Genomic DNA, 144,179 nt, shown 5'->3' with positions numbered 1-144,179 from the left:
ATGCAGGTTATTTTACATTTGATCAGGCCTATTATTAAGATTTTTTATCATAGAAAGATGATAAATCTTTCTATACTTTCTACCCATTTGGAGGTTCCCAACCCTTAGTCTTTCTGGAGCTTCGAGGTAGAAAGAATATGACATAGAAATGAAAAAAAAAACATAGGGCATTTGTGCCATGCCATAGGTCTGAAAATTTTCTGGTTGATGTAGGGCTAAGTGTTTTCAGAAAAAAGCATCTTTTCAAGCTTCAATATAATGGGGATCATCCAAAATCTAACCAGCTACATAACGGTCAGGGGAGAGATGATAACTCTCTTCAAGTATTGGAAGGATTGTCATATGAAGGCCTTTATATTATTTTTGGTCACAGAGAACGGAGCCAGAAATGATAGGTAGAATTTGTCATAAAAGGCAAATTTAGGTTTGACACCAAGACAGACTACCTAACAGTTAGAATTATTTAAAAGTGATATATATTGTCTCAAGTGGTAACTCTTGTGAAGAGAATCAAGAATTCAATTCAATTCATTCCAATAAACATTTTAAGCAACTACTGTATACCTGGCAATGCACTAAGCTTTGAGTATATAATTATTAAAAAGAAAAACAGTCCCTCCCCTCAAAGAACTTACAATCTAAAAGGAGAGATGATGCACAAAAAGAAGTAAGAAAGTTGTGGTGGGGACAAGACGCCAGGAGTTATCTTGTTCCATGGAGTTGAAACCAGGAAGGGAAGAAGATGCAGAGTAGAATGAGCTCTTCAAGAAGAGGTCAAGTGTTGGGTATGTTATAGAGCAGAATATTTTTCGGGTAAGCAGGACTAAGTGGTTCCCAAGTGCTTTAAAATCTAAATTTTTTCAATTATGTGAAAAAAAACTCATCATTGCATACTGACAAGAACCCTGGATTTGATGCTAGAGGACCTAGCTAGTACAGCTACATGCTGGATTACTTACTATGCATGTTATATGAATATATCAATTTCTTGGTAAAATGAAGCAAGGAATGAGTGAATAGCACATACATAAGTCATTTATTTAGTGTGTATTATATGCAAAGCAGTGTTCTTAGTGCTAGTGATACAAAGAGAAAAGTTACACAACTCTTGCTCTCAAAGGGTTCACATAATTGAGGAGAAAACACATATGGAATGTATCAGCTGCAAGTCAGTGCTCTGGTGCTTTAAGATCCATAGAAAAAGCAGATGCCATTTCCATTGATAAGATGATATTGTTTAGGGATATTGAATTATTTAACAATGCAATATAAGGGAACAAAATTAGATTAAATTGGCATTTAATATAATTTCATAAAAATCCAAAATGTGTCATTTATGTTAGGTTAAAGTGCTAGCTCTTCCAAAAGAAAATTACTGATGACTGGCTAACTCCTGCCTCCCTGGAAAGGAGCTCAACTATTCATATATTAGAGAATCAAAATTCAATTCAGATACAACTCAATGGAGTATCCATCAACTCTTGCTATTCCTTACCACTTTCATTCTTGGAAAACTAAATTCCTAAAATCATCATGATTCATACCTATAGTGATTTAAGTTTGGAAAAGTATTTTATTCACAATAACCTTTTCAGGTAAATGATCATAGTATGCTTGGCTAGACCTTAGTATATCCCCTTTTTCTCCCCACCAAGTTCTATTATTAAACTAGATCTAGAGTGAAGTTCCCAAACAGTATGGGGACAGAAATAATCTAAGCAGGTTGGACCATAGATATGAAGATAAAGAAGGGAAAAAGTACATTAAAATAAGTTCATAAAATAGAACAAGGAGAGAGCTCAGAGACCTGCAGACCCAAATCATAAGGAATTCTGTTTAACAATTACATGATCATATTTTAACAAATATCTGATGCAAAAATGAGAAGTGATTCTATTATTATCCTCATTACCCTCCAGAGACTGATTTCTAGACTGATTCTTCCTTTGCTTTCTTATACATACACAGAATTTCTCTTACTTCTGGGTTGTCTCTTTGATGGAGAAGGTCCAAACATCCCTGTGATATTCTTACCATTGAGTATGCTGTGGTCTCTATTTTGTGACAGTGCTCAGGTTAGCCAGCCTTCATTCTCTTGGTTCTGTCACTTACTTTTGAACTTCAAAACCAAGCCCTTATCAGTTCTTGCTCTTTGGCTTTATTTTGTGTTTTATCTTCCACTGCTAAGAATGTTTCTTCCTTTAGGGTAAAGACTATCGTTTTTGATTGCATTTGTATTCCCAGGGCTTACCACAGTGCCTGTGCTTATTAGTATATGAAATGCTTCATAAATATGTAACTTAAAGTTTTAGATAATTAATTATCTAATTCATTCAGCTACTAAAGACTTATCTGTGGCCAGATAATGTAACAAAGATGACACTTGAACTCTGGTCTTTCTGATTCTAAATCAAGCCAAGTCAGTATGTGCTTATTTTTTTAAAAAAATATTATTTATATATATTTACCTTCTCTAATTTTTAAATTTTGAGTTTTAAGTTCTTTCCCTCCTTCTGACCCTCTACCCTATCTAGTGAGAAGGTAAGTAATATAATTGCACATGTAAAATCATGTATAATATTTCCATATGAGTCACAGAAAAATAAAGTGAGAAAATTATATTTCAATTTGTACTCAAAGTTGACTACGTCTCTCTTGAGAGGAGAGTAGTATTTTTCATTAGGAGTTCTTTGGCATTGTCTTGGATTATTGCATTGATCAGAAAGCCAACCCTTTAATAGTTGATCATCATTATAACATTAATGTTACTGAAAGCAATGATTTTCTGGGTCTTCCCAATTCCTTTTGCATTAGTTCATATAGGTCTTGCCATGTTTTCTGAAACTACCCACCTTATCATTTCTTAAAGCACAATAGTACTCAGTCACAGTTGTATTCCACTACTGGTTCAGCCATTCCTCAATTAATAAGCATCACCTCAATTTCCAACTCTTTGATACCACAAAAATGCTGCTCTATATATTTGTGTACATATGTGTCCTCTTCCTTTTTCGTTGATATCTTTGGTATACTGAACTAGTAGTGGTATTGTGGTATGTACAGTTTTGTGGCTCTTTGGGCATTGTTTCAAATTATTGGATCAGTTCACAATTCCATGAACAGTTCATTAGTTTTCCTTTATCTCCTCCATTATTTGTTATTTCTGATGGGAAAGTCCTTTATTTTATTTAATGTAAATTTTCTCCTCAAATACTACATCCGGTTGGATAGATTATTATTGGTTGTAATCCTAACTCCTTTGCTTTCCAAAATATTATATTCCAAACCTTCAGCTCTTTTAATATTCAATACACTAAATTTTATGCAATCTTGACTGTCCACAATTTTTTTCCTGACTGCTTTAATATTTTCACTTTGATAGAGGAGTTCTGGAATGTGGCTATTATATTCCTGGGAATTTTCATTTTGGGAACTCTTACAGAAGGTAACTTGCAAATTCTTTCAACTTCTTTTTTACTCTCTGGTTCTAAGATATCAGGATAACTTTCCTTTATGATTTCATGAAACATGATATCTAGTGACAGGAAAAGATAATGACAAATGATGGATGGGGTGGGAAAAACTGGAACACTAACACATTGTTGGTGGAGTTGAGAACTGATTCAACCATTCTGTAAAGCAATTTGGAACTATGCCCAAAGGGCAATCAAACTGTGCCTATCTTTTGATCCAGCAGTATTTCTACTGGGCTTATATCCTAAAGGGATCATAAAGGAGGGAAAGGGTTCACAGTTGCAAAAATGTTTGTGGCAGCCCTTTTTATATTGTCAAGAAAGTGGAAATTGGGTGGATGCTTAGCAATTGGAGAATGGCTGAATAAGTTATGGTATATGAATGTTATTGAATATTATTGTTTTATAAGAAATGATCAGCAGGATGATTTCAGAGAGGCCTGGAGAGACTTACATGAACTTATGCTAAGTGAAATGAGCAGAACAAAGAAAAAAGTATACACAGGATGTGGAGAACATTATATATAGCAACAGCAAGATTATATAATGATGAATTCTGATGGGTAAGGTTCTCATCAACAATGAGATGATCCAGACCAGTTCCAATGGTCTTGTGAGGAAGAAAGCCATCTGCACTCAGAGAGAGGATAGTGGGGGCTGAATGTAGATCGTAACATAGCATTTTCTTTTTGTTGTTGTTTGCTTGCATTTTGTTATCTTTCTCATATTTTTCCTTTCTGATGTGATTTTTCTTGTGCAGCATGGTATTTGTGGAAATATATATAAAAGAATTGTACATATTTAACTTGCCATCTAGGGGAAATGGTAGGGAGAAGGGAGGGAAAAAAAATCAGGGCACAAGGTTTGATAAGGGTGAATGCTGAAAACTATCCATGTATACATTTGGGAAATAAAAAACTTTACTAAAAAAAGAAATATGATATCTAGGTACTTTCTTTGTTCATGATACTCATGTAGTTCAACAATCCCTTATTCATTTTCCATGTCACTTGGTTTTGATGAAAAATTGTCATTTTCTTTTTTTCCTTTTCCATTCTGTTGACTTTGATGCCATTCTTTACGTCTCACAAAGTCACCATTTTCCCAATTTCAATTTTTAATGAATTATTTTCTTCAGTGAGCTTTATTATACCTTTACCTGGAAGATGGTCATCTACCTGAGAGCTAGTTTGGCTTCAAAAAAACCTGGAAATGGCCAATATGGTATAGACTGTGCAACAATCTAGGGGAAACACCAGAAGCAGAACTGAGTATATAATGTTTGTAGATCTTACCAAAGCCTTTGATATTGTCAGTTGTGAGGGATTTGGAAAAATATATCAAACTTTGGTTGCTCAGAAAAATTCATCAGTATTGCAAATCAATTTCCCAAAGGCATGCATGCCTGGGTTCTGAAAAATGGATGAAATTCCAATTGACTGAAACAAGGCTATGTGTTTGCGCCAATGCTTTTTAGCATGATGTTTCAGGCATGTTGTAAAATACAAGTAAGACAACCATGTTATCAAGGTCACCTACTGCGTTGATGATAAATTCTTTAACTTGAAAAGATTTCAATTAAAGACCAAAGTGAAGAGTTGGTGCATGATTTTTTGTTTGCAGATGATTATGCACTCAATACAGCCTCCAAAGTTGAGATGCAAGAAAGTATAGATTGACTCTCTGCTGCTTGTGCTAATTTTGATCCAACAATTAATACCAATAAAACATGGGTGCTTCATCAGCCAGCAGCACACCATCCATACATGGGATCATCAATTACAGTAAATAGACAAGTTTTGTATATTGTAGATAAGTTCACTTATCTTGGCAGCATACTTTCTAGGGTTGTATATACTGATAATGAGATTGACACAAGTATTGTCAGAACTAGGTCAGTGTTTGGGAGACTCTGAAGGAAAATGTTGTGATAGCCTGCTCAGGAGATATGAGGCATATGAAATGGGGGGGGGGGAGAATAAAGTAAAAAAAAAGTGAGCAGAAAAGAACAAAAGAGTGACCTACAAGAATGGAAAGAAAAGATGTACATTTGTGAATATAACTTCTTCTACTATTATATATTCTTTCTTGAACTGGAAATGTATTGGTGTGTAGAAAGGAAGAAAGAGAAAGAAAGAAAGGAAGGAAAAAAAGAAGGAAGGAAGGGAAGGAAGGTAGGAAGGAAGGAAGGAAGGAAGGAAGGAAGGAAGGAAGGAAGGAAGGAAGGAAGGAAGGAAAGTGTTGGAAAGGAGAGGTATTCGACTACCAAGCTCTACAGGAGGTCTACAGACTGTCAGAAGACTGAATTGTTTACATTTGATTGTCCTAGAAAGATTCTAAAGATAACCTGGAAGGATAAGATACTAGATGTTGTGTTCTAGTTGGTTTTCTGGATGTCTCTGGACCAGCCTTTGTTTCTGCTGAGTAATCATTATGAAAATAGTCAGGTGTTAAAGTCCAAATTCTTTATTGTCTCCTTGCCTGAGCTAGCTTGGTCTAAGTGCAGGAAATGCAAGATAGGCCGGCCACCACAGTGGTGTGAGATGGAGTGAATCTTTCTCTTTGACTCCAAAAGCTTGAGCTCCTACCTCCAGTCTTCTGTTTTCTCTGAATCTGACCCTACAGTCCCTGAGTTTGTCCCAGCTTATATCCTATATTATAATTAGATCATTTATAGTATACTGAGTAAAACCAATCATTATATCACTAGGAAACCATTATTTGTTGTAAGATTAAATCAATCATACTGAACTAGAGAACTATTAATCACCATGCTAAACTAGATAACCATTGTCTTATCAATTCCATTGAGTTAGCACCTTGTTAGAATCATTGTTTCAAGTACAGAGTTCTGACCCATAACAACTAGATATAACAACTAGATACTGAAATCCTTTCTTGAACTAAACTACTAAGCTTTCCAATTCTACTGCAGAGAGTGCTCCATTGGACTGGTCACATTGTTTGAATGTCAAATATACATTTGCCAAAAAGACTATTTTATGGAATTCACACAGATCAACAGCTCACATGGTAATCAGAAAAAGTACTATAAGAACATTCTCAAAATATCTCTTAAGAAATTGAGAATTGATTTTATGACATTTTATGATTTTATGCACTGGCACAGAACCGCTTATCATGGCTTACAAAAAGAAACAATCCTTGCTCTATGAGAAAAACAGAATTGAAGTAGCTCAGAAGAAACATGAGATGCGCAGATTTAGAGAATCCACCCCAAATGTTCATATGTATTATTTGTACCTGACCTGTGGTAGAGCATTCTGTGCTTAGTTGGATCAGTCAGTCAGACACACTGTAATTTGACTCTAATGTAGAGTCAAGAGTTGTTTGGCCCTTTTTGAGAATGAAGGACAACAACCAATTCTTGTGCAAAACTTTTCCTAGATTTGCCACAAGTAGGTTCACTCCATGTACTAGGGCCCTTCCTTCATATACCTGAGGAGACAAATGGAACATGAACACTATCCATCTTTCTTACTTCATGATCAACTCATCTTCTTTAAATGTATATTTCTTTTCACAAATGCAAATTCTTTGATGATCAATTTTGTAAAATGTCATTTTATAAAATGGCATGAATAAAGTTTTAGTTTCTATTAGAAAATATAACCTTTCAGTACTGACTAATGGAATTTATATTTGACTGGGAGATAGATGCTTGGATATTCTGCAGAATCCATCTGAGAGACATGATCTCAAAGAAAGCAACATCCATTTAGAGCTCCATATTAACTTGATAAATAACTGGGCCTAATTATTTAATCTTAGAACAATTAGTAAAATAATCCTGGAGCAATTATTCAATTTCCCTGGGATCTTTTTTTAGGATTGTACAATTTGTACAATTTGAGTTCAATTTGAACAAAGCACAAAAAATTTCTTACACTTCAGCTTACTGAAAACCCAGCAATAACTTGCAATCTTAAAATTCTATCCACATCATTGAGGGGTTAAATGATTTATCCAAGTTCTCAAAGCCAATATGTTCCAGAAGTGAGACTTGGAGAGTTCTCTGAATCTTCTACCTACTTTGCAATTTTGCTGCTCTTTCAGGCAGGTAGAACAGTATTCTTCTATTTTACATACAAGGAAGTTGGAGTTCATGGAGGTTAAGTGATCTATTTATTTTTACTTTGTCAAAAGTGGGTTATGCATCCAGTATTCTTAACAAGAAACTTTTCATTCTTGCTGCTACATGACGTTCCTCCACAAAGGCCCTCTCCTTAGCTCATTTATAAAGATGAAAAGCAGTGATGAGGGAAAAAGTAGGAAAAACCCAAAGTAGCTCAATGGGTGAGCAAAATGGAACTAAAATGCAAGATAGATGCCAGTCATTTTCCAAAAGCAGTGTGGATATTGGACCTGATCTCTTTGGCAACTTAACCTGGCCAGGATACTGGTAGAGACAATGCCAAACTTGAAGCTTGTTGCAATTACAGAGACTCAAGGTTCAGCTTTTATGGCATAGTTAGTTTCCAAGAAATAAAGATTTACTTTGCAATCACAAATGAGTCCTTCAATTAGAGGCAGGATGAAAAATATTTGAAGACATCTTGACTGGTTTCTTTAATAATAATTATGATGATAAAAAACTTCAAGTTTCTATAATATTTTAAGTATTTGGAGAAGTGATGGCAATCTGGCTTTAGACTCAGAAGATCTGAATTCAAATCTTGCTTCCAATATGTACCTATTTGCGTAACCATGAACCTTTTTCTTCTCTGTGCCCCAACCAACACTTGATACTACAAATTAAAGAGGATTTATTGATCTCTCTGATGGAGGGAGTTTTAACCTATCATTGATTTAGATTTTATTAAATATCTATTATGTTCCAGGCACTGAGGATACAAATATAAATACTGAAAAATAATCCCTAGCTTCCAGAGCTTCATCAAAGACCTTCCATTTTATATATTAGAAGTGTCTTATATCAAGAAAATCACAGATCTGGATAGGAAAACCAGTAAAAAATAAATACTTCCCTCATAACAATCCTATTAGAGAGGCAGTATATGTCTTATACCCATTTTTCAGATGAGGAAACTGAAACTGGGGCAATTAAGTGACTCGGCTAAGATCACTCAACTTTTAAGTATCAAAAAAGACAAATCTAGATCTTCTGGCTCCTAGACTAATCCTTTCCCCTAAGTTATGAGGTTTCCATATCATCTTAATACAATGATACTCTCTTCTTTTGGCTGATCCCTCTAAAAAAGTGAGCAAAATTATGATCATTCCAACCTCTTTCCCCCGGGGAAAGCCAAGCCTGACAACACATGACTAGTGTATGACTCATTCTTGGCTCTGAGCCTCCTTCTCATCCTTCAAGCTGACTAGACAAAACAGGACCAGGGGAGAACCCTGGATAGTATGCACTGTGTGTTGGTTAAGTGGGTGGGAAGGTGTAGAGTGGGGGAGGGAAGAAGAAGGGGGAAAAGCAAAGGGGCAGGGAGAATTTGTTTTCCTTAAGATTCCTAACCAGTTATAACCTTGAGGGTTTTTTTTTTTACCCCTAAATCAGGCATAACTGCAGAGCAGATGCTGCCCATGAGTTAAGTAAGAGTAGCACAGCGTGTACAGCTTGTTCTCAGAAACAAACAGCTCTTCTCAGAAGGTAAAATCTAATATATGACTGACAGTGATCAAAGGCCAATTCGGGGAAATGGTTTTGGAGCAAGCAGTAATCAAGCCTGATCCCTCACTCTAAATTGAAGGGAAGGAGTATGACTGGGGACTGCATTTCCCCCTGTATCTTAGGACTGCTTGTGCCCACAGGGTATATATGAGGGGGTGGTGGAGGCAGACTAGGGAATAACATAGCTTTTCTCTGATTGACTTTACCTCTCATGAACCCTATCCTGTAGCCCATGGAAGCAAGTTGTACCTCCTCATTCTGGGTTATGTACTTTAAATGGAGCCTTGAGGCATTTCTAAACCCTAGGTTCAAACCCTGGCTGAGCTACTTAAAAGCCATGTAAACTCCAAATGTTTTAGGCTTTTTCAGTCCCAATAGTTATCAAAACTTTATCCTAAAGTTTTTTTCCCAAAAATAAATGTATGAGGGGAAAATCATATATCATTTATGATGAACCAAGCACTGAAATACAAAAGCAAAGATAGTTCTGGTTGTGTTCTAATGAAGGAAGCTATACTGAAGTTTATTGTCTTAGGGGTTTTCAAGCCAAGAAGGGTCCTTATGAATCAGATTTATAAGAGTTTGACAGCAAGCCCTCTAAGGAGTCTTTAACTGAAAGAGTTAAAGGGAAATTGACACTTTACCAATCAGACTGTTTCTAAATCTCTAAATGATTTTCAGTCCACAAATAAAAAATAAAGAAAAGGAAGAAGAATATACTTAAATTTTTCTCTAGGTCTTATTTTTTAAATCACCAAAGTCTGGTAGACTGAAAGGCATTTCTGAATGTTTGACCTTTATTAAAAGGGCTTTCATGATTTAGTTATAGGTGACAAATGCCTTGTGAACAACTCCTCTCTACAGTTAAGATACAAAAGAGACAAATGAAGAAATGAGAACACACTCAGCATCCAAAGCTCTTTTTTGTTAAGAGAAAGAATCACAGTTTAACATTCTTTTCTCAATATATTTTCAGATTTGGTCTTTAATGTAGAAAAACTCTAATTAAGGGTAAAAATGATTTAAGTAATTTTTAATGTCCAGGGTTCTTTCTTATTTTAAAATGTCATCACTGTTCTAATTTTACAGTAGATTTAATATTAACATGAATCCTTAATGCTTTTGTGTGAGGAGTGTAGGGGAAGTACCAGCAATAAAAGGCATTGATGCTGTGTGACAGACTTTCTTGGCAATGTTCAACAGGATGATGTACTATGCCTTCATACTTAACATCTCAATGGCTCTTGTATTAAAGGGGGGAAAACAGTGCGCATGACTAGCAGCTGTTCTTCTAAATAAAACAATGTGGTTGACTCTTCTTTTAACAGGTCAGATTTCCATCCTGCGGAAGGCAATTGGCATTGAATAAAGTATACCCAGTTGACACTGGCACACAGAGCAATGAGCTCACCATAGCCACATTATCCTTAAGGACACAATTTGTCTATCCCTTTCAGTTTTGAAATGACTCAATTTAAGGGGAACTTCAGTATCTCATCACAAAAGAACATGTATGAATCTTACTAGCTATATATAAATATACTTTTTGCTGAGGGGATTGAAAAGATCTGTGGAAGGCTTTTTTTTCCTGGAAAAGGAAAGGCTTGGGATGGACAAGTATTAAATACTCATCAAGTATTTAAAGGGAAGATTTATCAAAGATATATTAAATTTTTTTTTGTTTATTTTAACTTTCTCCTAATAGACAGAATTAGGAACTATGGATGAATGTTTTAGAGAGACAAGGTATATGTATGGATGTAGATACATATGTAAATATTTGTCTCTGCAATAGACTTTTATTGAGTTCATCTGGGTTAGCAAGAAAACACTTTATATTGTTGAGACACAGTGATTAAGTTTAAATACTCTATCCTATACATACCACAAAAATATTTTTATAATACACATTTTCACTAAACATCAGTTTCAAATTTAAAAACAGAAATTTCAAATGGGTAAAAAAAAATTTATATTAACATAACAAATAAATCCCAAGTTTTATTGATGTTAAATGTGTCTCACACATTAAACCCAGAAATGGAAAAAACACACATACACACAAAAACATGATATATATAGTTAATTAAGGGTATTATGTAACCAAATTCAATGATGCTAGACAAGTACTTTTGAAGTTAACAGGGCTAAGAACTTTTCAGGGTTGATTCAATGAAATAACATATATGGAGTGTTGCAATTATAAAATCATTCAAAAATGTAACAAACAGCAGCTCTTTTGTGGTAGCAAAGAACTGGAAAATGAGTATATGCTCATCAATTGGGGAACAGCTGAATAAGTTGTGATATATGAAGATAATGGAATATTACTATTCTATAAAAAATGATGAACAAGCTGATTTTAGAAAGGCATGGAAAGATTTACATGAACTGATGCTGAGTAAAAAAGCAGAACCACAAATACATTATACACAACAACCTCAAGAATATGGGATGATTTATTATGAAAGGCTTGATTCTTCTCAGTGACTCAGTGATCCAAAGTAATCTCAGAAGAATTTGGATAGAAAATGCCATCTGGATCCAGAAAAGAACTAAGGAGACTAAATGTAAACCAACACATGCTATATTCACTTCTTTTGTCTACCTTTTTTATCTCTTTGATAGTTTTTCCCTTTTGCTATGATTTTTCTCTCCCAACATGATTCTTAAAGCAAAGTATATTAATAATAAACTAAGAAAATAAGAAAAAATGTAACAAATGTATAACACACCTGATGTGTTAAGTAAGGTACAAAGATTTAAAAAGATACATCCCCTATACTCCAGGAAAGTATACTTAATCTAAATCTTCCTATATTCAGTGTTCTAAAACTACATTACCTCTCATCTTCTTATCTCATCTCTCATTTTCCGGAAAGTATCCATGTAATAACTCCAACATGAGGAGATTGAACTAGATATAAGTTCAACTCCAGTTATAATAGTCTTCAATTTTATCATTGAAATCATAATATGACATACAAGGGGAGATGATACCCCATAGCATTGTAAAAAATTCAGTGCACAAGAGTTCAGAAAAGAAAGAAATTTCTTTCACCTGGGCTGACCAAAGAAAAATTTGTGAAGAAGACAATACTTTGTGTACAAGTCCTAAAAGATGAACAGAATTTCAACAGGTGGAAATTGAGGGGAAAAGAGGGGGTGAGGATTTTTGAACAAAAAGCACATGGATGATGAAAAGCACAAAGTTCATTTAGGGAACAGTAGGAAATCTGGAAAGTCTGAAATAGAGGGTTGGTACAGAATTATTTTGTGAAGTCAGGTTGAAAAAGTAGATTGAAAGACTATGAATGGGACCCAAATGAGCTCAGATTTTAGGCAGTGAGTAACCCTTTAATCAACTGATACATTTATAAACATTTAGTAAGCACTTACTATGTTCCAAAAACCATGGATGCAAAAGTAAGATAGCCTCTAAACTCAAGGATCTTATATTCTAAAAGGGAAATACAACATATAAAGTAGGACCTCTTAAATATTTCCATTCATGACCTCTTCTTGCCTAAAAATTTTTTATATGACTTCAGGTTTATAGTTTCATAAAATAGGTATACAAACCAAACATTTACTAATAAATCATAATTTCAAAACCCCACATTGGGTTATACAATCCCATATGGTGTTGCAACCTACAGTTTAAGAATCTTTAATAGAAAGGAATTGTTGCCAAGGAAAGAAGTGCTGATCAAGATATACACAGAGACCACATATATAGGGCTATATACTATAGGTGGTATTGATTTGATTATTTTTTCCAAGTTCAAGAACAAAGGTAGCAAAAAGACATATATGCAAATAGCAATAGGGAAGAAGGGAAAACGATTAATCTGATTCTGCTCAAACCACTCTGCATCAATTCATACAAGTCTTCCCAGGTTCCTTTGAAATTATCTCTTTCGTCATTTTTATGGCATAATAATATTCCATTACTTTCATATATTATCATCTGTTCAGCCATCCCCCTACTAATGGGCACTTCACTGGTTTCCAATTTTTTATTACTACACAAAAAGAGCCATTGTACATATTTTGATACATATTGGTCCTTATCTTCTTCAACTGATTCCGTTGAGATATAAGCCTAGTAATTTTGTTGGTGAGAGAAATAAAGAGGTTTACTTTGGATATTCTGGATACAATCTGATATCCTGATGGAATACTGGATGATTTGTGAAATGTAGTATTCAATTGGTTATGTGTAATAGGTTGAGGCAAAAAATGTCTCTTATTTACCCACTAATCAGAAATAGTTTCAGAACCAGTTCAGAGTTCCTAAACCACATGAGGTGGAAGTAGGAGACATGGTCTCTAGAAAGCAAATTTATATCCAAATTGTTGTTTCTTCTAGAAGTAAGAGCTACTGATTTTTTTTAAAGCAGAGGAGTTTTTTTTTTTTTAATCCTTTCCTGCTTTCCTGCCTTCTTGTCTTCTTTCAACATAAACAAACTCTCATTTCTCCAACCTTCTCTGGTTATAAAGGGAAAGTTTTATAATGTAAAAAGTATTGGGTGAGTTAGCAAATTATTTGCATCAAAACACTTTCCATGACTGTAAAATAAGAGTGGATTATTGGATTTAAAATGTATTGAGAAGTCCTAAAGAACTAAAGTGATTTCTCTGTCATTGGAAGAATTAAAGTGGAGGTTGGAAGCTCATATAGGTTCATAGATTTAAACTGAAAGGAACCTGAGAAGTTATTTAGCCTGAAGCTCATATTTTACATATTAGTAAATAAAAGGTCATGGAGGTTGTGAGTTGACTAAAGTGTTCTTGGGGATATTGTGACTAATAACAACAATAATAACTTGCAGGTTAGTGTCTGATGTTGGAGTTGTAGGGAAGGTGAATCTTGGGTAGTTTTAGGTAGAAGGCAAATATTATAACCTTTGAAGTATCTACTAACTCTTAAATTCTATGATACTAGGGAAAGATTGTATTTAAAGTCCTTTCATCTAGAGAATTATAAGATGTATTTGACTAATAGTTCAAGTTCATTTCTACTTCATCTGGAATAATTCCATTCTATAAATGAATATAGTTAAAACTTAAAAAATAATACTTTTTGAAGAAAAACTTTTCCAGACTCCTTAAAATCATGCTACTAAGTAACTGCCTACTATTCTAGCTCTGAAGACCAGCCTTGCTAACAGCTGTAAGCTGTAGTTAAAACGCAAGTTCTCATTCCTCTCCTTTGCTTCAGTTCCAAACACTGAGCCCATATCAAATTTCCTAACTCATCCCCATAAGGACAGAGAAGATTATGCTGGGTGCATTTCTAATGGACCAGAATAAAGCTGGCATTGCCACAAGACCCACCTGCTTTCTAGCTCTTGAGATCTTCCACATGGAACATCAGTTAGAGCCAAATGGAGTCAGCTGGAATCTCAGTGATTTATGGGGCAAGCCTCCATTTTATTAACTTAAAAACCCTAATGTGATTTTTGGAAGGGGAAACACATCAGTTTCAATAAGTACAACTTGCAAGGTAGGGGAAATTCATGGAAACAAAATTCTTGAGTCATCCTCCACTAGGCTGGCACTCACTTTAGAAGTAATTCTAATCTCAGAATTTCATTTGATATAAAAAGAAACTGAGGCTCAGAAAGATGAAATGACTTGCTCATTTGTGACAGATCAAAGACTAGTCTCTAGGTCATTTGATTCTTAATAGAAAAGAACGTTACCGTTCATCATCATCATCAACAACAACAATAACAATATTTATGAATGATTTTAAGATCAGAAACAAGCTTTACAAATTTATTTTTCATTTTATTCTTGCAACAGCCTGGGGGGGGGGTAGGGCTCTCATTATTTCCATTTTTATAGAGAGGGAAACTGAGGCAGATAGAGGTTAAGTAACTTGTTCAAAAATCACACAACTTATACAATTTTAATATCAGATTTATGTCCATGTCATCTTTTTCCTCCTGAGGCAATTGGGGTTAAGTGACTTGCCCAGGGTCGCACAACTAAGAAGTATTAAGTGTCTGAGACCAGATTTGAACTCAGATCCTCCTGACTTCAGGATGGTTTCTTCATTTTTAAAAAGTTCCTAAGATTTGTTTATTAGTACTACAGAATGAAAAGGAAAATTATTGGAGAGAAAAAATATGGACTATGTTTTGATCTTTTCACAGAGAAAGATAGTATAAAGTTAGGGATAAATGTGGATGGGAGGGAGGAATATCAAGAGGACAGGGAAGTATCTGATTATATCAAATATGTAAATATAATTATATATATATATATGCATTCATATTTAAATATGAATGTACCTATATACCTATATGTACATATATACCTATATGGATAGATATATCCATATCCACATATCCACACATACACTTATATTATAAAATGTATAGCTTTGAGAATGAACTAAAATCTCCTTAATTTCAACAATTTGAATAATACCTTGTCAAAGGCCAGCTCAGTCCTTCTTTCTCCATGAAATCTTTCCTGGTTGCTTAGATGAAAAAAAAAAAATTTGCTTTTACTTGAATTTTCCTAACATACTTTGCCTGCATGTTTACCTAAATTATTGTTCCTCCTTATTAATTCTGTTTTAGCTTAGTAGCCCTGCCTTTAGTATAGTGACTGTTTTGCTTTATTTTTATTTTGTATCCTTAATATCTAGCATAGAGCCTTGGCTAATAACTGAATGAATGAAAACAATCAATAAACATTCTTAAGGGCCAGGAACTGTGCTAAGTAATGGTGATTCAAAAAGAGGCAGAAGGCTGTTCCACTCCTCAACAAGCTTATGATCTAATAGTGTAGATAATATGCAAAACAATTTATATGCAAGATAAATAGGAAATAATTTACAAAAAAGAAGGCATTGGAATTAAGAAGAATTGGGGGAGGTTTCTTGTAGAAGGTAGGATTTTACTTGTGACTTAAAGGAATCTAGGGAGGTCAATGGTTGGAGAAAAAGTAGGAAAGTACTTCATGCACAAAGAATAGCTAGAAATAATGTCTAAATAGACAGATGAAATTTCTTGTTTGTGAAATTGCCAGGAGAACAATGTCATGGCACTGTGCTAAGCACTTTATGCTAAGCCATAAATAGAAATAAATAGTACTTGCTCTCAAGGAGCTTATATTCTAATAGGGGAAGACAACGTATGCAGAGATTTTTCATTGTAAATTAGAGGGTACATGGTCTTCAGGCACACTGACAAAAGAAAGAAAGAAAGAAAGAAAGAAAGAAAGAAAGAAAGAAAGAAAGAAAGAAAGAAAGAAAGAAAGAAAGAAAGAAAGAAAGAAAGAAAGAAAGAAAGAAAGTGATGCCAGTGCATCTTCCTTAATCCTGTTTCTACTTATAATATTTTTGTTTCAGTAAAATGGGACCTCCCATGGCTGTTGTGAGGATCAAATGAGATAATATTTGTAAAGTGCTTAGCACAGTGCCTGGCAAAGAATAAGCTCTATATAAATGTTAACTATTGTGTTATTATCATTTTCACTGATAAATTATTTGTTTCTGATCTTGAAAATTTGACTATTCCAAAGATTTTATTGGTGAGAATTTCCTTTTCTAGATTTTCAGTATTTGTTACTATACTTCCCATAGAAGCATTTGCCTTGTCAGTTTTTCATTGGAATTTCTTTCCAGCAAAAGAATTATTAGTTGGCCCAAAAGGATTGCCATTCCTTAGGCCCTGGGACATACTGAACCATTGGGTGGAAGTTGGTTAGTGTCTGATGTTGGGGTTGTAACAAAGGTGAGTCTCTTTTCACATAGATAGCTCCTCTCAACAATGGTTATAGGGTTCAGGCTAAAATATGGCAGATAGTCTGAGAGTTAGTTATTCTCAAGACTTTTGACCTCACAATCCTAAGATAACTTCATTAATTCTGAGATGTGGTGGTCAAAATGTTGGTGGAAATTTCAATTTCTCATCTGTCCTTACTTTTTCAGATAGGCTAGTTTTTCTGCCCTATGGTCAATTGCTGGGGATGACTGAGTCCCTTCTCAGCAACACTTTCTTCCCATAGAAGTAGATAGTAGGAGGTTAATAACAACACATTCATGTAATGGTTTAAGGATTAAAAAAGCAAATGCTGTAAATTAGGTATTAAAAGTTACCAGGTTTCAAAAGACCATCCAAGATCCTCTGGTTATACACATTCTTTTAATTAAGAGATGATTAGAGAAGTTGCATTGTCATTCCCTTTACTTCTGTAACTTAAGGACTATCAATTTTATACATCTGATTTGCAACTGAAATCTTTTCTGTGAATTATCTCTTCCAACTGAATGTGAGTTTCTTGAGAAGAGGAGCTAAGAGGAGCTATCTTATGAGGTACACACACACACACACTCACACACACACACACGTACATTTATAGATAGATTAGATATAGGTGTATCTGTGTGTATATATGTGTTCATATTATAATTATAAAGATCTATGGATATGTATAGATATAGATATATTTCTCTCTAAAGGTATATATATATATATATATATATATATATATATATATATATATCCCTAGAACCTAGTGCACCTTTTTGCATGTAATAAATACTTAATAAATCTATTTTTCATTTATTCATTCAGACTCCATTTGTAACTGGTTTGATGAACAATCGTTTCACTCCCTTACCTCACAAAGACTAAAGGACCACCAAGGACTCTTAGCTTATGCTTCTTGCTTTTTGGCTGTCCCCAGATAGTATATCTAGCCCAGTGGAGTTAAAAGCTCATCTGGCATTCTAAAGCTGCACTGGTATTATAATCAGAAGTTTATGGATAAAGGTATACTTTGGGGAAGACTGTGACTTTCCCGTAATAACCTAGGTAGTGGATGTCAGAGGCAACATTTAAACCCAGTGCTTCTGAACCCAGGAATTATTTCCAATGGCTTACTATCTCTAAATTCTGTACCCCTTGCACAATACTCTGACTTGTGTATTTTTTGGTGAATTTATTTGAAATTATGGAATTAGCTTACTAGGAACATTTAATCAACAACCAAATAGGTTTCAGAAATTTGGAATTATTTGTTAATTATCACATAAGAATAGTCATCTCCATCAAATATGTATGTTTTCTCATCATATGCAAGGAATTTCATTTCAGTAAATCTCCCGTATATAAGAGAATTTAACACAAAATGCTTGGCACAAATAGGTGCTTAATAAATAATATTTGAGTGAAAAACCCCATCTTCTGCAGGAAACACATTCCAAACACATTTAATTCTAAAACCTTCCCTCAGTTGAATATTTCTAATTTATCTGATATATAGTTATACAGAGGTATTGCTTCCCCTATTAGACTGTGAGTTCCTTTAGAGAAGATACTCCATTTTTACTTTTCTTTATATTCCCAATACTTAGGACGATATATGGCACAGAGTAAGCATTTGATATATGCTAATTGACTAAAAGTATCATGGCTTTGCCTCCTCCTTGATATCTTTAATATTTCATGAATATTTGTATAATTCTTTGGCAGCTTATTTGTATTCCATAGACCCATGAAAAAAGTCTATATGTTTATGAAAAGTGAGTAGTTTTCTTCTTTTTAAATGATTCAAGTTTAATTCTGTCCTAAGGTAAAAGAACAGACTAGCTAATAATCAATAAATGGTTATTAAGTGCCTACTATGTGCCATTCACTGGATTAAGCTATGTAGCAAGAACTACATGTCTTAAAATTTCCTTGAGTTTCCTGACTTAGTATTATCTTCATTACTTTATTTAAGTTACTTAACCACTCTGCTTTCCTCCCCCCCCCCCCCCACAATTATAAAATAATGAAAGGAGGCAGAAAGTTATGGAGAAGAGAAAAGATGGTTTGGAATCAGAACAGCTACGAGAATTTGAGCAAGTATTTCTACTACAGTCAAGGCATTTCATCAGCTGTAAAAATGCAAGAATGGTATGAATGGTTTTAGAGTTCATTCCAGTCCTAATATCTCAGTGGTACTCAAAGTCTCTAATAGGCATGATGTCATAAATTGTTGTTTAATTTTTATTCAGTTATGGTTGACTCTTCATTATCCATTTGAAATTTACATGGCAAAAATACTGAATTGATTTGCCATTTCCTTTTCCAGATAATTTTCCAGATGAGGAAACTGAGGTAAATAGGACTGAGGGATTTTCTGAGGGCTAGTAAATATTTGAAACCATATTTAAATTCAGCAAGATGAGTTTTCCTGACTCCAGGTTTGGCAAGCAATCTACTGCATCACCTACTACAGTTAAAAATAGATAATGCCTCACACCCTTTCCTAATCTGGTATTCCATGTTCCTCATATTTCTTAAATATTTGGGCCTCTCTGAAGGGTAGCAAGACCCTCTGAATCTGATTATAATTCAAACAGTTTTCTCACACCATTTCCCTGAATACATCATATGTCATAGATAAAGAAATTTAGAACCATGTCCTCCAACTTCCTTACTTCCAGAAATTAAAAAATAAGATACATATCCCATTGGGTATATGAATAATATATTTTCTCTAATGATATAAAGATATTTTCAAATTATTTTCTTTATTGATATAAAAAAGAGTATTATATAAGCCCCCTTTCTATAACACAAGGCCATCTAAACATGAAATTGACTGTTTAACTATACAGATAACTAGCCCATCATAGTTTCTGGTGTAAACAGAACAAGGATAGTTTTTGGAAACAGAGGGTCTGTGTCAGGAGAGTGCTAGTAAATATTTAACAATTGTTTTCTCTCCCCATAAAAGGACACACGATATACCTTTAAATTAATCTACATTATTGACATTTTATTCATCATTTTTTCAAGACTAGACAATCAACAAAACAATAAAGCAAGTGCTGATTTATAGTATTTTCCAATTTTCAGATGTAAGTACTCACACTGAAAAATTTAACTGACTCACAGCAGCCAGTATGAGCTGACTCTAGCACACGCTTCATCTGGTTCATCTATTTCCTTCTTATACATATAACATTGGAGAAGTTATATAACCTTTCTAATCCTCAGTTACCTTGCATGTAAAATGAGCAGTTGTTAACTATATTGTTTATTAACTTAGCCATTTTATCTCGGCCAACCCTATATAATTTGGCATGATGACTCATTGAGTTGGCTTTATTAATTTTTGACCTGCTATGCCAGATGTTTTATTTAATCAATGAATGGTATATCTTAAGTTGATAAAGTCTAGTGCATACTATGATCTTCTAATTCTTTAGCACATTGCCATTTTATTTTTCTAAGTGATCGAGTTATTAATGAAAATGTTGGTTTCAATCAATGTGGATCAAGAAGATCTACTTAGAAATGATAGTTCATCCAATATTTATTCAATTGATTAGCTACTCAAAGGACACAATTACAGTTTGTCCATTTGGAGCATAGTCTTGTTGTAAACGTATAAGTTTATATTTTCTTATTACCCTCAGGGCCTCCATTTTAATGAAGACTAACCATGTCATCCTTTGCCTTCAGGATACTTTGTTAATTGTCCTCCATGCCATTGAATACTCTTTATCTTGGAAGCTCCCTACATTTCTGGACTTTACACATCAGAAATTGGCTTGTTCTTCATAGAATTTTCAGTTTAAGAAAGATAATCAGGCCATTCACATCTTTGTTAATCTTCAAGTTGTACTCCAGATTGCCCTGATTTTCTTTACTATGTCACCAACAGGTTCCCAATTTTTCTTTCCATCCCCAATACCCTTTTTCAGCTTCCTTTTATGTGTTGTCTTCCCTTAGCAGAATGTAATCTTCTTGAGAGCAGGAATCTCATTTTTCCTGCTTGCATTTGTATTCCCAACACAGAACATTGTTTGCTAAATAGGCAAATTTATGTATGTATAAAATAGCATTTGAAGAATTCATGATGAGGTCAATATGCAGATTTCTTGATGTAAATTCATTCGTTGAGGTAGAACACAACTTCTTTAGGTTTTAGCATAGTGCCAGAGCATTTAGCATAGTTCCTGAAACATAAAAAAAAATTGATTTCACCAGATATATTCTAGGAGATTATCTGAGGCACAAAGGGGTTAACTGATTTGCCCAACTATATAGCTCTTAAGTGTCAGTTGTAGAATTTGAATTGAAATCTTCCACTAAAACTATTTTATAATAGTCATCATCATCCTTATTATTATTATTATTATCTGTGATTAAATTATAGTCCCTCATATACTAGTACTTCATTCATGAAGTCATTATGATGCTATATGTAGGATGATACGTGTATTTTTGTTTCCTTCCCATACTTTACCTCTCATCTTAGGCCCTCCTACATGCCTCCTAAATCTCAGCTTTCTGCTAAAGCTATTGCTTAAGCTTAGAATAGACTCTTATGACATGTTCTATCATATCTATGAAGTTCTTTCCCATTCTTTCCAAAGAGCATCACCTCAGCATAGACTTCCTTGATTTGACTTGTAAACACCCTTTTAGGAATTTTAGGCTTATCAAATCACACTGGCTCAGTCTATTCTGATGCATTTTCTTCTCCTTATTGTTTTAATATCTTTGTCTTGTTTGGGGGAAAGGAGTACCTAAATGTGGATTTAATTTTACATAGTGCCTAGAAGGAAAGTGGTAGAAACAGTTGTCTCTAGATCCGGCAGTGGTTCTCAAAGTGTGGTGCAGTGAATCCTGAAGGGTCTCTGAAATCCTTTCAGAGGGTCTAAAATTCAAAATTAGGTTTTTTTTTTCCTATTTATGATAAATATCTATTATGAAACCCATATAAACAAAAACTCTTTGGACATATTCTCAATAGTTGTTAATACCATAAAGATACTGAGAAAAAGAGTTTGAGAATCACTGCCTTAGTGAAACTCTTTGTGAATTTTAGTTTCCTCCCTGTATAGTGACACCATTAGCTGAGATATCTAAGGGCACTCTGAGCTTTAATTCTTATGATTCGATGAAATTGGATACTTCATTCTACCTAGAATAAAAGTTGTCAAAAAATAGTTCACAAACCTGATTGTCTTTCATGATATGATTATATATGATATATAGGTATATAGTATGTATAGTGCTATATGATTGTCCTTCATGATACTATCATACCACTATAGCTAGCTGATAGACCTGACCCCCATACAGTAATAAGTGTGATAATATCTACATTTCTATGAATTGATATTTTATTTATATCTTCTCTAATTTCTTTCTTTTCAAAAACAATAGCCTTCCTCTCATTAATTTTAATAGAATTCTGTTTCTATGTGTGGGTGTGGGTATATGTATGTGTGTGGATATTGAGTGTGGGGGTGAGTGATAATAATAGATAAATTATGTGGTTCACTACATGTTTTGACTTTCAAATATGCAAGTTAATTCAAAAACCATTGATGAAGTGCTAAGAGCAGTGCTAGGAACAGCTAAAATTCAAGTTTTGGTTCTTAAGAAGCTCACATACTAATAGACATGTTCTGTGAACTCAGAAAGAAATTCACAAGTTGGAACTAAATTCATTTCTTCTTAAAACTTTTTTGTTGCTTTGATTATGTGCAAAATTAACAGATAATAGATAGTAGGGTTTTCCTTAACAAATGCCCTTTCATCATTCTGTGCAATTCCCCTGCCTGGCAACCCCATACAAATGGAAGTAAAAAGAAATTTGGGTACTTATTCTCTGACTTTTATTACAATTTAGTGGTATACATTTAATAAGGCACCTTTTTATATAAGATGTAAACCTCTCATTGAACTACGTCTAGCATCGGATTTAGTTCTTATCCATATCTCATGTACTTCTCCTTGCTCACATGTGGCAATACTTAGAGGCTTCAGGGTCAATGATTTGGTCAGCATTTTGGCGCTCCTTTTCTTGACATAGGTCACATTATGATCTTAATGGCTAGCTGTGGCCAGAAAATTAATCACTCTATTGACAACCTAGTATCTAGATTTTTTTTCAACTTACCTAAACTAATGGACAATAATGAATCAATTGACAAGAATTTACTGACTATATGCTATATACCAGGAAATGTACTAACCACTAGGATATAAAGAAAAACAAAAATAGTCTCTACCTTCAAGAGGTTCACATACTAATGGGGGAAGACACATGTGAATAACTAGGAACACTCTAGGAACAATGGATGGAAACTGTGGAGAGACAGATTCAGGTAATATCATAAGAAAGAGAATATCTATAAGTGAAATGAATGGCCTTAGCAGGTAATAGGTAGGTGGAACAGTAAACAGAGGACTGGATTTGGAATCAGGAGATCTGATTTAAAATCAAGTCTCAGACACTTATTTGCTGACTGAACCTGGGAAAATCACTTAAACCTGTTTTCTTCAGTTTCCTCATCTGTAAAATGAGCAAGAGAAAATGGCCAACTACAATAGTATCTTTGCCCCCAAATGTCACAATGAAGGGCTGGACATGACTTTAAAACAACTCAACAAAAACAATAAATTTCCCCACACTAGAGGTCTCCAAGAAAGAATGTGCTTCTTCTTGACTGATGTACTACAGGAGAAATTCTTGGTTAGGAATGGATTGAACTAAGCAGATACTAGGGTCTTTGATATCTTTGACATTTGGAATTTTTAGATTTTGGTTAGGTGTCCATTATTTTTTTCCTGTACTACTTAATTAGCATTTTTCTCTCTAGTCTCTCTCCTTTTCAGGTTATTTAGAAGGAGGCTATGAAAATCATTTCATAATCCTATTTTGTAAACTTCAACGTTGCTAAATTATATAATCTCTTTGACACAGTAATCTGTACCTCAAGAAGATAGAAAAAAGAGGACATGAAACCGTGTGTACAAAAAAATTATATAGCAGCTCTTTTAAATGAAAAAGAATTAGAAACCTTGGGGGTGTTCAGCCGTTTCCCAATTTATAGTATATTAATATAATATAATATAATACAATTCTGTCACTAGAAATGACAATGCAATACATTGTTGGTAGAATTGTAAACTGATCCAATCATTCTGCAGAACAATTTGGAACTATACTCAAAAGGTTATCAAACTGTGCATAAGCTTTGATCTAGCAGTGTCTCTACAATGTTTATATCCCTAAGAGATCTTAAAGTAGGGAAATATGTGCAAAAATATTTGTGGCAATCTTCTTTGTAGTGGTAAGAAACTGGAAACTGAGTGGATGCCCATCAGTTGGAGAATGGCTAATTAGTTATGGTATATGGATGTTTTGGAATATTATTCTATAAGAAATGATCAGCAAGATGATTTCAGAGAGGTCTGGAGAGACTTACATGAAATGATGCTTAAGTAAAATGAGAAGAACCAGGAGATCATTGTACATGGCAATAGCAAGATTATACGATGATCAATTCTGATGCTCGTGGCTCTTCTTAACAATAAGATGATTCAGGCCAATCCCAACGATTATATGATGATGAGAGCCATCTATACTCAGAGAGAGGTCTGTGGGAATTGTGGATCATAACATAGCATTTTCACTTTTTTTAATTGAATTTTATTTTGTTTCTCATTTTTTCTTTTTAGTTTGATTTTTCTTATGCAGCAAGAAAATTGTATAAATTTGTATGCCTAAAACAAACAAACAGAAAAGGAATGGCTACATAATCTGCCTCTCTACAGGTTTCAAAGAAACCTAAGAAGACTTGTATGAACAAACAAAGAGTGACACAAAAACCAAAAGAGTAATTTGTAAACATTGTAAAATCAAAATCTTTGAGCAATTCAATGATTACCCAGGATCACAAAGCACCAATTAGGAAATATGTGACCCAACTCCTGATATAGATATGATGGACTAAATATGAAAAAGGATACATTGTTTTGGACATGGTCATTGTGGGAATTTATTTGCTTGATTATTTAAATTTAAAAGTATTTTTTGTGTTTGTTTTTTCCTTTTTTTTACAGGGTATGGAGGTAAGGAAAATGAAAGATAGAAAACTGGTTGATAATCTTTTAAAAATAAATTAAAAATTAAAAAAAATTATTTAAAAACTTGATTGTTCCCAATTATCTTGAGTATAAAATACAAACTTCTCTATTTGATATGTTAAGCTCTTTACAATCTGGTTGCAACTATCTTTTATGACAGCCAAAATGGCCGACTTTCTACCCCCAGTATAAGATATTCCATCTCTCCCATAACTTCGTACAAACTATTTCCTATGCCTGGAATTCCTTCTCTCCTTACATTGACTTCTTGGGTTTCCTAGTTCTAGTCAAAATTCAGTCACAATAGTACCTAACACAAGAGGTCTTCCCTTCCCCTAATATTCTTAATTATTGATGACACGTTCCCTCCATTACTTTGTATATTTATTAAATTTATTGATGTTGTTTCACTTATTTGAATGCATATTCCTTAATGACAAGGTTCATTCATTTTTTTTACCTTGTATCACAATGCCTAACATAGTAGCATATAGCAGATCACAAAAAGCTATGAAATAGAGTAATTTGAAACACAGAATTGTGAATGGGAGTACCTTGATTTTACATGTCTAGAAAACTGTTTTTAATTGGGTTATCCTACTAATTGTTTTTTAGAAAATTTAAAATCATAGACTGTCTGAACCAAAAAAAAAAAAAAAATTAGGGATCTTCCATCATAGCCCTCTCATCCCTTCCCCAAAATACAATTTGAGACCAAGAGAAGAGTATTGATTCATACAGTGAGCTAATGGCAGATGTTATGCCTTCCCCTTACATATCATGAACTCTGTGTAAGCAAACAACATTTGGGATAAAGAGAAGGCAAGAATCAGACAAATATGTGTGTAAAAGTTCTTTTGGAAAACATTCTGTGTGTTGCTCCACACTCGGTATTCACATGCTAACAGCAGAAAGATACGTTCAAAAACACATGATGACTCATTCAGCTTGTGGAAATCCAGTAAAAGATGAGGAATAGTAATTCATATTATTCTGGGATCTTAATGTTTACCCTGCCCCGAAGAAACAAATTCACAATAATGCTGTGAGATAGTATGACTTTTGTAACTGCTATTTTACAAATGGGAAAATTGAGGCCCTGAAGCATTAAATACCAGACTAAATGGTTTTCTGTCACATAGCTCATAAGTGAACAAGTATGGGAATTGGAAATGAATGGAAAGCCTATACTTTGCTATTTCTGTTTGTAAACTTAAGAAAGTCTCATTGTTTTTTTTTTCCCCATTTATAAAATGAGAGAATTGTATTAGCTAAACTTTAACTAAAGTTGATCATGTCTCAATTCCACGAATCTGCGAGCATTAGACTTAGGACCCAATTCCCATTCTTCCAGTTTGAAGTCTCCTGGATTTTTCCCCATATTGTGCTGTATCCCTACCCAACTTTGTTTTTTTCCTTTGGCTATTAGGGATTCTGTTCAAGGCCGAGTTCTGACTCTCTCCTTACTCTATCAAAAGAGCTAAGCATCCAGGAAGGCCAAACATTTAAGGAAACACTCAAGCTGGCTACATAGCAACTATAATTAAAGTTTAATTTTAGCCTACAAGTGTTGATGAAAAAGGTCATCCAGCTCTATCTCTTCTCTGGTGGAAATGAACTCCAGAATGGAATTTGGCTGAGAATAAAAAACTTCATAACTTCATGGTGCTAAGGGACCTAAGAGACTAATGTTGCTATATTGGGTGAAGCTTCTGATTCAGTCCATCTAGTATCACATCTTTAATAGAATCTTTATTAGAGGTATGACAAATGGGCAATTTTGATGTAATTTAGTATCAAGTCAATGATTATTAGACTTGGGATCCAGAAGACTATCTGAATCCAATTCTTAGCTATGTAACATAGATTCAATCACTTTACCACTTTAATCTTAATTTAACTCTTTTATAGAATAGGAGTCATAATGAGATTAAAAATAGAAATAAGGTTCTAATACATACCTAAATGTGGCATGTAGGTGGCATAGTAGATAGTATTATAGTGAGCTTGGAGACAGGAAGTGCTGAGTTCAAATCCAATTTTAGATACTTGCTAGTGTGTAACCCTGAACAAGTCACTTAATCCTGTTTGCCCATTTCCTCATCTTAAAATGAGCTGGAAAAGGAAATGGGAAACCATTATAATATCTCTGACAAGAAACCCCCCAAATGGCATCACAAAAAATCAGGCATGACTAAAATGACTGCACCATAAATATACCTAAAAATGAATAATTTACAATAGTATATATGTGTATGTGTTTGTGTGTGAGTGGTGGCAAAAAACTTGCAGCAAAACTGATATCTTTTTATTGACATAAGTTGAACTAGAATAGAAATAATGAAATGACATATAATTGAAAGAAACAGGCACATTAATGTAAGTATACAAAATGGATCTGCTAAAGCATAAAGAAAACAATCAATAAAAGTAAGACTGATTTCATTCTTTTTCTTTTTTTTTTTTTTCCCCAGGCTGCACTCCTGAATTTCTATGTTTTCATCATCCTGCTATAGAAACGTCTTTACCCTGGAAGGTTACTCCATCTTTGGACTACTTTCCTCATTAGACTCTTTATAGCTTCTCCCTCTGATTGCCTGGTTCTTCCCAGAACTTGCAATTTAAGGAATAAGCCTATACCAGCATATTTTGCCCTCCAAGTTGAACTCCCCATTCTCTAGACATTCTCTATCATGGCTTTTACCTTCTGTCAGTCAGTCAGTATTTATTGAACATCTACTATCTATCAGAAAATGTGTTAAGCACTTGAGATAACAAATACACAGAAGACAGCCATTCTTTGTCCTCAAAGAACTTATAGTCTAATGGTGAGGATAAAACAGAACACAAAAGAAAGCTGAAAATATGTGGGAGGAGGATGGTGAAGAAGATGAGGGAAGAGGGGAGAGATGCCTGATTTGAGGTCATGATGGAGATTTTTAAGTAATGTAGTTAGATGAGGAATAAAAAGATAGGTGGCCAAGGAACCCTCTGTAAATGAAGGTTAATCAAGACATAACCAATTAACAAATCAATTTACTCTTTTAGGATATACAATAATCCACTTTCCTAGGTCCCCACCACAAAGAATTGAGAGAAGAGAATACTCCCATATATTATTCGAAGCACAGTTTAATCATTGCAATTTGCTGTGTTTTTTGAATAGCTCATCATGGTTAAAAGTGCATTCTTTTTAGAAGGGAAGCAATAAACTGGGAAAATATTTTTACAGTCAAAGGTTCTGATAAAGGCCTCATTTCCAAAATATATAGAGAATTAACTCTAATTTATAAAAAATCAAGCCATTCTCCAATTGAAAAATGGTCAAAGGATATGAACAGACAATTCTCAGATGAAGAAATTGAAACTATTTCTAGTCATATGAAAAGATGCTCCAAGTCATTATTAATCAGAGAAATGCAAATTAAGACAACTCTAAGATACCACTACACACCTGTCAGATTGGCTAAGATGACAGGAAAAAATAATGATGATTGTTGGAGGGGATGTGGGAAAACTGGGACATTGATGCATTGTTGGTGGAGTTGTGAACGAATCCAACCATTTTGGAGAGTAGTTTGGAACTATGCTCAAAAAGTTATCAAACTGTACATACCCTTTGATCCAGCAGTGTTACTACTGGGATTATATCCCAAAGAGATTATAAAGAAGGGAAAGGGACCTGTATGTGCACGAATGTTTGTGGCAGCCCTTTTTGTAGTGGCTAGAAACTGGAAACTGAATGGATGTCCATCAGTTGGAGAATGGCTGAATAAATTGTGGTATATGAATATTATGGAATATTACTGTTCTGTAAGAAATGACCAACAGGATGATTTCAGAAAGGCCTGGAGAGACTTACACGAACTGATGCTGAGTGAAATGAGCAGGACCAGGAGATCATTATATACTTCAACAACAATACTATATGATGACCAGTTCTGATGGACCAGGCCATCCTCAGCAACAAGATCAACCAAATCATTTCCAATGGAGCAGTAATGAACTGAACCAGCTATGCCCAGAAAAAGAACTCTGGGAGATGACTAAAAACCATTACATTGAATTCCCAATCCCTATATTTATGCCCACCTGCATTTTTGATTTCCTTCACAAGCTAATTGTACAATATTTCAGAGTCTGATTCTTTTTGTACAGCAAAATAACGGTTTGGTCATGTATACTTATTGTGTATCTAATTTATATTTTAATATATTTAACATCTACTGGTCATCCTGCCATCTAGGGGAGGGAGTGGGGGGGTAAGAGGTGAAAAATTGGAACAAGAGGTTTGGCAATTGTTAATGCTGTAAAATTACCCATGCATATATCCTGTAAATAAAAGGCTATTAAAAAAAAAAAGTGCAATCTTTGATAAGACATTTAGCTTATGTAAACTTTATCTTGCTGCTCAAATAGTCATAATTGCAAATTTGGAAGGTCTTAAAGATAATTCTTTAAAAAACCAATCAATATATGAGCCTGAAACCATTGGCAAAAGGTCATCTAGCCTCTATTTTATTATCAAACCTTAAGCCCGGCCAAAACAAACAAACAAACAAACAAACAAACAAAAAAGCTGCTGTTCATTTGCTCCTATGTTTTTGTCACCAGTCAGATGTCTCTCTTTGAAGAAAAAAAAATGTTTAAATTGTTAGTCAACATTTTTTAAACTTCTATGTTCTGGGCACTTTTCATCTCCTAACAGGATCTAGCCCAGTGTTATAAAATTAAGTGGTGAACAAATATTTATCAGAGGAATGACAAAGATTTTTTTTTTTCTTCAATATACTGAACTTTAAAAGTTCTGACAGCCCTTGGAGTCTTTTAGCCTGAGTATAACCACAGCATGGAAAGATGAACAAGGTAAAGCAGCTTAGTATATAGGATACTGGACCTGGAACCATGAAAATCTGATATCAGATCCAGCCTTAGGTACTTATTAGCTGTATTACCCTGATCAAGTCACTTAATCTCTGCTTTCACTCACTAACATGGGGATAATAACATCTACCTCTTAGAGATGTTGTGAGAATAAAATGAGGTAATAATCTCAAAGCAACTTGCAAATCTTAAAGTACTATATATATATATATATATATATATATATATATTGCCATTATCATTATCATAGTGAGCAAAAATGGTTAAAATAACAAAGTACTAGATGTCTGATTGGGGGCAAATTCTTTTCTCAACTCACCCTGCTCTTACTCCTTATTACAAATGAGAGTGTATTACCTTCAGTTCATGCAAATCTTCGATTGCATTGCCTTGTTGTTAAGTTTATTCACAAGATCCCCTTTATAGAAAATTTACCTTTCAAAGCAGGGTATGCGAGGTCATTGATCAGACTAAACTAGCCCTCAGTGTCACTGAAGAAGAAACATGAAGTACTCTAACAGGAAAAAGGAGCTGAGCACACAATTATATGGGACACAAAGACTCTGCCAACCTATGAGAAATCAGAGCCTGGCAGCAAAGGCAGACCTCTCACATAATCAGGGCTAAACACTATCCAGAGATCCCCTTAGGATGGATCTCTGTAATACAATTGCCTAAAATAGCCATTCAATTTTTAATATGCTAGCATTGGATTTCTTTTGTAAACGGCAGCAGAAAAGAGTGAACACTTGGGATGTTACTGACCTGCTGTGTTTATCCCACTTCTGTTCATTAACCACCGATTTTTTCTTCACAACATATGTTTAACTAGCCCATGCTGGCCTTTCTTTATGAAAACCTGGAGATTCACAGACAAAAGTACAAAGTGGAGTTACTCAAAATTCTAATTGTCTTTTTCTATGGGAATAATTGGGATAGTTTTCTGAGGAATTTTGAATGACATCGTCCCTGCTTCTTAATTTCACTATGTAGGCAGGTAATTTTTTTATTTATTTATTTATTTTTTCCACTCAAACTCAGATTAGTCAAGAGAGCATCATTTCATTTATAATTCCTTAAAAGATGACATCACTTTTCATTAATTAAATCATCACAGATTAACAAAACTGGCTATTCCAAAATCTGAAATGCATGGATGGGTAGGTATTTGATCCTCTGTATTTGTTTTTGTTTATGTAAACAAAACTTAAGTAAGCTTAGCTATGAGCAACTGATTCCCTAAGGGTATATCCAAACCACCATGAAATACATGAAATATCTCCCTAGGGTTCCCAACTGAAGACAGAAATCACTCTGAGAAAAAAAATACATTAGTAGAAGCCCACTGTACATAAGGGGAGAACTCATAGTCATATTTTATGACATTCCCTTTTTCAAACTTTTTTTTACATTTGTTTTTAAAATTTTTGTGTTCTAGATTCTCTCCCTTATTGGAATAAGCAGTTGAGAAACCACATCTGAATTTATAAAAAACATTTCCATAAAAGTCATGTTGGATACTTCCTGCTCAAACCACCCATGGTCTAATCTATTCAGTTCTGACTCTTCCTCCCCTTCTTCATTTTAGGTTGGGAACTAATGATAATAAAAAAATGTAATTCTTTAAGGCTTGCAGAACACTTTAGAAACACATCTTATTTTATTCTTACAACACCCCTGGGCAGTGGGTGTTATTATTTTTTTCCATTTTACAGTTGAGGAAACTGAGGCAGATAGCTATTAAATAAATTTCTTAAGTAACTTGCCCAGGGTCACACACTTACTAATCATCTGAGCTTGGATTCCAATTGGGTGTGCAGATACTAAGTCCAATACTCTATCCATTGTTCTGTCCAACTGCCCCATGTCCACAGATAGTTTAAGCACTCTAAACTTCAGTTTTTTAACTGTAGGTTGTGACCCTATATGGCATCACATACTTGAATGTGAGGGTGATGAAATTATGATTTATTAACAGTAAATGTTTGATTTGTATACCTATTTTATATGCTTATAAAGCTGAAATCACACACAAAAAAATTCATAGGTGAAAATGGGTTACAAGTAGAAAAAGTTTAAGAAGCCTTGCTTTAAACTGTAGCATTCCCCCCCCAAAAAAAAAAAAAAAAAAACAATTGAAAGTACTGGGAATGACTGATTTGGAGAAAAGAATATTTCAATGTTAACAAATATTTGTGAAGCACTTACAATATGTAGAGAACTCTTCTAGGTACAGGAAGAGACCAATCATTTCACTTAAGCAGGTATTCTTTCCAGCAAATCTAAGACAAAATATTTCATGATCCTTTGATCTTTTGGAGATCATAATTTACTAGAACAATCAATATGCCATATAGTAAAACAAAGTTAGGTACCATGTCATTACTATCCTCAAATTTGAAGTGTTTTCCTGTAGAAAAGTGATTAGACTGTTTTTTTTTTATTTTGTTTTGTTTTGTTTTTTTTTGCTTAAAAAGGCAAAATGAGCACGAGTAAAAATTAAAGGAAGATAGGCTGAATAAAAGTATAATCTCAAAGATGCTCCCTTCTGATAAGAAGGATCATTGTGTCTCCAACCAGATAAAGGGCACCTAACTTTTTTTTTTTTTTTTAAATTGTTTTGTTTTTTTCTGATAGTACATGTATATTGATTTTTTTTAAATTCACATTCCTTTATGAATCATATTTGGAGAGAAAAATCAGGACAAATTGGAAAAACTATAAGAGGAAAAAAAAAAGAAAAAGAAAAACGTGAACATAGCAGATGTTGATTTACATTCAGTCTCTATAGTTCTCTATCTGGAAACAGATGTCATTTTCTATCCAAAATTTATTGGAATTGCCAGGGATCATTGAACTATTGAGAAGAAGCAAGTCTTTCATAGTTTCCCATAGTTTCACAATCTTGCTGTTACTGTGTACAATATGCTGCTGGTTCTACTTTTGCATAGCATCAGTTTGTATAAATCTTTCCAGATCTAAAATCACTTTATCCATCATTTTTTATAGAACACTAATAGTCCATTACTTTTCTATACTATAACTTATTCAGCTATTCCCCAATTGATGGGCACCTACTCATTTTCCATTTCTTTGCCACCACACAAATAAATGCCACAAACATTTTTGCACATGTGGGTCCTTTTCCCTCCTTTATGATACAAACCTAATAGTAGCACTGCTGGATCAAAGAGTATGAACAGTTTGATAGCCCTTTGGGCAAAGTTCCAAATTGCTCTCCAGAATGGTTGGATTATTTGACAACTATACAAACAATGCATCAGTGTCCCAGTTTTCCCATATCCTCTCCAACATTTACCACTATATTTTCTTGTCATCTTAGCCAATTTAAGCGGTATGAGGTGATAGCTCAGAGTTGTTTTAATTTGCATTTCTCTAATTAACAATTATTTAGAACATTTTTTCATATGATTATAAATGACTTTAATCTCATCCTCTAAAAATAATCTGTTCATATACTTTGACCATTTAGAACTGGGGAATGAATTGTATTCTTATAAATTTGACATAATTCTTTATATATTTTAGAAAGGAGGCCTTTATCAGAAATACTGGCTGCAAAAAAATTTCCCCAGCTTTGTACTTCCTTTTTAATATTGTTTGTATTGGTTTTAGTTGTGTAAAACTTTTTAATTTAATGTAATCAAAGTTGTCTATTTTACATTTTATGATGTTCTCTAGTTATTCTTTAGTCACAAATTCCTACTTCTCCAAAAATCTGACAGGTAACCTATCCCTTGCTCTTTGATTTGCTTATGATATCACCATTCATCACCAAATCATGTAGCTATTTTGACCTTATTTTGGTATGGGTCTATGCCAAGTTTCTAACATATTATTTTCCAGTTTTTCCAATTTTTTTTTGAATAATGAGTTCTTATCCCATTAACTGAGGTCTTTGGGTTTGTCAAACACTAGATTACTATAGTATTCTATATGCATTAATTAAAAGTTAATATGCATTAACTATTGTGTTTTATGAACCTAACCTATTTCACTGATCCATCATTGCATCTAAATTTATATATGTATATATATATATATATATATATGATACTGGCCAGTACTAAATGGTTTTTAATGACTGCTGCTTTATAACATAGTTTTAAGTCTGGTACAGCTAGTCCACCATCTTTTGCATTTTTTCATTAATTCCCTTGATATTCTTGAGCTTTTGTTCTTCCAGATGAATTTTGCTATTATTTTTTCTAGCTCTGCACCTACATTTCTGAGATCACTCAGAGTATTAGTCATTAATTCCTTGTAAAGTCAGACAGGTTCCCAAGACCTGATATATAGATGGCGTTTAAAACAAAAAACACAGCAAATTAAGGTAACAGACAAGACTCATACCATTGTATAAATAGTAGTTCTTATCCCAGAAGCTGGGGTCTTTGGGTTTATCAAATACTAGATTACTATAGTATTCTAATATAGTATAGTATAGTATCAAGTACTAGATTACAATAGTATTAACTATTGTGTCTTATGAACTTAACTTATTTCACTGATCCACCTAAATTTCTGAGATCACTTAGAATATTAATCATCAATTCCTTGTAAAAGACAGATTCCCAAGACCTGATACATATATAACTTAAAAAAACAAACAAACCACAAATAAGGTAACAAAGAAGATTCATATTATTTACAAATAACAGTTGCTCTCACAGAACAAACCTGCTTAGATGCTTGTACCATCTTAATTACTTTAAAGTACAGTTAGAAGTAGGAATCCACTGTAAGTTTGCAATTTAATCTTCTTCATGAGTCATGCCCTCCATGGTGACAGGAATCTTTTATGCAAGGATCCTTTCATTGTGCTTAGTAGCTACTCTATTACTGTTTAGCATCTCTAGCCCATGATTTCTAAAATAAAGTATGTCGATGAATGAATTTTTAAAAATTAAATACTTGCTATGTACAAATCACTGCTTAAGCACTGAAGATACAAATAGAAAAGCAAAGACATCCCCTCCTCTCAAGGAACTCATTTTACAATGGAAGAAACTGTAAAAATAGGAGTTTCAGCTATAAGTTATGTGGACATGTCCCAAGGTCCCAAGATGGAAATGCATCTTTTAAAATGTTATTTCCAGAACCAGGAGAACATTGTACAGAAAAACAGCAATATTATAGAATGGTAAATTCTGATGGAAGTGGCTTTTTTCAGTGATGAGGTGATTCAGGCCAATTCCAAAGGTCTTATGATGAAGAGAGTCATCTGCATCTATAGAGAGATCTGTGGGGATTGAGTGTGAATCACAACATAGTATTTTCATATTTTGTTCTAGTATGCATGCATTTTGTTTTCTTTCTCATTTTTTCCTTTTTGATCTGATTTTTCTTGTGCAACAAGATAATTGTGGAAATACATATAAAATTGCACATATTTAACATATCAAATGACTTTCCATCTAGAGGAGGGAATGGGGGAAAGGGAAGGAGAAAAAAATTTGGAAAACAAGGTTTTACAAGGTTGAATGTTGAAAATTATCTATGCATATGTTTTGAAAGTAAAGAAGTTTTTAAAATGTTAGTTCCATGGAAATAACCATATTCATTTCTCATGTTAAATCTTTAAAAAGGCCATGGACTCAGTGATGAGAACTGAGTTGACTACTTTGTAGGTGACAGTTGATAGGAATGTCTATCTCTTCTCAGTAGAAACCACAACCCTATTTCATGGCTGTGGGAATTTGATTATAAACAAAATAAGTGATGGAGATGGCAGGGTGGGGGAAGTATGCTGTTATTTACCTATCCTTTGGTACAATTGGTCAGAAATTGGAGTCATTGTTGGAAATGAAAATGAGACATTGTATACAAGGTTTGATCCCTTCAGTAGTTGGTATAGAAATGTGTTTGGAAACAGGATTAATGTTCATGGTAACTTGGCAATATACCAAGGGTTCTTGGGCTCAAGATCATAGGTAGCTATCTTCACCAAGATTTTCCATTGTCTTACAAGAATGCTGCAATTATCCTAAACTTCCAGAAGATGGTGGTCATTCCCTTTCCCAGGGGACCAGCAATCTCCTCTCACTTTTTAAACCATAATCACTGTCTCATCTGATTCTTTCTCACTTTATGTTTAAAGACCAAAATATAACTCCAGATATGCCTCTGTTTTACAACAAATTATTGTATATCTCTATTATCTTTCAATTCCTTTCCATTTTTTCCCCCTTCCCTCATCATTATTTTTTTCAAGATATCCAAATTTGCTTCCAGAAAACTACAAAGCAGGGTAGCAGGAAGAGAAAGAAAAAAATTATATTCATCTCTCATGTTACAAAGAAGAAAATTTAAAAACTCTCACCAAATAAATACAAAATTCCAACAATTAGAATTGTCCCAAGACAGAAAGTAGATGTCAGGCTCTTCATCACTGCATTCTTTCAAGCAGTTATGCATGATCCCTTTCCAAAGATCTGTAAGGGACATACATTCATGTCTACAATTAATAAGTTTACTTCCAGTTCTAGGATTTCATGACATTCAGCTATATCTAGGAAGAGGCTAAGGATGGGATCATTTATCTAAATACTACTGTTAATAATTGACATTTATATTGGATTAACATTTACAAAAATTATTTATTATTATGAAGATCAAAAGAGTATGTATGTATATGTATATGTGTGTAAATATATGTGTATATGAGTTTATATCATATTTGAAGACCAAATTATAATAGACCTATGAGTATTGTTATTATTCCCCATTTGAGATAATAAACATGGGACTCAAAGAGATTATATCATCTATTCGAGGTCATATTTCTAGTAAGCACTTCTGAGGGAGTATTTGAACATATCTCTCAATTCGCAAACACTGTTTTTTCTTCTAGAAGCTCTTTCTAATTGCTTTCTACATCCTTAGGTCTAAAAGAAGCAGGTGGATCAAGGACAAGAATTTGGTTCCTCATGAATTTTTGCTATCCACCTAATTTCTAATCATCTTGGAAGTACTTCAAGAATTAGTGAGACCGACCCCTCCAGATTAGGGGAAGGGAAAAAAAGGGAAAAAAAGTTCTTTAAAAGTTTTTGAAATTCAAAGTTGATTAAATCTGAATTTTCAGAATAGAAATCTGGGGACTTGAAACATTAAGGAATGAATATTCAATCCTAACAGGGTATGTTTAGAATTCTAAAAGAAACAGCTGGCTTAACTTTTTATCTGGGAGACTCAAGCTACACTTGGTTTTTGACCTGCTAGAAAGGACTTTCCATTCTTAGGAGTTATTCTTGGCTTTCATGACTTATGCTTCTATTCCCTGTTCATTATTTTGATTTTTCTCCTTGCCCAGAATGCCTTAGATGTAAGATTTCTACTTGCCCCTGACAATTATTTCTTTTTATATAAACATATTAGTGACCTGAAGGAATTCTAAACATTATAGTACCGTAAGATCATAGTTTTAGAAGTAGGAAAGACCTTAGAGATAATATATGTTTACAACTTTCACAGAGGGAAAATTAAGAATCAAAGATACTAATGAATTTATTCATAATTTCAAAAAGTGCTCCAATAGGGCTATTTGCTTTCTCCTTCTAGGCTCCAGACACTAACAAATCTCTGAGGTCCCATCATCCCATTTGTCCTTGAGATTAAACATTAATAATATATATTAATGATGTCATTTAAATGATTATATACATTTTGTTATAGACCTATGATTTCATTGATATAGAACATTTTAGATGTGGAAAATTCCTTTCAACAAATACTGATCATATAAAAAAGGGAATAAGAACCCTATGTACAAATATATGTATAGCAACTCCTTTAATAGGGACAAAGAATTGGAAATTGAGGGATGCCTTCAATTGGGGACTGACGAAAGAAGGGGTGATACATGAATATAATGAAATTCTATTGTTCTATAAGAAATAATGAGCAAGTAGACTTCAGAAAAAAAAAAAAACAATTTAGAAAGATTTACACAAACTGATAAAAAATGAAGTGAACAAAGTCAGGAGAACATTGTACACAGTAACAACAACATGGATTCATATTGGAAAATGCTGATCTCTTCCAGAGGAAAAAGCTATGAAATCCAAATGCAGATTGAAGCATACTATATCCACTTCTCTTTTGTTTTCTGTTGTTTTTTTTCCCCCCATGGTTTTTCTCTTTTGTTCTGAGTCTTCTTTTACAAGATGACTAATAGAGAAATATGCATAACTTAACTGTACTTGTATAACCTATATCAGATTACTTGCTGTCTTGAGTTGGGGGAAGGAAAGGGAAGGAGGGAGAAAAATTTAGAGTTTAAAATCTTACAAAGATGAATATTCAAAACTATCTTTCTTTACACACAATTGGAAAAAATACAATATTAACTAAAAAAGAATCTTGACATGATTTCTGTAAGAAAAAAAAAAGTTGTTTGCACTCAAAAGAAAAACAATAAAATAACAAATACTGATTAAAAACTCATCCGTTATATAACATCACTGAGTGTTGTCAAGGGCAACTGAGAGTTTAAGTGGTTTACCCATTACCTCCATGGTTAGTATATGTCAGAAGCAAGACCTCAACACCAAGTTTTCTGTACTCCATGGCTACTGAATTATATTAACTTTCCACTCCAGGCTATTTAAATTGAAATGCAATGGTAGTGATTTCTTATCTTCTAGAAAGAAAAAAAAATGAATACACACATACAAATCTATATCCACACACTGCCCTTCCACACACACTTATTCCTTAATGAAATTTACCTTCTGCCTTCACTTCTAAATTTTACTCAGACTTAGTAAGTATGATTCTTCTACATGTTGGGATAATTGATAAACATTCTTTTATTGACAACTCTTTTTAAAAATAACCCTCACTTTCCCACACTGAAAGGCTCAATGATCCTCTATCATATTAAATAGATCCAATGTGGACCTTTTTGCAAATTCTTGTATCTTCAAGGTTAGCATTCTGAAAAACAGCTTCTCCCAAGGTGGGCAAAGAGTTCATTTTTAAATGAAACTTAATCCTAACTCAATCCCATTACATCATAAAGAGGACGAAGATGTGTAGTTTTTCTTGATTTCTTCCTCATCACTTTTTCTTGTCCCTTTGATGAGGTTTAGGTTTTGAGGGTCCCTTCTGCCAGGGAACCAAATGATGAGGTCTAGATTTAGGGAACCAAAATGAGATTAGGGTTCCTAGTGGTCAGGGAGTTAAATGATAAGGTCTAGTGGCAGGTTTGGGGTTCAGTGAACCAAATGGAGAGGTTTGACTCCCCTATACCCCCTTGGGATTTAGCACAAGGGGAGGGAGTTTAGGGGAACTCCCTTCTGGTGGCACAGAGATTCTCTGTAAAATAATTTACAAACCCAGAAAGGCTAGACTGATAAAAGAGGTTTAATATTGCATTGGGAAGTCAGCCTTTACTATGCAAGAATAGAAAGGCTGAATTCCTCAGTGGGGGAGTTATGGGAGAGAAATGAAGTTTAGAGAAATCCCAAAAGAGAGGCAAAAAGTCTCCTTAAGGAAATCAGTGAAGATAAAGAGAGGGTAGCACTGAAAGAGAATATTATCCCAGCAGACAGAAGTTTCCTTGGCATAGCATGGCATAGCCTAGCATGGCATAGCATGGTATGGCATGTCAGGTCCTCTGCAAAGAAATGAGTTTTTAATTGCCGTTTTTATTAGGAAGTCTTTGGTTACATTCCAAGCCTGCTCCATGGGGGGCTGGGCTAGTGAATGGAGTTTCAGGTTGTCTCTTTAATCTACAAACTGGATTTCAGCTTGAATTGGAATTTGAATAGAATTGAATGAGAGTCTCTTTAATGCAACAGAGTTGGAATTCTTTAGCTCAGGACTGAACCAACCCCACCTCGATAACAGAATGAAGCTGTTTATCTTGTTTCCCTGGGCAGAGTCTCTCACTGAGTTGAAGGACATTTTAAGATTTTTCTCCTTCAAGGAGTTTTAGAGTTTCGGGGTCCCATCTTCATCTTTTAGAGTTGAAGTACATGGTTTTTCAATATATTGGTGATGACTCACTGTGAAAGGCAATAGATGAGCTAACTAAACTTTCTTCACTTGCTTTTGATCACAAGGACTTTCTCTTTTCCTCCTTTCATCCCATAATGTGAAACTGTCTTTGCAGATCCCCAACTAGTGATTTGCATTGATCCAACTATACTAGCTAACTTGCTGTTCCTCACATATGGCACACGGTATCTTCTCTCCATCCCTTTGCACAAGCTCTTTCTCAGGTCTGGAATACTCTCTTTCCCTCTAAATCTTAGTTCCCATTAACTCCTTCAAGATTCAGCAGAAATCTCACCTTCTGCAAAAAGTCTTTTCCACTATCTTTGGATGTTAATATTTTCCCCTTTGCAATTGCCTTTCTTCCATTTTACACATAGATTATAATTATGTATGTTATTTACTAATCCTCATCAAAATGAGCTCCTCAACAGAAGAGATTACTTCAAGTTCCTCAGAACTTAGCCCTATAAGAACCATTTTTGTGGTTCAGTTATTTTTCAATTGTGTTTGACTCTTTATGATCTTATTTTGGATTTTCTTGGCACAGATACTAGAATGATTTGCTATTTCCTTCTCTAGCTCATTTTATAGTTGAAGAAACTGAGATAGAACAGGGTTAAGTGACTTCCCCAGACTCACACAGCTAGTATCTGAGGCCAGTACCTGACTCTATGCCCAGCACCTCTATACATTATATCACCTAGTTGTCCTGTGTAAATCACAAAGTTTCCAATTAATAAAATCTAATTGAATGACAGAATCAGTCAGTCAATAAGCATTTCTTCAATGTCTAGGCCCTCTACTATTCTCTGGATAATCCAAAACAGAGGTAAAAGACAAGGAGTATACAATCAAATGTGGGAGACAAGTAAACAAACACTATCTAGCAAATTATATAAAGGAAAAGTAGAAAATAACTAACCGAGAAGTCACTAGAAGTGAGATTGTGAGATGTTAAGGACTATGCCTAAGTGTGAAGGGGAAGGTCAGTTCTCCCAAAAGCCCCCACAGCTGTGACTCATAACACAATTGAAGGAATTGCAACTCAGCCTTTATTGTTGCAGATGTTGATTATGAATTGGGTATAAAATAAATTGGAGTCAAGAGAGAAGAGGAGGGAGGTCAGAGAATGCAACAGCCTCTCAGTCTCCTTGTATTATCCTTTCATATGAAGGGATCTATTCTGCTGGTCAGGTGGCTCCTATAACAGGGAGAAGCTTCCTATAAAAAATGTCAATTTAGTTTGGAGTTGAAGAGAAACCAATAGATAGAGAATAGAGAGTAGAGAGAGCATGCCAGAATTAGGAACAGTCAGTGAACATATTCAGATCTGAGAGACTATGTCTTGTTCAAGGAATAGCAAAGAGGTCAGCATCACAGTTTTGAACAATGTGTGATATAAAATAAGATATAAGAAGATTGGAAAGATGGGTAAACCCCATGAGGATGGGGATTTGGGATGTTATGGTTTAGGTTATGAAAAGCTTTGAATAAAAAAAAAAAAATTTTGATGCTGGTGATAGGGAGTTACTAGAGCTTATTGGGTAGGAGAGTAACATACTCATACTTGAGTGTTTTATTCAATTCAATTTAATTTTAACTCAATAAGCACTGATGAAATAATAACTGAAAAGTGAATTCTTTCCTAAGCACAGGAGATACAGAGACAATAGTGTATTTGTTTTTTAATTGTTTTCTGTCCCCAAAAAACTTACTTTCTTTTTTGAAAATTTAATTTTCTTTCATTTTGAACTTAAAAATAAGGGGAGGGGGGGGGGGGAAGATAACAATCCCAAGTACAAAGTACAACATTTAGAAAAAGAGGATTAAGTATAAAACTATGAATTTCCATTTCACACTGTTTACCTTTTTTGAAAAAAAAACTGTATAATAAAATCAACACATCATTTTCAAAGCTATCCTGTTTTTCTATACTTCCTCCTAAATTATCATATGTTCTCTACTGTTCACTTTTTTCTCCCTCCCTCCCCACTCTAAACTACCATAAGACTTCAATGCATATGTTTGTATATACATGCATATGCATTCAAACACATATATGTATACATGTTTATGTAAAACAATAATATACATACTTCGATTTATCAATTCTTTCTCAAGAAGTAGATAGCATGGTCCCTAATAGGTTCTTTGTGATTGATTTAAGTATTTATAATTCTCAAAATGACTTAGTTGTTCTTAGATCAATATTGTCTTTACACATGTATAATATTCTCTTGATTCTAAAGCTTACTTTCTCCTAGGGAAATTAAACAGTTCCTTCCAATTAACTGTTTCCCAATATTGGTGTTATCTTCTAAGCATTGCATGTGTCTTATAAGTCATCAAATCTCATACTTAATATCTTTGCAATGTCTTTTTCAGACATCCCCTTCTTACCAATCACAGTTAATATTCTTTTTCAAGTGCTCAGCACCTTTCAGCTTTCAATGTTCTTAACTGTTCTCTCAAGAGTCTCATCATTCTAATCCATTCATTCTTCCACACAGGTACAAATGGGATTTTTCCAGAGCATATGATCATACCTCTTCCCTAATGAAAAACTTATTGTAGCTTCCGATAATGCTTCAGATCAAATACAAACTCCTCCGTTTGACATTTAAAGACCTTCATTAACTTGGTTGCACCTATTTTTATAACCTTATCACACATTATTCTCCTTCACAAATTCTACATGAAGGGAAGCCAAATTGGCTTTCCCTCTGTTCTCACACATAACAATTCACTCTCATCTTTGGATTTTTATGTGGCTGCTCCATATCTACAATGCATCCCTTTTCATCTCTACTATCTCCCAAATTGATCTATATTAATTTTGAATCTTTTATGTGAATATATGTCTGTATGCATGTATATAATCATATATGTGTATGCATTATGTATTGTGTAGACATATATGTTTGTACCTATGTATATGTGTTTATGTATATGTGTGCTTTATGTATATGTGTGTTGTCTCTGTTTTTTCCAATTGAATATAAATTCCTTAAGGCTAAGGACTACTTCAACTTTATTTTTTGCATTCCTAGGACCTCACATAATAATTGGTACACAATAGGTACTCACTAGAGCAGCTAGGTGGTACAGTGGGTAGGGTGGTGGGTCTGGAGTCACAAAGAGTCATCTCTTTTGAATTCAAATCTGGTTGCAGATAATTATTAACTGTGTAACTTTGGATAAGTCACTTAATCCTGTTTCCCTCAGTTTCTTCATCTGTAAAATGAACTGGAGATGTATGTGGCAAATCACTCAAATATCTTTGGCTAGAAAAGCCCAAAAGGGGTCAAGAAGAGTTGGACACTTCTGAAAACAACTAAGCAGCACAACAGGTACTCATTAAAAGCTTGTTGATTAGTAAAGATTAAATAAATTTAAGAGAGAAAAAATAACACTTGAAAGAGTTAGAAAAAACTTTATGTAGGAGGTGACACTTGAATGATAGTAAATGTTCCAAAGGGAGATAAAAAAGAAGAGCATTTTCAATATGCAGCACAATCTTTGCAAAGGCACAAAGCTAAACAATGGAAAATCATGTATGAAGAAATATATTTAGTCTAACTTGACTTGAATGCAACAGATGTAAAGAGAAGTAATACAAAATGTTTTAAAAAATAGTTGATTACAAATAATTAAACTCTTTAGATGCAAAGGCAATAAAAATCCATCCAGTTTTCTTAGACAAACGTAAGTCATGTATAGAACACTGCTTTGAGGACAACAATTTGGCAGCTGTGTAAACGATGAATTAGAGAGGGGACATTATTTTTAGTCAGAAATGAAAGAGAAAAAAAGGAAAACAATGACATTTATGAAACATTCCTTATATGAAGAACACTGGGTTAGAAAATTAGGGGGACACAGAGTTTAGACTGCATGCATGTATATATGCATATATATGTGTGTGTGTGTATGTGTGTACATATACATGAGGCATAAATATATATACATAAAAAGAACAGTGTAATACAAGATATGATATACATATACATTATCATTGCATATGAATGTGTGTATGTGTATATCATATTAGTATTTTGGAAGATAACACCAAGGCTGGAAACATGGTTAACCAGAAGAAACTGGATAAAATAAGCTCTAGAACCAGAGAATGTTGTACACAGTAACAGCAATATTGATCTAAAAATAACTAAGTCATTTTGAAATGAAATGTGGAATACATTCACAAATGTATATATATGTATATATGATATATATGTATACATAAATACGCATGTGTTTATCATAATTCTCATAACTATTGTTTTTATAGATGCTATTCTTAGGGCAATTATATTGTCTTTATTACAATTATTTATATATCTACTTTATGACACCTCCTTTACCAAATATCAACTCCTTAAGGGCAGAGTTAGATATACATTCATCCTTATTTTTCCAAAAAAGATTGGTATAGACCTTGCTAATAGAGGAGGAGCCTTAATAAATGTTGATTGAATAAATAGTGGATGAAACCCCATTGTCTGCAGCATTTCTAAATGGAATATCATCCATTCTGTCTCCACCATTTGTAAGCTTGGAGTTTTATTTTGCCCTTTTCCTTCACCATTCAAGGAAAATTGAAAAGAGAAAGTGTTTATTAAGTGCCTTCTTTGTGTCAAGCTCTGTACTAAATACTTCACAAATATTATGTCATTTGATCCTCACAATAAACTGGGAGGGAGGTGCTATTATAACCCTCATTTTACAATTGAGGCAATTGAGGGAGAAAGTAGTTAAATGACTTATCCAGGGACATACTGCTAGGTGTTTAAAGATATATACAAACTCTGGTCTTTTTGACTCCAGACTCAATACTCTCTATCCAATGTGCCATCTAGTTGCTTCTAAGCTGTGTCAAAAAAAAAATTGTATCCATTCCATCACCAGCTAGATGATGTAATTCATAGAATATCTCAAGATTAAATGAAATGACAAATACTTTGCAATCTTAAAATGCTAAACAAATGCTAGTTGTTGCTGTTATTATTATTAATTACTAACATTTATCCCTTATTCTTTGTTCCCATTGTCACTGCCACCACACAATCCTTTTTTATCTCACAAAGACATGAATTCAAATCCTCTTGAGATATTTAGTATACTTAGTCCTATGACATGGCAGTGCTAATCTCTTAGTGCCTCAGTTTTCTCACTTGTAAAATGAGCACATTGGACTCAGTCTTTAGGATCCATTGAGATTTTAAATCTATAATTCCATGACTTCTGAAGGTACCTACTCGAAAGTTTGGTCTACATTTTTGATCACTTTCAACCCATTCTTGGGGCTACTACCAAAATAACATTTTTTAAGGCACATATTTGGTCATGTTATTCTTCTGCCCAAGATTTTTTCAATAGCTTTCTGTTATTTACTGAACAAGTTTTATACTAGTACCTTTACCTAATACCCGTCTTTTCTTGCTTTATCTTATATTACATCTGTTTTTATCAATATAGATCCCAATCCAACTTAATTTTACTTTGCTTCTTTGAAGATACCCTTTCAATAATTAACTCTGTGCATTTATATCCATGCTGTTTCTTGTGCCTTTTTTTTCCCTCTCTTGCTTAGAATCAGGATAGCACCTACTTATTCCTTAAAGTTCAACTCAAACATCATTTCCTTTAACAAATCTTTTTCAATTTTCCCTTTCTCTGTTGCAAATGATTATCTTCTGATCAAATATGATAGATTTAGGTCTTCTTAGCAATGGCTCACATCCAGGAGAACTCTCAAGACTGAATAAGGATTGAAATACACTATTCTCACTTTTTTGTTTGTTTGGTTTTTTTCCCTTTCTTTCTCTTTTGTTCTGATTTTTCTTTCACAATATGATAAATATGGAAATATGTTTAAAATGGTTGTACATATATATAATCTATATCAGATTACTTGCTGTCTTGGGAAGGGGAAAGGGAATGGAAGGAGAGAGAAACATTTGAAACTCAAAATTTTATAAAAATGAATGTTGAAAACTAATTTTTATGCAGTTGTAAAAATAAAATACTATTGAAACATTTAACAAATAATATGATCATATTCTTTAAATTATAGAATTTTTGCATGTACATAGCCTTAATTATGGCCATTACAACTGTGTGTCTGCAAGTTGTCTATCTCCCTACTAGAATGTAAATTCCATGCAGGAAAAATGTAACTTAAATTTGGTGTGTCCCCTAGATCCTCCCCCAGTGTTCTATACACAAAACAGGTACTTAATAAATGTTTAGAGAATGTTGAATGAATAAAATAATTCATTTGGAGTCTTTCAATGTGTTTCTCTGGCAAGAGGGATTCAGAACAAATATTTCATGATTTTCTGGTTTCTGTAGCAACCACAGCCTTTTCCCTAAGTGGTTTCAGGCAAGGTACAGGCAAGGTATTTGTTCATTTTATATCAAGGAACTGGGCTATGATGAAATGTAACAATTAAATTACCTGAGGAAATTTGAATTTTTCTTGAAGATTTTTAGGAGAAGAAGGGTTAATAGTGTTTATAGGTACTTATCTTTATCAAGAGACAGTCATCTATGCATAAGAAACTAGTTAAGTTATACTTAAAAAGAGACTTGGACTGGGGGGGCTGAGAGTGGAGTCACAGTATCTTAGTTCAAATCTTGAAATTTACTGTGTTTGTCACCATGAACAAATTAGTTAAATTTCTGGGCCTTTATTTTTTATTTTATCTGCAAAATGGTGGGGTTAGGCTTTTGTTAAGCTCTAATTCTGTGATCCCAGGATCCAAAGTCTTTTACTTGGTTGAATAATGATGTTATTTCTTCCAAATAGATCATCAAATAAGCATGTTGTGAAGAGTATCATTAGCTTCTAAAGTTCCCTCTCCTTTATTTGCTTTTTGCCTCAGAAAAAGATACAAAACTATGCCTTTACTTAATTGGTCAAGGAGGTTAAGGTTCAAGTTATGCTATCTCTCTTAGATCTTAGATTTGATAATATCCCTCCCCAAGGCCATATGAGACACCACACCCTTCCCTCTTATTCCTATCCTTAGCTCAGTATTAGGGATGGGGTAAGGCAGAGATGAAAGAATAAACTAGGTGGTGTACCCTTGCCAAGTGCTATTGTTTCTTAGTGATTATATTTTCTATGATAAGATTAAATAAAACTTCTGTTAAATGTCTTTGATTGTCTCATTTTGCAGCAATACTGAAAACTAAACCTAATTAACAAGGATTCAATCTGGTTTAAACCTTCTCTATTACACACGTGCATTCCCTAAAATGAACATTGCTCAAAATGTCATTGACATGGTGCAGCAAAGTGACACAGAAGATAGAACCCTGGCCATGGAGTCAAGAGGACCCAAGTTCAAATTTAGCATCAGACACTAACTGTGTGACCGGAGGCAACCCACTTAACTCTAACTGCCTTCTAAATGAATAGATAGATAGATAGATGGATGGATGGATAGATGATAGATTGATAACTAAAGGTCAAAGACAGTTTCAGGAATAAGCAGCCTGGAAGAATGAGAGGAATACTTAATTCAAATTAAGAATTCAAATTCTGCGTTGACTTCATATTAGCCACATGATTTTGAGCAACTCAGTTGCCAACTAGAGCCTCCATTTTCTCATCATTTAAATGAAGGGACTAGATTAACAAATGATATTTATAAGTAAAGACTGGGGATGCATAGCTTAAAGAAAATGAAATTGGGTCAGCTAGATGATGCAGTGAATAGAGCACCAACCCTGAAGTCAGGAGGACCTGAATGCAAATCTGGCCTCAAATACTTAACACTTCCTAGCTGTTTAGCCCTGGGCAAGTCACTTAACCCCAATTGCCTCAGGATAAAAAATGGAATTGGGATTTGACTTTAGTCAGACAATATTTCCTGGTTTTTTGGAAGGACTTTGATAAACTGGAGATATCAAGAATAGGTATAAAAAGAACATGGAAGCACCTCATGTTCATGCCATAGAAGGATCATTTGAAATAACTTGGGGGAATGTGAAGAAAAACAGAAATCATAGAATAGTTGTCACAAGAATTATGGGGAACCTGGAGAAGAAAAGACTCAGAAGTCACAGAATAATTGTCTTCAGATATTTTAAGAGTTGCCATGTGAAAAGGTGATGAGATTTTTTTATTTGATCTCAAAAAATAGAACTAGGAAAAATGAGTAGAAGTTGCAAAGAGAAACAAATCAATGAATGCCAAATTCTTAATGCATCCACAGAGAGATTTGTTGAATCTGTTTCTAGACTTATGTAGGGATCTTTGGTGTGTGTATAAAATGTACAAATAGACAAAAAATCTCTCTCACTCTCTTTTCCTCTCTCTCTCCCTTTCCCTCCCTCCCTTTTCCTCCCTCCACTTTGAAAGAACAAGTTATAATGGAAAGAGTACTGGCATGGGATTCTGATTTCCTGACTTTTGTCAAGTCTTTCTCCCTCTTAGGCCTTCAGTTTTCTCATTTGTAAAATGAAAAGATAAGATTACAATTTCTGAGGACCTTCTAGTCCTAACAATCACTTTTCCCCTTTTTTCTTTAAATAAAAATTTCATTGATATCTTTCATTTTTTCATCACCCTCATTTCCAGTACACCCCTCTCCCCTCCCTGAGAATCACTCTCTTACAAAAAAGAATTAATGAAGAAAACACAACAGTTCAGCAAAAATAATAGATTGAGGGAGGGGAAGCACTTCATATCTATGGTCCCTTATGTCTGAGAAATGGAATTAAAGGTGCCTTCGTACATATTTTCTTTGGGGCCATTTGGCAAACCCTCCCCCCCCCCCTTTTTTTTTTGGTAGTTCTTTTCATTTGGTAGTTCATTTGCATTGTCTTCATCACTATGTATATTGTCTTCCTGGTTCTGCTCACTTTATTTGGCATCAGTTCATATCATATGCCTTTCTACACTTTTGTGTGCTCATCACATATATTATTTCTTTTCTTTCTTTCTTTTTTCCTGAGGCAATTGGAGTTAAATGACTTGTTCAGGGTCACACAGCTAGCAAGTGTTAAGTGTCTGAGATCAAATTTGAACTCAGGTCCTCCTGATTTCAGGGCTGGTGCTCTAGGCATTAAAGTTTAAAAGGGTATAGTGTGTGAGGCAACATTTTTGTTTATACTCAAAGGAATATAAAGAAGTCAGGAGGCAGAGGTGAGGAAGGAGAAAGAGAGAGAGAGAAAGAGAGAGAGAGAGAGAGAGAGAGAGAGAGAGAGAGAGAGAGAGAGATTCTCCATCCCTGGAGGACAGACAGCAAAAATGCTCAGACATTAGTGATGATATGTCTTGTTCAGAGCAACAAGGAGTTCAATGTCACTGGATTGCAGGGAATGGAAAAGAAATGGAATGGAAAGACTTAAAATGTAGGGAGTGGGAAAGGCTAAATTGTGAAGTAATTAGAGCAGAGGAGAGCGTTCCAGCCAATAGAAGTTAGGTGCAGTAGCAGAACCCAGTGAAGATTCAGTTCTAAGAATCATCCTATTTGACCCATCCTTGCAGTAATTCAACCAGGCAGCTCAGATACTGGTTCTGAAATTGATTATGCCATACTTAGAAGTATACTTGATCAAGGAAAGGTTTTATAGAAACATTAAGTCTGAGCTCACTCTCCTTTATATAACTTACCTGACTGTGTGTGTATTGACTGTGCCAAAAAATAGGGGAACCCTATGAAATTCTCACACTCTGTAATCCCCACCTCCTCACCATAGTCCTCAAAATGCAGTTACTAAATAGATTAGTTTTGGTAATGAGGGTGGTTGGGCAGGGAGGAGGTGATGCAGATATCTCCAGAAGAAAGTATACTTCCATTTGAACTCTGTGAGTGCCTCATTTTTTTCTCATTACAATCAATCACTATGAATCTATTCCAATCACATACACATATTCACAGCCTCCAGAGTTCTTTGTTTTGTTTTCCCCAAAAAAGCATTCTAAATCAGAGCATCCAAACAGGACTGCATAGGTTTAGCATGTCTCCCTTTCCTCATCTCCCCCCACCCCCCAACCAAGCAATATCAACTCTCAAAGAGAGAGGAATGGGCTTCATTTGGAGAAAATGGGTTTCATTTCACTGATGTCTTCAAGCAAGAGAAAAGTAACCATTTTTTCCTACCACTCATCCTTTTTTTCCTCTTCTTTTTTCAAATCGAGGTTGGATTAGATGGTACTTTCCAACTCTGAGACATCTGATTCTGTCATACTTGAGAAGGAAATAAATGGGATTTGGCTTCATTAAAACAAGGAATAAAAGGAAAACAGGGAAACAGATACTGAGGACCATTGGGGGATTAAGAAAGCATCAATTATGAGACTAGACAACAATGAATCTAACCAAAAAAAGGGAAAAGAGTAGACAAAGTATCACTATATACAAAAAAAATTAGACATTATTTATACAGACCTTTTCATTTTTCAGATGAAGAAACTACATGAAAAATCTGTCAGAATCTAAGAGAGTGGGGAGGAACAACTCCCTTTAATTCTTACACAGGTTTGTGGCTTTGCACTGAGAAAAGAAAAAACCCCAGCCATTAATTTATAAATGGGATTATTTTGCCTTTATCTTATCTCCATAGTTACTTCTTGGTGCCTGGTGGGAGTATACTCCAAATACAACATGATAGCTAGCTAGTTGGGGGTAGAACCGGGGAAAACAGCCAGGTTTTCTATCTACATAGGCTTGTAATAAACACATATAAATACACAAATACTTATATATATATATATAAAGATACACATACATATATGTGTGTGTGTGTGTGTGTGTGTGTGTGTATGTATGTGTGTATAAAACTGACCTGGTTAACCAGGATCATAATTGTTTCAGGAAAACAGCAGACTAATGGGGGAAAAAAGGTCATAAATATCATAAAATACAAGGTCTGACATTTACCAAGGACAATTGTTTCATCATAAAAGTTCCAAGCTTTTTTTGGAGCCCTTCAATTAAGCCTCCACAAGACATCCTGCTTCCTTAACCAAGAAAGAGGGGAAGAACAACAAATAAGGAGGTTGGGATAGGGAGATGGAGAGGGGGTTTGGGGAGTAGGGATGGAGATGACAGAAAGAAGGGGGAGGGTGCTGGTGAAGGACCAAAGGGAAAATTCCTGTGGTTTCAGGAGTAAATTGAGCTACTAATGCCTTTTGACCAGTAGTGGGATTAAGGGTTCAAAAGGGCAGGTCATGTAGGGGCATGGAGGGCAAGCTAGTTCTTGCAGTGACGTGACCCAGGAAATGCTACCAGAACTGGCTCGATACCTTCCCCAGCATGCTACCAATTAGGATTTAATGACCAAATGTGGAATGCATTAGGACTTCTGAGCATAAAGTCTGTTTTCAAAGGAGCCGGATCTTCTTTGCTAAGTAGAAAAACATTCCTCCCGTGGTTAGCTTCCCACATACCCTAGCTAAGTCTGGGGGCTTCATGGGCAGGAGGAATATACAAAGCCCCCAGAGGACAAGTGTTCTGCTTGCCTCTGACCCCCTCCTCCAAAGATGACATAGGGACTAATCCACACAGGGCCCCTGGGTGGGTTTGAGAGCAATGTGGGGGGTAGCGTCCGCATTTCCAATGTCTGACTTCCCTCTGTGTGAACACATATATATATAATCTGGTTGTTACATTTTAAGGTGAATAGCAAGTGTTTATGTGAGTGTGGTTAATATGCATTAGCTTATCACTGTGGAAGTGCACGCCTATGATTGTAGCTGAGTGTTCATATCTTCCCAAAATGCCATATTTGGAATGGAAAACCCTTTTAACTTCAAATCGGAAGTGAATGGGCCCCCTCCTCTCATCCAGCTCTTACTTATAGTTTGTTCGTTCGGGCTGAATTCTTGTTGGTTTAGCTCTGATTCAGAGATTCAAAGATTATCAAAGATTGAAGGAAACTTAAGAAAAAAGAACATTGGAGATAGAAGAGTCTTGGAATATAAAATGTTAGAACTATCAGGGACTTTAGGGATTATTTCCAAAACTCTGATTTCACAGATGTAGAAACTAAAATGAAAAGATTGGAATTTTAATGAATGTTCCTTTTCTTTCTCTTCCTAAAACAAAAAAACAATGCATATGACACATATATATTATATATATGCATGTACATGGATATATGTAGGGGTATAGGTATTTATGTGTATGTGTGTATATATATATATATATATATATATATATATATTTATATAGTTTGCATGACAAATTAATATTAATTTGCTTTTACTATTTATAGTATTTCTTTTTAGTCTGATATTTATTATTTTGTTTTTGTTATTTTAATTATAATAATGAATGCAGAAAAAATTAGAGATAACATAGGCTATGAAACAAAACTTGATGAATCATTGGAGTTTGAAATATAAAAAGAGATTATAGAGATATGAATCTCATACTTTGCTTCTTATGAAAAAGAAAAGAGGAATTCCCTTCATAGTTGTAGATTTCTATCATCAAAGGAAGCTACCTAGCCCCTAATTATCTGGAATAATAACATTCCCTCATATTTAGATAGTACTTTACACATTATAAAGCAATCTAACACATGTTATCTAATTAGATCCTCATAATAGTTCTGTGGGGTCATCAGGGCAGAGATGATTATCCCCATATGACAGATGAAGAAACTGAGACTCCAAGAGGTTAAATGACTTCTTGTACATGAACACATCTGCATGTGATCACAACAGGGAAGCTAGGAAAGGTCAGTTGCTCTTCCTAGTTGCAATAAAGTCCCAGAATAAAGGAATATACTACAAAGATTTCAACAGTATCTCAAGTTGCTGGGTTTTATAAGTGTGAACAGAACTAATCATTCCATAATTGATTCTCTATCAGAGATTCTTAACCTTTCTTGTATCTTGGACCCCTTTGGCTTTCTGGAAAAATCCCTTCTCAGAATCATGTATTTTTTTAAAATTATATAAAATAAAATATTTAGGATTTGAAAGAAATCCAATTATATTGAACTACTGATATCAAAGTAGTGGTAGTAGTAGTAAGAGGAGTAGTAGTAGTAATAGTAGTAGTAGTAGTAGCAATAGTAGTAGTAAGAGTAATAATAAGATAGTAATAGTAGTAGTAGTAGCAGTAGTAGAAGGAGTAGTAGGAGTAGTAGGAGTAGTAGTAGTAGTAAGAGTAGTAGTAGTAGTTGTAGTAGTAATAGTAGTAGTAGTGGTGGTGGTGGTGCTGGTACTGATGCTGGTACTGGTGCTGCTGCTGCTGGTACTGATAAAAGTAGGAATAGTAAGAACAGTAGCAGTAATTGTAGTAGGAGTGAGTCATTGAAATTCTATAATTTCATTGTAGTTGTAGTGATGGTGGTGGTGGTAGTAGCAGTACTAGAGGTGGTGATGATGGAGGTGGTACTGATAGAAGTAGAAGTAGTAGTAATGGTAGTAGGAGTGAGTCATAGTGCAGGGGTGTTAATGGTAACATGATATAAGCTCAGTGAAAAATTATATATTTTGTCTGGGATTACAAGTGTGGGAGTTCCTCCTGATTCCAAGTCCAGCATGGTGTTCATCAAGCACCTCTACCTTCCAAATACTTTATGATCAAAGAATAATTAAAAAATAACCTTAATTGGAAACTTTCAAAGAATATCTACTATATTTTAGCCATTTATGAGGTGTGGGAAGATGCTACATGAGATGGAGAAGAACAAACAAACAAAAAAACAATCTTTCTTTGGGGTGAAAAAATGTAGCCAATATGCATTAGGAGATTTTTTTCAAAGTGTTCTCAGGAATGCAATTAGATGATTAATGGGAATGATGAATCCTCTGACATGGTTGCATGTATGAGATTTTGCACTATTTGAAGTTATAAATATGTAAGCTGTAGTAATTGGTTCCAGACAAAAGGAAATAAACAGTATGAATTTTCACAATGTGACCATTTCAAGGTATTCATTATTTGCATTCATTGGGGCCTAGCTATATAGCTAATGAATCACAAAACAGAAGGGCATTCTGGGAAGATGGCAGAGTAGCTCAGAAATTTTTGACTCACAAGCTGTACAAGGTAATTTCATATGCAATCATATATATTTTTAATTGTACTGTATTATGTAAATATATTCTGTGAATTGAAAATAAAATAAATTTTTAAAAAAGAAAAAGAAAACAGAGAGTATACTAAGAAATTATACATTGTTCCAAGCAGAAGACAATCTAATCCAGAAAAGCGGTAAGACAAAATAGACATTGTTCTGTCCCTTTAGAAGTTGACAACCTGAAGGTTAAAAGGATGAAAAAAGCAGTGAACATTTCACATCCACATAGATATGGAGAAAGAATTCAAAGGACATCTGAACATATAACTGACAATTTCTTTCAGCCAGTCTGTACCCATATAAATACTAACAAATAATTGAAGACCTGTCATGTGGAAGAGGGATTAGATTTACTCTGTTTAGCTCCAGAGAGTAAAACTGGGAACAATGCATGACAGCTAAGGAGAGATAGATTTTTGTTTCCATTTAAGGAAAAACTTCCTCTTAATTAGAGCTACCCAAGAGTAGAAATTGGTTTTGTTTTGTTTTGTTTTTGATAAGTAGTGATTTCCTTATTTCCATGAGTCTTCTAGCACATACTAACTAGATGACCATTTGTCAGGAATGCTGCAGAAAGGATTCCTCCTCATGCATGGTTGGACAGGACATTTTAGAGATTCTATAATTTCATAATTTATGTGAGGAAATTTGATAAAGGTCCAATACCTTTATGGCCATTATTTGATTTGAACTTGAGTGTGAAAGCAAAAGGAAGACATGTTTTTATAAGGCCTTGACAGATATTATTTTTCATTTTTAACTTATAAGAATAAAACAAGCATATTTTCATGTTACAAATGTATCTCTTGATTTTTTCACTTTCCACTATCAATTCAGATATTATTTTTTATTTTTAACTTATAGAATAAAACAAGCATATTTTCATGTTACAAATGTATCTCTTGATTTTTTCACTTTCCACTACCAATTCCTATTAGTAGTAAGAAAAAACAACTAATAGTTTGATTTCAGTAATAAAACAATGCATTATACATTGGTTACATGTGTGATCCTGCATTAACAAATGTGTGAGCAGGAAAATAGCATGTTTCCTAACCAGAATTGTAAATAGTGTTAGGGAAGCAATGTCTTTTACCTAGGGTGCTGACTGCAACTTCAATGCTTCAGCAACATAGAAACAATATTGAATAAGTTATGTAACTTCTCTGAAGCAGTATCCTTATCTGTAAAATGAGTATAATAATAATACTGTTTTTATACTATTTTGATATAACATGAACAAAGCATTTTGGAAAGCACCTAAAATAAGTGTTTTTAGCTTTACACATCTCATGTTACTGTTCTAAGGATTCATTCAAATAGGAAGATAAAGGAGGCACCTTCACTATAATCATACAGATTGATGCTGTAGGGTTATTAAATCAACAAGAGGATTTAGCAGACAGGTAGCTCAGTGGACAGTACACTGGACCTAGAGTCAGAAAGATGAATCTTCCTGAATCAAATTTGATTTCAGATACTTAGCTATGTGACTTTGGACAAGTCACTTATCCCTATTTGCAGCAGTTTACTCATCTATAAAATGATCAGGAGAAGGAAATGGCAAACTGCTCCAGTATATTTGCCAAGAAAAGCCCAGATGGAGGTACTGAGGCATCAGATTGAACATAGAATTCAGATCTAGAAGGAACCTTAGGGATCATTCTGTCCAAACTTCACATTTGCAGAGGAGGAATCTGAGACCCAGAAAAAAGCAATAAGTAGCTAATTGGCACCCAATTCTCTAATTTCTGATTTAACCAATACACCAAATCACATGTATAAAGAGTTTAAACAGTGAAGAGATCAAAAGAGTAGTAATAAATAAGTTTGAAAAGAGAAGGTAGAGCTAGATTGTAGAGAGCCTTGAATGCCAAGGCAAGATTTTGAGCAATCTTATAGAAACAATTGTTGAATAATAAAGTTTTTTTTTAATTTGTTTGTAGAATGAAAAAAAATTAAAAATGGGCATGATTAAATCCATTTTCCAGGAAGATTAAACTATTAATAATAGAAGAAAGAGAGAGAGATTAAAAAGGGGGAAAAGAGGAATTGAAGGCTTGTATAAGAGTAAGAATGCAAAAGAAGAAATGGATATAAAAATATATTGTGCATCTGGGGACAAGTGGGAAAATGTGGAATATTATGAATTAAGTATAAAGCTCTGATAAATTTGTACATAATAAACTTAATTTAGAATTTTTAAAGAACCAATCATAGGCTCATAAAATCAGAATTTGGAGTTTACTGGGGTCTCTGTTATCATCATTTTTTCTCCCTCATTTTGATGATGAGGAAACTGAGATCCAGAAAGTCTATCATGTTTTGCTGAACTTACACAACTAATATGCAGAAGAACTGTGATTTGGAACCCCATTTTCTGTCTCCAAATCCAGTATTCTTGTCAATAGTCCACGACTGTTTTAGGCAACTCTTTAGCTCTGAGTAGGTCAGCCAGGGAAGTCTCACTAACAAGTATAATAAGGGAATCATTTTGGGAAACCAGTGGGTTGGAAATCATTTAAGGATTTTAGTACACTCAATAAAAGTTGAATATGTGAAATTACAGTCCCAAAATACAAAGTTAATCCATTTATGTCTACTGTCAAGAGAAATATACCTTCTAGGAATAAGAAGATCATAGTATTGCATTGTTTCCTAATCAGACTACATCTACAGAACACACTTTGTTCTGGTTTCCAAATTTTAGAAAAAGTTTTGGTAACCTGTAAAATCTCCAAAAGAATACAACCAGAAACTATTAATAGTCTTTTAATTCGGGCCATATTTATATCAGCAGAAGGAATTGATGATATTTAGCCCATAAATATGTGTGTGTGTGTGTGTGTATGTATGTTGTGTGTGTGTGTGCGTGTGTGCGTTTATTTTAGTGGAGAAAGAAAAGGAGTTAGGACAGCATGATAGTGTCTTCAATCACTTAGAAGGCTATAATGTGAAAGAAGTAAATAAAAAAAAAAAAGTGTCTTTTATTTCAGCCCAAAGTATAAGACTAACATTTAAAAGTAGAATTTGCATACAGACAAATTTAGGCTTAACATGTTAAAATGAAAAGTTGTACCAAATTGGAAAAAATTCCATAATGGAATGGATTGCCACTAGAAGTGGTGGATTCCATTTTTTCACACTCAGCTTACCACAGCTACTGATATGTAGTAAAGGTTTAATAAATGTTTATTGTTGACTCACTGGAAGTTTTCAAACAAAGGCTGTCTGACTTGTACATGTTAAACAGCTAAAGGCTGTTTATGAACCCTGTTCAGATTTAAATTGAATTAAGTGATGACCAAGGCCTTTTCCAACTCTATTATTGGGTGATTCAAAGACTACTGTACTACTTTTATAAAGGAGGAACTTGAGACAAAGAAAGGCTACATGTCAGAAAATAAATAATCCCATAGGTCCTGAGACAGGAGATGGAAAGTAACTTATGTGTAGCATTCCCACATTTGAACATTTCTTTCACCCTCAATCAATCATCAAGCACTTATTAAGCACCTACTATGTATACTCTTGGTCCAGGATTATATTTGCAAATTGAACAGAGAATAAGCAATTTATTGGGCTTGGATAAATTACCAGTATCACATTTGCGATAATATACTTAATGTTTCAATGCAGAAAAAAAGGCCTAGACTAAGCATTGACAGCTTACAAAGTTTAAACAGAAAGATAAATTGAGTTTGGCTTTCACACAAGCAAGTTCACATGGAGAAGTATTTCCTGGTTTGCAAAGAGTTTCTACTTCCTGGATGTCATTTTCAGGAGAAAAATCAATCTCAACCATATAGTTTGAAATGCTGGGAAATGAAATGGGGGTGGATGGGTAGATTGTGGCACCATCCTGTTCCTGATTTTGCCAACTAAACTACTCCATGACCTTGGGCAAATTCTTTCCCCATTTGGAAGACTCAGTTTCTTCATTTGTCAAACAGGGGTAATGAACTAGATTTTTTTTAAGCTTGCACTTTTAAGCTCTGACTAACTTGTCAATGTCCATTCAGAATCACTTCCTTCTGTCCTGAACCTATAGCCTAGTGAGTCTCTCTGGACACTATTAAGAGAACTAGGAACAGACTACACAGCCTATAAACTACCCAGGCCAAATTCTCTCCATTTGCAGCTCCTCCTCTTATGTGACCCCAGGTCCTTTCACACATGCTTTATTTTAATTATCATTTCACCAGCCCTCTTCCCCCATTTTTCTTAGGCCATCTAAATGCCTGCTTTCTCTTGTCTCAGTAGCTCATTGTGCAGCAGGGCTCCCATTGAAGTCAGCAAACATATGTCCTTAATTAGCAATAAAGACAAATGGTTGGAGGTGGGGTGGGGGGCAATGGACACATTTCAGAGCCATCAAACATCTTGAGTGCTTTTGAAGGTAGAAAGAATTTGACTAGGCTCCTTTGGACGTTGGCTCCATTAGGAGTTGATGGTAAATGCAGGCTAATCAAAGATAGGAAACAGAGAAATGGGGGCTCCAATCTCACCTTTGCTATGAACTTCTTCCAGACCCAAGGGAACCTACTAGATCTGTAACATCTTTTTTGAGCCCAACATCTTTTTTGCTCTCACAGTAAAGAAAATTCAAAATAAGTTCTGCTTGATATTAAAAAAAACCTATCCCTCAAAAGACTGACTTATAGTCATAAGATTTGATTCCAAAGCTCATATTCACCACTTGTTTCCTGTGTCACCCTGAGAAAGTCACTAATTATAATAATGTTTTCCCTGGACCTTAGTTTGCTCATGTGTAAAATGAAGAGATGGGACCAGATGATCCCTAAGTACCCTTCTAGTTCTAAATTTAATACAATAAAGCATTGCAATAGATATCAAATAGAAATATCCTGGTTGCTGGAATGCAAATTCTCTTCTCCATAAATGAAAGTTCTGGTCCCTCTCAGAACTGGACATCCATGTGAATGTAGAATTCAAGCATTTCTTCAATTAATCATTCAACAATTTATTTATTTATTAATTATCTCTGTATACAAGATAAGAAGCAACATGGCATCATAGATGGAGGATTGACTTAGGAGTCAGGACACTTCAGTTCTAGTTTTTTCTCTAACTCATAGTGGTTTTGTGATTATGTCACATAAGTTTTTAGTGCCCCCTGCCAAGTCTGTAATTCAGAATTTCAATGTGCCACGAATAGATGGATAAATCCAAGAACCTCAGAAAGATAAGTGCTTTCCACACCACTAGCTCTATTTTCTAATCTTTTCCCCACAGCATCATAAATGGAAGCAAACGCTGTGGAGAAAGAGTCCATCATCCTCAACATTACAAATAGTGAATCAGATGCTACCAACAAGGCAGTTATGACAGTCTACTTGCAGCATTAAGATGTCCTGAGAGGGATATGAGACATATGCCTGAAGATTGTTACCACCTGAACTATCATCTACCATTGGATCCTTAATGGAGACAATTCATGAACCAGAACCCAAGAGTCTCAGGCATAGTAGTGTCTTCGAGAACAGGTATCCAGTCTGACCCCTACAATCTTTCTTTTTCTCTTTCTTCCTTTTGTCCCTCCCTCTTTCCGTCCTTTTTCTCTCCCTCCCTACCTCCTTCCTTCCCCCTTCTTTCCCTCCCTCCCTCCTTCCATCCCTTTTCTTTTTTCCTTTTTTCCTTCTTTCCTTTTTTTCTTTCTTTCTTCCTTCCTAGCCAATGTTTTTAACACAACCAATCAATAAGCATAATCTTAAACTCTGATGAGAAGAAATGTTGAAGCCATCATACTATTATTATAGTAAAAGAACAACTGGCAGAGCACCTATCCTCAAATAAAGGATAGCAGGAATAGGGTTACTATTGTTTGGCACAAGGGTGATACATCAGAGTAAACAGGTCTTCTTACTGGAACTTCACATCTCGATAAAATACAGTTCCTTAAAGTCACCTTTTGGAATTCCCAATGAATTGCTGTCTTGGTTTATACATTTGTGGCTTTTTTTTTTTCTTTTTTTTTTTTTTTTTTACTAACATTGAGTGAGCATTTAAAGGGTAAAGAGTCATAAGGGGAAGAAATATTTTGCATATAAGAGCTTTTGCTGATAACAAATTTTCTAATTACCAGACAGAATCAGAAACCTTGAGAAAATTAACCCTAAAAAGCTATTGTCTCTTAGATGAGTAATCATAATTTTGGGGCCACTAAAAGATAATACCTTAGCCTTGGAACTTGGAATGCTTAGCCAAAGAGGTTTCCAAATAATGACCTAAAATATTTGGTGTATTGTGTTTGGAGGAAGAAAATCTGGATCAGAATTATGTTTATTCCACTTACTACTTCTGTATCCTTGGACAAATTAGTTAGGTGGCTCAGTGGATAGAGTACTGGATTTGGGGGTAACAGTTCAAATGCAGATTTACTATATAACCATGGGCAAATCACTTAATTTTCTCATCTTCAAAATTGGAATAATAATACCTTCATAAGACTGCTTTAAGAATCAAATATAATATTTGTAAAATGCTTAGCAAATCTTAAAATGATATAAAAAGGATGAAAGTGAGGAGAAGGAGGATATTGTCACCTCTCTCCAGGACTGATAGCAGATTACTCTATAGTCTACTAAACCTGCTTGCTAGTCAATCCCTGTAGTCAATATCCTGCAGGGACTCCTTTCCTGATTGTTGCAACTATATCTAGTAAAGATCCAGAAAAGAAAGTTCTTACCACGAAAGCCTTTGGTACTATCAAATAATTTAACGGAGAGAAATGATTTTTCCTGTTATATTAATAACCAATTATCAATTGAGACTAAGATTTTTACTTCTTAATTTTTTTATTCTCTACAAGGTCAAATCATCCTCTGAAGGATAGCTAATAATAAGTTTGGATTTTACATTCTTCTCAATCTTGCTCAAGACCCCACTGAACCAGAGAAATCTAGTTATGATGAAAGATAATCTAATCTAGATAAATTCCAGTTCATTGTGTTCTACTAAGACAGACAGGTAGAGTGGTAGATCCCTTTTGTATCTAACATGGCCTGTACTGGCTGTGTTCCATTGTCACCCTAGTGTGATAGACTTTTCCTGCTGAAATTTTTAAGCTGACTTTCAGTGGAAAATTATTTCACCACATCTTTTTATGGATTCTGCTGCTCCAGGAATTATTTTATGAAATTATGTAAAGGTAGGGGATTGGGAGAGAGTTCCCATTTTTTAAGGCATTTTAACGTTATATGAAAAAAAAAGTTATGCCATTGTTTCTAATGCTAGGTTTTAATGTTACTTATGTTAAAGGAGAAATTAGAACCAAATCATTTCTGCCCTGTAGGAAAGATTAGCAATTGTGCTTCTATGAGCTTCTATATACCACAGTCTTTGAACATTCCCTTATTATGGCATATGCAATATGAAATTATTCTAAAATAAATTTCTTCAGACCCTACCTAGGAGAAGATTTTTAAGCATTCATATTTTTTATCCTCAGTTAACTCTATTCAAAAAAGTCCCCCTTTGCACCTACTGTGAGGTCTCTCATTAGCACAGTATCATTCTTACCTCCTAGAGAAGAGCTGATTACAAGTAATTTTTGAGGAGAGTGTCAATTTTAGTTTTGCTTTGTCTTTGGAGCCCAGAAACTAGCACAATGCCTCAGATATAATAGATGTCTAATAATTATTTTTTGGATCAAATTGAATTGAGAATTATGTTGAATGTACAAAAAGTTTGTTGACTTCTTTGGAGGAAATACAAATCTAAAATTCAGGAAAAACCAAGTAGTCTTTTTTAACAAAAAGAAGGTGGTCTCTCATTGCTGCTAAAATGATTAGTGTAAGAGATTTCAGCATGTCATTTCTTACTCAAAGCCTTTAGGAGGACAAAATTCATCCTTTGTAGTCTGTCATTGAAAATGCTTAATATTCATTCTCCAACCAATCTTCCTAAATGTATCTTGTTTCTTTATTTATTTGCTGAGACAATTTGAGGTTAAGTGACTTGCCCAGGGTCACACAGCTAGGAAGTGTTAAGTTACTGAGATCAGATTTGAACTCGGGTCCTCCTGACTTCAGGGCTGGTGCTCTATCCACTGCACTACCAAAATGCCCAATTTATCTTATATTAATCAGCCGTCACACACTATATTTTAATCAAACTCAGTTACTCTCTCTTTGATTTTTTCATTTTGTGTTATCATTTATATATTTGCACAGGTCATTTTCCATCCTGAGAGCTTCCTTGTCTCTTCTATTCCACTTCAAAATCCTTCCTTCAAGCCACCTTGTTTATAAAAACATCCACAATTTCCAATCCCTTCCCAACTGAAATTGATGTACAATTCTCCAACTTTCCTTTGTAAAGAAAACTTTCTTTAAAGCTCCCTTTTGCCCTTTTCACATGTTTTATTCCTTTACATATGTGTGTGTATATCCTATGCCACATATTAGATTGTAAACTCCCCAAGATCAGAGACTAGGTCCTATTTTATCTTGTATTCCACCCCACCCCCCCCAAAAAAAAAAAAACATAAACTTGGACTCTACTTACTATGGCCTTGATCAATATATATGTATACATTTTTTATTTCAGTTGAGTTTGAGGGATATTGTGGAATATTTTATTTCTTGAAAGAGTCTATAGGAATAATGCTAAACAGATCTTTTTGTGATAGCAAAGAAATGGAAAATGAGTAGATGCCCATCAATTGGGGAATGGCTGAACGTTATTGTTCTATAAAAAATAATGAGCAAACTGATTTTAGAAAGAACTGGAAAGATTTACATGAACTGATGCTGAGCAAAACAAGCAGAACCAGAAATACACAATAACAGCAAAAATTTGTAATGACGAACTATGAAAGATTTGGTTCTTCTTAGTGATTCAATAATCCAAGGCTATTCCAATAAGCTTTGTATAGAAAATGCCATCTGCATTCAGAAAAAGAACTATGGAGATTGAGTATAAATCATCACATGGTATGTTCACTTCTTTTTTCTGTTTTTTTTTTTTTTTAACTCTCATGGTTTTCCCTTTTGTTCTGATTTTTCTCTCTCAACATTATTCATAAAGCAATGTGTGTTAAAAATAAATAAATAAAAACAAAAACAAAGAGTGGAGGAAACTGAACAATAAAAATTTAGCTTTTAAAGCTTTAAATAAATAAAATGATATTACCATGATAATATGTTTGCAAGTATTATCACGCATCACTTTCCATTTTTGTAGTTTGCTCCTTATCAATAAAAAGGAAATACATGTGCTTTAATATTAAAGGAGTGGTAATGGCATGTAGTAGATATAACACTACTACACTGATATAGTAGATATAACACTAACACTGAATTTGAAGTTAGAACAATCTGGATATGAATCCCACTTCAGATCATTCCTGCATAAACTTATGTGAGTCAGTTAACTTAATTTACCCTCAACTTCTTTATTCTCAAAAGGAAATACAGAAATCAAAGAACTCTAAGGTCTTTTGTAGTTTTAATCCTAAATCCTTATTTATCTTATTTATATTGTTATATTTTTGTTTATGTTGATTACTAAACTCTAGATAAGATTTTGATTGGTCAATGTAGATGGAATAACATCACAAATAGGGGTAATAATAAAAACAAAAGGACAGAAGCTTAAAAGATTCATATGTTTTGCAGAAAAATGGCAAAAAAAGTTCAGATTGAATGGAGTATAGATTAAATGACCTCCATTGAACCCCTCTGATCATCCATTATGGGTTTTGAAAGAGGATAAAACAAAAGAGTTTTAAGACATCTTTTCAAGCTGGAAAGAGATTGAGTATGAGCAAGGATCTATATCTACTATCCAGCTAAATTAAAGTAATCCTATTAAGTATAAAAGTTTAAATGATCAATTCATGTGCATGAAAGAAGAAGCATAAGGGTGTTCTAGATGATGATCTAGAGTCATGAGATAACGATCTTTTAAGTCATAGAAACTCATGAAGATAATGTCTTATTGGATATAAAGGGCTTTAGTTTGCATTAATTCAAGGAGTACCCACATGAATAGAAATCATAGATCTTCCTTGAGAAAACATACTACCCACTTCCCAACTGAAATGGGATTAACTGAGAAGTGAAGACTTATATAAATATAGACATAGATGATATAGTTATAGATATATAGATGATATTGGGGATATCAATATAGATATAAAGAGATATTTTACTGGCATTGTCAATACCGAAGTTTGTTTCAATTAACTATACAATTTTTTTTTATCAGGGTTTATGTATATATATGTAGTATTCTTTCCCACAAAAAGGGATGGGGAAGTGAAAGGAAGGGAAAATGAATCATTATAAAAGTTATTTTTTGAGAAATTAAAGCTAAAAAAAGGAAAAATACTAAGAAGGAACGACTAAGTTGGGATATAGAACTTACTTATTTTGACAAATAGAAAAGAACAATTTATAATAAATACATTGTGTGTGTGTGTGTGTGTGTGTGTGTGCATGAATAGGTGCATGAAGTTCACTTACTAAACTTTACCTATAACAGAAATAAGTTCATTAAACATGGAGAATGGTGTATAATAGTAGCAAGAAAATTTTTACCTCTAACAAATGACTTGAGGTGGGCTGTTTTCTTCATTCTCTTCATGAAGTAAAATTATTTTTGCTCCTATTGAGGAAATGTGAATGTGATCACAGTTAGAAAGAGGTACACTAGAGCATTTTGGAAAAATAACATAGTTAAGTGACGAGCGTGGACAAATGGCAACACAATGAATCCAATGCTTGTTTTAAAGTGAGGAACACCTAACTTTCAGTCCTGCCTCAAGTATTTACTAGCTGTATTACCTTGGCATTTCCTTAATCTCTCTGTGCCTCCTTTTGCCTGTTTGCTAAGTGAAGGAGATGGGCTTCTAACATTAAAACTATAGAAAGACTAAAAACTTAATCTTAGGGATGATCCTTATTGGACCTATGAATCTTTGAAAAGTTTCTGTTCTAAGGGGTCTGATGAAAATGGAGTTGGGGGATGGGGGTCAGGATAGTAGAGGAGAAAGATTCCAGACACATTTTGGCATATAACTGACAGCATTTCTATTTCCTTGCTCCTCTTTTCTATCCCAAATAAAGGTTTTTTACTATATGTACATAATTCTTCCTGGGTCTGTTAGAATGTTTATCCACTGAATGCCCAGGCCTGAGGCAACTTCAGATGTTCCCAATTTTTGAACTGGATTGAGGCAAGCAAACCAGATACTTAAAATTACCATTTTAAAGGCCTTGTAATTTAAAGCAGAGTCTATCAAGGCCCAGACTGCGTGGGAACTAACAGGTTATATTTTAATTCAAATGTTGCTGGTAAATTTGTCTTAAAAGCAGATTTGGGGATTTTGCTCTGCGATATTTTAAACATTTGTTTGTTGTGGTAAAAAGAATTGTATTTGGAGGACCTGACTAAGTTCTGGATCTTTTACTAACTTCCTGTATGATCTTTGAAAGGTCTATAAAGTAGTACCTGCCTTCATTTTTATTTTATTCTTGGCCCAGATCTTGTATGTACAGAATGGTCTTGTACAAAGAGCCTTAAACTTAGAATACAGAAATCTGCATTTCTATATTTAGAATTTGAAGGGGTCTTAGAAAGAAAAAGGGAAGAGAACAAGTTTTTATTAATCACCAAATATATCCCAACTACTTTATTATTTTAGAAATACTATCTCATTTGATCCTGAATATCATCTAGTACATGATGATGAGGATATTGTGACCCACTGAAGTAAAACAGTTTACCAAGGTCACATGGTAAATCATAGAGGTCTCTTATAGCTTCTTACCACTTAGTGTACCATCGTGACTTAAATTAGTGCTTCCCTTTGTTACCTCAAATTTATCCTGTATAGATTTTGTTTGTATAGTATTGTTTTCCTCATTAAATCATGAGTTCCTGGAGGACAAAGATCATTTTCTTTCCCTTTCTTTATACACTGGGATCATAGCACTGTGACTGATACATTTTGATGTTTATCTACTTAACAATCCCTAACCCATCTCTAATTTAGCCATTAGCCAGCCCTAAACTAGCTAATTAGCTTTTAGCAAGTTATCTTTATTAGCATGAAAAACTGACATTATTTTGTCAGTAAGAATGAAATTTAAAATGTAGCATTAATATCTACTTTGCTTCTTTACCTTTAGGACCAAAGGATTTTTTCATTTGTCTTGCAGATGTCTTCTCCATTGGAATTTGAGTTCCTTGAGAACAGAGGCTATCTTCTTTGGATCCGTAGCATTTAGCAAAGTTCTTATATATATCAAATGCTTAATTTTAAATTTATTCTGTTTTTAATTTTTTTTTTTTTATTTTCTAAACTTCAGTCTAATCATAAGTTTGAAGGGCAGCAGGGTGTAGTAAACAAAGTTGGATTTGAAATCAGGAAGAATTGGGATTAAGATCTGCCTCTGATATTTATTCACTATATGAACATAATGGAGTCAATTAATCCCCTTACATGGCTCAAGTTTCTCATTTATAAAAAGGCAGTGAAAATAACTCAAACAAATATCTCACTGGGTTGGTCTGAGATTTAGATAAGAATATATATAGATATTTAACATCTACTGGACATCCTGCCATCTGGGGGAGGGAGTGGGGGGTAAGAGGTGAAAAATTGGAACAAGAGGTTTGGCAATTGTTAATGCTGTAAAGTTACTCATACATATAACCTGTAAATAAAAGGCTATTAAATAAACAAAAAAAAATCCAAAAAAAAAAAAAAGAATATATATGGAAAGTTATTTGAGTTAAAGATCTATACTATTGCCAAGTAATACTGTTTACTGATCTTTCAAATGAAAATGATAACCAGTCATTTTATGTGGGAAATTTTCTATGGAATTGTCTACCTTATGTCAAAAAAACACTACAGAACACCTTTTTTTTCCTATAAGTTGTTCAATAAAAGACTTATTAGACTGATCTCAAGTTATGCTTAAGAATAAATCATCCTGAAAATAATTGCCTTCTTATGGTTCCCTGTATCTCTACGATTCCATTATACTTTTGAGTAATCAAAGAAGGTGCTGTACTATTTGAGCAAAGCAGAATTGTAGCAGCTCATAAGAAACATGGTATAAGCAAATTTAGAAACATTTTCATTCCAAATATTCAAATGGATTATTTGTGTCCTACCTGTGGTAGATCATTCTGGTCTGATCACCCACAGTTGAACACACTGTACTTGGATCTTACCATCATGATGTTATTTTGGTTCTCTTCAAATAAGAATGACAACATTTTTCAGTCCATTAGACAAGTCCAGGGAAACTTCTACTGTGACTTCTACCAACTTCTGTGTGACTTTTGTTTTATTTGTTCCAAAGATTTTGGCCGCTTTTCTCTACATTTGTCAATTCCACTCATTTAAACTTTTGGTCCAAATGATACATTAAGGAGACAAACAGTGTAAGATAATGGGAGAGTAGATGATTTGAAATCAGGGATTCAAAATCTAATTTTTTTTGCTAATGGGATGACTTGAATAAGTAACTTCATAGTTCTTTTCTTGAGCTTGCTTATCTAAAATGAAAGTGTTTGGTTAAATGATCTTTAAAGTTCTTTCCAGCTTTAAATCTATAATTCTATGGTTCTCTAATTCAATAGCCTCAAGGGTCTTATTTTAAGTCTGAATTAATCTATAATTAGTTGGTATGTTATTTTTTACTGCAGTAAGCTTCTTGGCTCCACATTATGATGTGATGGCACCATCCTGGTGTTGGCTCTAGAATGTGACAGGACTCGTGGTTTGATTAATCTAGTCCGTCCTCTGACATAGCTTATAACTCCTTAATGACTTAGAAAGAAAGGGAGGGGAAGGAAATAAACATGAATATAGTACCTACTATGTGCCAGACACTATGATTAATATATTTCATAATTATTATCTCATTTGATCTTTATAACAACTCTGGGAGCTAGGTGCTATTGTCATTGAGAAATCTAAGGCAGAGATTAAGTGTCTGAGATCATATTTGAACATATTTTCTTACTCTAGACCCAGCACTCTATTAATTTCACCAACACCTGTCTTAGTGGCTCAAAAGTGTGTCAACTTAAAGTCAACATGGTAAAGAGAATTTCTGAATTTATTTAAGTCAGTCTTTAAGTTACAGATAGATGCTACATTATCGGTCCTCCATTTTAGATGTTTTCATATTAACAGGACCTCCCAAAACTTTGACTGGTTTTTGAGAGCCCAAAGTCATCAATCCCCATTCTCTATAAGGCATCAGGAGAGGACTGTAGTGGAAGAATTATCTGATTTTGTTGTTGAGTAATTTTCAGTCCTGTCTGTCTCTTTGTAACCTCATTTGGAGTTTTCTTGGCTATGATACTAGAGTGCTTTGCTATTTCTTTCTCCAGTTCGTTTTGTAGAGGGGGAAACTGGGATAAGTGACTTGCATAGGGTCGCACAGCTAGTAAATGGCTGAGGCTGGATTTGAATTCATGAAGATCAATCCAAATCCAGCAGACTGTTCACTATACCACCTAGCTGCCCCATGGATTAACTGATAGTTCCTGACTTTTTAGGTAGAGTCATGTCCCTAAGTTCAAAACTAGACTCAGACCCTTACCAGTTATGTGATCCCAGGAAAGTCACTTAACCCTGCTTACCTCAGTTTCCTTATCTGTAAAATGAGCTGGAGAATGAAATGGCAAATCACTTTAGTATCTCTGCTAAGAAAATCCCAAAAGGGGTCACAAAGAACTGGATTCAACTGAAAATGACTAAACAATGAAATGTGACTTTTTGTTTATGTATTGATCTGATTATTGAACACAACATTTACCAGTGATTGGAATAACGACAAAATGTTTTCATAGTCCCAAGGAAACCTTCTCTTGCTTGGTCTATGTGATTATTGTGATGGCTCGTCCATGGGCCAATCATCAAGCAGTCACTTGAATCAAAACCAATTGATTCCATTTAGTCATCTTGACAACAGATTGATTCATTCTTCTGTGTTCAATTATAATGAAGAAATTAGAATTGAAAGCAGTCAAATCAGAAACACTAGGGTACCAAGCTCTGGCTCTTTGTTAATTTTTTTTTCCTTGGCAAGTTTTTCTTTGCTAATCCATCCCTTATATGTTCACTTTGAAACATATATAAACATGGACTTACATAAGAACACACACATGTATGTATTTGCATGCATATATTTACAACATACATATAAACACATACATGTGCATATTCATGCCTGCAATTTTATGTATATACTTTTATATGTACATGCATGCATATATACACACACACATACACACACACACACACACACACACATATATATTTCAAGAACAGGGAGAAAAGAATAGAGAAAATTAAAGCTGAGCAAGTCATTTCTCCTTTATGGTCCTCTGTTTTTGTAAGATGAAAGGGTTATAGTACATGAATTTTCTAGTTCCTTCTCCACTAAATCCTATATATAAACTAATAATGATATTTTACTTAAATTGTATCTAAGATTCAATTATTAAGATAATTTCCCTAATAATTAGAATGGCCCCTAAGAGCATTTATTAAGCTCATACTATACATAAAACATAGTGAATAGAAAGATAGGTCTGGACTTATCAAGACCCAAGTTCATGAGGGTTTTGCCACTTTTAAGCTGTGTTTCTGAGCAAGTTATTTATTTTCTGTTTGCCTCAGTTTCTTTATCTGCAAAATAATAGCCCTTACCTTCCTGTGAAGACTTGTAAAAATCAACTGAGATAATAATTGTGAAGCACTTTACACTGTGCCAGACACACAGTAAGCACCATTTAAATATTAACTATTGTCATTATCTTCCCATCATCATCATCAACATCATGCTAAATAAGACCATCCATACTCATATGGAATGAGACTACCAGAGAAGTAGCCTGATGCTTAGCATTAGATATCTTTAAAGCAAGACTGGTCCAACAGTCTGAAATATTTTAGAGGAGATTCTGGATTAGATTTCATTTGTGAAGATGAGCTCTAACATTAGTCCCTTCTCTGAGATTTTGTATATTCTATTCTTTTATATTAACATGAATAGGGCACTTTTCTAAACAGGAATGCAATGATCTTCATGATGAGATGTTGATGTTACTGGCACTGACAAAAAGTATATGACCCGCAAAAGATATGAATTAATTTCTCAAAAGAAAAAATCTATTAACAACAATAGAAACAAGTCCTCTTTATCAAGAATAATAAGAGAGATCAAAACAACCCTGAAGTTTCACCTCACATACAGCACATTGTCAAAGATGACAGAAGATAGTAATAGTTAAAATTGAATGGATTGTAAGAAGATAGACCCACAAGTATATTGCTGATGGAACTATGAATTATAATCATTTTGGAAAGCAACTTGGAATCGTGAAAATAAAGTGACAAAAATACATATATTTTGACTCACTGTTAGGCTTATATTCAAAGCCTATATATTGATATATATATATATTGATAAGAAAGTTTTCTATACACATCTAAACATACACTTTTTGTGAAAGCAAAGAATTGTAAACAGAATTAGATGTCCATTAATTGTTAAACAAATTGTGATATATAAACATAAATGGAATATTACTGTCCTGTAGGAAAGGATGCTTATAATGAATACAGAGAACCTTTATATACTCTGATACAGTATGAATTAGGAACAGTCAAATAAAATATATGCCCAATAGTTACAATATATAATCTGGAAAAATAGTAACAAAACAATAAAAAAAAAATTGCAAAATTACAAAGATGAATCATAGACCCAGAGAAGAGGCAAAAGTCTATGGAAATGCTTTGTATACATTTTCAAATTTATTCAATATATTGATAGATTTTGCTTATGATTTATATTTTTTTCTTTTTAAACATGATTATTATTTGGGATGGTTTCCTGAACATCCCAAGAAAGTGGGATACTGGAAGAACCTTTGGTAGCATAAAAAATCAATAAAAATTTTAAAAATATTTCAAAATAAATTTAACACCCACATCAAGCATCATTATTGACTTCTAAGTAATTCTCTGTAACGGATAAAATCTCAGAGTATGAAACAGGTGAAAAATAGAGACATTGCATTATTACTATGAAATAGACTGGATTTTTTGTCAAGGAAAGCTGGATCTGAATGAGACTTCAAACACTGTCAGTATTAGCTTGTGTAAGCACCTTAGTTTCTTTCAACCTCTGTTTTCTCAGATCTTAAATGAGGTTAAAAAAGTCATTATTAACATTTATCTCACAGAGTTCTTAGATTTAAATGGAGAAGTTACATGGTGGAGGGGATAGAGTGTGAGGCCTGGAATCAAGAAGACCTGAATTCAAAGCTAGACTTATGCATTTCTTAGTTCTGTGATCCTGTATAAGTCATCTAATCTCTTTCTGTCTCAGTTTCAACATCTGGAAAATTATTATTATAATAATAGCACCTCCTAGGCTTATGAAGATAAGATGAAACAAGTGCACAGTGCTTAGCACAATGAGTGGCACATGTATATTAAGTGCTGCGTAAATATTAGTTACTATTAAGTAATAATATTTTAGAAAGAACTTTTAAAAGTTGAATCATCAAGTATTATGTTGATCTTATAATACATGTTAAAAAGACCAATTGGCTGATTGATTTCTATATCAGCATCAGAAGGGAAAAAGAATTATTATTCTATTTATATATCAGTGCTGTAAAGGATGGTGCTAAAAATCATCTTGCTTGAGCATGAAATAAAGTGGTCACATTTTCTCCCAGTAAATACTAGGCCTGATAATGGCACCAGAGAAGAAACAGAATATGTAAGAAATAATATTTGCATTTAAAATAAGAATTGAACTGGCTTATTTTTAATGATCTTCTCAGCTCTCAGTGATGTCCATCTTTTCATCATAGTCATCATCATCATAATTATCTTATTTTTCATCATGATATTCCTTAATAACAGAAAAAAACAAGCATTAATAAAATATGAATAACCCTGTACTAAATTATGTGCTTACAGAAGGGAAGACTGAAACAGAGAGGGTGAATGGCCCATCCAGAACGTAACACTTGTAAGTAGCTGATGTCAGATTTAGACTCAAGATTTTCCAAGTCCAGAACTTTATCAAAAATCAGTTAGTCAATGAACATATATATTAAATTCTACTTATGTTCCAGGCTTTGCTTAGCACTGGGGATCTAATGAAAGACAAAAGATAATCCTTGTTTTCAAGGAGCTCAGAATATAATAGGAAGGTACCACCTTGTAATTTAATGTAGTTTAATATAGTTGGTATAAGCCTTTAAGGTGGGATTGAATTTAGATAAGATAAAGAATATGCTACTTCATAATGTTAATACCATGAGACAAATTATAGAAGTTGGAATGTTTATAGTGCTCCAGGGTCTGAGAATCTCCACAGAACAGGACTAAAAAATTCTCAGGTTACCATGCTGGTTGGTTGCTTTCTGAGGCACCAACTCCTTTGGAAACATGCAAGTTATCCAATAAGCCATTGGGCACCTGTCTTATGTCCTCTCAGCTAATCCATTCCTGAACTTATGTTGAGGACAGCAAACTGCTCATCAAATTAATTGTCTTCTGGTGCTATTTACCACTAAATCTCTGATGCTTCACTCTGAACACCACGGGAGTTATAAATACATTACATCTACATGAACAGAATTACAGATTAGAAACAGTTTAAAGTTTGGATTGAGGAGATGTGGGGTGTTAGTTCAGCTTTGCTACTAATTTGCCATATGGACATTAGACTACAAATTAACTCCTTTGAGCCTCAGTTTCCTCATCCTTAAAACAGAATGGAAATTATTGGTTCCTAGTTTCATAACAACAAAATAGAATCATAAAAATTTGGAAAAGAACAGAACTAGATAAGCACAAATGATTATTTTTACTAGTTCATGACTAGGTTTGGGAGTCCTGCATAATGAATCACATTACTTGGATCCAATAGGATCCAAGTTTTGACTGACTAATCTTTTGGCATATTGGGACTATGCCTGGATATATCTAAGATCTCTTTTCATACTCTTTTCTTCCACCCACCCACTCCCTTCCCCCAACTCCTGCCATTTTGCGAAGATATACAGAGCTCTCATTCATTGCTGGCCATTTGTATGCCTTCAGGAATGTACTGTTGCTTCAGTCCAATGGAACAGGCTGTGGGGTTGGCTCAGCCATCAGGCACCTGTTAGAGCTGAGTCACCACTATTCATGGGGTGTACTTCTTGGCCAGGTTTGGATTCACTGGGCTAAAGATGACAGGCTTAGCCTGCCCAATCTGCTGCAGCTGATGCTTTCATTCAGTGGCAGCTTTTAATGGAAACTATAGAGCCTTGGTTTATTTTCACTTAATTCTCAAATACTCTTGTGATAGACATTCAGAGAAAAGAAGCAAAAATAAGTTGTTGAGAAAAGAAAGGAAGAAGAAAGAAAGAAAGAAAGAAAGAAAGAAAGAAAGAAAGAAAGAAAGAAAGAAAGAAAAAGGAAGGAAGGAAGGAAGAGGAAAAGAGAGAGGGAAGAAGGGAAGGAAGGAAGGAAAGAAGGAAGAAAGGAAGGAAGGAGGTAGAAAGAAAGGAAAGAAGGAAGAAAAGAAGGACAAAGAAAGGAAGGAAGAAAAGAAGGACAAAGAAAGGAAGGAAGGAAATACGGAAGGGAGGGAAGGAAGGAGGATGGGAAATATTATAATGGAGGAAAGGAGGGAATGGGAAGAGAGGGCGGAAGGGAGGAGAAAAAGGAGGGAGAGAAGGAACAAAGAAAGGAAGGAAGGAATGAAGAAAGGAAGGAGGGAGGGAGGAAGGAAGGAAAGAAAGAAGAAAGGAGGGAGGGAGGGAAGGAAAAAAAAAGGAAAAAAGGAAGAAAGTATGGAAGTAAATATGGAAGGCAGGAAGGAAGGAAGGAAGAAAGGAAGAAAGGGAGATAGGGAATGGAGGAAAGGAGTGAAAAAGGAAGAGAGGGAGGAAGGGAGGGGGAAAGGGAGGGAAACAAGGAAGGAAGAAGGGAAGGAAGGAAGGAGGGAGGGAGGGATGAAGGGAGGGAAGAATAAAGGAAGGAAGGAGTGAAGGAAAGAGGGAGGGAAGGAAGAAAGGAGGGAAGGGAGAAAGGAAGGAAGGAGTAAAGGAAGGAAGGTGATAGAAAGGGAAGGAAGGTGGGAGGGAGAAAGATAGGAAGGGAGGGAGGGAAGGAATGAAGGAAGGAGGAAGGAGGAAGGAGGGAAGGAGGGAAGGAAGGAAGGAAAGAAGGAAGGAAGGAAGGAAAGAAGAAGGGAAGGAAGGAAAGAAGAAGGGAAGGAAGGAGGGAAGGAGGGAAGGAAGGAGGGAGGGAAGGAAGGAAGGAGGGAAGGAAGGAGGGAAGGAAGGACGGAAGGAAGGAGGGAAGGAAGGAGGAAAGGAAGGAAGAAAGGAAGGAAAGAAGGAGAGAGGGATGGAAGGTGAGAAGAAAGGAGATAAGGAGGGAGGGAGGCAGAGAAAGAACTCTGGGTGATGACTAAAAACCATTACATTGAACTCCCAATCCCTATATTTATGCCCACCTGCATTTTTGATTTCCTTCACAAGCTAATTGTACAATATTTCAGAGTCTGATTCTTTTTTGTACAGCAAAATAATGGTTTGGTCATGTATACTTATTGTGTATCTAATTTATATTTTAATATATTTAACATCTACTGGTCATCCTGCCATCTGGGGGAGGGGGTTGGGGGGTAAGAGGTGAAAAATTGGAACAAGAGGTTTGGCAACTGTTAATGCTGTAAAGTTACCCATGCATATAACCTGTAAATAAAAGGGTATTAAATAAATAAATAAATAAAAATTTAAAAAAAAAAAAGAACCAATCGTCATATAATCTTGCTGTTGCCATTTGTATAATGATGTCCTGTTTCTGTTCATTATAAGAACAATTTTAAAAAGTGAGTATCTTCTATAACTTTCAAACATCTTCTCCTATATGTAGACATTCCAGAATCTAAATAGAGCAGCATAGTCTGGAGCCATTTCTTCAGTAAGAAAAAAGAAAGAGAAATGAAGCCAAGTAGTAATACTTCTTAAGACAGACATTAAATATTATCATAGCAAAGGCAAAGTGAGAAATATAATTTTATTTATTTTATTGGAGGACTTGTTAACAGTGGATTTAATATGAACTAATCTATATTCTATGAACTATATGAAACACATATAAATATATGCGAATGAATACTATGAAATAGCAACATTAATAAGTATTAATTGGATGCAGAAATAAATTCAAAATGCACCCTTTACCTTTTAAAACAATACAAATGGCTGCATATATGTATTGATACTATATATACACATTTGTATGTATTGTTGCATACAATTATAGCTACATAAAATGAGATAAAAGCCACTGTATTTTTATTTTTTAATTAAAGCTTTTTATTTTCAAAATATATACATGGATAATTTTCAACATTCACTCTTACAAAATCTTGTGTTCTAAAATTTTTCCATGGAAGAAAACTTGAAAAATATATTGTTTAATTAAAGGAACAGGAAAGAAAAAAAAAGGAGGGAGAGAGGGAAGGAAAGAAGCAGGGAAGGGAGAAAGGAAGGAAGGAAGGAAGGGAGGAGAGAGGGAAAGAAGGTAGGAAGGAGGGAGATAATGAGGGAGGGAAGGAAGAAAAGGAAAGAAGAAAGGAGGGAAGGAAAGAAGGAAGGAAGGAGAGAAGGATGGAAGTTGAGAAGAAGGGAGATAAGGAGGGAGGGAAGGAAAGAAGGAGGGAAGGGAGAAAGGAAGGAAGGTAGGAAGGGAGGAGGGAGGGAAAGAAGGAAGGTAGGAAGGGAGGAGGGAGGGAAAGAAGGTAGGAAGGAGGGAGATAATGAGGGAGGGAAGGAAGAAAGGAAAGAAGAAAGGAGGGAAGGAAAGAAGGAAGGAAGGAAGGAGAGAGGGATGGAAGGTGAGTAGGAGGGAGATAGGGAGGGAGGGAAGGAAAGAAGGAGGGAAGGGAGAAAGGAAGGAAGGTAGGAAGGGAGGAGGGAGGGAAAGAAGGTAGGAAGGAGGGAGATAATGAGGGAGGGAAGGAAGAAAGGAAAGAAGAAAGGAGGGAAGGAAAGAAGGAAGGAAGGAAGGAGAGAGGGATGGAAGGTGAGTAGGAGGGAGATAGGGAGGGAGGGAAGGAAAGAAGGAGGGAAGGGAGAAAGGAAAGAAGGAAGGAGGGAAGGAAAGAAGAGAGGGAGGGAGGGAGGGAAGGAGAAAGGGAGGAAGGAAGGGAGGAAAGAAGGGAGGAAGGAAGGAAAGAAGGAAGGAAGGAAGGAAGGGAGGAAGGACGAAAGGAAGGAAGGAAGGACGGAAAGTCCTCTTTTTGAATTCAATTCTACTCTCAAACATTATCTATGTGACTCTGGACAAGTCTTTGCCTCAGTTTACTCACCTATAATGTGACCTAGGGAAGGAAATGGCAAAGCACTCCAGTATCATCTTTGCTAAGAAAACCCTAAATGGGATCATGAAGAGTTGAAAAGAAATAACAGCAGCAGCAGCAACAGCAACAGCATCAACCATTTTTTAAAAATTCATCTTTAGTTACCTACCCATTGCAATTACCTTGGGCTTTGAAGGGAAGAAATAGAGCTTGTGTTCATAGGGAATTATCTTGGTTATGACTATGAATACTAAAATAAACAATAAAGAAAAATATATTACTCTGAGTTATGGTCTTTTCCAATTTGTCTTAATATTGGATAAACCAAAATATAAGTAAATGACAAATGTGTTTTGACAAACTCACTCAGTTTAATAAACTGACCAGCAGTAACTTGTTCCTTGGTCTCTGTTTCTTTTTATTATAAATATCAGTATATTGTATGGGTAAAATCTTTCATATACCAACCAGTCAACCAATCAGTTTTCCTTTAACAAATTTATAGTTTTGTGCATAAAGGAATTCTCACATCTTAGTAAATCACAATGTAAGAGGCAAAGTTAGAGAATCAGGATGTTGGTACTGGAAGTCATTTTGTACAATCTATACATGAGCCCACATTTTTTTTTTTTTTTGTATAATTTACAAGTGGTGATCCAGTGTTTGCTTGAAGATTCTCAATAAAGATAAATTTGCAATAAAGATAAAACTATTGCACTTACAGATAACAAGTATTTTCATTACATCAAATCAAAATCTGACTCTGAAACTTTCATTGCTCTGTTCTCACATGATAGCCCTTCAAATACAGTTGTCATGTTGTTGATCACTGCCCCTTCCCCTACATCTTCTCTTCTCTAACCTAAATACCTTTTATTTCTTCAATAGCTATTATAGGTCATAATCTTCAAAACTTTTACCATTTTTGCCTTCTTCTGGCTATTTTCTAGCTACTCTGGAAATTTTATTGTGGTTTGTCCAGTGCAGTGGAATGTTGACCAATGAATTTGGTAACTGAATGTATATTTCATTTTGCATCTTTCATTTCACCCTAAAAATGGCTGAAGTGCTCCCCTTAATGCATTTTAAGAATGTGTTAGTTTTTCCTCACTTTCATATTACATTAATGACTTATGATGAATTTGAAATCCACTTAAAACCCCCAGAAAGTCATAACTGTTACTGGAGGAGAGAGAAACTGTGATATGATCAGTGAAATTGTGTGCCCCCATTAGATTGCCAACTTCTTGAAACCAGAAACTATTTTTTTTGCCTTTGTGCCCTCAGTGTCCAGTACATAGTAGATATTAAATAGATGCTTATATATTCAACTTTCTTTGATCAAGTCAGGCATTTTCTTTAACTATTTGAAATTTTATTCTGAACATATTAATTTTATTTAGAAATCAGATTTTTAAGAAAAATGAAAGTCACTTTGGATGGTGCTAATTGAGGTCTATTTTTAACACCGAGGTCTATTTCTATAAATAGTGTTGTTATGCAATAGAGGAAAATGTTGGATTGCAAGTCAGAGAACCTTTATTTAAATCTGGGCCTGGCTTGCTTTTTAATCTGCATAACTTTCGATACACAGCTTCATATCTCTGGGACTCAGTTTTCTAGTTTATAAAAGAAAGATTTTTACTAGGTAAAACTCCAAAATCTACTCTAATTTTAAATATAGGATCCTAGGTTTCCTGCAAAAGCTACTTAAATCTTTGTCCACTTAGCTGGTTAGCTCAGGGTAACCATTAATTTATGACCATAGTGCCCATAATGTTCAATTGGCTTTGTATTGACCACATTCTCATCTCAAATTACATTAAATTTATAGAATTTTTCTTCTAGAAAATAGAGTTGTGTTGTACTCAGACTGAACTCACTTGAAAAAACTGATTGTTAAATTTTCAAAGTAAGTATATATGCCTCAGACATTGGTAAATGTTATAAATCAAGGCTTGATTTACTATTATATTGATTACCTGGACTTAAGAAAATGAGGGAAGAATCATTAGTAATGCAGAATAAATTTAAGTGTCTTGCATTCTCCCCTTACCCATGAAAGAGGTGATTATTAAATATTTAATATTCTACCTTTGTTTAAAAGCAAACTCAAATTCTATCTAAAAAATATCACTTATAGGGACAGTTAGTTGGTATAGTGGATAGAGCACCAGCCCTGAAGTCACAGGGTCCTGAGTTCAAATTTGGCCTCAGACACTTAACATTTCTTGGTTGTGTGACCTTGGTAAAGTCACTTAACCCCAATTGCCTCAGCTATATATGTATATATATATATATATGAAATTTATATTTACTCACTTCTCTCCATTATTATTAGTATCTTATATCAAACCTTATATTATAATCCTATGTATTGCTTCTCATTTAAACTCTCTGCTTCCTCTTTCTTCTTCCTACTAATTGACCCTACTCATTGCTGTCAGATCTAGTGCCTTAACGCATTTCCCTATGATCTTGCTGCCCATTACTCTGGATTCCAATGACTCCCCATATGACTGAATAACAAATGTCAAATTCTTTAAAGTGATACTTTAACTTCTTTGTGAGAGCATTCTTCCTCCTTTATATTTCTTATTTATTCGCTCCACATTAAAATCAAATCTTATTACATCCTACTAGTCCCCAAGCATGTCCCATGCTTTCCCACCACTATATCTTTGTTTACTTTGTCCCTTAACCATGACAAGCTTTCTTTTATACAGTATCCAATAGAAATTTTATCTCTTCTACAATGGTTTCAAATGGTGGTTCATAATTGTCACTTTCACCCAATATTGATGATTCAGATCTAACCTTTTTTGTGATGTTTATCATATTTTCTTAATAACTTAAGAGTCCTTGTTATTGTTTTGTAATTAGTTGTGTCTGATTTTTTGTGACCCTGTTTGGAGTTTTATCACAAACATACTGAAGTGGTTTTCCATTTCCTTCTCCAGATCATTTTACAGATGGAGAAACTGAAGGTTAAGTGACTTTCCTGGGGTGAAAAAGCAAGTGTCAGAGGATAAATTTGAAGTCAGGTCCTCCTGACTCCAAGGCTGGCACTCTGTCCACTGTACAACCTAGCTGTTTTTATTTTGGCAATTCTTTATGCCTCTGGTTCATTGGTAAATGTCCTTTATACACTAAGAGGACCAAAATGACATCACTGTTAGGGTTCATTTATAGTGTGTCCAATTATGATTGATCAGACCAATATGAGTTTGAAACACTTTTTTGTGCATCTCACATATCTTTTGAGCTAATTCAATTCTGCTTTGCTCATAGAGCACAATACCTTGTCTGATGAGAGCATTCCATGAGTATTGTTCCAATAGCTCTCATACCATACAGAAGATTTTTAAATTCTTAAGAGAGACCTTTAGAGTGTCCTTGTATCACTTTTTCTGACTACTTTGTGAGAGCTTTCCTGGTATGAGTTATGTATAAATTTTTTTTTGACAAACATGTATTTGACATTCTAATGATGTGGCCAACCCAAAAGAGTTGTGCTCTCTGCACTAGAGTTGGAGCTCTTGACAGCTTAGTTAGAGAAAGGGCCATAGTGTCTGGTATCTTATCTTGCCAGGTGATCTTTGGAATCTTCCTAAGACAATTCAAATGAAAGCAATTTATTTTCCTATCATGGTGCTGCTTTACTGTTCAGGTTTCTCAGGCATTCAACAACGAGGTCAGTACAACAGCTCTGTAGACCTTCAGTTTGGTAGTTAGTCTAATACCTCTCCTCTCCTACACTTTCCTTCAGGGGCTCCCAAACATAACTAGCTCTGGCAATGTGTGTGTCAAACTCATTATAGATGTGGACATCACTGGAAAGTATACTGCCAAGGTAAGAGAACTTATCCACAGCATGCAAAACTTTGCCATTTGCTATAACCAATAGTTCCATGTATGGCTGGTGTGTTGATGGCTGATGAAAGACCTGTGTTTTCTTGATGCTAATTGTTAGGCCAAAATTAGTACAAGCAGCAAAATATTGATCCATACTTTATTGCATCTCAGTTTTCAAGGCTGCAATGAGTACACAATCATATGCAAAAAAAAAAAAAAAATCATGTATCAACATTTCCTCTTCAAAGTTGAAGAATTTACCATTAGTGTGGTAGCTAACTTTGATTCCTTATTTGTACCCATTGAAAGCATTTGGAAACCTGACTGAAAACATCATAGTAAAAAGAATGGAAGCAAGCACATAACCTTGTAATACTACATTGTGACTGGAAAAGCTTGAGAGCATTGTCCATTATCCAGAACCTAAGAAAGCATGCCTTCATTAAATTAGCATACGATATTGATGAACTTCTCTGGGCAACTAATTTTGACATAATTTTCCATAAGCCCTCATGATTGGCAGTATCAAAGGTCTTGGTCAGATCTACAAATGTTTTCTAAAGACTTTCGTTCTGCCCCTGGAATTTCTCCTGGAGTTGTCAGGCAGTAAACACCGTATTGACTCTTCCTTGACCTCTACTGAATCCATACTTGCTTTGAGGTAGATGACATTTTTCTAGGAGCAGGGTCAACCTATTAAGGAATACTTTGAAAAGTATCTTGCCAACAGTGACTAAGAGAGATTCCCTGTGATTGTCACAGGGCAATTTATTCCCTTTATCTTTATAAAGATGGACAATGGAGGCAAGTGTGAGCTCTTGGGGCATAATGTCTTCTTACCATGTAATCTGAAAAATTTCAGTTATTCTTTGTATGAGCAATAGACCCCCCCCCCCACCTTGTAAATCTAATCTGGAATATAATCAGCAGCCAGTGCTTTACCACATAAAAGTAGCTTAATGGCATCCAAAATCTTCAGTTGGAACTTCAGCTAGGTAGTGGTTGATTTCAACTTGAGGTAAATAGTCAATAGTTCCAGCATTGATTGATGATGGTCTGTTGAGAACACTATGGAAGTGTTCATCTCTCTGAGATCATTTTCTTAATGCTAATCAGTATAGCAGCATCAGCACTGATGATGTACCATAGGTCTTTGATCCACAAATAGACTTTAGTGCATATTAAAAACTCTTTGGATTGCTGCTATAAGCATAAAATTGAGTTTCACTTGCCTTTTACTACCAAGAATCCTGCATTTCTTTAGGTTTCAATTGTACTTTACTTTTGATGGAATAGCATACTACCTTCTTAGAGATGAATTGTTTTGCTGGTACAGCCTGTGGAGTTCTCATTTTCATTTAGTAGCTTCTGAATTTCCCCCATTACTTTCAATAAACTAGTCTTGATGTTTGCAAGTATTTTGATCCACGTGAGCAAATGCGGTGCTGTACACCAAATCTCTGAAAGAAAAACCCACTCCTTTTCTGCTCCTTTGTGATCAACTATGTGTTGCTTAACTTACCCTCCAAGTTCTCAACAAACTATTCCTTCTCAGAGAAGTTTTCTAATCTTTGGCATTAATTCTACTAGCAGTCTTTTTGCTTTGGGTTCACCACTTTTGTTGAACATGAATATTCAGATTGGAGAGGATAAGTCTATGATCAATCCAGCAGTCTGTTCCACACATTGCCTTAATCACTCCTACATCCTGTCTGTCTCTTCTTGCAATCGTAGAATCTATTGAATGCCAATGTTTTCTGCAAGCGTGTATTCACAAAGTTTTATGGTGTTTGTGTAAATGGAATGCAATGTTAGTGATGAAAAGTCATGAGATACACAAGTCTTCAATAGTAAATGGCCATTCCTATTGCTGTTTCCAACTCCATTCTTCACAAGGATTCCCTGCCATGTCTGGTTGTCTGGACTTCCTCTAGCATTAAAGTCACCCAAAATTATAAGCTTGTTCTCTTTTGGCACATTGATGATAAGGATCTGCAGGTCTTTATAAATTTTTTCTTTGATATCATCAGGATTTGTCATGGTGGGAGAATAGACACTGATAATGATGGCATGGCATTTTCCCACAATGGGCAATCATTGTCATGAACCTGTCATTTACTCCTTTTGGAAGGCATGTGAGCTTTCTTACTAGATTAATTTTGATTACAAAACCTACAGTAACTTCATATCACTTCCTTTCATTGCAGCCACTCCAGAAAAATGTATGAGGTGGCCTTATTTTCCAGCTTTTTTTTTACTCAGGGCTGCTATTTGGATGCAATAGCTGTTGAGTTCCCTTGCAACAAGAGCTGTTCTTTTTTCAGGTCTACTAGATTTTGTGATCTCTATAAGTATATGCACATTCTATATGCCAGTTGTGAAAGGAATGAGCTTTTCAGAAGTTTTTGTATTTTTTTTGGTATCATGACTGCAGAAGTAATCAGACCAAGGTTGGATAAGCAGTTTTTAGGACACCTTTTCTAGACCCTTTCTCACACATGGAGGTGACCAGTACAATCTTTAAAAGATATCTTAGACACCTGGGGGTTGTTGAATCCCAATGCTACTTCCAGTGAGAAGATATGTTGGAATACCCATGAGCCACCTGACAGTGGCTGCTGGAGATCCAACCCAGACCTGCAGAATGGATCTCCTCGTGTGAGAGGATGATACAAGGAGACTGAGAGGCAGTTGCTGTTCTCTGATCTCCCTGACTGAGAGGCCATTGCATTGTCTGGCATCCCTCCTCTTCCCTCTGCCTCCAATTTATTTCATTCCCCATCTGCAACACCTGTGTCAGCAAAGGATGCCCTGAAACTCATTCAGATACTATGATTCACAGCTGTAGAAGCTCTAGGAGAATTGACCTGACCCTTAACAGATGATCCTATAGTTTGGGTCACCTGTGTTCAGGATTGTGACCAAAGCTCCCAGTGTCTACACCTGCTGCTTTGTCACTTTTCTATCACCACAGGACTTTGAGATAGGTGGAAATGGTAAAATGGTATGGTGATAACTTTTCATTCATGCAAAAGTTGGATTTAAGTAAGGCAAAGTTGTACGAAGTCATCAGCCTCATTCTCTCTTCTAAAGCCAGTATTGTTCAGTAGTAAGACAAAGTCAAGACAAATGGTAATGACTCAAGGTGATCTTCATGTCTTTTATGTATAACCAAGCTCTAAATGTTCCCTAATACTTGCTTCACCTGCCTCCAAGGCCATTGGAACAAATTTTTCTTTTCTACTCATCCCATTAAGGGAAATCTTTACATGAAAACCCCTAATTTACCATAGGGTTTGAGAGATTTTGGTTACCCTCAACCTGGTTTTGTCTTATGCTGAAATGGTTTCCTAGGATGTGGCCATTGTGCATGCTACATATCCTTGGAGCCACAGGTGAGAGTTGGGTAGATTAGGTGGACACCAAAGGTGGAAAGCAATGCTACAAAGGGCCCAGCAGTCTTCACACCAGAGGTACTAGTCTTCCCTGAACATATCCCACACCTTATGTCTCTACATAAATGTGGAAGGTCATCATCAACCACATTCACCAATCAATTGGAACCACACCCCTTAAATTAGTTTTCTCATTTTAGTTGTCTGCTGCCCAGAAATAGAAAATTTCAAGTCCCTGATAAAAACGTTAATCAGCACAAAACGAATCAGATCATCAAGAACCAAACAGTCATTGATGATGCTTTATGATGATCAGTCTTACTATTTTATATTTTAGTACTATTTTAAATGTTCATATCAAGATGAAAGTGTGATCTGGGAGCAAAAGAGAGTAGTTTTAGGCAATATCAAGAAAATCAATACCTAGGAGAAAGAGATGATAATGCAATGGTACTGGTCAGATTGTCTGCAAAGCACTATATTGAGTTATAAAAGTCATCTTGTGAGAAAGGCATTGACAAACTGGAGTACCTTCAAGAATGGGTGATGATAGTTAGAAGATCAGAAAACATTTCCTTTGGACCTTCTTTGAAGACCATGGGAGTATTTAATCTAAAGAAGGAAAGAATTAGGAAAGATGTGTATTAATCTTTGAGGATTTGAATAGTCTCCATGCTAAAGAGAAATCTGCTAGGTACCAGAAACCAGAATTAAGGACAATGGACAGAAGTTAGAAAGATATAAATTTATAATTAGTTTAAGGGAAAACAAAACAAACAAAAAGCTTCTAAATAATGCTAACTAAAAATAAAATGGATAGTGACTGAATTAGTGGAATACCTCTCACTTAAGGTCTTTAAAGATTCTTAATGAAAACTTCTTGAGATTGTCAACTATCTGCTCAGGCACCTATTAGTGCCTAAGACTATTACAATCTTAGAATTTTCTTCTATCATTGAAATCCTATTATCTGATGAGTCTTTTCATGCCCATCTATCACATTTGAACTTTATTTTTCAGTCAGTTGAGAAGGAATAAATATTTTTCACGAGAGTATAGATGCACTCAAACTTTTAAGACCATATGACTGAATTTGACAGCCATTACCCAATTGTTTGAAATCACTAGCCAGTTCATACAAAACTGTGACAGTAGCCCGTGTGTCTAGACATCTCTCAAGTCACTTGTTAGAAGAGATCCTAGGAAGGACCAGTCTGACTAAGAAAATGTTCCCTCTTATTGAATATTGCAAGTTAGTCAGGAAAGAACCAGTGGTTTTTGTTATGATGATAAGCTAGTTCACCTTCGAAAGTGTCATTACAGTGTGGCATGGCAAATGAAGCCTCTGATGTGGGGACTATAGGGTCAAGTTCATTCATCCTGGGCTGCCAGCCAACCACTCTGTTCATGTTAACACTTTTCCACCAGAACTCAAGAAGAGCACACCACAAACATGTAGATTCATATCAGCATATGCTGGGAACTGCTCCAAACCAAGCTTTCAACAGTTTTTCAAGCTGTAAGCAAAGCTCAAATCAGAAGACAGTCATCAAGAAGAAGCACAAACATGCTGTTCTCACCCTATATATTCATTCAATTTCACTTTGGGGTCTTTCTGAGAATAGAAGGGTGAAGGGGACAAGCATTTCAGAAGATGAAAATAGGACTGAGAGATTTGCCACCAAGTTCTAGCTTTCCTTTGGAAAATTTGTGGTATAATAGTAGCAGGAAAGTCAACAAACATTTTATTAAGCCTTTACTCTGTTACAGACACTGTGTTGAATTCTGGGAATACAAATATCAGAAATAAAGAAATGCAATCCTTGTTCCTCTAGAATCTTATCTTCTTTTTGTGGAAGACAACATAAAAAAAAGAATAAAAAAGATGGGGTTAGGGTGTGAAGGAAGGTGCTTCTCTTTGGATGTTGTCTAAGTCCAGAGATTTTGAAGCAGAGATAGAAAGCATAAAAAGGTTGATCAGCCTGTGCTCTTTTCCAGAAGTATAGACTCCAGGAAGAACTTATTAATATGAGAAAGAGGTCATTATGACTCACAGATGCAAGATGAGAAACCAATAGGCCCTGAGAGAAATATATTTTTCAGCTTTTCCAAAAAGAGAAATATGATGATGTTTACTCATACATATATTGATTATGATCTAATCTAATCTAATGGAATGAATTCATTCCAATGAGCATTTGTTAACACTTATAAGGCACAAGAGATAGGGGCTAGACCTGTGATATCATTGACAAATGGAATTACTAGACAGGAGAATTTTTTTTTCCTGCCAATGCTATACATTATAGTTTTAACAGAATTGGCTAGAATCACACAAACATTGCATGTGAAATTGATTGGTTAGTTGGTTGGTTGGTTTTCCTCACATGAAACACAATTATGTCTTCATGTATGTTCTAGTTATTGCCTTCCATTCTGTTTTTTTGGAAAATATTTTAGATTGAGATATGGAGCAGATGCAATCACTTTTCAGACTAAACAGGGAGTCTGAATAGGACTAGGCTTGTCTCTTGGAGTACTTGGGGCACCCCAAAAAATTCTGTTTTTCCACAAAAGATTATCTTGCTAGTGACTTCATTGGTATTTGCCCAGTCCCCAGACACCACTAATTCCTTTAAAATGAAAAGAGGGCCTTGGATGGCATGTCTTAACTGGTAAAAAAGAGGAAGCCACAGAGAGGATCATAGAATTAGGAGATAAAAGTGATCTTAGAGTTCAAGTGCTATTGAATTCCTAACTATTGTTAAGAAAGATAGGAAGTAAATATTTTAATAATTTTTCCCCCGTGACAAAATAAGACTTAACAACTGTCACTGTACATGCATTATGTCTATTCTGACATCTTGTTTCCAACAAATTCATGTGTTGTTATTCTACTGTTTAGTGCCTTAGTTTTAATTTTCCATCCTGACTTGTAAACATTTATAACTTCTCCCCTTTCCTTACATACATATGCACAGTGCAGGTAACAATGTCTGGTCAATAATTCCCTCTTTTCCAGTAGTAATAGGAAGAGGAGGACAGAAAGAAAAAGGAGGACAAAGAGAAGGAGAAAAAGGAGGAAGAAGAAGAGGAGAAAGAGGAAAATGTAGTAATAGTAGTCAGAAAAAGTAGTAGTAATAGTAGTAGTAGTTGTAGTTGTAGTTGTAGTCATAGTAGTAGTAGGAGGTAGTAGCAACAACAGGAGGATGAGAAAGATCTGGCATGTATATGATAATTATTATAATATATAAAGTTTTAACAGTTATTATCACTGGAAATCTATTCCACTCAAGACTTTCAAGTTTCATTCCTCAATAGAAATGGCAACATGGTGTGATAGAAAAAAAAAATCAAGTTTCAACTAAGAAAGATTTATATTCAAATCCATCTTATGATGGATTTATCACCTTTATCACCGTAGGCAAATCATGTCTCTATGCCTTATAGTAGAAAGAAAATAATAATGCTCTAACAAGTAACAATATAATATACCATGAAAATAGTCATCCAGCATTTGCTGGAGAAATTTCCAGTGAGAGGAAATCCTTTATTTCTCAAGGAAGGCCAATCTATTTGTAGGTTTCTCTTCATTCACTACACATTGTTCTTAGGCTCTCATTTTGTCTCTAAACAGAATAGATCAATCTATCAACTACTGTCAAATTTCTCTATCATACTGAGTGTGGAAAAGAGCTACAGATGTCTCAAGAAATAGGGGAGAACAGTGAAAGCATTTCAAATATTTTGCCATAGTAAAGTGGACCTTCAAAAATAATCATTATACAAAAGCATTTATTTCCTAGAAAGATCAAACAAAATATTATGTAATACCTGATTACATTGTAAAATGAAAGTTTATATTGATAAAATCAAAGCAACAAAATAATCAATCCTTTGTGTATTTGTGATCTAACAAAGTTATCCAGCAGAAGAACAGAAATTTTAACTGAGGTTCCTTCCTTATACTCCCTCAGATCACTACTCTGTATTACCTCCTTCATATACATTTAAACCCTAGGACCTGAACCTAGGGCTTCATGCAATAAAAGCATAATTGCTACTACTGAATTCTATCCCCTAATTGCAACCTTTTGTGACTTTATAACAAAAGTTGGCACTGTAAAAATCTGATGATATGTTAAGATATGTTACATCATTAGACATATACCATGCCCTACAATGAAAAGAGGTAGTGGGATTGGAGTCAAACCCTTGGTCAGATACTTATACATAATCTTAAACATATTTACTTACCATTTTGGGCCGCAGAATTAAGGGATTAAACTAGTTGATTTCCAAAATCCCTTGTATGCATCTTTAAATACTCACTAGTAGCAACTATTACTAGATCTTTTGATCTGAAATAAGAATTTCCTCATTGTGTAGGCAGGGAGTTGGATGATATGGCCTTTTGCTGTTTATTTCAATTCTGCGGTTTGAATTAAAAATTAGATATTTAATTTACCGCAGTAGTTACTGCTGTTTGATTACTACTGCTAAATTCCCCTGTAAAATGCAAAAGGGAATGCTAAGATTTCATCTGATGCAACCCAAACCTCACCATTGTCAGCAGATTACTCTGAACAGGCTTATAGAAAGAACAGCTGTATGTCTTCAGTACAACTAATCCTTTTATAAAAGTTACATAACATGAATGCATTGGCTTTTCTTCTTCTTCCCCTAACACACTTTTTAAATTTAAAATATCTCACATATTGCCAAAATTGTATGGGATATAAAGGAAGATGAATGAATGAAAGTCAATAAACAAATATCTCAATGAAAAGCTTGGATGTTTTTAAAGACAATCCCTGGCAAAGGTAATGAGAAGAAGTTTGAACAATGGTCCAAACGTTGTGTTTCAAAAATTCTACTTATTACGCATGTGGCTTTGAGTCTGTTTCTTTATCTGTTAAATGGATTGGTAGTTGAAAGAGACTTAGGTGAAATGAATGCTTTTTAGCTTTCAGTCTCTTAAATTTACAATCCAGCAGTATTGCCTCTTTGTTGCTCAGTCCCAGGGTATTTGGATCTCAAATGTCCTTAGCTTTTTGGGTCTAAGTTAAACACACACACACACACACACACACACACTCACAAACACAAACATTTAAAATATGCATATAGGTAAATCATTCAAAATACTCCATTATCTCAGCAATATAATAATTATATGTTTGTATCAATGCATATATGTGTGCATGTGTTGTACATACACACATGCATATGTGTGTATATGTGTGTGCATGTGCATACAGGGATATTTTAAATATAAATGCACAAATATGTTCACATATATATTGGTATAAGGGTTATAGAGATGATGACTGAATCTGTGATTTAAGTGGCATAGGGAACTCTTATAAGAGGAAATTCACTCTATCAATGCAAATTGGAATCTTATTCACAATTTATGGTCTTAGAGGTTGCCTAGAGCATTGAGATATTATGTGCCTTAATTAGGATCCCATAGCTGATATATATCAGAGACAGAGTTCATATGCAACAGATATATACCAGGGAAGATATAGATTATATGCCTATCCATTTATAGATACAAATAGATATACACAGATGTACTTCAGATTTTGTATATCATGGCACACACTGACACAGAACTGCCTAGCATGGTATAGGGTTATCAGAGAAGGTGTTGTACTCTATGAGCAAGGTAGAATTGAATTAGCTCAAAAGAAAGGTTAGATGCACAAAATTAGAAAAGCTTCCCCAAATGTTCAGAGTGACTGTTTCTATTTTATCTGTGGCAGACCATTCTGAGCTCATATTGTTCTGATCAACCCAAGTCATTGTTAACACTTTTAACATAGTGATCTCATTTTGGTCCTTTATGAGAATAAAGGAAGAAAAATTTCAGATATAGGCATATATACAGATCTTTGTGTGTTTATATGTATGTTCATGTGTGTGAGTGTGTGTGTGTGTGTGTGTGTGTATATATATATATATATATATATATATATACACACACACACACACACACAAAGGTAGGTGTATTTCCATCATCTACCTGTGATAACCTTTGCTACTTCCTTTTACTAACGAACTTATAGAAAGAGTAGTATACTTTCATGTCATGTGTTTCCCCACCATCTTCTTTCCTCTGTAATCTGATTATTGCATTTACTGGTGTGAAGGCCAATGATGACCTTAAAAAAAACAATTTCAGAAGTTTGAAAATGAAAGGACATAGGTGGGGATAGGAGTGCAAAGAGTGGGTTATTAGCTTGTCAAGGTAGCAAGGTCAAAATAATTTTTTTCTCTTTTTCTTTTGTCTCTCTTCTTCCCAATTTCTTTACTTGAGGGGAATGAATCCAACTTCTTATGGGAATTATCACAGGTGTTCACTTAATTCTACTATCAAAGTTGTATGAGCTAAACTTTAAAACATAACTTTAGCTATAGTACAATTGATTCCTCTTTGGTCAAAAACAATGGCTTTAAATTTGAAAGGAACCAATTCCTTGGATTCTCCCTATTCAAACCTCCTAAAAATGATTGAGGAATGAATTCTAGGAATATCCTAAATCTCTTTAAGGGAGGAAGGAGGTTATTGGTATTAAAATGTTACACCCAAAGCTTAGAAAATATATACCATTATACACAACTATAGCTCATATAGCCATAGTCTAAAGATCTAGGTCTAGGATTATTGGAAACAGAAAAGCAAAATGTAAAGAGTAGTTTCAAAACATTTGTGTTGTAGCCACATGCCAAGGGATGCTGTGGTACAATTTAGTCATTTTTATTCCCTTTGAACTCTTCAGTAGTCAAAGACAGGAGGCTAGACAGTGGGATCCCATCACTGCATGTCACAGAAATTACTGGAGCAGCTTCTAACATCAGTCCTGTCCACAACCCACAGGGAGAAAACTCTTGCCAACAGGATCAGTGGAATACAGGAAATGCATATTCCCTAAAATCCACAGGTCGGTTCAGACATAGACACCCTGCCCAATTTGTGTGTGTGTGTGTGTGTGTGTGTGTGTGTGTGTGTGTGTGTGTTGAGGGAAAGAGAGGGAGAAGGAAGAAAGAATCATGCTTTATTCTACTTCCAAATTTGATAGCACTGAGACTTCGGTCCTACTTATTACCTGGTATCACATGAAGCCTTTCTTGACTCTCTCAACTATTAGTGTCCCATGTCCCTAAATTACCTTATGCTAAATTCATTTTATATAAACTTAATTGAATGTGCTTTCTTTGAATATAATGTAAGTCAATCATTTTAAAGCCTAATACATGAGTTACTTGAGATCATGGACTTTTTTTTCAATTTTTGGTTCTGTATACCCAGTACCTTGAACAGTGCCTAACCCACAATAGATTCTTAATGATGTTTGTTAAATATTGATTGATTGTTAATACTAATCCTAAAAACCTTTTAGTTGTTTCTTGTTCCATGAGTTAATAATAAGCTTTCTCATCATACTGTAATATTACTATCTGCTACAGTCCTGGCTCTGGGCTCAGAGGAATTAGACTTGATATGTAGGGAGGTATAGAAAGGAGTTACAAATCTCAAAGAAAAGAGATTTAACTTTTTAAAAATATATACTAGGTAGGTCATTGTGTATCACCTGAAATTAGTCCTTGAAAACTGCTTTCAACAAAGCTTAGGTCTGATTGATTGGTTAATTGACTAATCTGGTTCACGATTAGCCCAAAATGATTAGCTGAGTCTTCACAAAGAAGGTGCTCAGCTTACAAAGTAGAATACATCAGGTATAGGACAATTATTTATTTATTTATTCTACCATAAAAGAAATAATTGAGCTATACACTACTTCATAAGTGTGCATGAAAACTATTCTTAAAACAGGTAACTGGGACTGCAAACCAGGGACAGGCAGTCTGGTTTCTTCACATTGTATCACTCATAATTTATGTAACCTGGTGAAAAATCTCTTAATCACTCTAGATCTCTACTGCTGTTCTTTTATCTGTAAAATGAGAGAGCAATCAGACATTATTGTTATGCTCCCTTTCAGTTTCCAATCCATGATTCTATGATCTTGTGATCTTCTGTAAAGGCATTTCACTTTTACTTTTCACCAAGTCAGGAATGGCTAGATTTGTCCATGAACATGTTCACCTCTAAAAAAGATATAGTTGCTGGAAACACCTCCTGCTATGAACATCCAGGAACTCTCAAACTCCCCAACTCCCAAGACAGCTATGAATGCTTGAAATACTCATCTTTTATCACCATTGGTTAGTGGATTTTGCTCAAAGAAACACAAAGCAAAAGAGGCAGATGAGGATTTGAGGTCCAGTATCAAAGTCACCTAGGCAAGCAAGTGAACTGTACCTCTGAAATATGCATGCAGTTGCTGTAATTGTTACTGAGGAGGCTGGAAAGTGGAAGAAGAGGAGGGAGAGGAGCTAACATCCCCTACCAAAATTTAAAGAATATATTTCTCCCCCTCGATCTAGAGAATGCATAAACCTGGATGGGTGGTGTCCCATTCCAACACATCAAAGAGGCTTTCCTAATTATATCTATTATACTCTTCTCAATAATAAAATCTTCACTTTTCCTAGGATATAATAGGAATGATTCGGGAACAGTTATCCATATCTTCCATTCTGGAAAATTCTCTGAAGAACTGTGTGCTTAAGCATCGCCTTAGCTTTTCTGTTTTTCCCCAAGACCTTATACTAAAGTGTATTCATAACATCTTATATGTCATGTGAAGAGTTCCAAGCAATGAATCCACCATATTGTTTAGACAATTTCCTCTACCTTTACTATAGGGGATCAGAATTGTTTTCTACTCTTGGCTTATTTTGTTGCCATAATATTGATTTCTACAAGAAACAAAATGAAACAAAACAAGGCCTATAGTTTTCTCTAAAAGTAACAAGTTCTCTCATCATAAAGAATGCTTGAAACACAAAAATCCTAAATGGACATTGACAAATATTTAATATGCCTAACAGTCAGCTCCTCATTTCTATACACTCTCTTGATAGGTAAAATCTCTGAGGAACCTTGTGTTGCTTAAAAGGCGTTACATTTTCACTTTTGAGTTGTCTGAGCAATTCATTCAAGGTCCATATCTTCTTTTAAGTCAGAGTATGGCTTAGGTTTTCTTAATCTTTTTCTTAGCTGTATCATCCTGGGAGGGCTCATTTTCTCCTCAGAAATGTTGTTGAAGAGATCACCTTCTAGTGGGCATCAACATACAAATTCAATTGTTTCCTAATTTTCAAAAGCTAGGAATATTCCTCTTAAATTTGGCATTTTATTATGCCTTCAGGTAAAGAAACCCAAAGTAGAAAAATTTCAAGAAGAAGAAAAAGGGTGGTTGAGAGAGAGAAAGACAGAGATAGAGAGGGAGAGGGAGAAGGAGAGGGGAAGCATATAGTAAATGAAGAGGAAGGGGGAAAAAAGAAGAACAACAACAGTAACAACATAGAGTAAGAACAAGAACAAGAGAACAAGAAGAAAGTAGTAAGAAAATCATTTCTCTTTTTAATCCCCCTGAGTTTGAGCCTTTCCTTTAGTCTTTAGTCACAAATGCCTTTTGGCTCAACCTCAAATGATAAACATCTTGAAGACTAAGAAGAGGATGATGCTTTATCCCAAGGACCAAGTCTTTCAGCACTGAGTCAGAGTACATGTCTTTCCCATGGAGGCAGAACACTCAACTCCATGAGATATGTCTCATTTCAATTCTAGAAATTTTGAGGGAGGGAAAGAAATTCTGAGTATTCTCTGACTCCCAGTATATTTTCAATTTTAGCTAAGTTCAGTGTTTGCACCTGTCAATACTGTATATTATGATATATAAAGTCCTCATTCTGAATTTTATTGAACACAAAGTCTTTAAATAAATCTTCCCAATCTTCCCTAAATATATTATATAATCATCTTCACTGGATAGGTCATGAAAAGCAAAAAAAAAAAAAAAAAAAAAAAATGCTCTTACAATTAAACTGTGACTTGATTAGTATAAGGAGCTTCCTAGAAGAAGATTGCTTCTACCTATGAAGAGGGGCAATTGATCCACAATACAGATTTTTAAGAGAGTTTCTTGGAGAAGAGGATGCACTGAGAGATTAGATGACTTCCCTAGGATCACACAGTCAGTGTGTAATGCATAATTCATTTTTCCTCTCTGGGTCTCAGTTTCATAATTAGAAAAATTCTTTCAGTAAGTGCTTGACAATGTGTACTGAAGTGAATTAGGTACTTTATAAATGTGTTATGTGAAGTGGATTAAACTGACATGGATTAAAATTGAAAGTAAAGAACTAGGTAGCACAATGGATAAAGTGCCAGGCCTGGAATCAGACAGACTCATCTTTCTGAGTTCAAATATGGCCTCAGACACTTACTAGCTGTGTGATTCTGGGCAAGTCACCTAGCTGTGACTTTTTTGCTTCAATTTTCTCATCTGTGAAATGAGCTGGAGAAATAAAAGACAAATCACTCCAGTATCTTTGCAAAGAAAACCCAGTGGGATCATGAAAGAACCCAACACAGCCGAACAACAACAAAAAGTTGAAGGTTGTATATTTGAAGGGGGAAGGGGAAAGGAAGCTTTTGCTTGTTTGTCAATTTTTTTTTTAGACTTTTAGTAGCTTCCCAAATTTAAGGTTCTTATTGAAAGCCAGTTTGTAGCTTGCCAGAGAACCTGAAATCCTCAACATTCAGTTAGAGGTTTGGGAAAGTATATATTAAGGTCCCCAGAGAACTACCCCTAAAGCAGGCTGAATTGTCATTTCCTTATTTCATCAGCATCCAAAGCAAGCCCACAACAAGGAAAAATGCAAGACTTCATTTTCATGGCTTGAGTAGGAAGAGATACATGAAACCCTGAGAAGAAACGTGACATGGTTTGAAATGTCGGCCTTTGGCCAAGTCTTCCAAAATAACCTCCCTCAAAGAGCTACTTGTAGATAAAAATGGTTTCCCACTTTAGAAGCTCCTCTTTTGGTCTGGTGGGGGGCAAATGTCCAGAAATTCTAAAAATTTGCTGAGGAAAAGCAAGACTTTCAATTTCTTGCAGCATAACTTTCAGACCTCATTTCTAAAAGTGGCCAAGATGAAAGAACAATTCTAGTTTATTTTTTTAAGATGAGGCTCTCCTAACTTGGTTGTTGACTGGAAAGGGTGAGTTATATGTGAATTTGGGAGAAGACAGATAGTAAGAAGCAGAGGAATAAGCTCTTACCTTTGAAAGTGAGAAGAAGTAAAGTGTCCAGTTTATCTACTTTTTCATAATTCACAATAGAATAGCTTCTTGCCTAATTCTACTGGAGAGAGTATACTCAGTAGAGTCAGAACTAAGGTTTTGTCATGGAAAAACCACCATATTGGAAGACAAGACATAGAAGATGGGAGTCAGAAAAGCAGGACTTTAAGCCTTTTCCTTGCAAGTTGAGAATGTGATAGTTGCTACAATATCTTTTTTGATTATTATGAAGTCAAAGCTTACATACAATTCATGGCCCTTAGGGGCAACTAGCACCAAGTATTCCCTTCAGTAAGTGCTTAACAACATGTGTTGAATTAAGCACTTAATAAATGTGTTTGTAAATGAACAAGTAAATGAACTTGTTTTATTCTGGCAACTAGTGTAGTATCTGGAACAAACATAATAATATCTTAATAGATGCCTGTTAACTAATTAACTGACAGATTGCTCTTGAATAAATCACTTCTTTTCTCTGCTGCTCAGTTTCCTCATCTACAAAATTAAAGTTTTGTATGTGATCTAAACACCCTTCTATACTCAGGGAGTCAAGGAGTCTAGGCTAGTTTTATAAACAGGTTAATAAGCAGTGCACATTTATCTCATATTTGCTATGTCTAGTAGTCAAATACCTCTGGGACAATTCTCTTTTCCCATTTCTGCTTGTTAAAGCCTAGACCTTCAGTCTAGGTATATGTATATACCTAGTATATGATTAGTATAGTGATTAGTATAATGATCACAAGGAGCAGATTTGAGATATATCTTTATGCTTCTCAGTAGCTGTGGGATGCTGCAAATATTGTCAGACTTTTTTCGTGTTTAGCTTTTCTAATGGTTCTGTTTCTTTTTTAAGTATGCTACTCTTTCCAGCAATTCCAATAGACTTGGGATGGAAAATGCCATCCACATCCAGAAAGAAAACATCATAAATTTCTTCCTAGATTAAATGTGGATCAAAGCATAGTGTATTGACCTTTTGCTGTTGCTTCCTTGTTTGTTTGTTTTTTTTTTTCTTTCTGATGATTTTTCCCTTTTGCTCTAATTTTTCTTGCACAATATGGCTAATATGGAAATATGTTTAAAAGAATCACACATATATAACCTGTATCAAATTGCTTGATGTCTTGAGGAAGGAGAAGGTAAGAGAGGGAGAAAGAAAAATTTGGAAAACAAAGTTTTACAAAAATAGACATTGAAAGCTATCTTTACATGTATTTGGAAAAATAAAATACTATTAATAAAAGAAATAGATATCAGTTACTTGGGAAACAGTATTATGAGATATTGATATAAGACAAACAAAAAATATTAATAAGACTTTTTTCTAAAATCAAAATAAATTGCTCACTTTTTCAAGAATAAGAGGAAGTGGTATGCAAACTTCTAAGAACTGACTGGATCTTCAGTCAGAAGAAATTTTTCCTTTTTATTATTATTATTTTTTTAATTCTTGTGCTCTTCTTTCTTTGGGTGTTTCTTCTTATATACTCATCCATCTGCTTTTTCTTTTCACTCTGTTGAGCATGGAATCTTTACATCTGACTTGTAGTTATAGATATAGATTATTTTAAAATATATGTATGTATTACATATATTATATACATATATGTATGCATACACACATATGCTATATTCATCTGTAACTCTGTGTGTGTGTGTGTGTGTGTGTGTGTGTGTATCTTTTCCCCCCATTAGAATGAGAACTCCTAAAGAGCAGAGACTATAATCTTTTTCTTTTTTTAAAATTTCTATCCCTGGAACTAAATGTGATTCTTTGTACAAAGTAATCACTTAATACTTTTTAATTTATTCATTCTATTCTATCATAATCTTACATTTAATTGTGTACATGTATATTTTTATTAAAATTTCTTATTTTCAAAATATATGCATAGATAATTTTGAACATTTACCCTTGCAAAACCTTGTGTTTCAAATTTTTTCCTTCCTTTCCCCCTAACCCCTCTCCTAGACAGCAAGTAATCCAATATGTGTTAAACATGTGCAATTCTTCTATACATATTTCTACAATTATCATGCTGTACAAGAAAAATGAGATCAAAAAGGAAAAATAATAAGAAAGAAAATAAAATGCAAACAATAACTATAGAAAATACCATCTTGTGATCTACCCTCAATCCCTGTCCTTTTTCTGGGTACAGATGGCTTTCTCCATCATAAGACCTTTGGAACTGGTCAGAATCACTGTTAGAGAGCCTCCTCATCCATCAGAATTGATCATTTTATAATCTTGCTAGTTGCTGTGTGCAACATATATATATTTTAATAGAAATAGCAAACTACCTTATGTTTGTGGTACTTCAGTAGAATGAGGCAAAAATACAAGAATTGTTTTTTCTTATGGTCTCTACCTAGTTAGGCCAGTAATAGAGAATTAGAAATATGTATAAGCCCATGGATGGTTCATTTTTCACCAACTGTGGTTAATCAGAACAGCTGTAACTTTTGGTTATTCTGTGACAATTTTACAGACGCAAGTGTTACCACTTTCATTGTATAGATAGGACAATAGAAGATTTTGTGAATCTGGGGAATTCTTGCAACTTGTCTGATTCAATCAATCCATCAAGAAGCATTTGTTAAGGGACTACTATGACTCCTTTTGAAATTAAATTAAGACATGTCTTTGCTAAACCTTGGGACTAACTCTGGCAAAGGGAATCCTTACAAGTCACTGTTCCTATATCTAGCCTTCAAAGCTAAACCAAACCTAGACTCCTTTTAAAATTCAGGAATAAGTGGTAGCCTTGAGAAAAGAGTAATTAAAATTCTCTTTTCCTTGACTGACCCTGAAGTCAGAAAGACATAAATTCAAGTCAAGCTTGAGATACCTACAAGCTATGTGACCCTGATAAAATCATTTAACCTCTATTTGCCTCAGTTTTTGCAAGGGTAAAATGTGTATAAAAATAGCATCTACCTCATGGGTAGATGTCAAGATTAAATGAAATTGTATTTCTAAAAGCACTTGACCCAGAGCTTGGCATGTACTAGCCTTTATATAGATGTTTATTTCCTTCCCTTCTTCTATTCCCACCCCCAACCTTTAATATCTATCTTAGATTATCACAATTTTGTCATCTTTGCAAGGGGAAAAATGATAGTATCGTAAAGTGACTGAAGTGTTGGAATTGGAATCAAATTGTACTTTTGATACTTAGTGGTCTATGACTTTGGATAAGCTAATTAACTTTTCTGAGCCTCAGGCAGCTAAAATTCTCACTTATTGATTGGTTGCTATCTGCTTCAGTGGAAGAAGTTCCCACACAATGGAATCATTGGGTCTTAATGTGTTACAATGGAAAAATCCTACAAAATCTATAAGTCTTATGGGAATAAATCATAGGTACCCATAAGATCATAGAGTTGAACACTACTAAAAAATGACTCAATAATAACTGTCACACACTGTCACACACTAAGTGTGTGCTAAGTGCATACCTTATAATAACAACTATTACTGCTATTTTAGAATTGAGATGACTGTTTTTATTTTGTTTTATTTTTAAACTAGATCTGACACAAAAGTAGCTCTTACTTTAATTTTTCAGGTAACTTTGACTTTTTTTCTTAGGGCAATTTGGTGGTGAAGCTGATAGAATTTTGAATTTAGTGTCAGGAATATCCGAGTACACATCCTATCTCTGATATATACTCTCTGCTTGATCTTGAACAAATCACTCAACCCTCTTAGTTCCCCCTTTGTAAAACAGGGTTGTTGTCAGGATTAAATGAAATATTATTCATAAAGTACTTTGCAAATCACTATGTAAAACTAAACCACTATGTAAAGTCTAGGCATTTTTATATTAATTATGGCTATAATATCTGTGAGAACTTTTTCTGAATTCCTTGATGTACCATTGTTTATGGCAGATGATCTCCCAATGGTCAAATCTGCTTTATCCTTAGATTCATAGGACCAAGACATAAGAAATGAAGTAATTGTCCCAGATGGCACATCTTACTAGCTGTGTGACCCTGGATAAGTCTTAACTTTTTTTTTGCCTCTGGTTTGTTATCTGTAAAATGGGAATAAAAATAAAATCATAATAATAAATAATCAATTAATAATATGAAATAAGCAAATGAGTATAATAATAGTACTTAGCTTCCAGGGTATCAGACTTAAATGAGACAAGACAGGATAAGTAATTCATAAAACAAACATATCTATATATATGTTATTATTATCATTATTATTATTTAAAATAGCATGTTATGATAAATGTGGAAATAAGGATAGAAGAATTGTACATGTTTAACATATATTGGATTACTTGCTATTTAGAGGAGAGGATGAGAAGAAGGGAGGGAGAAAAATTTGAAACACAAGGTTTTACAAGAGTGAATGTTGAAAGCTATTATTAAAAAAAGTAAAATAGCATGTTATTTTAAAGGGTATAGAAAGCGTGCTTGGATGTGATCTTGAATAATGCATTGAATGGTAGTCAGAAGAGATCATTACCTGCCCTTCATAAGTCTTTGCTCAAGGGATTTCCTCTACTTGGAATGTCCACTTTCCACGTCTCTGCCATAGTCATACTTCTGAGTTATATCCAAATATAAGTAAGTGACAGAGTTGGGTTACATGACTTCATCTGACATACTTTCCATTGTACCATGAATAATAATAATAATCCCTTACCCTAGTCTATCCCTTATCCTAGTCTATCACTTTGCATACTACATCCCATCTGACTCTCATAACGTTTCTATAGAATCCTCTCCACTTCCTGGATGAAGAAAATGACGCTTTAAGAGATAGTGACTTGCACAAAAGGTTACACAACTTTGAAGTAATGTAGGAAGGATTAAATCCAAGTCTTGTCATTTCAAGCCCAGTGCTCTTTCTACTGGAACACCAATGAGGTCAAACATTCCTTCAACCTGCAGGATTCTTTAGCCTACAGTATACTGGAAATATCCTTTCTTTATGCTAGTTCTGCCCTGGCTCCTTTGTGTCTTTCTCTATACAGGAGAGAAGGAGAAAGCAGCATCTTTACTCATTCTCATATGACTGGAGAGTCTCCAAGTATAATAACTTTGGGAATCTGCAGCTGCTCCCTTGCTTTTATTTTCACTCTTCTCTACTCTTTCCTTCTTTTAGCAAATGAGAAGTCTGATTAGGTTGTATATTTTTTAACATGTGAAGAACAAAATGTCACTAATGAAGTAATAACAAATGCTGGGCTCAGCTTTTCTTGGCTACAAAAGACAAGTTGCAGAATATAAGTTTGTGAATAATTCCTACACTCTGCCAAGTTATATGGTGTCTAGTCTGGATTCAGCAGACCTTCAAACCCACTTCTCATGCTGACGACTTGTGTGATTGGGGAAGTCAATTAATCTCAGGGCCTCAATTTTCTCATCTATACAATACAAAAATTGTACTAATTTCCCTCTGAGATCTTTTCCGGATTTAGATATGATGCTATAATTTTAGATTATATTCCCAACTCAAAGATCAGTCCAGTTAATATTGCCCCACAGATGAGATAGATGAGGTAGTGATTAGAGCCCTAGACTTGGAGTAAAGAAGGCCTGAATTCAAATGAAGTCTCACATACTTACTGGCAGTATGACCCTGGGTAATTCTTCATTTCTTCTTGCCTCAGTTTCCTTATCTGTAAAAGGGGGATGATAATAAAATAATAATATAAATTAATAAAATAATAAAATGGGTATAATAATAGCACTTACCTCCCAGGGTAGTTGTGAGGATCAAATGTAAAGCATTTTGTAAAATAAGGCAATATATAAATGCTCTATTATTATTATCATTTAAAATAACATGTTATTTTGGAGGGCATAAAAGGCATATTTAGATGTGACTCAAAATAATTCATTGAATGTCAGAGCTACGTTTCTGTCATAACTATACTTCTGGATTATATCTTAATATAATCACACTTCAAGGCCAGCTAAATATCATCTGTCCCTATAAAGTCTTCTCTATTATCCCTAGTTGAAAATCAAATTTCCTTTCTTGGATATTACTTGATGTTCTGTTTATATACAGTTGATCTATTTTGTCTTATAATTATTTGTTCATTAGTCAAAAGAAGTCAGAGAAACACCAAAAATTAGCCTCAGAATAAGAGAGACTCCTTGGCACATCAACCAGAGGGACGTCAGCCTCCCACAGAAGCTGTCAGGCAGACTCTACTTGAAGGACTGCAGTAAGGAGAAATGCCCAGCTTCTTGAGGCAGCTGATCTTTTGGTATTTGGGATAATAAGAATGTTTATTTTCCCCTCCAAATCAAATTTAATTTTGCCTCTTTTCAAAAATCTAGATCCTCTTTCATCTGTTTATCTATCAGTCAAATCTGTAAAATAATTATTGTATTATCATTTTCACCCCCATACCTCTCTGTAGGTGAAATATCCCCAGTTCTTTCATCTGATCAGACAGGTATTATGTTGTACCTCTTCATCTTCCTGCCAATATGCCATTTGAAACTCTCCAATTTACCATTGGGTTCCCCAAAATGGCCATTTAAAAATTTCATATTTATAAGCATGTGTATGTACACACACAAACACATGAATATACATGTGTGCATGGACACAGGTTCATGCATACATATATGTGCACACCATAGGTAGTGTGTACATATATGTATACATGCACCTGTGTCCGTGCACATACACACAACATGCATGTTTGAACTTTTGAGTTTTTCTACATTTGTTTTTCACAAACAAGAGGGAGTCTCTTAGTTTCTTAAACAAAGGAATGATATAGACAAACCTGTACTCTAGACTGATTACTTTGTCAGTTATTTAGAAGCTAGATTGGAAAAAGAAGAGATGGGCAATGATACTAGTATGTATTTACATGCTCATAAGTGCAAGCCTACATTTTCATCCAAGGTTTTTATCGTTTTTGAAAAAAGTTGTGCACTTTACTTGAAATATATTAATATCATTGATGCCTTTTTGAGGTACTAGATTGTAAATACCTTGGGGCAGAATCAATGAATCTTAGATTTGGAAGGAACCTACTTCGACTTTTACACAAATCATGCATTCCCTCTACAACCTCCCTGACAGAGTTCATCTATATTGTTCTGGAGATATCAAGCACCAACAAATTGATCACATTCTGAAATAGCCAATTCCATATTTTGAAGCATATTGTCCTATTTTCTTTCTTTGTATCACCTAGAATAGTGCTGTTGAACTTAAATAGAAATGTATCCCTACAAGTTGCAATTAACTTGGAAAACTACCAATTAATATTATCCACATTTTATTGTATTTTGATTTATTTTGTTTAAATACTTCCCAATTAATTTTCACCTACCTCTAGTGTACTTTAGATGTAGGACAAGTAGACCAAAACTTGACACCTCTGACTTAGAGTACCTCATAAGGATAGCACAAACCCAGAACTCTAAAGCATTTCAGATTTAGTTCAGACTCCTCAATTTATAGATTACAAAATTGAGTTCCAAAAGTGACATGATTTTCCCAATGTTACACAGATAGTAAGCACCACAAACATCATTAGAATCCAAGACTGCTGAGTCTAAATCTACCCCTCTATTTCCATTACTTCATGCTCTCTCCTAGGTATTCCATAAATAGTTACAGGTTAACTGATTGTACTCATTCCTCATCCCTTCCCTAATTATGCTAACCTTGGCTTCTGAAATGCAAGCTATTTGAGGGTAGAAAGCTCATATTCTATTTAAGGATGATTCCCATACCTTTGGCACACCAAGGAAATCAATAAATACTGTTTTGATTTCTGGACACAGTCATTATACCCGACCCAGCTCTTTTCTTGTAATGACTTTCCAGGAATCTACTGAATGCAGCCAAGGAAGGTCTAATGAGGCCAAATGTCTACAGCCAAGTGGCAAGATATAAACTGTGGGCTAGCTCTTGTATGAGCAGCAGCCATGTTGAGTTGGATTATCCCAATGCTAAGTCATTGTCTGGAATAGATGTCCTTGAAAACTGGCTGCCCTATACCAGGCCACTTGGAGATCAGCCAGGAAGTCATTGTTTCCAAGTCATTTGGATCAACCAGTTCATCATTCTGAGAGCAAACGTAATTGTTCAAGCCAGTAGAATGCATAGTTTAGAGAGCAATTTAAGCATCAGAAGAACCTGAAATAATGAATTCCAGAAAGAAATATTTCTTTTTTCCAGTAAAGGTGGAATTTTTGTTTGTTTTTACCTAGTTTGAATCTTGCCTTTGTCACTTTCTTATGTGACCCTCAGTAATTAATTTCCATTCCCTCTCAGGACTACTGTAATTTGAATGTTCTTTTCAGTACTAAATCTGTGGTCCTATTATCAACAAGGCAGTCTTTTTAAGGCTTAGAGGCCCAAAGTTCAAGAAGTTTCAGACTTTGAAGTAGAGTGACCAGTAACACTTGAAAAGGAATTTTTTTTTAATTTAAATTTCTTAAAATCAGAAGAAAATTTTGAGTTGTATTAAATATTAATTTTTTTGTTTCCGCATCACTATTAATAAGAAAATCCCTCGAATTCCTCTAGAAATTTTTTTGCTAACTGAAAGTAGCAATATTTTAAAAACAAGGATTCTTGCTAAGGCAGCCAAGGGTAAAATGTTGGAAAAGATTACATTCCTGGGAACAAAGGCAAAGGTTCCATGGAGGATCTGATAAGTCAAAGATCATGTACTATGGGTATTGTCATCATAGTGTGTAGGTAGAAATAAACCCCATATTATATCATTAAATGAAATGGGGGTTATTGTTGTCGAAGCATATAATTGATACCCACTATTCTGGAGGGATTTTGTACCTTTCACCTAGATGTGTTGACACATGACTTTCTCTGGTTTACCACCATCACTAGCAGTATTCTCACATGAGTGGTCAAGATTTTTAGAGGTAGACCTTCGTAACACAATTAAAATCACTCTCCATCAGGATCCTGGGAATAATGATGAACAGGGGAAATAATAATGATAACTACTAACATTTTTATAGCATTTGGTATGTGCTAGACAATTGTTTTTCATTATGTGCTAGGCAATTATTTTCCCATTTAATCCTCACAACAATCCCAGGAATTAGATGTTATAATTCCCATTTTATTGATGAAAAAACTGAGGCAGACAAAAATAAAGTGACTTAACCCAAGTTACACAGCTAATAAATAACTGAGACTGGATTTAAACTCAGGTCTTCCTAACTCTAAACCCTGCACTCTAACTACTTTATCATCTCAGTGGCTCTTACTGTACTAGTTCATAAGCCCTCATTTGTAGAGGGCTGGAACTCTGGGGAAGTATACTTGAAACAAGATGTTAACTCAGTGGAGTTGAGGAGATAATGGTTCTCCAATTCACATATATACTTAATACTTAGTATGGTGAGGTAATGGTTCTCTAAGTTCACACATAATCAGTATGTTGTAATGATGTAATTTCAATAAGGTATATAAGGGCTAAGAAGGACTGGAAGAGAGACTTTCTATCTTTTGCCAGCCTCATGGTGGCTCTCCTGCCTCCTGCACTAAGGGGAGACTGGTTGAGACTGGCAGACTGTCAGACTGCTGGAGGAGACTGGATCAGACTGAGACTGGGTCTTACTATGACAGAAAGCTAGCCCGAACATTAAACTCTTTCAGTGTGTTTTCTATTTATAAAATCAATTATTCATAATAATAACGCTTAGATATTAAACATAACCATTTGTTTAACCAAAAAATAAAAGAAATAACATCATAGATACTATGTGGAGGTCTATTCATATGTAATTAATATACATACACACACTCAGATTACTCTTTCCCACCAATGCATTAAGTAGTGGGCTTCTAAGAATGAAGTTAAGGAAGCACATGAGGAAGGAAAAGCAATGTCCTTAAGGTAATTCTGGGCTGCAGGTTTTACTGTTTTTATTTAGTCCATTCAGGAACATCTACACCAAATCTTTGACTCAAGATTTAATTGCTGGTCCTCCACACTTCAATTGGATCTAGTATCTCCTCTTCCATACTTGAACAAGGAGACATTTACTTTTGTCCTTAAAAGGAAATTTTTATATGTTACCTCATTATATGAATGACACTTCCCTTTAAATCAGGGAAAAGCAAAGCTAATTGAGCTGATTACATCTGGACTACTCATAACAGTTCAGCACATTTGTTATTCACTAACCTGGATGTTGTTTTGTCTTAACAGAAAGTAACTCACAGCAAAACTATTCTAGGTGACTCTGAAACTAGAAGGACCGGGCATGTCTAATGATTCATGCATTGTACAAAATAATTTCAATATAACATTATAAGCCCTTTGTGCAAGTGCACTTTGAATGCAAATTAATTATAGATAGATACTATAATTGTAGTTTAAAATAAAAATAATCAAATTACTATCTCTAGTTTTATGCATTATGAATGGAAAAAAATGAATTGAATTCATTGATGCATCTTGGCCTTCAAAATATTCTTCCACTCCAGTCCTTTCAACCTGACAAATAAACCTAAAAAGCCCATCAGGATATCAGAACAGCTGCCAGGACCTACCTGTATATCCCTACCAAACCAGAGGTACCAGTAGAGAGCCATAAGACCATAGGAAGATTTCTAACTCTAGATGGCAGTGAAGGGCAATATCTACTGCTAAAGCTCTTGACTGATAAAGTCAATTCTCTCTCTGATTATTCAATAAATTCTAGTGGCTCCCTACTACTTCAAGGATCAAATATTAAAATGTTTTCTTTGGCATTTGAAACTCTTCATTACATTCTTCCTTCCTATATTCTCAGTTTCTTACACTTTAAGATCATTTTTTGTGATCCAGAAATGCTTTTCTGCTTATCTCTTGCAATAAACATGACATTTTCTGACTACTTTTTCCCTCACTGTCCCTCATACTCTCCCTTCTCAGGTGTACCTCTTAGCTTTCTTCAAGATTCACCTCAAATCTTTAGCCAAGATACCATTCCTCATCTTTCTCCCATCTACATTAAAAATCATCTTATAAAAATTATTTCCATATTTTACCTCATATGGGCTTCTTAAAAGCAGAGGTCATAGTTTTGCCTTTCTTTGTAAAAACAGCACTTACCAAAGTGATTGCAAATAGCAAGCACTTAATATATGCTTAGTGACTGATTATTGATTCATCAAACTGCCACAACTCCAAAAGATCAGCTTTTCAAGGTGTTCCAAATCACTATTGATCAGAGAAATACAAGTTAAGACAACTCTGAAATATCACTATACACTGCTCACATTGGCTAAGATAGGAAAAAATAACAACAAATTTTGGAGGGGATGTGGGAAAATTGGGACACTGATACATTGTTGGTGGAGTTGTGAATGGATCTAGCCATTCTGGAGAGCAATTTGGAACTATGCTCAAAAAGTTATCAAACTGTGTATACCCTTTGACCTAGCAGTGTTTTCACAGGGCTTATATCCCAGAGAGATCTTAAAGGGGGAAAAGGGACCCACATGTGCAAAAATGTTTATGGCAGCCCTTTTTGTAATGGCAAGAAACTGGAAACTGAGTGGATGCCCATCAATTGGATAATGACTGAATAAATTATGATATATGAATGTAATAGAATATTATTGTTCTGTAAGAAATAGCCAGCAGGATGATTTCAGAGAGGCCTGGAGAGACTTACATGAACTGATGCTAAATGAAATGAAATGAACAGAACCAGGAGATCATTATACAAGGCAACAAGATTTAAGATGATCAATTCTGATGGACATGGCTCTCTTCAACAATGAGATGATCCAAGCCAGTTCCAATTATCCCGTAATGAAGAGAATCATCTACACTCAGAGAGAGGTCTGTGGGAACTGAATATGGACCACAGCATAGCATTTTCACTTTATTTTCTTTCTCAGGTTTTTTTTTTTTCCTTCTTGATCAGATTTTTTCTTGTGCAGCAAGATTATTGTATAAATAAGTATACATATTTTAGATTTAACATATATTTGACATATTTAACATGTATTAGACTACCTGCCATCTAGGGGAGGGGGTGGAGGGAAGGAGGGGAAAATTTGGAACAGAAGGTTTTGCAAGGGTCAGTGTTGAAAAATTACCCATGCATTTGTTTTGGAAATAAAAAGCTTAAATAAAATAAAATTTAAAAAGAAAGATCAGCTTTTCACTCTAACCTACCCCTTCTCCCAATTCTCTCAGTGTCCAGAATCTTAGTGACTCGTGTTTTACTTAAAAAAAATATCAAAATTCCCTAAATTTCTGCAATCCATGTAAGTAACTAAAACCCAAACAACTAACTTGATCATGTCAAAACACTAGACCAGAATGGTCCTTATGTGTTAGGGCACCAAGGGCTTCATATTAAGATAAATTAAAGGAAATGGATGCTACCTTCTAGGATGAGAAAACTTGAGCTAACTCTAAATAATCTAATCTTAAATTGGTTAGATAAGCCTAAATATAGGAGTTATTAGAATTTCTTTGACGTGACAGTTTATATTTCTGCATATTTGTGTCACTCATTTTTTAACTTACATTTTCTCTTACCAGATGGTGTTAATTTAACTGGATCATCTCACCTCCTCTGGCTATTTGCTAATAGATGGAATCCCTAGGACAGTTGGAACAAGAGTATCCCTTCAGTTCTCATCTCCATGCTGGTACATAATTGTGCTCTCTGATTAGAGGGATCTTCCTTCTCATAATGCCAGACATCCTTCAAAACAACTCATATTTTGCCTTCTGTACTTGACCTTTCCTGATTCTCCCAAATGTTAATGATTTCCTCTCTCAGATTATGTATTCCATCAAATCTAAATGTATCTAGAATTTTACTAGTTATGTTCATGTCTTTTTTCTAATTACAATATAAGCTCTTTGAGGGCAAGGACTATTTTCTCACTTTGTCTCTTCATAGTTTGGCACTGTAACTGTTTTTAAAAATGCTTTATGGATTAATTACATTTTACATGGTATTCAAACATGGCTTCCATTACCAGTCCCATACTCAAAAATTGTGACTAACTTCCTAATTCCATATCTATATTCCTCTGTATGGCTAACAGATACCTATGACCCTTTTCATAATCTGCCTCAATAGTTTTAATTCTCATTTATTATCTACAACTTACCAAATTCGTTCACCTGTTCTAATCAGATTCCCTGTCCTAATCAGAACATTCTCCTGTTGTGCCATGGATGTAAAATGTTCATTTCTGTCCTTATGCTAAACAAACAAATAAATAATGTCCTTCTTTTGCCTCTGCCTATTCTGTCTTAAAATCCAACTAAGTCTGTATTTACTCCTTAATGCCTTTCTGAACCACAAGCCTCAACCCATCTACCTTCTCTGAATCCCTATTATACTTATCTGTAATGGGCAGTATGAAAATTAGCACTTTGTATGTGATGTAGACTTTTTATGTAGTGTTCATACCTTCTCTATTAGAAGGTTAAGGGAACCCCTCCTCCCCCCATCAGGACCAAGATTCCCTTAGAGATTAGTGATGTCAGGGGCTTTGTGCCTTGTACTGAACTAAGCTAACAGCTAGTCCCAAGAAATACTTGTTTAGTTGATTTATTTATTTTTAAACCACACTCAGGGGATGGGGGGAGCTTGCTTCATTGGATTCCTAGATGTTTAAAGAGAAGCTAGTAAAATAAAATCCAGATTACTATAACCAGGGATGGGCAGGAAGATAAGGTCAGGTAGCAAGATATAAGAGCTGGAAGATTTCTAATTTATTCATAGGAATTCTAATTCCTATAATTTCATAGATGAGACCCAAAGCTTAAGAGGGTATTGTCTCAAAATCATGCAGAGTATACAAAGACACTTAATGTAGTTTTAAATTTTGATAACTTAAAACTACACTATGATGTTTAAGATATTCTCTATATAGAAGGGTCCTATATGTTGTTTCTTTAATTTTTAAAAATCTATTATTTATTTATTTTTAAAGCATTTTTCTTCTTTTTAAATTTTGAGTTCCAAATCCTCTCCCACACTTCTACTACCTACTAAGAAGGCAAGCAAAATGATATCAATTATATTTGTGAAATCATGCAAAACATGTTTCTATGTTAGTCATATCACAAAAAAAAATAAGGAAAGTGAGAAAGTTATACTTTAATTTGCAATCAAAGTTCATCAATTCCCTCTCTGAAGATAAAATGCAATTTTTCCATCATGAGTCCTTTGGAATTGTTTTGAACCATTATATTGATCAGAGTTGCCAAGTTTTTCAGTTGATCATCATTGAAGTATTGCTGCTACTGTGCACAATGATCTCTCAGTTTCTTTCCCTTTATTTTGCATCAATTTGTTTAGGGCTTAGCATCTCCTCCCTGAAACCATATCCCTCATTATACCTTATATAACAATAGTATTCTATACCAATTATATGTCACAACTTCTTTAACTATTCCCCAATTGATGAGTGTACTTTCAATCACCAATTCTTTAACATCACAAAAAAGCTACTATAAATATTTGTGCCCATATAACTATTTTTTCCCATTTTCTTTGATATCTTTGGATAGAATTCATTGAAGTAATTCATAATTCCGCCTAGTGTTTATTAGTGTTTGTATTTTCCCACAATCACTTCAGCATTTGTCATTTCGGATAAGGTGAGATGGTAGCTCAGAGTTATTGTAATTTACATTTCTCTAAGAAATCATTTATTTCGAGCATTTTTCATATCATTATAGATCTGATTTCTTCTGAAAGTTACCTTTTATACCTTTTGGCCATTTATCAATTGGAAAATGGTCTTATTTTTATAAATTTGATTCAGTTTGCTATATATTTGAGAAATGAGGCTTTTATCAGAGAAAAATTGCTGTAAAATTGTTAATACTATTTTATTTTCTATGGTACCTTTTGGCAAAATGTAGTTTTCTTAATCATCTCTTTTAATTAGATCTATTTTTGCTTTGTCAGAGATCATGCCTTTTTTTTTTTACCTTAGCTTATGCATAATACATTCTGCTCCAGCCCTTAATTTTAATTCTGTTTGACTTTCTGCTTCAAATATATTTCTTGTAAATAATATGTCAAATTCTGGTTCCTAATTCTTTCTGCTATCTGCCTCCACTTTGTGGTGAGCTTATTCCATTCACATTCAGTTATGATTATGACAATTGGACAGAACTAAGATGGCAAGGAGAAAGCAGATATTTGCCTGAGCTTTTCTCCAAACTTCTCCAAAGACATTTAAACAATGTCCTAAAATTTTGGAGTTGCAGAACCCATATGAGGGTTCAGTCAACTATTTTGCAGCCTAAGACAAAATCACCAGAGAAGGTCTGATGAACAATGGTGAAAGTAGAGTGCAGTCCACTGTAGTCTTCACTAACATAGATCAGGCTCCAGCAAACCAGGTGTAGGAATTGGAACAAATAAATCAGCAGCAGTAGCAATTTCTGCAGTTCTCAGACCATAGATGGGGGGTAGGGGTGGGGAGTGGGGTGGGGAATGGATATTCAATAAAATTGAAGACTTTCAAGCATTCCTGATGAAAAGACTAGCATTGAATCGAAAAAATTGATTTTTGAATGCAAGACTCAAAAGAAGAATTTTATATTGGGTAATAAGATGGAAATAGGAAAATGATAAATGTTAGAGGGGATGAAAGAAAATTGAGAGACTAATGCACTGGTGGTAGACTTGGGAACTAATTCAACCATTATGTAAAATAATTGGGAACTATGCTTCTTGTTCCCTTGGGGCATAGTTCCCAAGGTTTACAAAACCATGCATATTCTTTCATCTAGCAATAGCACTACTAAGTTTGTGTCCTAAAAGCAGTACAACATAATTTAGTTTTTTTTTTTTTTTTTTAAAGGAAAATGACTTACATGTACAAAGATATTTATAGCAGCTCTTTTTTTGGTGGCTGAACAAATTGTGGCATATAATTGTGGTGGAATATTGTTGGCTATAACAAATGAATTAGATGGTCTCAGAAAAACCTGGGAAAAGTCACATGAACTGATACAGAGTGAAATAAATGAGTACAACCAAGAGAAAATTGTTTGTAGTAACTGCAATATTGTATGATGGTCAACTATTAATGACTTAGCTGTTCTCAGCAATACTATGATCCATGACAACTCTGAAGGGTTTATGATGGAAAAAAAAATAAAGAATTGATGGAGTCTGATTGCAGATTAAAGCATAATTTTATTTTATATTTCTTGTTTGTTTGTTTGTTTTAATTATGGTCGATGTTTTCTTTTCCTTGTTGTAATCCCAACTGTTTTGCTTCCTAGGATATCATATTCTAGACTCTCTGATCCTTTAATGCTAAAATCCTGTATAACTCTGACTGTGACTCCATAATATTGAATTTTTTTTTCTTAATCTTCTTGCAATATTTTCTCTTTGACCTTAGAGCTCTGGAATTTGGTAATAATATTGCTTGGAGTTTTCCTTTGGGGTTTTCTTTTACAAGGTCATGGATGGATTATTTTACCCTCTGGATCTAAGATATCAGAGAAGATTTCTTTTGCAGTTTCTTGGAATATGTGTAGACTCTCTCTCTCTCTCTCTCTCTCTCTCTCTCTCTCTCTCTCTCTCCCCTCACATGGTTTGCATATAGTCCAATAAAAGGATCTTACCTGAATCTATTTTCCAAGTCAGATTTTTTTCCCTGATGAGATTGTTCATATTTTCTTTTTTATTAATTCTTTAGTTAGTTAGTTTGTTTTACTATATCTTGAAGTCTCATGGTATCATTAGCTTCCAATTGTTAAATTATATTTTTTGAAATTATTTTCGTCGATATATACTTTTGTGTCTCTTTTTGTTTCATATTTAGTCAATTCTACTTTTTAAAAAGTTCTTTTCTTCAGTGACTTTGTGCTTCTACTCTTAGGCCAATTCTATTTTTAAAGTATTATTTTTCTTCAGGATTTTTTGTACCTTTTTAAAAGTTAAGCTGTTAATTCTCTTTTTGTATTATTTTGTTTCATCATTCTTATTTATTTTCCAATTTTTTTCTCTTCAATTCTCATCTCTTTCTTTAACAGTTTCAGGAATTTTTGTTGGGCTTAGGTTTAGCATTTTACTTTGAGGCTTTGATTGCAAGCTGTTTTTATGTTGTTTTTGTCTTTTGACTTTGAGTCTTAGTCTTTCTTGCCAGTAATAACTTTTTATGGTCAAGTTCTTTTTGTATTTCTGTTTGCTGATTTTTCCAAACCATGTTTTTGTATGCTGCTGTTTTCAGAGGTAGTTCTGGGAGACTACAAGTTTTTGTTGTTTTCAGAATAGTCTGATGTGTGGAGAAATGTGGTCATTGCTCCCCTGGTATGTACACTGGTCTTTATTCAAGAAGGACCCTTCCTCTCCTGCATCCACAACCATGAAGAGAGCTATAACAAGTTCTCCTGCTTTCCTACAGTCACAAGGGCTAGCATTGCTCCTGGCCTCAGAAATTAAACCAGCCCCATAACACTGGCCCTCTGTTACCCACCATATACCATGCTTTCCACCCTGTAACTACAATCTAGAATATCTAAGTTGAGAGTTCCCAAAGCTGCTGCTGCTGCTGCCTCCTCCAAGGCCCTTCACTGGTGCTGCTGTCATGTCTATGTGTTCTGGACAGGCCTTTTCTCTGAATAGGTCTCCCTCCCACTGTCAATGATTTCTCCTGCCAACCTTCTAAGTAAATTATGATAGGCAGGAAAAATGTCTCACCTAGACTTTTTTTTGGCTCTGCCACTCCAAAATTTGATTTGAAGTCTTCTTTTAAAATTGTTTGGAGTAGGATGTTGGGTGAATTCAGCTGGATTGCAGCCTATATTATTCCATTTTGAGACTCCTCTGTACATGTTGTTTGTCAGAGTGAAATATGTGCTAGTGTCAAACTTTTCATTAGATAATTATAATTACATCCTTCCCCTATAGCACTTTAAGATTTAAAAAGTAGTTTAGATATATTAATTATGTTGATAATTTGATTAACTAAAATAATTACCCTATGTAGCAATTTAAGGTTTACAAAATGTTTTAATTCATTAATTAAATTGATGTTCATGACAACTTTAAATATTATTTGTTATCTCCATTCTACAAATGAAGCAAGTGAGATAGAGAGAATTTAAATGACTTGTCTAGAATTGGGGGGAAGGTCACACATCTAACAAATGTTCCTTAGATGGAATTTGAACTCATATCCTCCTGACTCTTTCAGGCATTCTATTCAATATATCTTGCTTTTAAAATCAAAGCTGCTGCTTCTTTCTTCACCTTAGCAGCACTGATTTCCAATTGACAATTGGATCTGCTTCCAGCCCAGTTCTCACAACTATCAAACTAAGGAAGCCTCCCTCCTGGGGAGACAAGACCAACTGTACCTACTAACTGCTAACCCACTCTCACTCAAACAAGCCAGGCTAGCTGAAGTTGGAGCCTTGCTGGAGAGAAAGACACATTTTCATGAACTAGGCAAACCCACTTTGAGAACAATGTTCTTTCAGACTATGATGGGAACAGTTTATGACCCTGAACCCAAAATCCTTTTGAATAACAATGGTTCTAGGGCCAGTGACTTTAGCCATCATTCTGGGAGCAACTCCTGTTCAGACAGAACCTGGCAGATGCTACAGCCAAAATTACTAAAAACCCAGAAAAGAGAATAAAGTCTTTAACATGGTTACCTCATTCAACATCAGAAAAATGATATAAATTTACCAATGTGACCTTAAGAAGAAGCAAGACCGTATGCTACACCTATGGACCCTGAAGATCATGGAACCTTTCTATTTAATTCTCATTTGAAATTTTCCTGAGGGTAAGATCTATCATACTTTTTGTATCATAAGTGTTTAGCATAGTATTTGCTACATTGGAAGTATTTAATAGATCATTCATTCATTTATTTATTCATCCATTTATCCATTCTTTCAAATATTTCTCGAGGGCTTGATCTAAGCAAGATAGGTTTTAGGGAGTAGTGTTTAGGATAAAATGGAATAGAAGAGGCTATAGATAGAACACACAGAAAAGAGAAAATACATGAAATAAAGTTATTCTTTATGGGTGAATTACCTAAATCTGATCATTCTTTCACATTTTACAAAGAATTAGCTTGTCTCCATTGATGTTATTAAATATTTCTAAAGTCAGCAATGAGAAAGGGGTGGCATGAGAGGAAGCAGAAAGAAGGAGGCAGAGCTGAGATTGTCTGATAGTCATTGAATGAAATTCTAGGAACTCATTCAAAATCTGCTTTTCTGGAATGTCCAAATATTTTGCCCTGAAGGTGAAGCTTCTTTTGAAGTCAGTGAAAACTGCACTCATAAAAAAGAACCCCAGGTAATATGGAAGGCTCAAGAATGTGTCTTCTGTTTTTATGGCAACTTTTTGTCCCTCTGAATACTTGCCATCCAGCCATGAAGATTGATGCAGTTCAAATGCTAGGGAGATAAGATCCTCCAAAGAGGCACAAATGTTCCTGCTCCTTATGGTCCTGATACACACACACACACACACACACACACACACACAAACACACACACACACACACACACACACATGCATACGTGAGCTAATAATAATACTTTTATCCCCTTCAAGAGAACAAACCCAAAGTTTAAGAATTTGATTATAAATATAATGAAGGAAGGAAGAAAAGAGAGGAGAGGGAAGGAAATTGGGATGGAGAAGGAAGGAAGGAAGGAAGGAAGGAAGGAAGGAAGGAAGGAAGGAAGGAAGGAAGGAAGGAAGGAAGGAAAAAAGAAGAGAAGAAAGAAGAAGAGAGGAAGGGAGGGAGGAAAAAAGGGAAGGAGGGAGGAAAAGGATGATCTCCTTGTCTCCCATTGCTTGAAGGAGAGTTCTATTACATTTGATCCATCCCCCAAAGGCTATTATTACCCTTTAAAGAGTTAGGAGAGTAGAGTGTCCAATCTTTCTGCCCATGATTCCAGTCCTCACTGATTATGTTCTCTCAGTTTTAGGGGGATTTTCAAATCCCAGTAGCACTAAATCACCTAACAGTGGTTAGACTAACTTCAATATTTACTTCAAAAATATAAAAAAATCAATATAAAATATATCTCCTTTCATTTTTGAAGAGGGGAAGGGGATTAGGTTCATAGTTGGGTAGAGTTCCTATATTACAGAGTTCTTTTAAGTTCCAAGTTCAAAGCTCCTCATGGCCTTCAGGTCAATAGAAGTTTACAATTCTTTTCACTATATTATACTATACTATCCATATTTAATATCAAAAAAGTTATTTTTAATTTAAACGACAAAAAAAAAATCCTAATCACAAAGCTCTGTCTTCTACATTTTATTAGTATCCTCTACATTAACAAATTTTGGCCATTTGTTTAGTTCCCTTAATGGGCTCTCATTCTGCAGCTCTGTCCTTAAAGGTATTAAAATCACTATTGTTATTCAGTCTTTTCTGACTTTTAATGATCCCAGTTGAGGTTTTCTTAGCAAAGATCTTGCCATTAACTTCTCCAGATTGTTGAGGTCAGGAACCAAATGTTGAGGTGTAGACCACATGTTGAACCAATTTACTTAAAAAGAAATTAGGTTTAAGAACGTCTAGTGGCAGGTTTGGGTAAAGGGAGTCAAACAGAGAGTTCCCCAAGCCCCTTTGATTCGGCGAAGGATAACAAGGTATATGAGGTCTAGGTAAGCGGCGGGAATTCTAAAAAAGCATTTAGGCCCAGAGACTAGATTAATAAAAGAGGTTTATTACTGAGTTTAAAGAGGAGAAGGTGAAGGTAGAGATATGAGGGCACTGGACAGGGGGTCCAGTGGACAGAGAGTTCCTCACATGGCACTCATGTGGGTCTTTTGGTCGGAGACTTAGCTCGAGGGGTTTTGGGGTGTAGCCCCAAAGTTGGCTCAGATCTGGGTGGGGCTGGGACAGGTCCGGACCTTCTATTGGAATTCAAAGGGACCACAATCAGAGTCCCAAAAAACTAATTTAATGACCTAGAAAAAATAACAACAAAATTCATATGGAAAAACAAAAGGTCAAGAATTTCAAGGGAATTAATGAAAAAAAATCAAAATGAAGGTTGGTTAAATTTAAGATCTAAAAATTATATTATAGAGCAGCAGTTCCAAAACTATATGGTATTAATTAAAAAGATTAAGGATCAGTGGAATAGATTAGGTTAAGGGATAAAAAGTCAACAAAATAGAACCTAGTCTTTGACAAACCCCAAAGACCCCAGTTTTGGGATAAGAACTTACTGTTTGATAAAAATTTGGGGAAAATTGGAAACTAATATGACAGAAACTAGGTATTGATCCATACTTAACAACCCGACACCAAGATAAGGTCAAAATGGGGTTCGGACCAAAGGTATAAAGAATGAAATTATTAATAAATTAGAGGAACACAGGATAGTTTTTCCTTCAGACCTGTGGAAGGGGGAAGGCTTTTATGACCAAAGAAGGAACTAGAGATCATTACTGATCAAAAATAGAAAAATTTGATTATACTAAACTGAAAAGTTTTTGACAAACAAAAACTAATGCAGACAAGATTAAAGGGAAGCAATAAAACTGGGAAAATATTTTTACAGTCAAAGGTTCTGATAAAGGGCCCCATTTCCAAAATATTATAAGAAATTAACTCTAATTTATAAAAAAATCAAGCCATTCTCCAATTGAAAAATGGTCGGATATGAACAGAAATTCTCAGATGAAAAATTGAAACTATTTTAGCCATAAGGAAAAAGATGCTCCAAGTCAATTACTAATCAGAGAAATGCAAAAAAAGACAACTCTAAGATAATTGGATTTACACACCCGTTGGGATTGGCTAAGAAGACAGGGAAAAAAATTTAAGGTTGGAGGATGAGGAAAAACTGGGACAATTGATGGCCTTGTTGGTGGAGTTGTGAAAATCCAACCATTTTGGAGAGGTTTGGAACTATGCTCAAAAGTTATCAAAATTGGCATAATTTGGATCCAGGTTTACTTACCGGGATTATATCCCAAAGAGATTATAAAGAAGGGAAAGGGACCTGTATGGCAACGAATGTTTGGGCAGCCCTTTTTAGGACTAAAAACTGGAAACTGAATAGATGTCCATTCAGTTGAAGAAACTTGAATGTTGTGGTTATAAAAGGAATATTACTGTTCTGTAAGAAATGACCAAAGGATGGATTTCCAGAAAGGCCCGGAGAGACTTACCGAACCGATGCTGGAGGAAAATGAGCAGGACCAGGAGATCATTATATACTTCAAAAAACAAATTACCATATTGATGACCAGTTTGATGGACCAGGGCCATCCTCAGCAACCGGATCAACCAAATCATTTCCAAATGGAGCATAAATAAACTAACCAGCTTGGTGCCTTAGAAAAGAACTCGGGAGATATTAAAACCAAGGCATTGAATTTAACCCTTTATATTTATGCACACCTGCATGTTTGATTTCCTTCACAAGCTAATTGTACAATATTTTGGAGTCTGATTCTTTTGTGAAAAAATAACATTTTGGTTTGTATACTTATTTGTATCTAATTTATATTTTAATGTATTTAACATCTACTGGTCATCCGTCATCTGGGGAGGGGATGGGGGGTTAGAGGTGAAAAATTGGAACAAGAGGTTTGGCAATTGTTAATGCTGAAAAGGTTACCCATGTTATATCCCAAAAATAAAAGGTTAAATTAAAAAAAAAAAAAAAAAAAAAAAAAAAAGGGAATTAAAGGACCAGGATTTGTGAGTCAAAGGGTAATTTTATATTGCCAGGGTTAAATCAAAGATTGGAATCTTTCCCGCATCATTCCCCCTAAGCTTGGAACTTAAATTCATTTTAAGGAAAAAGACAGGGCAAAGTTCCATTATTGGAGAAGAATAGGAAGATTTTCCCTTCCAGGATTTTCCAAGTTCAGGGGTCCCCTCATCCCCTCAAGCAGTCACCCCCAAAGGCAAGGGAAAAGGGGCGCCGATTCCTCTTAACTGCTTCAGCTGGCAAGGGTCGGAGATTTGGGGTTCGCCAGGGAGGTGAGGATGGAAAGGGGATTTGGGGCGCAGGGCATTTTAAAGGGGTGTTTGTTCCGGGCCGTTGTTCCCAAATTAGTTGTCCCATGTTCCGGGGGGCTGGAAGGGCAAGGTCCAAAGATTTAAGCCCCAATCCTTGGGAGCAGGCTAAAAAACCGGGTGCCATCCAGGGGAGACAGCAGGAAATGCTTCCAGGTCCCTTCTGGGGCTGCCCAAAGAACCCATTCAAAAGAGAAGTAGGAGGAAAATGCTGGGACCAAAAGATTATTTTGTCAATTGGGTAAAAGGGAATAGCCTAGAGTTTGTCCTTTCATTCCCGGAAATTCCGAAAGCCACCTCCTGGGATTGGAAAAGGGTGGACCAAAAGTCGGGTAGGCAAGAGGCCTATATTCCAGTCAAATTAAGGAAAAAAGCCTTGGAAAATCTTTTAACCGGCTGCCTTCTTTAAAAGAGTTGGTTTCTTAATTTGGTAAAGACCTTGAGCCTTTCCCCCCACTTTCCCCACCTTATGGGGGAGGGGTAGAAGGGGACAGAGGGAGGCAAAAGGATCTCAAAGACTGCCAACCCAGCCTTTACCTCTGCCCTTGAGGTGTTGGTGGAGTCCTGGGAAAAAGGGGAAACAGGGCCAGACTCAACCCTACCCAAGGACTGGGACCAATTCAGCCTCTGGTGGGTGATGCAAGCCCCAGTGTTCCTCCTGCTCCATCTCAGGAAGAGACTGGGGTCTCCTCGGATAGTTTCCAAGGACACCCACAGGCCCAAGTCTGGGGAGAGATTTGTATTTAAAACCTGGCTCCAGTGGTTTTTGAGGAGGGGTTGGGCCCTGGAAGAAAAGGAAAAGAGCTGAGAGCGGGTTGAGGTAAAGGGAAACCAAACAAACAGGTTTTGAAAGAGTGGGAAGAAACATGAGTTTTGGGGACCCCTAAAAAGTTGGAGGGTGGGGGCCTTAGGTTTCAATTAGGTTGGGTTTTTTCAACTTTTAAAAGAGACAAGTTGGGTGTGTTTTTGGTTTGCCCTTTAGAAAGGGCCAAGTGTTAACACCCCAGGATTAGAAAGAAAGCACTTTTAAAAGGATGGACTTTTTAGAGACATTGGAATTAGCTAATCTATTCAGAATTGGTGTTGAGATTAAGGCATTTTCTGCCCAGTGCATTGAGACAGCTTAAAATTCCAGGGATGGGGAGGGGCCAACCCATTGCAAAAACCTGGAAGACTTTCCCATTTTTATAACGAATTTAGACGCCTCAGAAGGTTAAAAGGGCTCCTAAAGGCCGCTGCCAAAGAAAACCAGGATTTCCGCCCCACGACACCCTCAGACAACTAATTTCAAGACCCCGATCTGCCAGCAAGCTCAAATTAGCTTCCTTTGAGCCCCCGCTATAGAAGGGTGATGTGGTGGGTTTGCCCCAGTGACCTCCCGAGGACCACCATCATTAAGGGCGGGTGCCGGAGAAGTGTGGTAGAGGGGGTGGTAGTAGGAATGGGTGTAATTCCCACTAATAGCTCCTCACTTAACTCTAGACAGATGCATATTCTATAGCCCCGGGCCTCTTGAGCCCAAGGTTCTAAGGAAATGGGGAGGGAACAGGGTACAAGTCTAGAGAGTTTGAGAAAAGGTTTAAAGACAGGAAAAGACAGACTTTTCCCAAAGGTGTTCACCAATTTTAATTATTTCAGTTTTCCCATTAACTCATTTTCTTGCTGAGTCAAGGAATGAGGGAGAAAAGAAAAAAGCCATCTTCTAAAGAATTTAATTTGCCCCTTAATTTTCAACTTATAATAATGCCAGTGCCCCAGAGGCAGCCCCCATTCCCTGAGGGACATAATGGGGATTTTTGGGAAAACACCTTGGATTAAAAAGGCCGGATGCTATTTCCCGTTGATATTTTAGAGGAAAAGCATTTCTCCAACCCCACAGCCATAATCCACCAGTTTGCCAAACTAAAACGAACGGGTTTATTCCTTTGAGAGATTCAGGAAACTTCCTTGACTTGTTGGTTAATATGGTTTTGGATAACCAAATGGTTTTAGATTATTTCTTGCCTTCCAGCGGAGGTGTTCGTTTCTAGTCAAACCAGCCTTCTGCCAGGCGTTTTAAAAACTCAAGGAAAGGTTTGGCCTGCAAGGAGACCCCAGAAGGCTGCCTGGATGCAAGACATCCATGAGCAGTTTCTTATACCTCCCAAGTCTACTGGATGGGATTCCTGGATATGGTCCCTACTGGCACCTATACTAACTCCTCTTCTGATTATTATCCTTCTGCTCATATTTGGTCCTTGCGTTTTCAAATTGCTCGTGAGATTTGTTTCTTCTAGGCTACAAGCTGCAAACTTTCAACTTCTCCTGCAACCCGGGAACCCTGAAATAACTGATACACCAACTTCGCATCCACTGGACACTATGGCTGCCGCTTTCAGAACTCGCTTCTCTCCTCCAAGCACCACTTCCCCTTCTTCCCTCCTTTAGGTTGAGCTCTACGACCATCCCCAGCAGGAAGTAGATACAGAAGACTAGAGACCACCGGCCCTTTTCCAAAAGAATTTGTGTTTAGTGCTTGAGGGGGAAGATGATGAGGACAATACATCCTTGCCCAGGAGAGCATCTGCATTAAAATGTTCCTTTCAGATGCGCACCTTTTTGGATGCAAACCCATCCCAAGTATGTCCCTTTCAGATGTAAAACCTACGCACCTTTTGGATGCAAACCCATCCCAAGTATGTTCCTTTTGAATGCAAAAACCCAAATTGTTTTGTTTCTGTATATAAGTAAGCCCTGAGAAAATGTCTCCTTGCAATTCTCTGATATTGCCCACTAAGAGAACATCTTAGTGTCTTTCTCTCTTTAATAAAGTGCCTTTTCTTATCACAGCCTTTCGTGTAGCGTTTCTCGCTGTGAACCCTCCCTAACTTGGTGTTTTGGAGAACTAGGAGACCAACCCATATTCCTGCCAGGATCCATACCTCATCAAGATCATTTTACAGGTGAAAGAACTGGGTTTAAAAGACTTGCTCATGAGTATACAAGTATATGTCTGAGGTCAGATTTGAATTCATCATCATAAGTCTTCTTGACTTAAGCCTGGCATACTATCTACTATACCACCTAACTGCCCAAGTATTAAAATATCAGGGAAGGCCAACTAGGCTCTCAATTACCTTTGAACTTGAGAGAAAGGACCTGATTATGTTCATTTTATAAATTCACTCTCCCTATCTTTTTTATATTGGATGAAATTCTGAAGCCACTCACTTCCCTTCTATTGTATGGCTTTTCTTTCAAACTCTGTGGGTGTTACCTCTAGAGGAAATAGAAGTTGGTTGCCTGCCTTGCAGGCTAGCTTCTGGGACTACAATGGTTTACATCTATTTTTGTTTTTGTTTTTTTATTTTACTAAGAATACCTTGATCCTGGGATCTTTGCCAGATATTCCAAGTCTAGACAGGAAAACCTGGTTTGAAGTTCTGTGTCATAAAGTTGCCAACTGTGTGATCTTAAACAAGTCATTTACCCTCTCCCAACTTCAGTTCCAGGATAATATAATGGACATCATCATCATCATCATCAATCATCAACAATTATCATAGTTATACCTAACAATATCAAATGAGATAACACATATTGAATACTCTGCAAAACTTTCATCAAAATATAAAAGGCAACTCTTAGTACTACTTTCTCCATTTTGTCCTGATGGTTCAGACTCCAACTCAGTTCCAGCTGAACAAACAGCTTTTTCTGAACAGAGCATTCACTCCCTCTTCTTTTTATCTTTAGATCTGGAATAATTAAAATACAACAAACTGTTCATATTTGCCAAACATAATTGTAAAATCATATATCAAAAGCTTAGAAATGAAAGTAAAATGTTCAATTGTTATCAAATTGCATGCCTTCTTCAAGGCGGAGGGATGAGCAGGAGGGAGGGGAAATTTTTGAAACTAAAATTTTCAAAAAATGAACATTAAAATTGCTTTTGCCTGTAATTGGGAAATATTTAAAGACAGAAAAATTTATTTTAAAAAATGAAAGTGAACAGTACCTTCTCAATTCCCCTTTTTAAAGAGTCAAAGATGGGTTGAGGGTAGAAAAAAACATTTATTAAGTACCCACTATCCAGATACAATGCTAAGCTTTTTAACAAATGTTCTCTTAATTAATGCTCATCATAAAGCCTGTAAGGTTGGTACTGTTATTAACCCTATTTTATCTTTGAGGAAATTGAGTGGAGCAAAGATTATGTAGTTTGCTCAGGGTCATACGGCTATTAAGTATTGGAGGCCAAATTTGAACTAGACTTCCTTACTTCAGACTTATCACTCTATCTTTTCTGTTATCTGGTTGACTTTAATTATGAAAAGCAAAATCTTAAGGTGAAATAAAGTACATAGACATCTGACTTTCCTATGTAAATTGTATTACTACTGTCTCTTTTCTCAGCCCACAAGTAATAGCTGTGCTCATTTTATCCAGATCAGTGTGAACACTTATATTTTTTCCATTGTCCTAGTTCAGGACTCCCTGCAGTTCCTCCTATTTGGAATTCCCTCTTGTACCTCTCACTGGCTTCTTGCCAAGCTTCTTTCACTGTTTTCTGTCTTCTGGCTTTTTGCACTGGTTGACTTGTAATAGATTCTCAATTCTTCCACCAAAAAGTGGAAATGACTTCTCTCATATCTTGTAGCCATCATTCTCTTTGGCCTCAAGGTCTTGAGAAAATGATTAGACTGGGAAGGCTGGAATAGGAACTAAAAGTTATGGCCATGGAGTGATAAACAAGCCTCCATGAAGAGCCCATAATTAAGACTGTCCATAGCATACTAGAATCTGTTTACATTGTATGGCAATATTATATAGTGGATAGAGAGCTAACCTTAAAGTCAGCAACATTCAGGATCTATGTTCTGACTGATACTTGGCTTAATGATCCTAGATAAGTCATTTACTATCAAGGAAAATTCATTAGGACCATTAGTTGTCAAGTGTGTGCTGATCTGAACTGGTAGAGAGAGTTTCCTCACTGGAGGTCCCCTAAATTGATGAAATCATAATCAGGATATCAAAATATGATGGTATGAAAATAAAAACTAACTTCAATAAGAAGAGAAGTCACCAAAGAGAAACATGTAAATTGAGGGGAATGTACCAGAAGAAGGAAGCCAATAGTTGATCTGATTGTATAAGTCATCAACAAACATGCTCTAAGCACTAAGAATTCTCTTAAGAGAAGAGAGATATCTCTGAAACCTAACCTTTGCTTAGCGAACTAGTAATGGGCTTGGTTAGTCCATAAAGTGGTAGTGGAGTCTATAAAGGGAAAAACATAGCTCAATCATATCTCCTCTGCTCATAGGCACAATGTCAGTGATGGCTATGTTTTAAATAGCATGCTCTTATGGTAATCTAGTGAGTTAGATACTTACTATGCCTTAACAATGAGCTGCCCTAGCAAGGACAGGTTATGGCAAAAATGACTCAGTTCTGGTAACATATATGTAAGAAAGTGAGGATAGATATGGGAAGCCTTTGATTAAAGCATAAAGGCTTTCCATTTGAAGAGTCTACATAGCAAAATTACTACAGTCTTAGTGAACCAGTTTTAAAGGCAAGGGGTACTGGTAGCAACATCATGTAGTTGAGAGAATCAGGAGCTAATCTCAGTTCAAATTCTGGTTTTGACTCTTCTTAGTTGTGGTATGACCCTGGTCTGTGAGCTTCATTTTGTCCTCATCTGTTAATAACAGATGATAATACTTGGGATGCTCACTTCTTCCACTGGGTTATTAGGAGAAAACATTTTCCAAACCCTTGATTGCTGTCCAAAAGGGAGCTGATATAGTAATAGAGAGTATGTTATTTAGGATGATAATCTAAAAGATTAAAAACTGGAAAGGATTATAGGAGTCATAATGACCCACTGATTTTAAGCATAAGAGAAGGAAAATTTTCAGAGAATAATTTGCTGAAGATCAATAAGGTAGTAGGTAAAAAAAAAAAATCCTTTCCTTGACTTCAAACTCAGCATTCTTTTCCACTTAAGTCAAAGGATATAAATTTGAATTCTGGCTATCTCTGTGTGGTCTTGGGCAAGTTCATTAATTTTAGCTTCTTCACGTGCAAAACTAGGGAATTGGAGTAGATAATCCCTAATATGCCCTTTATCTTCTAGTTCTATGAACCTATACCCCTATGAACTAATGCAGTGTAAAGTAACATAAATTTGCAATTTTATATTACTTTAAGGTTTGCAAAGCATATCATTTATATTATCTTGATTGGCTCTAGCAACAATTCTCTGAGGTAGATGCTGTTATTATCTCCATTTTACAGCTAAATAACAAGAATTGGGTGAGTTTGAATGACCTGGCCAGAGTCATACACTTAATAAGTGTTGGAGAGAGATTTGAATTCAGTTCTTCCTGACTCTAAGTCCAGCACTCTATTCACTATGGCAGGGCTTCTTAAACTTTTTTCTACTTTTTATCTCTTTTCACAGAGAATTTCTACATGACCCCAAGTATATAAGAATATAAAATAGGTATACAAATGGAACATTTACTGATAATAAATCATAATTTCATGATTGCCACATTCAGTTACAGGAGTTTATATGAGGTCACAAGCCAGTTTAAAAAGTTGGGCACTATGATACCTTAGTATAGGACTAGATTAATTATATATTCAGTAGATTATTTATGTAAATCAAAAGAAACTTAAATGGAAGCTGTATTCTGAAGGTTTTTCATGTTCAATCCTGAACCTGAAGACTAGATCATAAGACATCCCTTGTGTCTCCTGCAGAAAAATTTAAGATGATGAGAACATAACAATGAACACAAAATTAGTAATGGTCACTGTTTTACTTTCCTGACCTACCGTGTTACAAGAGAGGATTTAAGAGGGAGGCATGTTTTTTGAAGTGACCGTGATAAAATAAAGTAGATTAATAAAATGCATTTCAAAATCACATACAGATTGGATGAATAAATAAAATTATTCATCTAGAAGACTTGGTTTGATCCTTCTTCCAAAGCATCCCTTTCTCCACCCTTAGGCTAGTTCTTTCCCTAAGTAGGAGATTTTTAATTTAGAAACTTGGAACTCTGCAAACACTAGAGCTGCTGACTCAGATCCCCTCCAAATTAAGAACCTTTTTACCTTTATTTCATAGAGCCCAGTCTTTGAACCTAACCTTTGAAAATCCTCACTTCACAATGAGAATTCCTCTTTCTGCCTGTGCTGAAAACTCTGCCTCTCTATTCACATTGATAATATTCATGTTTTGGCTGAGATTCCTATCTCTTCTCATTCATCCTCTCCTACCCATAACATGCATTCTCTGTCCATTTGTGTCTTTTTGCTCTCAGGCTCCTAGCTCATTTTGCACACTCCTTCTGCAGAACATTTACTTGGCCAGCACCCAGAAACACATAGTTATATGTGAGGGCTAGTCTCAATCTGCTTTGACTTACCAGACGGTGGTCACAGGTAGCCGCCCAGAGATCAGCCAGGCCAGAGTCAGGAAAGGGTGGGAGGTCAGGTCCCTCTGTACCACAGGCATCCTGTGCTGACATTTGGCCAGCGGCTTCTCCAGAACCAGTGCCAAGAAGAACAAGAAAATATCAAATGTGAAACTTTCCTTCCCACTCCTCCCACAAATAATTCTCCCCCATCCACCCATGTTTTCATTCCTGGAAGCTTAGGGGTGTCATTTATTTACTACATCTCCACCCACTCCAATTCCCTAGTTAAGCCTGTCTCTGTAACATTTCCTCTTGCCTGGAATGAACCCAGACATATTTCTCACCATCGCTCAAAAACTGAACCTAAAAATTATAGAAATAGAGAATGACAATATAAGAGACCTCTGAGTGAGGAAACTTCCTCTATCAATTTCAGATGACACCTTCTCTGAAACTTAGAGTTAAGAATTTTCTACAGCAATCAAAAGTACATACAACCTATCTGTGTTAAAGGCAAGACTTGAACTTATCTTCCCAAATTTGAAATCAATCCCCTATCTGCTATATCAGTCAGCCTCTTCAACAATGACAGACAACAAAAGTGTTGCAACAATAGTATCAATAAAAAAAGTAAGAGCCGCAAGAGTAACAATGAAATAAGAGCAGCAGCAGTACTCATGTGTTCATCTCCAACCCTTTCTATTTTTATATAATGGAGGGAAAAACTGATGGAATAGAAATTGAAGTGACTTATGGTCACACAGGTAGTAAATGGCAGAGCCAGGATAGCATAAGATCAGCTAGTCAAATCCTCTTATTTTATAGGCATAGAGATTGTGACACAAAAAGAAACACTTGCCTAAATTCACCAAGCATGAGTAGAATTCAAATCATATTGGATTACCTACTGAGTGTTTGTTCTACTCCCTCCTCGGTCCTTTTTCTGAGTCAATCAGGGTTAAATGATTTGCCCATGGTCACACAATTAATAAGTGTCTGATGCCAGATTTGAATTCAGATCTTCCTGACTCTAGTAGTAGAGCTCTATTCAGTGTGCTAGCTAACTGACCCTTTGTTGTACAAACTCACTTTTGTACAGTGTTTTACATGTTCATAGATATACTTTCTTCACAACAATCTATAAGACAGGTAATGGAAATACTAGTTGGATGTTTCAATGGCTCCAAACCAAGTTCTATTAGTATAGAGTCAGGTGTTCATCTAATCTAATATACTCATTTTTCAGAGGAGGAAGCTGAGATCCTAAAGCAGTAAGTGACTTAACCATAACCATCTATCTAGTTAATATATGAGCTAAGAATCCTGAGAAAAAATGGTCAATTAGGGGAAAATTTCCTTTTTTGATGTTTCTCTGATGATTTTGGCATTCTTTAACTATGAATAACCCAGTGCCCCAATAAATTTTGCCATGTTCTTGACATAACTGCTATCCTTCCATAAAATGGGACCATTACAGAGTTTATTGCACTTTATTGTCATTAGACATGACTATTTAGTAATCTTTAATAAATGTACTTATTCAACAAACTTGTTTTTTCAAGTGTCATTATTAAATTTTATTTAGTTGTTAGTAAGAATTAATTAATACGTTTTTTTTTTTCTAGGAGAACTCCTGGAGAGAGGATGTTTAAATTCAAAATTAGTATTATTCAATGGAAAGGATTCTAGATTGAAAGTCAGTGGACCTGTGTTTGAATCTCAGCTCTTTGACATATAAGTTGGATGACTTCAGACCTAAGTAGGACCTATGGCCCTAACCTGGGCCATAACTAACTCTTCTGGCTTACATTCTTCATCAATAAAATGAAATTTTGGATAGGAGACCTAGAAGTTACTTCAAACTTTATGATAATATCATAAATATCATTAATATTTGACATTTTCAGATTTGTCAGTGACTAGTCAAGGTTGATTAATGTTATATTTTGGGGCAAGAGGACTTGTCTTACTTGTCTTTAATATATATTTTCTGGCTATCCATTTACTTGTACTACTCAGAATGAAGATTCTGTTAGCAAACATTCAGATGGAATGGAAAATAAGTTGTTAGAATATGTAACAATATTTGGGAAATCATTAGAAAGATAGTTGGAAAAAATATTTACATTGTCAGATATTAATATAGATAAATACATAATAAATGAGCAAAGCAAACTTGAAATTTTGATATAAGGAGATAGTCTCACATGTATCATGAAGGATTTTGTGGGCAAGGTGTTTTAAATGTAATAAAGCAATGGAAAGAAAGTATGTTCAAAAGAAACATGTATGGCAGAAAAAAGAGGAAGAGAAGAGGAGGAAAAGGAAGAGGAAGAGGAAAAGAAGAAGAAGAAAAAGAAGCCATCAGAAAGTTACACATATATGGAGATTTATATTCCTGATTGTGAAATTGCATTCAAAATCACTTGAGTAAGCAGAAGAGGAAAGAAAAAAAAAAAACAGAAAAAAAGTTATTCTGGAAATAAACAATAGTCCTTCCCAATAAGGGGCTTGACATTTAGATTCTATCAAACATACACAAAGAAGGAAGGTTATGTAGTAGGAAAAAAAATAAACAGTCAAGATGGAATTCATGGGGCCTGAGTTTTTGTCTCAAATCTTTCAAAATGTTGTTTGCTTGACTTGCTTTTTTGCCTCTATGTCTTAAGTTTTTTTTTTATTTGTAAGCAATGAGAAAACATTGACCTTTTTTCAATCTGCAGATCAATGAAGTCAAAAAGATCCTTAAAGCTTTAAATGTTTACAATTCTATTGCTCAAAACTATCTCTCCCCGCCTCCCCCAAAAAAAGGAGTAGTTTAAGGAATTGAGATAATTTGCTTGAAGAAGAGAAGATTAAGGGATGTTACATCTGCCTTCAAATATTTAAAGGGCTATCACATAGACAATGGACTAAACCCATTCTGCTTAGCCCAAGTGGTAAATGAATTTAGAGTAGAATTTACAAGGAGAATATTATCTCAATAAAAATAACTTGTGATGGCTAGATCTGTGCAAAAAAAAAAAAAATGGACTATTTCATGATATACTGATTTTACCATCCCCATTACATTTAAAGGGAAATATCCAAGGATATTTTAAAGGGGATTCCTACCTAGCAGTCACCTCTAGTGCCCAGTTAAAATCCATGATGTGTTGATGCTTTGGATCCCTAACCTTGTTTTTGTTTTTTAAAAACCTTGCAGGTGACCAAGTGTTATTAACCATCTTTTTATTAGCATAGACACAGAAACACACCTACCATGTTGCACAAAATGTGATTTGCTTTTTTCTTCAACCTCTGACTTTGCCTTTCTTATATATTGTTGAATTGTAATGAAAAGAACATTGAACCTGAGTTTGAATCCTAGGTCTATTAGTTGATCATCTGTATGGTCTTGAGAAAATCAGTCACCTTTTCTGAATGTCAGTTATCTCATCTATAATTCAGTCAGTCAGTCAATCAGTCAAAATATTTTTTCTTTTAATTTTGTTTTTGTATTTAGTGCTTATCATCTACCCTGAAGTCTGCTAAACATTGAAGATATATAAAAAGGTAAAAATAATGCTTCTTCTTAAAGAATTCACATCCTTATGGGGCAGAGACCATGCAAATAGCTACATACATATGTTTGCATGAATATATATGTACCCTATTTGATATTAAGTGAAGGGTAATCTTAAAGAAAAGATAATAGCAATTGTGGTTGGGAAATGAGGGTAGGGCAAGGCTTATTATAAATAATGGGATTTGAGCTGGGTCTTGAAGGAAGCCAGAGATTGAACTAAATATCTTGCTTGAAAAGTCCTTTACAAAAGAGATGAGAGAGTTTTGAGATTTATCTCTTCTTTCTCTTATCTTTAATGATGTCTTTAACAAAATTTTAGCAAAAAAGCATTTAATACTTGTTATATGTGATTTTTATAAAGAAATGACATGCTAATAGTTTCATGTATAAGTTTTCATTAATTCATATTTATAATGTATTCCTTTTTTGACTGTTGCATAACACCATTTAATAATATTAAATTATAAAACATCCTCACAGGAAGTTTGTAAGCTTCTCAAAGAAAAAGCAGTCTCTACTTCTTTTGTATCCACCAAGTGGATAAATATATATGTGATATAGTTGAAGACACATTGGATATTAATAAAAACTTGTTATTTAATCAATAGGGTGTAAAGGACAATGAATGAATGAATCAGCTGTTGGAGTAAATGGCCTCCAAGGCCCCTTCCTGAACAATTTAATCAAATCCCACAGGTATTCATTAAATACCTGCTATCTGTGCTAGGCATTCAAAAACTAGGTATTCAAAAACAAGATAGAACATACTTCCTACCTTCAAAAAGCCTACATTAAATGCAAAACAGGGAGAATGCAAGGCATTATACAATATTGAAATCATTGAGTATTGAAATCATTTTTTTACAGACAAAAAGTGATATATGACTTCATTCTTTCATTCACACAATATTAAACACTTGCTATGAGCAATGTGCCATGCTAAGCGTTGAGAGAGATGTAAAGGTAGATGACACATTGTTCCTCTTCTCATATCATCTAGTAGAACATAAATTCTACTAAAGTATGGAACATGCAAACATATAGGTGTATCCAAGAAAAATGAAGAGTAGATGAGCAAACACACACAAAGGAATTAGAAAACATGTCCTCTAGGTTGAGGACATAATATAATCTATAAGGGTAGTCAAAGTTTCTAAGAGACAGAAGTAAGAAGGAATTGCCCTATAGGCAAGGAGAAAAGCCTGTGCAGAAAACATGGTGGGAAAAGGAACATTCTGATTTCAGGAAGAAGGAAGTAGGTCAATTTAAGTGGAACACAGAGTATATGAAGAAGAATGCAGAAATAAGTCTGGGAAGACAGGTTGGTACCAGATTGTGATAAACTTTTGATGCCAAATTGCAGCTACTCTGTGATTTTGTGATAGTTAGCTGTGCTCAGCCACCGGTAAAATGATGTAGAGCCTAAACAGAAGGTGGGACTTTCATGATGAACTGTTTTAACAAATACCTTCTGTTCCTGGTTTCCTTCTTCAGTCAGAGGGAAAAATGAAGAGGGAGACTAACTTTCCCAGCAGCTGCAGGCTTAAAGCCATCTCTCCATCCAGAATCCTAGAGCAAAAAGAGAAAGAGAAAAAGAGACGGAAGACAAACAGACACAGAGGCAGAGAAAGAGACAGAGAGACAGAGAGAGGTGGGGAGGTGGGGGTGGGGATTTTTGGTGTTCATGAGCAAGGATTCTTGGAATCAATCCAACGTAATAAAAAAAGGGGGTGAGAAGGGTGTCTGCTATTTATGGCATAGTCCACGTGGATACCTCCTTTTGTTAAACTGTTGGAGTTTTTAAGACAACAGGTGAAGCTGTGTAACAAATTAATGAAGTCAGATACATGTGCATTCATCCACTGGACCAGCTCTGGCTCCAACACTTCTCAGTGCAAGATATTCCTTTTCACAATTTCCACTCAGTGTTAGCTCTTTCCAACAACAAAAGGAGGTTTGGAGTCACTTGAGAACTGAGACTTGTATATAATACTTTCAGGAAATTTATCTAAGGAAGGGAAATTCCTGGCTTTTAGAATGTAACAGCACAGGCCCACAAATATGTAAATGTGTATATAGATATAGATATATAGATATATAGATATAGGATCATAGATGTGGAGTTCAAGATAATGTGGGATGGGGGTAACACTTACCAAGAGGTTTCAGAATATTAGAGGTTAAGAAAGTTTAAGATTCCACAGAACAATAACACAGATCAATAACAGCCTTGAGCAAATATTGAATTGGGGGGCAAGGAAGGCATAGGGGGTTCAGCCAATCAGAAAAAGTCTTATGGTTTTGAGAAAACTACACACTTAAGATAATAGCTGTTATAGTCAAAACTGGTTGGGATCAATGTCTAGATTTGACCAAATGACCACTGCAGCTACTTAATAGACTAATTGAATATTAAACAACATACCCCATAGAAGGAGTTTTCCACCATTTTGGAATATAAGATTTATGAGGAAGGAGAGGGAACATGCTTATACATATTTAGGGGAAACATGTAGTGGGCATATCAGAAAGATTGTAACCTGGAAGAGAATGGACTAATCCGTTCCCAGAAGGGAAGGGCTGCACCATATTAGCAATATAAAGGTCCTTCCATTTCTGAGCTCAGTGCTCCCTCCTCCCAAGAAGAGTAGAATCCATTTTTGGCCAGAAACGTTAAGATGATTCCTTAAAATTCTTAATAAAATTTGCTCTATATCAGATTTTCAGTGTCAAGTGTATTTCTAACAATGTTGACTTAGAAAACCATAAATTACTACACATTGACATCTTTGATCTAATCCAACCCTCACAGTTAGTATATGTAGTCTTAATTTTAACTAGAGACAAGGGGAATGACGTTATCCCAAATTCCTTTTGCAAAGACAAGTTGTCTCCATCAGGATTCTAGGGAATGCCCTTGAGGCATTGGGTATATCATCATAATATCATTGGATTAAATCCCAATTCTTCAGTATTCCTTCAATATGAATTACCAATTATCTCTTCATTAACACCTACCCAATGCCAGTTAACCATTTTTCAATATCAATATTCACATTAATCAAGGTCCTGCTAATATTAAGCAACTAACATGAGCTAATCTTTACAAATTGTATTTACTAAAAACTTGTAGAACAGAAATACAAGCCTATTTTTCTCAAAGAGAATAATTATTCTCTATATCAATCACTTAATTTCTTGGCAAGTTGGATCAGACTTAAAGTGGTTGCTACAAAATATTTCCAGGTTACTTCTGCATGATGCTACTTCAAAGGGGGAAAAAAGGCTACTGGGGTTTGAATCATTCTACATTGGATATTACAATCTGCTTTTCACTGGGCTTGGCTATAAGCTTAGGCTGGTATGGATTCCAGTGTTTGGATTCAAAGATCACAAGATCACATCCATTTACAATATTCTTTCCTCTAAGAACAGGAAAGACAGCAACAATAATAGAAGCAACAGTAAGGGCATGAGGGTCAAAAGTCACAACCTGGATAGACAGATAAGGATCAAAGGCTTCCTTCCATTCCCAAAGACTTACAATATGCCTTATCTTGATCACCACTAGGAAAGAAAGATCAATTTGTCCAATTAATGCTCAGTTTTAGCATAACCAATTTTAATTTAGCTGCCAATTATGAGCTAATAATTATGAGCTTCTGTTTGACAAAAATTTGCTCATAGTTACAGCCAGTAAGCAGGGAAGAATAATTTGAACCCACACTTTCTGACTCTATATCTAGGGATTATTCAAGTAGACCACACGATATGTTAATAGCACATTGTGAGGAAAGACAATCATAAAATGTCATTATCGAAAGATAAATGCTAACTGTATAGAAATTACCAGAGGAACCCTTTCTCTTCATCCCAAATCCAGTTTCACAGAAGAGGAAATTAGGACCCAGGGGGAAAAAAAAGAAATGACTTGTCACTGTGATTTAACAAATACAGGAAAGGTTGAGATTAAACAATCAATCAATAAGCATTTATTAAGTACCTGCCATGTACTAGGTTTTACACTAAATAGGATGGTATTGTTTCTCTAACAGTGAAGTTACCAAGTGGTTTTAATAGTATTCCTATTTTCCAGATCAAAAGTAAAGTGACTCCAGGCATAGCAGTATTTGTTATCTGACATTTTGGTTTTCTTTTCCACTCAGTCATCTGGATATTGAAACATTTAATTCCTGGAATGAGAATTTTTATATTTATTCAGTAGGAGGAACCATCGCCTATAAACTAGAAAATGTAAATATTTAAAATGTAATGTCTAAAAGCATCCACATATAGTTTATGGGGAAATAATCACTCAAGACTATCATAAGACAAATCTAAAACGTAATAAGGACTAATCAATCATTTCCCTCAGATTGATCAATTGGTTCCTTATCTAAATACTATTGGCCTTAAGAAGTCAGTCAACACCATTTGTTAAATACCTACTATGAACCAGACACTCTGCTAAGTTATATAAATTATATACAAATAATATACATGCATATATATATATATATATAATGTCTCTCTATATAATGATATTTATATGATCTAACAAACTGAAAATAATCAGCAGAGGGAAAGTATTTACAATGAAGGCAGATAATAAAAGCTTCCTGTTATAAAGTAAGATTTTTGCTGAGACTGGAAGTAAGCCAAGAGGCAGGGATGAAGAGGAAATGTGAATCATTATTTCTGATCTCAATTTGGAGCAATACTTAGAAAATTTCTGACATATTTTATATATTTTATGCACTTATATGCATACATACATATATTAATATGAACTCAGGTGACTTATAATTCATAGGTTTGTATATTAACTGATAAGATATTGGGATAGTTAGCCATGTCTTTCAGTAGCCCAGAGAGGGGGCTCTTTCTCCTTTTCTTAGGAATTCAACATTCATTTCTCTCATCAGCTCCTGTCTTTTTGAAAAGCACATTCCTGAGAAGGCTTCATTGTTCACAAGGGTATTGTCCTCAGGGGTATCTGAAGCTTTTCAGTCCCCTCAGCAAGGGGTTCAACTTCAAACCATGCAAATACATGTGTGAACACACGCACACACACAGCTTTCTATCAGAGGGTCTCCTAAATATGTTAGAACCCAGTCAAGTTAGTTGTATTATGTTATAGTATATGCATAATATAATATTGTATGGCATAAGTAATATATTCATATCATTATTTATATATGCATAAAATATAATGTTATACATTTACTTATAAGACTCCATTTGTTATTTTTTATAAAGGGTCCTAAAGCAAGGTGAATTAATTACCTAATATACGTGAATCCCTATATAAAAAACTTATATTCTGACAAAGATGACAAAAAATAAACATACTATTTATAAACACATAGTATATATGATATATATAAAATAAATACTTTATATGCATTTATGATAATCAATAAAATGTGTATTATATATTACTTGTAGTTTAAGAAGAAAGGGTAGCTAGGTAATGCATTATAAAGAGCACCAGCTTAAAGTCTGGAGGACCTGAGTTCAGGATCACAGCTGTGATCCTAGGCAAATCACTTGACCTTTGTTTGCCTCAGTTTCTTCATCTAAAAGATGAGGTAGAGAAGGAAATAGCAAACCAATCTAGTATCTTTGCCAAGAAAATTCCCAAAATGAACTCCCAAAAAGTCAGAAGTGAATGAAAAATTAAATAATGAGTAAAAAAATGAATAAAAACATTATATACAAAGTAGTTAAATACAAGGTAGTTGAGAAATAAAATCATTCTAGTTGGGGAATCAAGAAAGATTTCATTTAGAAAAGTGCACCAGAATTGGGTCTTAAAGGACTTTATGAAGCTGAGTATAAGGAGGAAATACATCCCAGACTTGTGAAAAGACCAAACCAAAGACAAAGAGACAGGAATTAGAATCTGGTATGAAGAAGGGATAGACCAGTGTACCTGAATTGCAGAGTGTGAGAGGTGGAATGATGTATGATAAGATCTGAGAGAAAAGTTAGATATAGATGAGAAAGTTTAATAGCCAAGGAGATGATATTCTATTTGCCATGAGAGGTGAAAGGAGAAAGAAGAACAAAGAAGGAAAAAGAAGAGATGGAGAAGGAGAAGGAGAAAGAGAGGAAGAAGAAGAAGAAGTAGAAGAAGAAGGAGGAAGAGGAGGTTTTGAAGGCTTTGGGAAGGATTACTTCTTTGTTAGAAACTAAGAAAAAGGAAATTATAGTGAGAGATGTTAAGTAGTTTTGAGATAAATAGAATGGGATAAGGAATCCATATTAAGTGGCTTAAAATTTCTCAGAAAGATAAGAGAACTGAGAGAAATGGAAAAGGCCTAGGAAGCTAGAGTAACAAAGAGAAAGTTTGTTAGAGCTTTTATATAGAATGTGATAAGGAATCAGCTAGTGAATAATACTCTTTAGGAATTATGCCTTAGGAGCCAGTGAGCATTAAATGACATGACTTTGCCATCTATCCAGTCAGCAGAGTTGTCAGGTTTCCTCCAGATATACTTAATACCCCATGAGTAGGACTCCTTTAGCATGATAAATTGAAATCTGGTCTTGGAGTTAGGAAGGTGGGTTCAAATCCCAAATCACATGCTGGTCCTATCATCCTAAGCAAGTCATTTCACATCCTGATGCTTTAGACAATTTTGTAAGGAAGTTGGAGGAAGATTACATTCCTCATTTTACAGAAGAGGAAACCAAGTCTATGAAGGCTGGTAATTTGCCCATCATCACACAGTTGGTACTTGCTGTAGACGGGACTCAAATTCAGGTCATAAGTTCTGTGGGAATAAAACATCTTTGAGGAGAGTACTGTCCAGAAGAGGGAAGGATTTATAGAATTGTCCTCTTCTGAAAGGATGAGATCAGTTATTCATTTGTCTCATTTTGTAAAGAGGAATTGGAGGTTCACATGGGACTTTTGGAGTAACCTGCTGGTTGATTTGCCTGCCACAAATCTCTCCCCATTATAATTCATTCTCTACCTAGCTGCCAGAGTGATTTTTCAAAAATGTAGGTCTAATCATGTCACATAGGAATGATCATTTCATAAACTCCAGTGGTATCTTATCACTTCTAGGATTAAAAGCAAAATCTTTTTGGCCATTCAAAGACCTTTATTGACCTATCCATTTCTCCACTTCTGCAAATTTTACTGTTTTCTTATACTTTATGTCCTGCATAAAACTAAATTCCTTATATAGATGTGTAGCATTCTCTCAGCCAATTAGTAGTCACAGTTCCCTCCTCCTACACAGTACCACAAAACTGCCCCAGATTTAGGTAGAAGCAAGGATATACTTGTAACCTATAGTTACTGATTATTGCTTATATTTCCTAACGTTTCTTTATTCAGTCCTTAGTGATTAGTCTGGAGAGATAATGTGGTATGATAAATAAAGTGCTGGAATTCCACCAGAAAAACCATGTGAGTTAAATCTCACTAGCTGTATGACCCTATGAGTATCATTTAATTTATCTGGGCCTCAGTTTCCTTATTTTTAAAATAAGAGGTATGGACTTGGTTTGTAAGATTCCTTCCAGTGTTAATATTTAATCTTATGAGAATCTCTATCTCATCTTTTTACTGGCTTCCAGGGCTGATTCAGCTATTCTAATTGCCTAGATTCAGTTCTCTTTCAATAGTATCTCCTCTCAGATATACAATAAATGATTTGTCAGTTGGACAATAAGTAAACAAAGTGCCTATTATGTTAAGTGCCTACTATGTGCTAGGCACAATGCTAAGTACTAGAAATACTGGGAAAGGTAAATAACAGTCCCTACCCTGTAGAAGCTTTAAATCTAATAAAAAAAGATAACATTCTAATAACTGTTGAATCAATGAGACACAGATAGGATAATCAACAAAATGAAGCACAAGAATTTTCTTTTCTTTTTATTTTTTTTTTTTTAGAAGCACTAGAATTAATAGGGATTGGGAAAGATTTCCCGTGAGAAGGTAGATTTTTAGCTGGAATTTGACTAGGTGAAGATATTTCAACTTCACAATTGTGATGGAAATTTATATGTAGGGATACTTCTACGCATGTATATAAAGGTATCTGTGAATGAGGATACCAGTTGAATGGATGTACTGGATGTCTATAGTCACAATATCCAGGGCTATCTTCAGTCCTTTTGATCTATATCTAGCCACTGGACCTAGATGGCTATGGAGGGGAAAATGAGACAGATGACCTTGCCCAGCCCTCCCTCACTTAAATTCAATTCAGTTGCATGTCATGGCATCATCTCCCTAATACCATGGTCCTCTTTGAGAAGGACAAAGAACACCAAAAACTCTGAAATCCAGTGATACTGCCTCCTTGCTGTTGCTCAAATGAGACACTTCATCTCTCAACTCTGAACATTATCTCTGGCTATCGCTAGAATATTATCCCTCCTTATCTTTCCATCCCAGTTTCTCTAGTACTATTCAAGTCTCAGCTATAATTTCACTTTCTCAAGGAAATCTTTCTCAAATGGTTTTAATTCTACTACCTTTCCTCTGATGATTATGTGATATTAATTCTAAATATAACTTCTTTTTCATATAGTTGCTATATAGTTGTCTCCCCTTTTAAATTCTCAGCTCCTCTAAATCAGGGATAGTCTTTTGCCTTTATATTCCCAGTCCTTAGCAGATTATCTGGCATAATATGCATTTAATAAATCTTTATTGCCTTGCAGACTACCCAAAATTAACCCAGAATTCCAACCCACTTCTTATAACTACAACTCTTTCTGTTAAACAAAGATGGGGGGAGCAAATCATTTCTAGCTTATCATTCCTTCCTCTAAGGTTTTTAGTGTCTCCCTTAGTTGAACAGTAGATTTATTTTCTACCAACATAAATAATACATTGTCTCTTAGGCTACAGACCACGGATGAATGAACTCAGACTCATGTTCTTATTTCAATTCAATTCATTTCAGAATTTACTTACTTCAGTGTATGTGCAAGGACTGCAGTAGACCCTGGGGACACAGAGATATGAGATATGGAATGATGATGATAACTGACATTTATATAGTGCTTCAGAATATGGAAAGTACTTTATCAACATTATCTCACTTAAGCTTTACAACAATCTTGTGAGACATAGTGCTATGGGTATTATTACCTCCATTTTCCAGAGGAGTATAAACTAGACTCAGAGACATTAAATAATTTGCCCATGATCACACTGCTCATAACTGTCATAGATAAACTTCATTCTTGGTTTTTTTGACTCCAAGAGATAGAACACAAGGTCCCTAAATCTGAGAAGCCTTTGATCTTGTAGATTAAAGATTTGCATTGAAATGGAAAGAGTTTTGAGCTGTGACACACTGGGGCACTTAAGTCCCAACATTTCTAAAACACTTGTTATAGGGCCATGAATTTGGTTATCTCATTTTCTTGAGCTATTTTCCTAATCTGCAAAATGTAATTAAAAGTAACTGTACTACCTACTTCACAGGATTGTAAGAGGGAAAGCATTTTGCCCATCTCTAAGCACCCCTATATATATGAGAATATATATCCTCTTAAATTTAAACACTATCCCTGTTTTGATGTCATTCTCAAGAAGAGGGCAACCAAGAAAACATGGATAATACTACTCACAAAGAATCTCCTTAGTTGTGCAAGCTACTTCTCTGGGCTTCTATACCAAGTGATTTCTACATCACCACCACTACCTACCCACCTATTTCTCTTCTTATCATTTTATGTAGACCAGTTTGATCAAAGAAATGCCAGTCATCTTTCCTCTATCTGATTCCCCAAAAAACCTTAGCTATCTTAAGAACAAATTGGAAGAACTATAAATGTTATAACCTTCTGCTTATACTTCTGCACATAAAGCAGGACAAGAACATTCTGGGAAAAACTGTCTCCCATTCAGCTCAGTTAGGTCTGCAGTTTCCTCTGAACATAAACCCCACTCTGGTCAGATCATCATATCTTCAGGACATATTCTATTTATTGAAAGTAAATTTTTGTAAAATTTATGTTTGTAAAAATCAGAAACTTTCTTCAAATATATGACATTCATAAGAATCATTAGTTGAGCTTCCAGCAAAGCTCTACTTACCAATTACAGTATTTTATGAGGAGCATTTTCAGATAGAAGAGCTTAATTGAACCCCAACATCTTCTACCGTGTGGAGTCCAATGTAGAGTCAAGAAGACTTTTTCCTGAGTTCAAATCTGTTTTTAAAAATGTACTAGTTGATCTTGGTCAAATAATTTAATCCTGTCTGCCTCAGGCTCCTAATTTGCAAAATGAACTAAAGAAGTAAATGGCCACCATTCAGAATCCTTGCCAAGAAAACCCCATTTGGGATCATAGAGAGTTGGACACTAATGAAAATTAAAAAAAAAAAAAAAATAAAGAGTGAAGAGTAACTTCCACTGTTAGTGTGGATAAGATTTCTTTGAAACAAGAGGAGTATACATCTAGAGTTCTTTGAAGCATAATGAAGCATGGAATTATCGAGCTGATGGTAATGATAATAATAATAAAGAACATTCATTTTGTCAGTGCTGTTCAGTCAACTTAGTTCTATCCATCTCTTTGTAACCCATCTGGAATTTTCATAGCAAAGATTCTGCAAAGGTTTGCTATTTCCTTCTCCAACTCATTTGTCAGATGATGAACAGACTTAAATGACTTGTCCAGGATCATACAGCTAGTAAATGTCTGAGGCCAGATTTGAACTCAGGAAGCTGAATCTTCCTGACTTTATTTACTATGTCTCCTAGTTTCCCAATTATTTCATTAGGGCCTCACAAAAGCTATATGATACCTTATGTATTAAATGATTTTTTGATTAGATATTCTCTAAGGTTTTTTGCCATGTCTAATGTTCTATGTACCTAGAAAATGAATGAGAAAATGGGGGAAGCATTTACAACATATAAAACATTGTATAAAACATAGAATATATATATATATATATATATATATATATATACATATATGTGTGTGCATGTATGTATATGTTTACACAATTCCTGCAATCATGGAGCTCATTTTTTCTTATGAGACACAAGACAAATGAAAGTTTTTAGATGCAAGTCAGGTGGAAAGGTCTTATAGTCTTTAAGTTGCAATGGCAAAAAATGTTTTTACCACTTCTTTAACATCATTTTCACTGGGTAAAAAAGCATATCAGTTTCTAATGATGAAACATTTGATGGTATCAAAAACTTTGATAACAGGGTCTTCAGTAGCTATGATTTTAGTTCATTCAGGAACAATTGTCAAGTTGTATCTGCACAGTGGCTGCTTCCAAAGCTGATGGCTTGGATCACTAGGCTTCTCTTGTCTTAACACTCCTATTTTCTATAACTAATGTTGTTTCATGGGTTCCGGATCCTATAATACCTTGATTGACCTCCACTGGGAAGCTTTTCTGTATTCTTCAGAAAATGTGCTACTCAGAACTGAACACAAGACTGGAGATATGTCCTACAAAGAGTATTTCTATATTCCTGTCAGGAAGACCTGAGTTCAAATTAAACTTTACATACTTACCAGGTGTTTGACATTGGACAAATCACTTAAACTTTGTCAATATCTTCATTTGTAAAATCAGAATATTAATTGTATCTATCACACCAGGTTTGGGGGAGGAGAAATGAGATATTTGTGAAATACTTTGTAGATTTTAAAATATTCTGAAAATGGTAGTTATTTTAACAATCACAATTTTGTTTTGAATTTGTAATCCATAAAACCCTGCCTCCCATATTTTTTCTATCTATAATAGTGTCTAGATTATATTAGTGCAACTAATATTTTATACCAAGTAGGATTTTAAATTTATCCTTATTAGTATGGCAACAAGGAGAGTGCTGTTTGACCTTAACAAATCATTTAAACTTTGTGTTCTCTAGGCAAATCTCTAAGAATATGTTGTAGAAAAGGTGCTGTCTTCATTAGGAAAGTTTGTTTACTCATCTAGAAAGTTCAAAATACTATCTTTGCTGACTATCCTAGTTTTCTTCAAATCTTAGCTCTAATCCTATGTTCTATAAGAAGCTTTTTGTGGCTTCCTCAATCCTATTGCCCTTGCTTGAAGATAACCTTCAAGTTATCTTGCATACATCTTATACGTACATAAATGCTTCTATATTGTAGTCCCCTTTAGAATGTGAGTTCCTAGAGGTCAGGAACTATTTTTTGTATTTCTTCACATCCTGAGCAATTAATAGACTTCCCAGCATATGTTCAGTAAATAAGTAAGCATTACATAAACACTTATTGACTAAACCAGTTAAATGATAGACTCAATTCCTGTCACTGTTGAATTTTATCTTAATCATATTTTATACAAAAATCATGACAGTTGAGATTACCCCCTGAAAACTGTTCTTCTGAGCTCTGTATTCACAGATTTAATAAGCATTACTTCATACCTTTCTCTTGTTCTATGCTTTATTTCTTCAGAGTTCTGTTCTTAATTAGGTAAAATTAGCCTTACAAGTTAATATATACTAATGCAATCATAAATGTTCACATATTAATATATTACTTCTCCAAGATCTTAAATGCTCTTTCAGATGTCAAATGATATTGAAATATAAACTATTATTTTTGAAGCCCACAAATTTTATTCAGTTGACTAAATTTTTGGTTTTATATGATACTTTATTTTTCTCTAAAATCTTTCCCAGCTGATGCTATATTTTAATATCTATGATCCTAAAATTGTCCTGTGTTCAATATTTCAATTTAACAACTATAAAGAATTTTAACTATTTTTGATGGTTTTAGAAAATAAATATAATATGAACTAAGATGCAAGAGACCTATAAGTAAGTCCTAAGTAAAAACATATGTGGAGTATTGTTTTCAATTCTAGATGCTAGTTGAGGAAGGATAGAAATTGCAAATGCACAGAAAAGAGGAAGTGGAATGTTAAAGGGGTTTGAATTTATGTCCAATAATGAATGTTGAAGAAATGAAAGAGAAGGGGGATGTTTCAAGAAAAGAATACTTAGGAAGAGATAAGAGACCTATGTTAAGTATGTGAAGGATTCCTAAAGAAGGAAAAAAAAACCCTAGATTTGTTCTTCTTGGTTCCAAAAGATAAAACTAGAAGTTATAGACAGAAGTTGAAGACAATCAATCATGTTTACACTTGATGTAAAACAATTTGAGCTATTTGAAAGACGAATGGGTGGCCTCCCTCAAGTGTACTATCTATGTATTCCTTCTCAGTGGGGCTCTTCAGGAAAAGAATATTTGATAATGGTCCTGGTGTACAGTGGATTTTAACTCTTACATAATAATGATAATAATAGCAAATATAGCTTTTATTGCTATGAAAATTTATATAAAGACATATAAAGAACTTTACTTATCTCATTTAGTTCTCACAACATCACTCTGAGGGATACATTTTATCTCCATTTTACGACTGGAAAAACATAGTAGTTAACTCTTTCAGGGTCATTTAGCTAGTAAATATCTGAGGCAGGATTCAAACTCAGGTCTGTTTGACTCCAAACGTAGCTGCCTGCTACATTGTCCAGCTGCATAGTTCAAAAGAAATGAGAACTGAAAACCCTTCCAGCTTGAAAATTTTATTGTCATCTATTGTAAAGTCATTGTTTTATAGGGAAAGGAACTAAAGCAGACAGAAAAAACCATATGGTCAAGGTTAGAGGAGACAATAAGAGGTAGTTTCAAAATTTGAACATAGTGTCTTGCATATAAATCCAACATTCAGAACCAGTCACCTCTTTTTTTGCTGGTGGTCTTGCTATAGATTTCTATTGCATAGTTTACATCATGAACATCATTATTTAGAAGTAGGAATGATAAATAACACTTTAAAAAAATTTGGTGATTGGAAGAGGATGAATATTATCATCCACATAAGAATAAGAAAATTTACCAGAATCATGAAGTTGGAAAAGATTATATTAAGGTTTAACTTTCAGTATATTTCTTATTCCCTGGAAAGAAAGACCTCATGCTTAAATTAGTTCCTTGTCTGATGTTGCTGTTTGAGTACTACATTACTATCATTCCCATCTAGGTAAGGTCTTTCTGCTTTATGTGATGAACTTGTCTCTTCTGCACTATTGAAAGTTGTTTTCCTAAGTGTGTCAATTTGGTGAGAAATGACAGGGCTTTTCCTCAGCTCTCTATACCTTCTCTCAGACTCAATGCTAGATCAATCCTCTGCATGGATTTTGGAGTGACAGAACGCAAACATTTGGAGTGTAATACTTTCCTGGCTTAAGATATCCTGGGAGGGCTTCAGGAAAGGTCTGTCTTATTGGACAGGTGGAAACACACTCCAGAGGAGGAGCAGAGCAGAGAATCCCATTGTAGACAGGCCAGTCACAGGGAATATAGCAGGAGGTTCTTAGGCCAAAATACAGCAGCATTTGTGACTTTGTACTGGTTCAGAAAACCAGCAGATCAGCAGTCTAGCTGTGAGATTTCCAACATAACTACAGATGGCAAATTGTGAACCACTAAACCCTATCATAACAGGCACCCAGACACAGTGGGAAAGCCTACAGCACCACCAGCTCAAACTCCAACCCAATGCCTATACAGCCACTGAGATACTTCTGTCTCCCTGCAAAACAGCTTCTGTGTCCTAGGAGCAGAGCTCAAGTTTTAAAAATGAGCAAAAAAGCAAAAAGAACTCAACTATAAAAAGCTACTATGAAGATAGAGAAGATCATAACACAAACCCAGAAGAAGCCATCAAAATGCAAACTTCATTCAAGGGAAGTCTCAGAGGGAAATATGAACTGGTCTCTACCTCAAAAGGCTCTTTTGGGAAGAGTTAAAAAGGATGTTAAAAGATAGGAAAAAATGGAGGAAAATGAGTGCTATGTGCAGGAGAAGTATGAAAGTTTGTGTCTAGCATCTTGGACAAAGAAACAGAAATTGACTAAAGAAAGCAACTTCTTAAAAATAAATTTGGCAAAATGGAAAAAAGAAAACATCTTGAAAAATAGAATTGGCAAAGTGGAAAAAAAGAACAACTTCTTAAGAATATATTTGGTGAAATAGAAAAAAAAATCTACCAAACAAAACAAATCCTTCAAAAGTATAATTGGCCAAATGCAAAAGGAAATGAAAAAGCTAACTAAAAAAATTAATCACTAAAAACTAGAATTGAACAAATGGAAGTGAATGACTCAATGAGACATCAAAAACTGGCTAAACAAAACCAAAAACTGAGGTGGGGAAAGAGGAAAATGTAATTCACATCACTGGAAAAAACAACTGGCCTGGAAAATAGATCCAGAAAAGATCATCTAAGATTTATTTGAATACATGAAAGACATGATAAAAAAAAAAA

This window comes from Sarcophilus harrisii, chromosome 1, assembly GCF_902635505.1.
Source record: "Sarcophilus harrisii chromosome 1, mSarHar1.11, whole genome shotgun sequence".
In the NCBI taxonomy this organism is placed as follows: Eukaryota; Metazoa; Chordata; class Mammalia; order Dasyuromorphia; family Dasyuridae; genus Sarcophilus; species Sarcophilus harrisii.
Note: the sequence above shows the minus strand (reverse complement) of the source record.